This window comes from Hyalella azteca, unplaced genomic scaffold (assembly GCF_000764305.2).
Source record: "Hyalella azteca isolate HAZT.00-mixed unplaced genomic scaffold, Hazt_2.0.2 contig16248, whole genome shotgun sequence".
Lineage (NCBI taxonomy): Eukaryota > Metazoa > Arthropoda > Malacostraca > Amphipoda > Hyalellidae > Hyalella > Hyalella azteca.
Genome location: NW_025946074.1, coordinates 302166 through 446344, shown reverse-complemented (window position 1 = coordinate 446344; position 144179 = coordinate 302166). Strand labels below are relative to the sequence as shown.

The 144179-nt window shown below is 38.7% G+C and overlaps 2 protein-coding genes across 10 annotated transcripts; both read right to left on the bottom strand.

The window, feature by feature from the left end:
- Positions 1 to 72579: 72579 nt before the first annotated feature.
- On the bottom strand, positions 72580 to 82046 carry LOC108677738. Its single transcript, XM_018166008.2, has 10 exons — positions 81371 to 82046; positions 80909 to 81089; positions 80526 to 80671; positions 79880 to 80112; positions 77675 to 78869; positions 76312 to 76482; positions 75546 to 75728; positions 74978 to 75127; positions 74191 to 74679; positions 72580 to 73913 (listed from the first exon to the last, which is right to left on the bottom strand). Exons 1-10 carry the CDS (start codon positions 81981 to 81983, stop codon positions 73789 to 73791), a joined length of 3486 nt encoding a protein of 1161 aa, XP_018021497.1. The 5' UTR covers positions 81984 to 82046; the 3' UTR covers positions 72580 to 73788.
- Positions 82047 to 88981: 6935 nt separating this feature from the next.
- LOC108677751 (transforming acidic coiled-coil-containing protein 2) lies at positions 88982 to 140372 on the bottom strand. 9 transcript variants are annotated; one of them, XM_047884823.1, is made up of 15 exons: positions 139282 to 140372; positions 127723 to 127841; positions 126953 to 126999; positions 126486 to 126530; positions 122608 to 124004; positions 120985 to 122565; positions 120431 to 120587; positions 118648 to 118716; positions 117687 to 117750; positions 97681 to 97723; positions 96469 to 96588; positions 94695 to 94718; positions 93104 to 93441; positions 92672 to 92821; positions 88982 to 91945 (listed from the first exon to the last, which is right to left on the bottom strand). In XM_047884823.1, exons 1-15 carry the CDS (start codon positions 140365 to 140367, stop codon positions 91756 to 91758), a joined length of 5430 nt encoding a protein of 1809 aa, XP_047740779.1. In that variant the 5' UTR covers positions 140368 to 140372; the 3' UTR covers positions 88982 to 91755. The 9 variants fall into 9 exon arrangements, with proteins under 9 accessions (XP_047740779.1, XP_047740781.1, XP_018021511.1 ...); XM_047884825.1 differs by having other exon boundaries at positions 120985 to 122544; XM_018166022.2 differs by having other exon boundaries at positions 120985 to 124004.
- Positions 140373 to 144179: the final 3807 nt, after the last annotated feature.

The window sequence follows — 144179 nt, the reverse complement described above, 5'->3', positions numbered from 1 at the left end:
CACCTGAAAAGAAGAAAAAATAAAATACGTTTAATATTTGTGCGTTTACAGTTCAAAAATTCAACAAATTCCAGAAAATCATTCAACAGATTAATTAAAAATTGGCACGTAACAGCAAGCTTAATTAGGGTATAAAATTGTCATAGTCAATTGGCGGTGCATAAGCCAACAAGAAAGGAGTTCGTAGGTAATGAAACCAAGATGTTCGTCTCCAGAAGAAATTTTAAACGAACTGCTAATTGAAAATTTATCTAGAATGAAGCATTAAAATATCTTTTTGATCGTAATTTCATGAGTGACCACCCAAGCTGTCAATGAGAATTGTTTCAATAAATTACCGCATCGTGTAAACCAGTAAAAATAATTAATAAGAAGTATTTTTATATAAACATACGTCAAAATAAAAAAAAATTAATTCACGGGAAAATATTAATGAAGATATGAGAAATCATGGGGATTAAAAGATCAAATTAAACGGCAAATAATCCATTTTTACACTAATAAAATGAAATGCCAGTGCATCAATGCTCAACTTCACAAATATAAAAGTATTCAAAGGCAAAGGAAGTAATTTCAAAGCTAATATCAACCGGACATTAGATGCGAGACTTTTACGCCGTGCTGACAAATAACTGAGCAGATGGCTGATATTTATTCACGCCACTGATGACATTACTCGACCAGAAATTATTGTGAATATTTCTAGTGAATTCAAATTATAGCAGAATTATATAGCCTCTCGGGTGAACGTCCCGGCATATAAAAGATGACGTAGTTATCAATATTGGTTGAAAGGCCTCATTCAAATGATGACTGTGCTGTCCATCTGTACAACTGACAGCGATAACATATATATAGATAACAGCTACAACTGATAACTTTGAAGAAACTTACATGCATGACTTGCATGCAAATTAACAGCGGGAATAGAAGCTTCATCTGAAAGCTAACTCTACAAACTTTAACTGAAAGCTGCATCAGCAAACAGTAGCTGCATTCAGTAACTGCAGTGATAGCTGCAACCTTTAACTGCAGCCGTAGCTGCAATCTATATCAGCAAGCTATTGCTGCAAACTGAAGTTGCAAACTGTAACTGCAAACTGCAGCTGCGAATTAACTGCAACTGCAATCCGTAGCTGCAACCTGTATCAGCAAGCCATAGCTGCAAATTGAAGTTGCAAACTGTAGCTGCAAACTGCAACAAAAACCGTAGCTTCAAGCTACATATGCAAGCCTGTAGCTGCAAGCTGCAACTGCAAGCTGCAACTGCAAGCTGCAACTGCAAGCTGCAACTGCAAGCTGCAACTGATAGCAAAAATCGCCTGCCACGCACGCGTGGATGCGTCAGAAAAGAGCACACCCGCGAGACGGGCAAAACAAGTCCCCCTCTTTCACAGCAAAGCTTCGTCAATAAGCCACGCATGCAGGGACATTTTAAGCGACGACCAGCAGAGAAAGCAAATCAAAACGCCGTTTGAACTTGACGAGCAAAAAAAATCCAGTCGATGATACAAACGCGACTCAATCAGCGTGTTTGATCAACTATAGCTAAGCCTCGGCAAGTGAGAATATCGGAGAAGCTGAAAGCTCGGCTTTGCTGTTCGTTAACGAATATCGGAACTAATCAACGTACGTGCATGGTCTGGCTTGGCTGTTCGTAAAGAATATGGAACTAATCAACGTACGTGCATGGTCTGGCTTTGCTGTGTATAACGAACATCGCTGTTTGGAACTAATCATCGTACGTGCATGGTCTGGCCTGGCTGTTCGTAACGAATATAGGAACTAATCAACGTACGTGCACGGTCTGGCTTTGCTGTTCGTAACAAATACAGGAACTAATCAACGTACGTGCATGGTCTGGCTTGGCTGTTCGTAACCATCATCTCTGCTTGGAACTAATTAACGTACTCGCAGCATCTGTTTCTGCTTCATCGTCCCGTATCTCTTCATGATGAAATTAATTGAGTCCGTAATTGCCATCGGAAATTCAATACTGACACTTCGAGGGGGGAAATTTTAACAGTCTGTTCATTCAGCTTGATAAGATTTTATCTTGGACTCCATTACCTGATCTGAACACAGCCACGGACGGGTGCGCTTTGACGAGTGACAGTCACACCAATTTCATCCATCTGCATAGAGCAGCTGTAAAAATAATAGTTTTATACCGACTATAAAAGAGTCCCGAGCCAAGATCGTCGGTCAATAATTATGGCTGAGTTCAATCTTGGCCGGGAAGTTACATGGAATACGGATGTGTTCTAGCAGCATAAGATGGTGCAAGAAAGCTCGGGACTTAGGTTTCATTTATAAAGTTATCCTGTTTGATTCAAAGTTGTTTGTAACAAACGAAGGAGATGAACTGATGAAATTGCTTGTTTATTCATTCAGTAAAATTAAAAATCAAAACTAACAGCAACCATCCCACCTATCAAACACACATTATACTCAGTTTCGTGATGTACGAGAAATATTCAATGGAATATCGAATTTGATGGAAAGGTCAGGCAGAGGCTACACTATATGTCATCTTGTGTGTATACATGAACCGTGAGCGTATGTAAGAGCCTGTATGGATATACGCACTTATGAGTGAAAGGTATCGTTTATATGAGAGCTTGTGTATGTAAGAGATCGAGTACACATAAGAGCCTGCGAGGCTATAAGAGCTCGTGTATACATAAGAGCCTGCGAGGCTATAAGAGCTCGTGTTTACACAAGAGCCTTCGAGGTTATAAGAGCTCGCGTATACATAAGAGCCTGCGAGGCTATAAGAGCACGTGTATACATAAGAGCCTGCGCGGGTATATGAGCTCAGATATACATAAGAGCAGGTGTATACATAAGAGCCTGCGCGGCTATAAGGCGGCGAGGATCAGTTTACTGTACAAAATGCGGCGCGTAACCCGACCCTAATCGACCTCGACCGCTCGGTCTCCTAGTCCAGTCGAGGAGAAAACAACGAAGGTAACTGGAATTTACCTAGATATAGATGAAGGTTAAGTCAGTCTAGGCGATCAACTATAGTTAAATTTCAAGTAGAAATATTTAGTAACAAATAAAAATCTAAAATATTTCACGATAGTAAAAGAGGCGATTACTTATGAAGGGAAACTAAGATATTATTTAATAAGAATTAGGGCCCTTGATTCACGGTCAACTTTATGACCAACAGCGAGGAAAATTATGAGAGAGCATTTGGAATTAAATGCCAAGAAAAATGCCAACAAACTACTAATGAAAAGTTTTCGGTTTTGCAGCACAAACCTCATTTAAAGTGAAATCTATGCAGGAATGAAGTATATACTTACATGAATCGTGTTTGAAATGTACATATTCTTTAAAATCGTGGTTACATTTGAAGAGGATATGAGCTTCAGCATATGAACATGAAATTTTATGAGTGTTTCGAATTTTAAGCACAAATGATGTGAAATTCTTACCCGGCATCGAAACGGACGAATTTCCCATCTGAAGACTTCATTACCCTTTGAAAAAACGTCTTTCTCGAATACGCAGAGGCGAATAATTTTGGAAGAACACATCGGTACCCATCGAAAAAAACATATTTCCAAACACACATGAACGAATACGAAAGAGCATATTTCGTAACCCATTGAAAACCAAATTCCCCAAATACACAGCGACGAATAATTAGGAAATGCAGGCAAAACTCATGTTACAGGAGCTGATGCAATTACGCAAGCACTCCGAGTGCCCGGCAAGCTAGTCTGCCTCAAAACATGTAGTTCGAAAACAACAACTTCGCACTCCCCAGGCCAGCGGACATGAAACTTCAGAAGTCATTCGATGACACGAATGCAAATTGCTGAACGAGTTGCCATTTAGCAGCTCGCAAGTTGTGAGTCAGCGTGACTCACTTTGAGTACTGCAGTTGTGAGTGTAATTTCAGGAGTTGTCCATTGGCGGAAAAGCCTCTAGACGCTAGGGTTTCATCTGTACTGAATAAAGATCCAAGACCAAGAAATGTTAAATACCTTAACAAGTTGCTAAGAAACCATAAGACATTTTGAATATTTATATGAAAGGGGAAATTATAGCCCACCGCCACTAAAATAACACGAGAGCGCATTTTAACGAAAGATGCCATTCATGTTTCCATTCCTCCCAGAACACCAAAAAAATATTACAGAGATCAAAATATTACAGAGATAGTAAATACTGAAGAATTTAAAATAGACAAAGATTTTTGCCACTTAATTAGACTTTCTGTCAGCAGGGGATTTAAAAATGGACAAAGATCCCCGATACTTAGACGCTGTGGACAGATGGACATAAAAATGGACAATGATCTCCGCTACTACTTAGACACTGCGGACAGAGGGACTATATAGGACAAAGATCTCCGATACTTAGACACCGTGGACAGAGTGACTTAAAAGCGGACAAAGATTTCCGCTAATTAGACACAGTGGACAGAAGGACATAAAATTAACAAAATTCTTCGCGCATCCGATCGCCAGCAGTGCACTTAGAAAAGTGTGTTGGCTCTATTGTCTTAGTAGTGATCCATTTTCTTACCCACAGCCCAAGCAGAGGGCGGACGTGGCACTGATCATGCCTTTGTTGTTCGGCCCAATTGGGCCAGGATGACCCACACAAGAGTAAGAAAGTGCATCGCTGTTCGGACAAAACCTCACACATTTCTCTGGGTGTGGGGAGGTGACTGGCCCTCACAACCTGAGGGGAGTCATTGTGAGGTACCTAAGGGAGTCATTGTGAGGTGCCCTGAGGGAAGTCATTGTGAGGTACCTAAGGGAGTCATTGTGAGGTGCCTGAGGGAGTCATTGTGAGGTACCTAAGGGAGTCATTGTGAGGTGCCTGAGGGAGTCATTGTGAGGTACCTAAGGGAAGTCATTGTGAGGTGCCTGAGGGAAGTCATTGTGAGGTACATGAGGGGAGTCATTGTGAGGTACCTGAGGGAAGTCATTGTGAGGTACCTGAGGGAAGTCATTGTGAGGTACCTGAGGGGAGTCATTGTGAGGTATCTGAGGGAAGTCATTGTGAGGTACCTGAGGGAAGTCATTGTGAGGTACCTGAGGGGAGTCATTGTGAGGTACCTGAGGGGAGTAATTGTGAGGTACCTGAGGGAAGTCATTGTGGGGTATCTGATGGGAGTAATTGTGGGGTACCTGAGGGGAGTCATTGTGAGGTACCTGAGGGGAGCCATTGTGGGATACCTGATGAGAGTCATTGTGAGGTACCTGAGGGGAGTAATTGTGAGGTACCTGAGGGCTGTTATTGTGAGGTACTTAGCTTCATATTTTACAGGAGAATATTTTCTCATAACAACTTAGTTTTCCCTAGACAAGTCACGCCTCTTTAATATCTTATACACATGAAGTGTTAATTTACATAATAAATAAATAATAAATCATGAATGAAAAGAAAAACAGTAAATTAATGAGCATATTTTTTTAATTTGCTAAGATGTTACCAGTATAAGAGGCGGTGTTGAGAACATAGAGTAAGTCTGTATTAAGAACATACCTATAGTAATTTCTATTAATGACACAAACGGATATTATTGCCGATGAATTTAGAAGGAGCTTTTCAACAATACGTTAGTCTTTCGAACAATCTCGTTCTCAACGTACAAAAAGACGAGAATAAAAATGACAGTGAAAACCATGCAGAAGGAAAGCCATTTGCTCAAGACAGTAGTATAAACTCGTACGCTTTCTAGAACTCCATTCAAGCAGAAGAAATAAGCTCGAAAAATCAAATTTGTCGCGGTTAAATGCCATTTTTCGAGGAGACATAAAAAATTACACACCTGATAATCCTACAGAAAAATAATTATAAATACATTCATTACCAGCGTAAAAACAATAGTATAATAGGTTCAGCCTTGCATTATTCGTATCTATAATACGAATATACGACGCGGCACAACTTTTTAAACGGTTTATCACTCAAGATTTTTTATTGAGACATTAATTTTATGTTAAGAGTTACGGAAGCTGGTAAAATTAAATTTTATCAGAAATGAAATTAAATTATTACTTTCACCATGGCATATAAATTAAATCAAATTATAATTTGAAATAATGACAAATAATACATCAGAATAAATAGCTAACTTACATGCAAATCAAAAATAAATTATATGAATTGCGAGGGCAGTGACTAACTTCAAATGTTAATAAGTCAGTCCCTTATTTCTGTCCACATCGGTAAATAAGCAAAATGTATTCAAATTCAACGCGTTAACATTTGTTTTTGTGGAAAATATATGTTTAAAAAAATAATATGGAGCAAAATATGACAATTTTATAAGTGCGCGGCTAGCAACAGCAACAAACATGCATCGCCACAGCTGCACTCAGAGAAACAAGGGAGATTTGTCCGAATAGTGATGCACTTATTGCACTTTGTGAGTCATCCTGACCTAGTTTGGAGAGGCGCATAAAAAATTGTAAAATGACGCATAAATGCTAAGTGTACAATGTAGGATAAACCTGTGGCAACATCATATGTTAAGATAAACCTGCGGCAACATCAAATATCAAGATAAACCTGCGGCAACATACGATTTCATTCCTGAAACAAAAATATTTTCGGTCGCACGGAACGGGAAGCGAAGCTCCGGTCTCTGCGGGATGTCTGGCGGACTCGTGGAACTCGAGGACGAATTTGTTATTCGAGAAAAACCTGAGCGAAGGAAAGAAGGCGTTAGAATAAGTGAAAGTGAAGGAACTGATGCGCGGGTGAAAGAATGAAGGCATTAGAAGGGATGAAAGTGAAGGATATGATGAGCCTGCGAAGGGAAAGGGCATAGGAACAAGTGAAAATAAAGGAAGTAATGCGTGAATGAAGGAAAGAATACATTAAAAGATATGAAACTGAAGGAAGTGACGCGGAAAAGAGAACTCGATAACAAAAGAATACAGAGAGAAATCTAAAATATCTACCAATTTAGAGAGACTTTGAAAAATTAGGAAAACTATGACTAAGACGATGGAATAAGAACACTAGTGTCATTGTAGTGTCATAAGTGAATGCATATTATTTTAGTCGCGCGCTAAATAAGCGAAATCAAACGGCTGTAACTTTGCAAACGTTACTTTATTTTCCAATGAAAATAGGATAATATCAAACGAAAATTTAAAATTGCGAGCCTTTACGTCATCCTTTGGAAGATTTACATATTCACAAAAAAATCATAACTTTTTATTAGCCACAAACGATGAGAAACTTCAGCTAAGGAGTGAAAGCGTGAATATCCCACGTAGCGTGATTATACCGCCGAATTACATTATTCGCTCGTAAAAGCTTCAATTACGGAATTGTCAGCTTTTGTACAGAAGTGTAAACCATTACAGATAAACCGGTGCAGATAAACCTGTACAGATACACCTGTACAGATAAACCTGTAAAGATAAACCTGTACAGATTAACCTGTACATATAAGCATGTACAGATAAACCTGGATAAACCTGTACAGATAAGCATGTACATATAAACCTGTACAGATAAACCTGTACAGAAAGAAACTTGCGTGCATAGATGAATAGAATTGCATAGAATTATATTGTCAGCTAACTATACATACATGTTCACAATTGCCATCGTCCTGAATGATGGAATATGAATTTGTAGGGAATATATAATCACTTAGAATAACTGAGCACTGACGACTGAGCTGTGGAACTGAATTTTAGCTGTGAATAACTGAACTGAATAACTGGAAATGAATTTTATCTGTAAAAGTGGGACTGAGCTGTAGAAATATGACTGAGTTGTGAGACTTAGCTTTAATTGTGAAATTAGAACTTAGCGGTGAAACTAGGACTGAGCGGTGAAACTGGAACTGAGCTGAAAAATTGGGAATGAACTGTGAAATTGGGGCTGAACTGTGAAACTGGGACTGAGCTGTGAAACTGGGACTGAGCTGTGAAACTGGGACTGAGCTAGCTGTGAAACTGGGACTTTGAACAAACCAGTTTCGAGACCGCATGGAAACTTGCGAAGCCAATGAAGGCCAGCAGCGAAATTCCCCGGCCTAATAGAGCGGCAGTCGCGCATGGCACGCGGCCACTAAGCGCAATCACCATCAACGTATTGAGATCGTTAAAAAACTATTAGCATAATGGCAGGGCGCTCGAGATGCGCCGCTCCATGCACGCCAAAGTCCACAAGCATCGCCTTGCCACGCAAGATCCTTGTGATCTCGGTGATCTTTACGACAGGTTCGTAGCCATCAGTAGGTTCGTAGCCATCAGTATAGGTTCGTAGTCATCAGTAGGTTCGTAGCCATCAGTAGGTTCGTAGCCATCAGTAGGTTCGTAGCCATCAGTAGGTTCGTAGCCATCAGTAGGTTCGTGGCCATCAGTAGGTTCGTTCTCAGTCCCCGCTTCACAGTCCAGTCCCAGTTTCGCTGCTCACAACACACGCGGCTGTATGAACAATGGCCTCTTACATAACTGCAGCTCAGGCAGCCATGATCAGTGGAGTTGATTACGGAAAATAAATGATCGTAAATCACGTGTCGAAAATAAACGACCGACTGAATGCGTGAATCAATGATTATATTCACGACTCACGCATAAATGAACGACGGAATGCGTGAATCAATGATTATAATTCACGACTCGCGTACAAACTAAGGACTGAATGCATGAATCAATGATTATAATTCACAACTCGCGCATAAACGAACAACTGAACTCGTGAATCAATGATTATAATTCACGACTCACGCATAAACTAAGGACTGAATGCATTAATCAGTGATTATAATTCACGACTCGCGCATTAACGAAGGACTGAATGCATGATTAATTCACATCGGCATAGAGAGGCACTCGAGCCGACGGCTTGACCAAGGCAGCGATCGAAGAGATTAAAAAAGAGATCAAGTTTGTGATCCGGATCTCTGCCCCCGGGATCCGGATCTCTGCCCTCGGGATTTGTCATGCAGACAATCATCATTTGCTGGATCAGCTCGGCTGCGGAAGTTGATATACAGGGGAAAAATTAGCACGTTGATGCGTCATCAAACTTGCACGAGATCATTAAGCGTCAAATCAGAAGGGAATACATTGAAATGTTTTTCGTTTTTTTCAGCTTTAGCACAGTTGGTAATTTGCGTGCTGCATGCGTAATGGGAACAAGCTGCGTGTGTGTTCATGATACACTTGACGTAAAAAATTTCCATGTAAGTTCGAGCAAATAATCTATGCAATTAACTAATTAGCCATAAAAATTTTGAGGAATAACAAATGAACTTCATCTAAGTACAAAACTGAAGTTTTAATGGCTAGAACGACACGAATTTATCTGAGAATTATAACACATGTGAGCATGATGATTCAATTTCCATCATTCATATGACTTGGACACGTTCCACATGCACAGGCATAGATTTCACGTTTAAGATCGATCATTAGTCGCTGAAATTTCAAGGAAAAAAAAACGCATTGCAATGCTAACAATAAACCGAGACTAAGCGATGATTTCTGTCGAGTTTAACAGAACCTTCTTTTGTTTCCATCGGCAGCCAACGAAGTGAATGCTGCTAGGGGGCATCGATCATGTCTCTGGATGAGCACAGAAGCTCCCAATTAACGCATCTTTCGTTGTTTAGGGACTTGGTTTTGCGTGATTGCTGCCGCTCATTGGCGCGCTATTGAAGGGACTTAAAGCGAAGGTTTTTGCGTTACAAAGCAACCAATTGTTTGGCTTCTGTTTGGCTGACTGGCGGTATACATCCCTTGACTCTGCCATTGTTTTGCTGGCAAGCAGATCTTCGTAAATACCGGATTCTGATAGGGGGAGTAAACTTGGAAGATCGTGTTATGGAATTTGATAAGTGGAACTATTAAACGGTGGATTCATTTGCGAGAGTCAAATTGGAGATCAGAAGAGTTTTTTCAAAAAAGATGACCTACATATATTGTAGAGTTCTAATGATGACTGCCTCCATTTTATAGTGCCTGCATGATGGTCTAATTTTGAAAACCCATATAATAAAGCATTACTATACTAAACTCCAATATTTTCCTTATACAATACATCAAACATATACGTACAAAACACTTTCACGCATACTAATTTCCAACGCAATTAAAGTAGACTAGCCTCAATTAGTTTTGATGGACTTCATGATAACTCATTTCTAATTAACTTAATCATTTTGAGATCATCCAAAGGCGTTGGTTCGTATATAGCGACTGTAAATCCGTTTCTATAGATTTAGAAGTCACTGGTATTTCTAAACTCACCGGTATCTCTAAACTCACCGGTATTTCTAAACTCGCCGGTATCTCTAAACTCACCGGTATTTCTAAACTCGCCGGTATCTCTAAACTCACCGGTATCTCTAAACTCATTGATGTCACTAAACTGACGTCAATTCCGTTAATTGAAAAAAAGAAGTTCGCACTCTTAAGTAAAAGTGCTGGGCACTTAACAATCCCCAGGCATCGTGCAGCGCTAAGAGTTTGTTTACATTGAGCGCAGCCCCGGCAGTTGTTTGCTATCAATGTCTCGTGACGCTCTTCAGTCTCAACTCAGCTGATATGAAGGGAAATTTTTCACTCCCACCGCATATGTTTTACAATTACGATTGGATTGCTATTTTTACCGTGTATACAATCTGGAAGAATCCCCAGGTAATCTTTCATGCTCATTAAAAAAATTAAAAATTAATATTGATGTGAGTCTTTTGTTTAAAATTGTCGATTATTGAGAATAATTGCATTAAATAATTGAAATTCAGAAAAAATTACCAACTTAACATTTTATTAACAAAAAAAATTAAACGTCGCAGCTGCAACAGCAATGCAACACATACAACACCAGCTGCAGCTGCAACAGAAATTGTAGGAACTGTTCATGAAGTGTAGGAACTGTTCATGAAGTGTAGGAACTGTTCATGAAGTGTAGGAACTGTTCATGAAGTGTAGGAACTGTTCATGAAGTGTAGGAACTGTTCATGAAGTGTAGGAACTGTTCATCAAGTGTAGGAACTGTTCATGAAGTGTAGGAACTGTTCAGCTAGTGAGAACTGTCGGTGTCACTCCGCGATGCCCCAGCAGGCGATGTCAGGTTGAATCAACGTTGATTCAACGAAACTCACATTGAAATGACGTTGATTATTAGTTTAGAATGAAAATTGAAGCAACGTAATTTTTTTCAACATCGTTCATTTCGATGTTGTTTCATTGTTGAAATTGTGTCAAATTCTGACTTTAAAATCGCATATATATATTCGCGATCTCATCGTTGGATGTCAACACGATTTAAACGTTGAAACAACGTCGAAATGTACGATGTTGAAAAAATGACGTTGCTTCAATTTTCATTCTAAACTAATATTCAACGTTATTTCAATGTTGCGAGTTTCGTTGAATCAACGTTGCTTGAACCTGACATTGCCTGTTGGGGCAGCAGCGCGCGGCGAGGCGAAGCACAGAACACGGTCCGGCAGCAGCCAATAACTTCTATTCGGTGCCTTCAAATGCTGGTGAAATTTGTGAAATGGTTTCACCAAAAAATTATTTTCACATATTCAGAAATCACACATTAAACATACCAACACATTCCACACATATCACATTTTTTGTGCCTTCAAATAACTTTTGAGTGAATTTAACTTTATTAAAATAAATTAATATAATTGCGTATATGTTCGAGTTACCTTAAACTCCATGAGCAAGTTTTTATTGGTTCACGATTATATCCTGTATCATTACAATAAATTTAGTCGTAGCACGCGATGCCTACCTACACAACCGATAATAACTGAGGTTTTATATTACAATTATATTACATTAACGATTATATTACCCAAAATATTTCTTACATTTCCTCCAACTTGAGCAGAAATAAGACGAACTTCACTCACACTTGGAATGCACCAACAAGAACGAGTTTCGTAACATGTAGATAATTTGCTATATCATTGCACTATAGGATCTGGATCCTTGCTATGTTAATTTACCATTAAAGTTCTTGGCTGTAAAATCAAAACAAAACCAAAGAAAGCATCGGTATGCCAGCGTAATTTGAATATTACGTTATTGATGTGTAGAATGAGTGTTGCTTCGTCCAATGACTCAGAGCTGTGAAAATTTTTCAAGAAAGCAATTAATGACGCAGCCGTACAAACGTCTTGAGAATGTACAAACGAGCGAAACAAACTGTATAAACGTACAATACAAACAGTACAAACGTTCAATACAAACCGTACAAGCGTAAAATACAAACAGTACAAACGTGCGAAACAAACCGTACAAGAGCACAATAAAAACCGTACAAACTTTAAAATACAGAGCGATCTAACGTATACCATAAAACCGTGCCGCAGCACAATAGCGTTGCTGCAGGTAAGATGAAAATGGCGCCCCGAGCACAAAGCAATGGCAGGATTAAGCGCACAATATTAATCAGTAGAGATCGTGGCGTGCACAGCGGCAGTAACGTGAAGCAGACGCGCACGGTAATCAATTAGCTTAACAGGAACACGTAAATAACACGGCCACGGTAACTGCACAACACGGTCAAGACAGCTGCACAACACGGCCACGACAGCCACACAACACGGTCACGACAGCCACACAACACGGTCACGACAGCCACACAACACGGTCACGACAGCCACACAACACGGTCACGACAGCTGCACAACACGGTCACGACAGCCACACAACACAGTCACGACAGCCACACAACACGGTCACGACAGCCACACAACACGGTCACGACAGCCACACAACACGGTCACGACACCTGTACACGTTCGACGACACTGATGTCATGCAGTAAAAGAAGAACTTCATCAGCGCATTACAGTGATTACGATATTAATTTAACAACAAATGGTAATAACCAATACGACAATATGTTATAGCAATACACTAGATCACCTGATTTATCTAAAGTTTGCTAAATGTTGAATAACGTGCACAAAATACACAATTTTCGGCTCATTTAAGTCTAAGTTAAGTCAACAATTTTTTGATGATATAACTCTCAATTCAGTCGAAATTTCTTGGCTGATTTAAGTCCCAATTAAGTCGACAATTTTTGGATGATTCAAGTCTAAGTTAAGTAAACAAATTTGGATGATTCAATACTAAGTTAAGTCAACAATTTTAGGGTGTATTCAAGAGACTCCAGCCACATAAACAACCTTTACTTACTCATGACTCATAATTTTAAGGGAGTCATTAATCCATTTTCACATTGATGGCATCACGAGTATCATCGGCACCCACCACGTCAAGAGAGTCGTATTAACTCTTAGTCGGACGTGTCTCCGAGTATTCCATGCGACCAAGTTCATCAAATTTTTAATTAAACCATAAATTCAACAAATTTCAATTGATTCCATTTTTATGCATATCTTTGGTTAATTAAAGATCAGTAATTCCTAACAGGAGCCATTGGATTTAACACCGTTTAGGCCCGGACTTTAGATATAGGAGGCCCTGCTGTTTTCTTGCATTGATTTGCGTCGTCTGTTGCATCAACCAAAGCTAATTAATCCTAAAAAAACTCGTCTGTTACCGCACAAAAACCTGTGTTTTGGCGCGGAATATTGATGAAGCTCGTCAAAGTAATTTCTAGAGAGGCATAAACCATCGAGGCTGCAATTGGGATATAAACAAGCGAATTCATCAGCAAAAAAATAAGCCAAGGTTTGAGCAGTAACAATTATGTGCGACAAAAGAAATAGAAGCAAATGCCAGTACTTTGACCAGCCTAAACAATAGGAGCAGAGCCAGCGGTATTTTTCAAAACAGAACAAAGAAGAGTAATTTAGCACCTAAACAACATTCCTGAGTAACAGCAGTAAAATTAAAGCTTAACAAAAGCCTGGGCAAGACGTCCACACCCTCGGCCTAGCGGCTGACCAGCCTATTGAATTAGCCGGCCAAGTCCGGCGGTATCGATTTGGTGTCAGCAATTTCGCTAATACAATAAACTCGGTGGCAAGAAGAACGAAAAAGAGTTCCGGAATATGGTGATGGCGCGTCGGTAACCAGGCAAAGGATGCGTCCAGAGATTGGTTATAGTGCGTCGGTAACCAGGCAAAGGATGCGTCCAGAGATTGGTTATAGTGCGTCGGTAACCAGGCAAAGGATGCGTCCAGAGATTGGTTATAGTGCGTCGGTAACCAGGCAAAGGATGCGTCCAGAGGTTGGTTATAGTGCGTCGGTAACCAGGCATAGACTCGTCCAGAGATTGGCGATGGTTCGTCATTAACCAGTCAAAGACTCGTCTAAAGATTGCTATTGGTGCGTCAGTAACCAGTCAAAGACTCATCTAGTCTTTGCTATTGGTGCGTCAGTAACCAGGCAAAGACACGTCCAGAGATTGTTGATGATGCGTCGGTAACCAGGCAAAGACACGTCCAGAGATTGTTGATGATGCGTCGGTAACCAGGCAAAGACTCGTCCAGAGATTGCTTATAGTGCGTCGGTAACCAGGCAATTGTTACAGAGATTGCTGACGATGTGTTGGTAACCAGCAATCTGTCGGTAACCAGCAAGAGACTCGTCCAGAGATTGCTGATGGTGTGTCGGAAACCAGGCAAAGGATACATCCAGAGATTGTTGATGGTACGTCGGTGATCAGGCAAGGACCCGAGATCGCCGGGACAGCACAGCAGGCGGGTAGGGAGCATCAGCCAACACCGGACTCTGCATATGAAGTTGTACTCGTGATTTATCGATATTCCAGCTCAATCAGGGAACGCGATATCGCCCGACTAGATTAACCTTTGCGCGCACAATTTATAGATCCATCTTCACAATCGGCAGCTCGAGTTATCTTCTGACTTTATTAGCCCAGACACAGAATTTATTGATCCCCAATATTAACCTGAAGCGAACGTTGACTTTATCCTAGGAGGACCTCTATACTTTACCCTTTATTATAACCTTCTGGGAGGGTGAATGAAAGAATCAGGCGATCAATTCCTTATTACAATAAATGTCACTTCGTGATTATTCCTCGAGCTCCAGTCAGATGTCCGAATCTTTCATCTCAATCTGAATCGAGGGTAATCACTTGATTAAATTAACCATATCACAACGAACGATTTATTTATTTAATAATTTTAAAGTCGCGGATTAATTCCACCTGGAATAAAACTCTGCTTTCGGTTTAAAGATCTACTCGAAACCGAGGCAATACAGCGCCTGAGTTCAAGTAAATTAGAAACCTACGTAAGGTTTAATGATAGTCGCAGCCGACGAAGCGAGCGGATTTACGCCGAACCAAATAAACCTTGGGGTGGGATTTAAATCTTTCCGACAGGACAGGAGAGGAACAGGGTTAGCGCAGGGTTATCATGAACCCTGATAATACGTGAATCGAATTAAAACTAAAGAGGGGAATATTCAAAATATTTATGGAGGGTGGTTGTTGAATCGAAAGTGCCGACGTAATAAATCATAGACTGAAAATAAGCTTTCGTCGTGTTAGCGATCGATAAATCTTTCGAAAATGTGTAATGATTTTCCCGTGGAATCTGCATTGTTTGTTTAACTAACGTGTATGTATCACTCATATAACCGTGTCAAGTTAAACTTGTTTATTTTCTTACCCAAGCCATGCTCAATCCTATAATTTTTGAACTCCGCCCAATACAAAAAAAATCACATACGACCGACGAAACTGGGAATCTAAGCCCGAGCAGCAACCGCTGCCTATACACACACACGTAGAATAGGCCCCAAAAATCGATCTGTTTAGAGCACCATTATTTTTGAGGATGTGTACGAGAGGTCTCAAGAGTAGTTTTTGTGAGTAGGATCCACTCGAGAGCGCTCGACCATTGAGTCGGAGATTAAAAATCGCGTAACAGGGGTGAGCAACTACGAGAAATTCATTTGCTGCTGTCGTCACGGTCCGTAGAAATGACTTGACAGTCAAAATGAAGGTTTCGCAAAAATAAAAGGAATTGAGGAGCATCGTTGGTAGGGAAAATTTGTCAGCAGAAAAATGAGCTATTAAATCAAAGAAAATTTCATTTATTTTTTCTGCAGAGTAACAGAAAGTCACTCCCAGTGAAAATTCAAGCACCACCTCGAGATCGTGTCTCGTAGGAGAGAATTGAGACGAGGAAGTTTTCATGAATATTCAATTTTTTTCGAAAAAAAAAATTAATTATCGCCACGACTCAAACTAAAAAATGACATTTCACTTGAAACGCCGTAGGAAGAATGAAAAAAATAATCTCTTCATAATAAGATGAAGAAAAGCTTATTTAGCGAGTTCACAAAACAAAATTAGAAAAAAAACATTTGCATGTTTTTTCCACTTCAAAAAGGTCGCAAACACAAAGTTCGTATAACGGTAAGCAACAATACAAGGAAACTCGACAGAGTTCCCAAACCCTTGAACCGGTACCTCGGATATAGATCGAAATTGGGTTCGAGCTCTCCCTGAGGGTAGCTAATAATTGTTATCGATGAGCCAGCAATTCAGCCTCGACATGCACGAGAAGAGCAAACCAATACGAAGCTGTCACTAAGCCAATCGAGTCTCAGCAAGCGGAGCGGAGGAACCTGCAGCCAGGATTAGGTGTGGTTTACATAATGCAATTAAAAAATACTATTGCTGGTTTAGAATTCTAAAGATAAATTATTATTTTAAATGTAAAAGAGATTCTGGATGCTAAGATATACGCTCGCTCTCAAGCGGTTGAACACATGACGGTTAAATGCTTAACGGTTATGGCATACAGGCGCAGCATGCGTATAGGCGCTGCGTGCGTACAGGCGCTGCATGCGTATAGGCGCTGCGTGCGTACAGGCGCTGCATGCGTACAGGCGCTGCATGCGTTCAGGCGCTGCGTGCGTACAGGCGCTGCATGCATACAGGCGCTGCATGCGTACAGGCGCTGCATGCATACAGGCGCTGCATGCGTACAGGCGCTGCGTACGTACAGGCGCTGCGTGCGTACAGGCGCTGCATGCGTACAGGCGCTGCATGCGTATAGGCGCTGCATGCGTACAGGCGCTGCGTGCGTACAGGCGCTGCGTACGTACAGGCGCTGCGTGCGTACATGCGCTGCATGCGTACAGGCGCTGCGTGTTACTACACATGCTGTGTAGTACACGCATAATACACAGACTAGTACACATGCTGTGTAGTACATATGCTGTGTACTACACATGCTGTGTAGTACACACATAGAGCACTGAGTAGTACACATGCTGTGTAGTGCACGCAGAATACCCTGTGTAATACACGCATAACACCCTGTGTAATATACGCATAATACTCAATTTAATACACACATAATACCCTGTGTGATGCACGCCTAATACATGCGTAGTGCACGCATAATTTCCTGTTTAGTTCACTTATAAAAAACGCTACGCGGCAGTGCAAGAAACGCGGTCTTTTTTATTCAATGAAAATGTGACTCTGATTTGAAAGAATTAGAGTGGACGGTTAATGGCTAATGTTTTAATTCCCCTGCCAACGTAACGAGCATTTCAGGCACTGCGAATTCGCGTGCAAACTTCACCTGAAAGTTGGACTCGTAAATTGTTAGCAAGCTCGTCCCAACCTGGAAGCTATTGCTCAGTTTCTCATGAAATCATTAGCACCAAAAACTCCCTAACTGGGACGATAAAGGCGGCAACGAGAACTTTGATGGTGGATAAGTTGTGTGATGGAATACGTCTTGACACGCAATGCGTTGACACTGGTTCATACTTACAGGGTTGTCCGGTTGCGGCAAGGGGAAATGGCAACAAATCTAATAAAAAATTGCCAAAATCAGCCAAATTTAATATTGATTAGCATATTTGTAATTTGCGGTGCAAAAATTCGAATTTTCGGGTTTTTTATGATACGAAAAATACAACAAATTCAAGGCCGTCATAGATTTTTCCGGGCAAAATCAACAGAAAAATGGCCCGAGTCGTCGAATTTGGCCGGAGAAAGACCCATCTGGGAATCCTCGGCTATTACCTCATCTGAGCTGGGCTCAGGTCTATAGGTCTATTTCAGTTTCCAAGAACGAGTCTAGTATTGAATAAATTAAGAAATACATTCCATACTAAACACTATAGTAGTGCACCTACATTTTCAGTACACCGATGAATATAGCCTTTGCAATTAAAAATAAAAAAAAAACAAGAAATACTTTCTAGAGGCATATATATAGTACAGACCGAATGCTTTTTTCCGGTCTGTATCACAAGAAATTTTTTTTTACACTTCAGTATATTTTACTTAACCTAGCTTACGGCTAATTTATTTGTAACTACATTTCAGGGTTGATAATTCTAAGAAGAAATATTTTGAGGAACGCCATCCTTTCATTTTTTGCCATTAAAAATAGGAGGAGAGCAAGATATTCAAAGCGATATATAGGGATAGTACTGTTCATAAATAACTTTTCAATGAACTAAATTAAATATCTACTAGGAAATATTACATAATTACCCTCAAGAGGAGCTAAGATTGGGATTGAGGGTAGGGTACGAGATGGTGAATAAAAAGAGGGTTGTGGTGGCAACGAAGCAGGCGTGAGAAGCGGTCCACGTGCACCACAAGTTCAGCCCTCGCTCAACACTCGAGACACGCGCGCCCCGACGCGATGGATGGGCGAGCGTCCACACGTTCGTTCGCTCACTGGAAAATATTTGCGCTGTCGACAGCCGGAATAACAGGTAGCAAGGAGCGTTTATTTAGAGACGTGTCTTACCTAACTAAGTTTCGCTCCAGCGACGGTTCGGCAAAACATAGTCTACGCTGTTGTTTGATTTTAATCTCAACGAACGAGACACCTAAGTATCAGGTAAGAATAACATAGAAGTCGAATGGTTTGGAAAAACATAGTCCTCGCTTTAGTTCGATTTTGAATCTTTACAGACGATACAACTACGTTCCCGAAGGAATAGCATAGCAGCTGGATGGTTGAGTGAAACACCGTGCCCGATGTAGTTTGATTTTAAATCTTTACGAACGACAGACCTATATATGAGGTAAGACTAGAACAGCGGATCCATGCTTCGACAACACTCAGTCCCGGCTGTAGTTTGATTTTAATCTTTACGTAAGACACAACTACGTTCAAGGAAGGAATATCACAGTGGCTCGTCGGTTCGACCAAAAACATTCTTAGCTGTAGTTCGAAATGAATCTTCACACAGAATTGCTAGGTAAGATTACCACTCTGGCGTGTAAAACGTGGATGAGTTGCGTTGACGAGCTCAGCAAAACCTTACTCTCGCTCTGTTCCTAAAAAATATTTTTCTTGATTCTCTTCTAATTTAAGAGAAGTATACATTGGCCATTTTCATTTATAGTTTATAGGCTGAGGCGGATATTGGTCAAATTAGCCGAGTAAGTGGAGACTAAGTATCCTGATCTTGAAGTAACTTTTATTTAAGCGTGTGCGTTCGACCCTAAAATTGAGCAACGCAAATCCCAGCACTTATTATACTTTATCTATCACTCAGCTCCGGATTCATGTTTCGTGAGGGATCTGTTCTTAGGATAATTATCTTCAGTTAACTCCCATATAAAATATTGTGATTCAAGCGTGAAGAGGAGAATCGCGTTTCGCGTTGCAGCCTTGGACACCCTAACCATGACCGCCGGGTGATGTTAGTTCAACAAACAACGCTAGTCCTGCAAGACCGAGCTAAACAAAGAGAAAGCAAGACCATGACGACGCAATTGCAATTAAAAAAGCTCGCAATTCTAGTACTTTCATTATGTTTCGATTTTCTAATGTATCCTGCATGAAACGGTTCTTACGAAATAAATTCAAATCTGTGTTTTCTGCCAATAGAAAGTACAGTTTTCTATGACGCTAGTCCTGCAAGGCCGAGCTAAACAAACTTAACATAGAGAAAGCAAGACCATGACGACGCCATTGCAATTTAAAAAAAATCGCAATTCTAGTGCTTTCATTGTTTTGAGTTTCTTACTTATCCTGCATGAAACGGTTCTTACGAAATTAATTTAAATCTGTGTTTTTTTCAATAGAAAGTACAGTTTAACGTGAATGCTGTGATCACTTAAGTCTACAAGTCTACAAGCCTTTCCCGAGCAAAACATGAGCTAACTGGCTCTGGAAGATCTGTCCAATCGTCGACAGGCTGCTTCAACCTAACACGGTGCTATCATTTTTTTGACGGATTTATTTTTATACCTACGTGATTCAGAACTGCGACCATGACTCAATTTCAACACGGCGGTAGTATTCCTAACAAATCTTATTTCAAAAATAGTTGCATAATATTTGACTCTACTCCAGACTATGGCCGTAACTTTTTACGATCTAAAAAAATTCAACTAGAAAAAAAATGCAACTAAACTGATTAAATTTAAACACGCTCCGTAATTTCCTACTCATTTGGGTTAACTTCAGCATAACTGTAATTTTTCACATAGACGCGTAATTCGCAACAAAACCATAGTTTTATATACATGGCTTTCTCGTCTCATGCAAAACGAAACATCAGTTCGATGCATATAGAGAAGACTAGTTAGACGAGCTCATGTCGCGGCGGTTCTATACCAGAGTCAATCAAGTCGGGAACGAGGCAAGTTCGTCGAGCGATTAGGAGAGTACGGCAAAGCCCAGCATAACTTGCAGCCAAGTGTCGGTGCGAGTTCTTGCCGACACACCAGCAGCTCGGCAAAGACAAGAGCGTTGTCTTTGTCATCAATCAATGGCCTCCATATTGCCTTGTTGTCGGGCCAGCCCTTATTAGCTCTTGCCGACACACCAGCAGCTCGGCAAAGACAACGCTGTCATAAATCAATAACCTGCATATTGCCTTGTTGTCGGGCCAGCCCTAAGCTCTTGCCGACACACCAGCAGCTAGGCAAAGACACGAACGTTGTCGCTGCCATCAGCTCAATGGCCTGCTTAGAGCCTCGACGTGTTCCAGCAAGCGCTTGACAATTGCCAGACTTGGTTGTTCCCGGCTTACCCGGCTTCACATTATAGATGGAAGGAAATACGGTATCAATTATATGGCGGTTGTATGCAGAAACAATACGTAGTATATATCAACGAAGATATTCGGTGGCGGGTGAGGCAGGACACCGGAATTGTACATGAATAATGGGAAGCATTTTCAAATGTTTTCAAGTGGGCGATTGTAGTTAAATAATGATTAGATTTTATAGATATAACGACCCATTAATAAAAACAGGGCAAATAAAACGAACGCAAATTTTGTCACGTGCGACATGAAATCTTTCTTCAAAAAGGTGCAAGGTACAGTGATAAATACCACCAATTTCGGCCACTGCTAATCTTCAAGGTAATGAAAACATCAGTTAAATAGTTTTCAGGTCAATTTATATTTGACTATGAGCAATATATTAGAATATTCATCACTTCAGCATTCTTGACGTAATGTGTTCAAAAAGGCTGGTTATTTATCGTTCGTCGAGAAAATTGACAGAACGATGATTGAGAACAAACAATTTATCGACGATTAAAAGGCGAACTGAAGCGCTAACATCAAACTAAGATAACTTACCCTCAATTTATGGGTAAGTCATTTATTTCCATTTTATACTCTCATACTTATGCATGAAATTTACAAATTCAGGGACACATTTATTTTCAATGTACAGTTTAGCCCTTTGTCCATCAACGGTACTCTAGTTACCCTGCCTTTATAATTACGAACAGAATTAAAGACTGTTAATCCATCCTGTGACAGAAAACCTAGCCGGTATCAGCCTTTACTTAACCTTCAAAACAAAATATTCACTTCCAATAAGCATAGCGCCCAGAACTTTCTTTCGTTATGCAGCAGAACAAATATATTTATGTTGTGTGCGCAGTGCGCAAGGCTTCTCGCAGGTGTGGTGCAGAACAAATATATTTGTTTAAGTAAGCACCGCACGCACAGCATCCTTCAATCATACAGCAGAACAAAATATTCATATTGAGTGCGCAGCGCAAAGTTCGAGTACACTCGAAGAGATCCAGAGGACCACAGTTCCACATACTCTAGGAGTTCAGTGCCCGGATCCTCAATGTTCGAGTAGCTTAAAAGTTTTCGCCCTGTCGCTTTGGTTCCACGTCGCTACCGCAGTTATTTCTACCGCAGTTGTTTCTTCCGCAGCTGTTTCAAACGCATTTGATTTACAGCAGCTGTTTCTATCGCAGTTGTTTTACAGCAGCTGTTTCAAACGCATTTGTTTTACAGCAGCTGTTTCAAACGCATTTGTTTAACAGCAGCTGTTTCTACCGCAGTTGTTCATACGGCAGTTATTTTTACCCATTTGTTTGTACCGCAGTTGTTTGTACCGCAATTGTTTGTACCGCAGTTGTTTGTACCGCAGTTGTTTGTACCGCAGTTGTTTGTACCGCAGTTGTTTGTACCGCAGTTGTTTGTACCGCAGTTGTTTTTCCACCGCAGTTGTTTCTACCGCAGTTGTTTCTACCACAGTTGTTCCTATACCGCAGTTGTTTCCACCGCAGTTGTTTCTACCGCAGTTGTTTCCACCGCAGTTGTTCCTACCGCAGTTGTTTCTACCGCAGTTGTTTGTACCGCAGTCGTTTCTACCGTAGTTGTTTCTACCTCAGTTGTTTCTACCGCAGTTGTTTCTACCGGCCACTACATTCCAGAGCTCAAAGTAACCTAAAGTACCTTATTTTGTACTAAAATTTGATGGAAATTTTCAAAGCACTTTAAAACGTACGAATCAACTTTTAAAGCGTCTCATTATTTCACGCATTAATTATCATGAAATTTGATCAGTAATAATTCAATTATCAATAATTAACAACAATATCAATACCTCATGAATACAATTAGGTACGTATCGTACCATCGGTATAAAAGCTTACCGAGCTACATTTACTATATAGTCACTACCTTCAAGCTGTAAGTACAAGAGGAAACATCCAAAATGCCAACGATGTTTTATTCTCCAAAAGGCGGTGTTTATCTCCGGCAACATTAACACAAGAAACTCTATTAAAAAAAAAGAAAACAAGGTTAACATTGGTGTCGTTAACATGTTGCGACCGTTCGCAATAGTTCTAACTAATTTTGTAGGAATTATCTCCCCCTGTTATCTTACAGCTTGGATAAAACTTCATAAAGAATAAAGCAGCAGATCAAGGTTTATCGAGTGCATCAAAGTGACGGCCAATATTCTGGCGGTAGGAGAGGGGATTTGGTGCTGGCAGTTGCAAGCATCCCTGCAAGGGCGGAAAGTAAAGACAAAGTTAGAGAGTTTCTCAAGTTAAGAGCAAGTTAGGGAGTCCTCAGAAGCCATAGAATGCTATAAAACCAATAACTATAACTCTATGGCAGCAGGCCAGGGTGCCTTACTATGGCCAAGGAAAAAAATCTTTTAGGGGGACTCCGACCGAATTCAAAATTACGGTAAACTTGAACTTGTGCGCTCAAACTTCTGAAGTAAATTGAAAATAAACGACGACACACGCGCTACAACAACGAAATTACCGATAAATAACCTAAGAAATTATCGCTTTTGACAAAGTATAAAATTCGAGGAATTTTGCGAAAGAAATGCATTTGGACAAGCTGAAAGTTACAAAGAAAAGACCGCTTAAACAACGAAACAAATGTAGTGGCATTTTAATAAATAAAATATCGAGCACAATGAATTTTTACTTTTTACGTTAACCTATTCCATCTACTCAAAAGCTAGCATCCATATTTCACGCGCAAGAAACCTTTGTTTTCAGTTTCAGAAACTTAACGACCCGCTGTTGAACCATAAATTTAGTTACTGAATTGATTCTTATTTATTAATAATACGAAGTTCCCGGTTCCAAGAGAAGTGCAGCGCCCAGCTCTGTTCGCGTCTACGAAGAATGCAAGCACAACGGTCTCCATTGCGGCTTTAGACTAGGATTAAAATGAATAATTATTTAATACATATAATGACACAAATATTATACAGAGGATTATGTAATTTAATAAATAATCAACTACAAAAGAGTGTGGAACGAGTAATGAGTAACTTTTTATTACTTCCAGAAGTGTGATACCGGTACTATAAGTAAAAACAAAGTATGCAAGGCAATAAATAACTCAAGATCAAAGCACAGCAACCCATTAGTCAAAGATGAATTGTAATGTCAGTAACGAACATTAGTTATAGATAGCTAATGGTAAGAAGCCACTCTCGTAGTAAATTTATACGAGCTTTGCAATGCACTTCAAACAGAGAACAACACAGATGATTATGCAGGAATATATAATGAAGAATATCATGAGGTAAAATATTCATTATACAGGAAGGGTTCAGTTCCTGTATAATGAATACAGGTATTCATTATACAGGAACTGCCCAGCTCCAGCAGGGTTCGGATACGCGCGTGAAAGGCGGCGAAGTGCGTACATGCAGAGGGATATATGCGTTTTGAAAGGCAAGATTGATCGTCATTCATTCATCGTAAAGGAACGACTTAATGGTATTGGTAATCAGAAGAAATTATCTCAGGGTACTGATCCGTAATGTACATAATTAAAAAAAGAAAATAATGTAGAAAAAAGCATTGTAATATAGGCTTTTGATATAAGAAGAAATCTGTGGCATGAATAAAAAGAAATACGAACGAAAGAAATACGGTACTGATGAAAATTCAGCACATATATCAATCAGGCAGTGAGAATAACTCAAGTAAAAGGCTGGGAAATATAAGACACGAAAAAAATACATGCAGTGATACTAAAAAACGAAATTACCGCGAGCGAGGAGCCGTAAAAATGGAAATAATGATCGTGGAAGCGGATAAAGGCCACAGTGAAGTCATTTAGCGTTTATGAGGCAGGTGGCAATAGCGTGGCATAAGAGCGAGCGTTCGGTCATAAATGAGCATGACCGCTCGGTGCACGTCAATAGGCAGCAGAACGCAGTCAGTATTACAATATTTTGTTCACTACTAAACTTACATGTAGCGTGCCATCAGAGTTCGGTTGAACCAGACGCAACAACAATCGCTTAGCATAATAATGATAATATTAAAAATAATAATGGTAGTTCGGATGCAGATAATGTCACGAAAAAAATTGTGTTGGTAAAAGCATACTCATGAAACTTAGTGTCGCGGCAAGTGTTGGACGAAGTAGTGTGTCAATACACAATAGTTCATCGATATTCAATAGGCAGGACTATGGTTTTATTTTCTCTGACTATACAAGGCAACAGTAATGCATCAAATGAGCAAGGTATACTTAAATAACTTCATATTCAGGCAGTTAGTTCGCCAAGTCGCATTAATATGTTACTCGTGGCGGACCTTTGTACGTTGTGATGTTTAAATTAAATGATTCCGTCAAGCAATAAAGGCACGAAGTGTTCGAGTCAATACAGGTAAGCAGCTTCGTGCCCTAAGCGAAACATTGAAGCACGTAACCTCAACAATGGCACTGAAAAATAAAAAACACCTCCCGTAGAAAAAAAAGTCGACTCTATACGCTGGTATATCCGAGACAAATTTATAGCACTACGGATACCAAGAAGTCGACTCTACGCAGTATATATCCCAGATAAATTAATATAAAAAACTATTCATCCGAAGTAAACGGAAAATAAGAGATACTAGCACCTTCACCAACGGCGCCATCTGGTGTATCAGCAGAGATAAATATATGTACCTATTTATAGCAAGGTTATAGCACTTATATCAGAAGCATGAATATAGTGCACAAATCAAAAAACTCATCTGATATAAAAGCAGTAAAATAGCGCCTATACGAGTACTCGAGACAATAAAGTAGACGTCGGTATAAGGTTGCCAGATATACGCCCTATACTCACTGTACGCTTCAGTATAAGTACAACGGGCCAGATATACGCCCTATACGCACAGTACGCTTCAGTATAAGGTACAGCGGGGCCAGATATACGCCCTATACGCACAGTACGCTTCAGTATAAGTACAACGGGCCAGATATACGCCCTATAACGGGCCAGATATACGCCCTATAAGTACAGCGGGGCCAGATATACGCCCTATACGCACAGTATGCTTCAGTATAAGTACAGCGGGGCCAGATATACGCCCTATATACGCACAGTATCACAGTAAGGTTCAGTATAAGGTACAGCGGGGCCAGATATACGCCCGAGATAAGTGATAAGGAGGCTAGCGATGAGGTCGTCAAAAGCGCCCCTGCGAAGCGATCACAAATAAAAAGCTCGTCAATTGGAGGCGATTGGGAACAAATGAAGATAACATAGGGACAATAAAACTCGTCCGCAGACGCTACGGACCACATACATACCAGGTGATCAATACGACTTATTCTTGAGTGAGTATATATGCTTGCTTATATTCCTTGAACTGTGGACGGACTAGTTAGTGGATAGGTTAATTTGCAGATGCTTTATTCAACGGGAATTTTGAGACTTAATTTCTACAAGCAATTAGTCAAGACTAATAGTAGCAAAAAGTACCTGGAATGGTAGTTCTTCACACATAGTTTCCAACAGGTGTTGTAAATAGATAAATATTCATTATTTACATTTAGCCCTGCAGATGATATCAAAATTTTGCAATGAAGTTATCATGAAACTAGAACAATGAATCAACCATTAATCGAGTATTAATATAAAGAAAGTTATAGGAGCTAACAGCACATACCGGATTGTCACCCAAGGATTTTTCATACTTAATAACATGATCATGAACAGTTTAAATCTCCATAGGATTTTACTCACCTAATGACATGCTTATGAACAGCTTAAACTGATTATCTCTATATGATTTTCCTCACATAATGACATGTTCTTGATGACGTGAGGCCATATAAGGCACGCAACATATGTTGGAAGCCTAAAAACATGGTAAGCAACACCACAGAACATGATCAGGAAATGCTCGGTGATATTCGATGCTTCCTTTACGTTGAACAAATTGACGGAGGACAGACGGTGAGCGAGGGCCTTCATTTTCCACAACCAGGCCAAACTGTCTCAACTTCCATCACTATATATAATTAACAAAACAAAGTAGAACCACTTTTTCATCTTAGTAACTTCTTTAAATTTACACATGCCGTTACGGTTTTTCCGACGTATAAGATACGACGTCAAAAGATTTTTTCATTTGCATGGAAAGTTTCGGTGAAACTTTTCAATACTGATGATATTTGCCTGTTATTAAATCTCGTCAAAGATTCAATCGATTTTTCCGTCACCTTATTTGCAATCAGTTCATCTTGAATTTAAAATTTAATGAAGGCATTAACTCCGATTGTTTGGATGAGCATTCTAAAGTTGCAAAAGAAATGTGATCAAATGACTCAAGAGTTTTTTTAACGAGATATAATTTAGTCGCGTTAAGAGAGTCTCCTTTTACGGCCGCTTAATTCAAGTGGCCGATGTATCGAGTTAAAAATGGATCTTGATTTTTATTTTGTTCTACTATCGTTTAATGAATTGTAATTTCTCTCATTTATTGAATATAATTGAAGGGTAAAAATATACAATAATTACAATTCAAGTATAATTGTATTTCATTGGCTAAGAATAACAAATAAACAAAATAATTACAATGCAAGTATAATTGTATTTCATTGGATAAGAATAACTAATAAACAAACAGAAATCTTCCTACACTCAGATAAATGACTGTGAGTTAGTCCAAATAACGATGCACTTTTTACTCACGTGCGGATCATCCTCATCTATTTTGCTAGGCCAGGCCAAATGACGTATGCCGTGCTAGAAGCAGAAAGTGTTTCGCTACCCGCCCAATATGACCCATCCATTTCACTGAGTTCAGTAAATCATCAGTTGGCCGTGAACACTTCGTCTGATATTCGCCGATACTCGGTCCGTTGAATATCAACAGCCAAAGCAGCTGCAGTCTGGCATCGCTCCTACTGAAAATCTTCATGGCTTTTAGGTTGGCCGGCAATAAGGCGCCTGTAATTATGAGAAGAGTGTTGAGGGCCACATAATGAAAGCATGTGGTCGACATCTTCATCATATGAGGCGGACAGCTCTGTGAGTGTCGTACAATGAAGAACAGGGCAGAGCTCTGAACTCATAAATAGAGGAGTATGAATGCCTAACACATGATGGTGATATCTGCTGCTGATAAGCGAGTAAAGGTGCTAGGCTTATAAGGCGCCAATCCCGCGCCATGAGGCGCCGCAGAACAGAGACTGGGACTCGAGGAGCAGAGACTGGCGCTCGGCGTCTAGGACTCGAGGAGCAGAGACTGGCGCTCGGCGTCTAGGACTCGAGGAGCAGAGACTGGTGCTCGGAGTCTGGGACTCGAGGAGCAGAGACTGGCGCTCGGAGTCTGGGACTCGAGGAGCAGAGACTGGCGCTCGGAGTCTGGGACTCGAGGAGCAGACTGGCGCTCGGAGTCTGGAACTCGAGGAGCAGAGACTGGCGCTCGGAGTCTGGAACTCGAGGAGCAGAGACGGGCGCTATAGGCGTCTGGGACTCGAGGAGCAGGGACGGGCGCTAGGCGTCTGGGACTCGAGGAGCAGAGACGGGCGCTAGGCGTCTGGGACTCAATCAGAATTAAGACTCCATGATCGATCGGTTTCTATTTTTTACGCATGCGAGTATGCGATACTAAATTGCCGATGTCAACTCCCATTAGAAATGGATTATTTTATAGCAATGATTTACTAAATGCCATGTTGTGTTGCAGATTTTATCACGAAATTCATTTAAAATATATTAGCAACATATACACCTGCCTGAAATAATGTTACACGACATTTTGAACTTAGAATTTGAAGTCTTCATAATCGGCTGTACTTAAATGGGAAGTCTTATGACTTACAATCATACGAGAACTGTACGTAACTATAGGCTCTAGGTATGGGAGGGAAGTTCTTTCAACGTACTTCTCCGACACTCATTCATCGAGAACTCGGAGGCAAGTAGCCCTAAAAATTGTTAGAGACCAAGCCTATACAGCGCCTATCTCTTAGCCGGTGCGCTCACTGGTGCTTATCGTGTCGTTCACAACAGTGCTTTATCGCACCAATGATGATAATCAGTGAGAAGTACAACATAGTTCAACCCATTAACGTGAATAATCAATGATCAGTACAACATAGTACAACTTTTTTAAATTTAATAATCAAAAAGCCTTACATTATATATATATTTTTTAACCCTTAACGTGAATAATCATCGAGCAATACAACATATTTCAATCCCTAATTAATCGACTGGTTGGTTAGAAAGTTGGTTAAGTAGGTATATACGAGAGATAGTTTTCAATGATATTAACCTCGTCGATTTTGAAAAATAGATAAGTAAAATAAGATGTGTGCAAGTAAAATTAAATCAACTAACTGTAATTGCATAATGAAACATTATCAATTATCAATCTAGTAACATTCCTTACAGAAATATAGACATTCTAGACATATGGTCATAAAAATATACGCCATTTTTGGTCTCTAAGCTTCCAAGTCTATCGAAATGATCTTATTTCAATTCTCGAGAGTGGAAAGATGGAATGTTTTAGATGATACAATAGCATGATAATTGGTGATTAGCAGAGGCATGAGAACGCGGCGGTCTCACTTTCCATCGACTCATTCATGTTGAAGTGATCGGTTAAAGGTCCAACATTTGTATTAATAAAAATAATACGATGACTACAATAATCCCCATACATAATATACGAGGAGGCATCTAAAGCGCGAGGTAAGCAGGTATATCCGGAACTTGATAAATTCCGTCACTGGTACAGGAGATATTGAAGTAAGCATTTACGTAAATTACTTACCGGAATATGAATAGCCATGATGAATAAACATCAATACACAATTGGGTCAAGTAAACGCTCTAAAACCAAACACAAGAGTAAACAGAACAACATGCAATCTTAAAATAAATTAAATCCTTTCCTTTGAGTGCGTGTACATGGAGCTGAGAATCGAGAAGAAGATCAAAGAGGAAATTATAGGAGGTCAGGGAGAAATAGAAGATGTCAGGGAGAAATAGATGAGGTCAGGGAGAAATAGAAGAGGTCAGGGAGAAATAGATGNGAGCGATCCTGCGTCTGCCCGGCCTACTTGAGCGATCCTGCGTCTGCCCGGCCTACTTGAGCGATCCTGCGTCTGCCCGGCCTACTTGAGCGATCCTGCGTCTGCCCGGCCTACTTGAGCGATCCTGCGTCTGCCCGGCCTACTTGAGCGATCCTGCGTCTGCCCGGCCTACTTGAGCGATCCTGCGTCTGCCCGGCCTACTTGAGCGATCCTGCGTCTGCCCGGCCTACTTGAGCGATCCTGCGTCTGCCCGGCCTACTTGAGCGATCCTGCGTCTGCCCGGCCTACTTGAGCGATCCTGCGTCTGCCCGGCCTACTTGAGCGATCCTGCGTCTGCCCGGCCTACTTGAGCGATCCTGCGTCTGCCCGGCCTACTTGAGCGATCCTGCGTCTGCCCGGCCTACTTGAGCGATCCTGCGTCTGCCCGGCCTACTTGAGCGATCCTGCGTCTGCCCGGCCTACTTGAGCGATCCTGCGTCTGCCCGGCCTACTTGAGCGATCCTGCGTCTGCGTGGGAGCCGAAGCTTTCTGTGAGGATCGGAGACTCCTAAAAGATACGGGCCTTCTCGCATGAGGATCCTGACTTCCTACAGAATATATCTGGACCTTTTGTTGCTGAACTGAAGTGTTGCTGAACTAGAGTGTTACTGACCTAAAGTGTTGCTGAACTAGAAAGTTGCTGAACTAGAGTGTTGCTGAACTAGAGTGTTGCTGAACTGGTGTTGCTGAACTAAAGTGTTGCAGAAATGTTTACAAAATTCCAACATCGTTTGTCTGACGTTTAACCGCTCGTTCCTAATTCCAATAACCGTTATTCCATGCGCCTCTTTCAAAGACTTCTTGCATTACGAGCAATAATCTCAAAATTACTCAAGTTTGACGTTAAAGCAGCCAAGTTTGACTATTTTAACACGCGTTCTGTGGTGCAGTTTTCCATTTCTAGAGGATTATTTCAGGAGTTTAAAAACAATATGAAATGATCGTGTGGAGCACTGCTATGCGGGTAGCTTTGAGAAGCAGAAAATCTATTATCTTTTCTCATTTTGAATTAGCCAAATCTCAGTTTTCATTATGAATTAAACAGATCTCTGTTTTTATTCTCAAATAATCAGATTGCTGTTTTCATTCTCAATTAACCATATCTTTGTTTTCATTCTGAATTAAACAAATCTCTTGTTTTCATTCTGAATTAAACAGATCTGTGTTGTCATTCTGAATTAACCAGATCTTAGATTTCATTCTAAAATTAACCAGAGCTCTGTCTTCATTCTGAATTAACCAGATATTTATTTTCATTCAGAATTAACCAGATCTCTGTTTTCATTCTGAATTAACCAGATCTATGATTTCATTCTGAATTAAACAGATCTGTTTTCATTCTGATTTAACCAAATTTTTATTTTCATTCTCAATGAACCGGATCTCAGTTTTCATTCTGAATGAACCACATAACTTTTTTATTATGAATAAACCAGATCTCATTTCCGTTCTGAATTCACCAGATCTCTGTTTTCGCTCTGAATTAAGATTTCTGTCCCATTTGTATTTTCATTGCTAGAATTGTTTCAATATTTTAAATTATTTGCAGTCCACCCTGCATACACGACACTAATCTTACCCTGTATACACGAAACTAATCTTCCTTAGGTAGAATTTCGGGGAGGAAAGCTACGGCAAAATGGGATTTTCGAGGCAAAAGAGCAGAGCTTGGATGCTCGGAGACGTTCAAGACACCTAATCTCAAGCAGACAGAAAACCACTAACATTTCAGCAATAGAATCACATGCATTGCAAGTGGGCGACAATGGCGAGCGGTATCAAATATGCAGAGCTTTTGTTGCGCTGCTCTTGAGCAGCTTTGTCACCTCGGCGCAATAACTGCCGGTTTTATGGGCCACAAATACAGACAAAACGTTGGTTTCAATGCTAGGGCATTCATGTATAAGCAACGCAGTCGCTGAACTCGGCGGATATAGCGAGACGCATTAAGCGTCCGGTAATGACGCTCGTCATTCCGGGTTTAGGAAATGAATCAATAATGCGTTTACAGTCACTGTGGGAGTCGTCGTATGAATGAAGATAATGCTAATAATATACGGGTTTCTTGTGTCGTAAAAATTGCCTGCTTATGGTCTGAGCTTCAAATTTAAGTCTTGTTTGGTCTTATTAGATGCGGAGTGAGTTGTCAACTTGTCGGTATTTGTTCTATTTCAATAATTTTAAACTCTCGCATTTAGAATAACTGCTATTCTTGTTTCTTTCGCAGGGCCTCCGAGCACTGTGATGACATATCATGAGAGAAACAAGGAACCATAATAAATAAAATAAAAATAATTGATAAATAAAGCGTTGAGCATGAATTACACCAACACAAGGAAAGAAATTCAATTCATCACTCATATTAAGCTGTTGATAAATCCCATAGTAATGAAGGCATCGAGAAGCAGATTACTCCCCGATTTATATGCATCGTAAAAATACATCTTCTTGGTGTTTAAGAAATAAATTTGAAACGTATTTAATAATGACAGATCTGAAGCAAACGAATGATGTCATTAATTATGTTACCATCAAGTCTCGACAATAAAATTTTGAGGAATCCGATTATAGAACAACTTAATTAATCGCAACGAGTGAAAAATGCACCACCCAGGCCGACAAAACAGAGCGAGGAGGCATAAAACCGAGAGCCATTCTTCAACTGCGCGCCACGCACGACGGGGGGAATTATGCGCCAACACGCGCATGCTGGGGCAGGCAGCGCGCGGAGGACAACAGCAACAACAGCGACAGCAGCAGTAACAGTAACAGCAACAACAGTAGCAGCGGCAACAGCAACACAAGCAGCAGCAGCAGCACAAACAGCGGTAGCAGCAAAAGCAGCAGCAGCACAAACAGCGGTAGCAGCAAAAGCAGCAGCAGCAGTAACAGCAACACAAGCAGCAGCAGCAGAAGCAGCAGTAACAGCAACAGCAACAACAGTAGCAGCGGCAACAGCAACACAAGCAGCAGCAGCAGCACAAACAGCGATAGCAGCAACAGCAACAACAGCACTAGCAGCAGCAGCAGCAGCAACAGCAGCAACAGCAACAACAGCAGCAGCAGCAGCAGCAGCAGCAGCAGTAGCACAAGCAGCAGCAACAGCAACAGCAACACAAGCAGCAGCAGCACAAACAACGGTAGCAGCAGCAACAGCAGCAGCGTAAAGCTAAAATCAAGACGAAATATTGTGTATTAGAGGTTAGAGACTAAATAGTGTATTAGAGGTTATTAGTGTGTAGAGGTTAGAAAAAAGAACGGGGGAAATTTGAAAAAATCCTCAAGATATCAATGAGCAGTGAAAATAGTATATAAAAGTTTTCAAAAATTATTGAAGAGGAAAAAAGAACATAAGAGCTATTGAGACGCAATAGAGGAATGCAGTAAAATTGTAAATGTCATAAAGAGAAAATGATAGCAAAATACAAACGCTAGATGGTAAAAAGCAGCAATCAAATAGAGAAAATTTAGAGTAGAATCACAGAATTTCATGGAATTAGAATTACTAAATCACTGAGAAGCGTGAAAAATAGATACTAAAAAATCCAAAAAAGGATTAAGTGGTGAATACAAACATAATTATCCCGAGTAATGAGACTTACAGGATGAAAGTATAAGTCTGAATAAGCGAAAAAATTAATAAACCATGCACTTAGATATCAAGTACGGTAACGTGTGTGAATGTTGAATGAAGTACCTACAAACAAACATGAAGTTAGTTAAATTGTTCTGCAATGAAAAAAAATGCCATGATGTAGGAAGGTGTAACAACATAACACATTTCATGTCTCAGGAAATGCATGACAGCGTAACGCAATAAGAATAATTTGTTCACAACAATTCCTGTATTGTAGCAACAACCTAAATTTTTCACCTTGTCACCCAATTAAACATGCAATAATTAGCATGTTAATTGAAAGTTAGCATGGTACAAGTTTTATAACATCGGTATCTTTGACTAATATTGATGCCAAATCAACTTTGCTATCCGCATTTATCTCCAAAGATATATCAATTATCTCGCAGGAGATCGCTCACAGTATAGAACGTCCGATGTAGTAAATAATAACTAAAATAACTGTCATTCTTGAGCCTAATATTACTGTACACCATTTCAGGTTAACGCTCACATGCTTTAATGCTTATATGCAATAAATTCATAGTAATGATTATGATTGTGAAGTGTTTCTCAATAATCAATTCGAAGTCATGATTATGCAGTGATTCCCGGTAATCAATTCGAAGTCATAATTATGATGTGTTCTCAATAATCAATTCGAAGTCATAATTATGAACCTTATGAGTTAGGTGACTTTTTGAAGAGCTTGAGATGTGAGGGAATAAGTAGGAATGAATATAGAATGTATACATCATGTATAAATGGGTGGATCATCATGCACGCATCAAGTTTTGCTATACATGCTGAATAGTTTGCTGAACAAGTTTGCAGTTTTTGCTGAACAAGTCTGTTCACACATATAAATATATGTCAATTAAAATTCAACAATATACACATGAATATTGTAAAAACGGGCTGAATATACACCCGAATATACAATAAATCAACATTATACAATTGTGGAGATATAGGTAAAGCGCGAAATATATTACATGTAAAATACTATGTTCTATAAGATCTTTCACAGATAGAGGGTTCCACAGATAAGTATCAGTGAGCAGGGAAGTTAAACAATAGAGTTTAAGTTGGACAAATACTTATGCATAATGAAAAACATTGCAAACGAAGGTCGAACAACAGATGATGAATCAAATATGTTCATTTAGTCACCGAAATACTGTTAGTATAGTCATTAAAATAGCTAAAGTTTAAATTGAGACTCGCATCGAATCAGGGTACAATAGAAGGTTTCAGTATCGCATCAGCACCTGGGCGCCACCGTCCCTTCCTGCCGCGCGACGCTCGAGTGCAAAGATAAAAAAAAAGGTCGCCGTTTCAAAAGAAAAAGGCAAAAACATGGAGCGCGGAAACGATCGGAATTCCGAGCGAGACGCGCGCACAATGGCACATGCAATCATGGCCGGAGCGAGCATGGCAACCCGGTCAAAGGTGGCCTGAATCTCACCTACCCTCATCATTTGCATCGAGATGGACGAATCTGAAGTGCACGTATTTTACAGCCAACAAAGTGAGCATTCGAACCTGCGAACCACCTGCGCGAGGCAAATTTTGTCCAGATATTGAGTACCTAACGTATCCATGATACCTATAATCCAGCTATAAAAAAGTAAAACAGTTCCTTTTTTGCACAGAGATCAAAGAATTGCAGGTTATGTGATGGGTGGAGCGATATGAAGAAAATTGGGAGCAGAATAAAAGAATTTCATGGAATTAGAATAAGAAATTCACTGAGAAACGTGAAAAAATAGATACTAAAGGGAACCCTAAAATGCGTACATCAAGTCACTACTATAGAAACAGTTTACACATCAAGTATAAATGGGCGGATCAATATGCATTAGCCACATTATGCCCTCGCTCTAAATAACTACAACTCAAAATCAAATAAATAATCAATCAAATAATAAAGGTGGTACAATATTTGTTCTTGTGTGGGTCGGATCGTCCTGATCAAGTCCGACCTGGAAAATATATCAGTGACGCCTACTCTATATGCTCGTGATGTTAGTAATAAAATGTGTCAATATTCGGCTAATATTATACATTCATTTCTTTGAATGTATAGTGTCCCGAAACAGGTCTAGCTAATGAAACAATCATTCAACACCAAGACGACATGTGGCAGAATCCATGAAATATTTTAACAATAATATAATTCGAAAATATCATTCGAATTGTGCTGAACTGAAGAAAAAGATGACGAAGTTCGTAATTAATACACCAAATTGTTTTCCTGTCAAGTAAATGTTTATTAGGAATTGAATGATTCGACACACTCAGTGCGAAACATGGTAGATACCGTACCGGTACGTGAGAAGGACTTACCGTGCATGTCTACATTTTGCTAGAGCGGGACAAAGGTCTAAATTGTTGCTATTTTTGGTAGAAACTGATTGCGGAAAAAATTAATGGCAGGCATCCAATGCATGGATGTGCAAGAGAATTTATTTTTTAGTAATCTATTGTGAAAAAGAGACAATCATTATGCATGGGCATCTAAAATGCCCATGCATAAGCGCATTATTTAAGACCAATTCCCAAATTGTGAAATTAATCACTTACCTTCATCAGAATATTGACAAAGAAAAAACTCTACGAAAATCAAACTGCATTCATGTTATCTAACATGAAAAATTAACATTATCATAAATATTAAAATCCAATTTTACTTCATTCACACAATACGCTGTTAATTTATTCATCATTCATAAATTATTCATGCTGGCGTGAACATATGGTTAGCGGACCCACGGTCGACCTATATGCTCACGAGCGAAATAACTGCACTTCCAATATTCGCGTAGTTTGAAAAACGAAGTCCGTAACTTGCACTGCTAATCCGCTATGACAAATCTCTAATGAAGCTGTCAATCACATTAATAATGAACGAGCCTCTGGCATGCCTCCAAACCTCTACAATTATCAATTTCCTCGCGAATTATCCAGCATTAAAATCTGGAGCAAATTATAAATGTTACAATATATAGGCATACAGAATATAGTGTATTTTAATAAAGTTTGGAAAAAGGTAAGTATTTTATGACCTGTAGGGAGAAATGAAGATTCCTAAAAATAACAAACAAAAAAATATTTTGTAAATGTAAATTCATATTCATATACCCAGAGTAACATCAGCGAATCGTGTAGGGGCAAGCAAAAAGGTAATTTGTCTAGCTATATCCCGATCTTTCACTATCCGTATCTATCAAAACCCAAATCAATCCATATCTGAATTTATCAATATCTATGTTCATGGATAAAACAAATCCAGTTTTTAAAATCTAATACAGTGTTGGTCGAAATATTCCTGGAATTACATTTCCGAGCAAGCATGTTTTCCAGAGTCAAGTTTAGCAACGAACGCAAACTTTAGCACGACAACGTCTACAAAAAAAACTCATAATATTACGTGCACAATCAACTAAAATATGTGCAAATAAATAGGTGCATCTAAGCTAGAATTTAAGTTACGATGTGCGATCTAAATTTCCAAAAATTTAATTATATCTAAATTTTCATCGAAAAATGAGCCCAAAATGCCCCACCAAAAGCTATCTTTTCGTTAACTTATTCCTCCACTGACGGTAAATTTTACAGCACATTTAGATACGAATAGCATCAAAAACGGTTAAATTACCCGTGGGTAAAGGGTTAAAATATGGGACAGTTTAATTGCAAGCTATAATTCCTTCCTAATTTCGACACATCGGAGAAGGGCTGCGCGGATCCCATACGTACAGCAGCTCCACACGAATAAAAGCAATATCGTACATCAATAATCAATCATCATTTTTTACACTAGAACTGCCAAAAGCGATCGGGAAATCCGACTTTACGATCACAAGAGGAGTTGCAATCACGGGAATTATTCTATAAAATCCACCTGGCAACAAGATGGATTTATGCCATAATAAACAGCCTACCTCGACGAGGCGTTTTAGTTTATTATCAGATTAGTTTTCATGTAAATAAAAGAGTGGCTTTACTTGTAGTTTAATATGTAGATACAATTCACTGAAACATTAATAAATTATCGTAATTATGATTTAGCGGCAAAATTAATGATGATTCCAAATTGAAGCATATCAACAAATTAAATACAAGATAAATTGTAATAATGTGAATCGGAAACAAATAAAAAAAAACGCATTGAGCGCGTTCTAGTTGCAATCTATTCCTCACTTAACACGCGGCAAGACAAATTAGGGACATTTCGGCCGTAGAGAATCGAAGAACCTGTCGAACAGTTCGGCAGCCAACAAATTTACGACCAACTAACTCGACAGAGACAGAAAAATATTCATTTGCTTTTGGATTGCGGCAACAATTGCGTTTAAGAAAAAAACGGGATCAAGTCTTAACATGTAACTTACTCCGGGGAAGCATTAAGCAGCATTGGAATTGAAAAAAAAAATTTGGGGTTCGATGAACAAACATTTTAACCTTTTCTGGGGACACGTTGACCGTTTGCATGCTAATCCTGGAAGCAACTATAGAGCAGTTGCCAGTTAACTTGACGGTTTAGTTTTGAGATCCATCGCTAGATACAACGGGAGATTTCTAAGAATTAATTTAAAGCGCATTTTACCTGGAGAATTTTACCACTAGCTCAAAAAATATAACTCAGTACTCACTGCAGTGAGTGACAGAGAGCGCATTTACTCGTCGACGGAAACGTGAAGTCACGGACAGACAGACAAACGGGCAGACGGGCGGACATGGCGAGCACAATAGTGCATTTTTTCCATAAATGAGAAAATGCACTAAAAATTACAACGCAGACATCGATGGCATAATTACATCCAGGAAAATACACTTAAAATACACGCAAATTGATCGCCATATGAAGCGAAACCTACAAAAAAAAGTCAAAAATATCGGGATTTGATGTTTAATGCTAATATTTCATAATGTTGAGCCTTCCATTGCTGATGCATGAAAATTCGGACCAGTTTTAATGCTATTTGCTCTGCACTGCGCGCTACCTGAGCCAGTGAGACTGAGTGCATCTGCACGGGCAGGTATTTCAACGGCTTCTGCCACGGCAAATAAAATGGCGTTGAATAGGATGGCGCTCAACACCTTAGTCAGATGCTGCTGAAGCGAGTTTATTAATTGTTTAGTGTAGTTAGTTTATTTGGTGGAAGCTGTAGATAATATAAATTATAAACAAAAATACAACGGTAATTTGGATACGTTTCTCGAGCTGAGAGTCTGTCTCTGACTTTCGGCTTTAACCTCGCCAAAAGTTACGTGACTAGAGGTTAAAACAGCGGTGGTGATGGATAGTGATGAGTATGTGATATTCATGGTAAGGAAATCACGATGATAGCCGATGGGTCTATGAGATATTCATCATAAGAAAATAACGATGATGGCAAATGAATCTATGAGATATTCATCAGAAGAAAAATAACGATGACGGCCGATGGGTCTATGAGATATTCATCATAAAAAATAACGATGATGGCAAATGAATCTATGAGATATTCATGATAAGAAAATAACGATGATGGCCGATGAGTCTATGAGACATTCATCGTAAGAACACGGCGGTGGCTGGGGCTTATAGATTTACTATTCGGCATAATTTTCCGAGAGTTCAATCAACCAGCCTGGAAGCTGCTGGCCACAACAGGTTCCATGCCTCCCGATTTGTAGCTTAGGTCACTGCTGCATCGGGGAGTAGCAGCACCGCTACAATCTACACGACATTCTCAGTCTGCTGCGTAGGTAGCAGCACCAGCTACACTACATTCTCAGTCTGCTGCAGAGGTAGCAGCACCAGCTACACTACATTCTCAGTCTGCAGCAGAGGTAGCAGCATTCTGCTGCAGAGGTAGCAGCACCAGCTACACGACATTCTCAGTCTGCTGCAGAGGTAGCAGCACCAACCAGCTACACGACAGTCATGGTCTTTATCGAGGCTTGTAAAATGTCTACTTAAATTGTCTTATTTCGCAAAGTGACATGGTAATTTTCTGCTGCGATAGACGTATAGTCTGCATCGTTGCTTGAAAAATGTTGAGAAGGTGCTATGCTTTATTGCCGAAAGATTAAAAAATTCAAGAGAGAAGCAGCACTGGAGAATAATAACTACGAACATCATCAACATGTCATCATCGATAAAACGTACAAGGTTTGCGAACAACCAAGTCGTAACGTTTAAAGCAAATGACGCTTGAAAGAGAAGAAAATTCGCGTCTTGGGTCGTGTTGAAGCGAGTGAAGAAGTGGTCGCGTTCGAAGTGTAAGCAACACAAAGCTAATCTTGCGCCTAAAGCTCAGCGTGCAACGAGGAGCACCAAACAGGCAGGCAGCAAATAGGGAAGAACTAAACCGGCAAGAAACAAAAAGGCAAGATAAAAACTAGCAAGATGGAAACCGACAAGAAGGAAACATACAGCAAGCAACAAATAGGCAAGAACCGAAACTGGCATGATCTAAACTGGTAAAAACTAAACCGGCAAGAAGGAAACAGGCAAGCAGCAAATGGACAAGAACAAAGCCGGCAAGATCGCATAAGGCAAGAACTAAACTGGCAAGAACAAAATTGGCAAGATCGAAGTATGCAAGAAGGAAAAAGGAAACCGGCTAAAATGAAACAGGTAAAAACTAAACAGGTAAGAAAGAAACAGGCAAGAACGAAACAAGAAAGCACAAAACAGGCAAAAACGAAACCGGCAAGAACGAAACAAGAAAGCACATAACAGGCAATAACGAAATAGACAAGAACGAAACAAGTAAAACGAAACAGGCAAGCACAAAACAGGCAAGCACAAAACAGGCAAGCACAAAACGGGCAAGCACAAAACAGGCAAGCATCAGGCAAGCGCGGCAGCACGTGAGGTTGCAGCAGCGGCGCGGCAACAGGCGGGACTGGCAGGCAGAGGCAGACGATATCGCCTGAACACAAACAAACGCAGCGACAGGCGCGTGATGGTGTGACATCACCAACACCGCTCAGCTGACATCACCAACACCGCTGAGCTGACATCAACAACACTAGGTACCAAACTTATACCAGCAACCAGATACATTACGTACAGCCAAGTGGTATCGCATTGTATGTACGCAATATATCCTTCACAAGCGATTACTATATACCTTCATGAAATTTAATGTAAATCAAAAACATTGTATTATTCTTACGTTTTATGAGGCGTACTATGGAGAATGTGCTTGCGATACAAAATATTTTTAATTCCAAATTATTTTTCAAGTCAACTTTTTCCGGAACAAACTTTTTCTTTTTCTTGGTTGACCCCAAACTCGTGCTTAAATGTGTCCCGATATTATGGGTGCATAATTGTCATATATAAATAGTAATAATATAGATAATCTTTCGTAAACTTCGTAAACAAGACAGTAAGGTGCAGGGTACAATTCAGGAGAGGTAATATTATAGGAACATGTAGTGACAAGTACAAATTTTACGTCGACATACCCTATAGTATAGGTACCTACAAAGCAGGACTTTACCTATAATACATCTAATCTAATATTTCTGGATCAAGCAGGCATTCCAGCTGAATCGATATTGAATATATAATCCAACATTACACTGTACAGGGTGACGTGAACAGACTGTATTCACGCCCGGACGAAACTATTGGGTCTCACGTGAAAAAAAAAAATTCTTGAGTAATTTGGGAGGTAATTAGCTAAACTCGTCCGAATGACGTGCATTAAATAACGACTATTCATACAACGTCATAATTAATTTAAAAATCTACTAGACATTCGACAAGAGATTCAGTACAACTAACCAAAGAATAAAAGATTCTACAAGATAATACATACTAAAATTACGTCTACGAGATTATGCAAGTCATTAACCCATTGATATAATACAATATTCTTCTTATTGCAGATTTAACAGTCGATAGGTTAGAGCTTTCATGTTTTATCGGAAAACACGTAGGTACATGGTACACTTATAATTTTATTTTTAGCATCAATTGATCGTGCCAAACCAGTTAAATTGCTGGAATTTAATTCAAACACATCACAGCCATGGAACTTATCCCGACTAAAAAGACAACTTAGTTTATGCATAAGTATCCAGGGAACGGAATATTAAACAAAATATAGGCGGGCATACGGGCAAGACACCACAAGAATATCAGAAAACTGAATCGAAGGTCGCGGATTCCAAACTGGTCTCTCTCACTCACCTGCAGCTGCAGCAGATGGTTGCTGAAGAGGAGGCGATGAAAAGGCAGCGAATACCGTTCGTCTAACCAAAATATCTAATGAACTCAGTTCTTCAGCACAATAAAATGATATCGTATGAAGTGAAATCTACTACGAACGTATGGAAAAGGAACAGCGGAGTCCACCAGTAGAAACGTATAATGCACACGACGCGACGAAGCTAGAATTGACCAACACAAGTTGAGGCAAAATACTCCAACATTCAGTAAACCTTCGCTTAATCGGAGCAATGTCAAATATTTCAAAACTATTCCTTATAGCGGTTGGGTTTTAACGATGTAAGAAGTTATGATCTACAAGGAATCTCATTCGCAATTGCAAGTTTCACGTGAGGTTGAGACGAAGTCACAAACGTCGTGACCACTGGAGAGCGGCCAGAACACAACCACACGCACAGGAGGTCGAGACCACACTGAGCGGCTCGTGTGTTGAATGCAATCAGAGGCCTGCGTCTGGTAACAGTCCCTCTTACCACTGAGTCACAGGCTCACAGCTACGTACATCTGTTGTGTGTGCGCTACGATTTTGTGTGCACCTGAAACGTCTGCTCAACCGGCACGATTAAACTCTATAGCTACGATTAACCGGCTTGTTATCGTTCTTGCATTGCTATGTTATCGCGTCACTCCGGTGGTGGCAACTACGTACATCTGCTGTGTGTGCGCTAGTATTATGTGCATCTGAAATGTTTGCTCCGATGATGTACCCGCATGTATTATTTTATTAGACTTAGTACATATGATCTTCGTAACAGCAAAACTATTTTGAACAATCACTGTATTTTAAAAAATATCTTGTACGGTGATTAATCGTGTTATAAATTATAAATATCTGGACAGAAGCAGTAACACGTACATCTTTTCTGTGTACGTCCTGAAATATTGTACACATCCTAAAACGCCCCGCCCACGTACGGGCGTATCGCTTCTCTTCGTACGCACACCTTTTTAATGTGCATCTTCACCGTGCAATAATACCAGTATTTCGTACATATGCACCCTGTACGAACGCCAGTATTGTGAACATCAACTCCATGTACGCTGACTTGTGCTTTGTACTACTGATTCGTGAATGTACGTACATTAGTTTCATTAGCATCTGCTATATGTACATACAACAATACTTATTTACGATAGCAGAATTTTCTTGTTTATTTGCGTAAAATTTAATGACCAGAGAATGCATTATGATATACAACAGAGAATATACAACAGTACTGGGTACACTTGCCTTTGTACGCACACTAGCACTACGTACATTGTGTAGGTTATCGTGCAAGCATCCCCAGGCTTGCCAAGCGCTTCGTCTTGCCAGATCTCAAGGCCGCCGTTCATTCAAGGCCGCTTGCTGCGCCGGCGCAGACGCGATGCCGCGCGCACGACAAGCCTGAAAACCATGCGCAAAACTCAGACTTACGATCATGAGTTGGGATCAGTAATTTTAATGGACGCATATCCGTAAGCCGATATCACCTTGAATTTGTGAACTTGTAAAGGCAACGATAATCAACATTTACACTTACGATCATGATGAGTTGCTATGCGCTTGGTTAATTTCCACAGCCAGTCTCCCTATTATTTTTTTAGCTTTTCAAGGAAACCAAACCGTTAGCACTTATGATCGGCATAAAACGAATTTGTAGCTATTTATTTGAGAAAACAACTGGCCGTTGGCAGCTATATAATTTTCGAATACAACTGACCGGATTCAGCTGTAGCATTTAAGAATCCGACTACCATAAACAGCTGCAAGATTTGAGAATGCAACTGGCCGGATTCAGCTGTAAATTTTGAGAAAAAACTGGCTTGTTCAAGCTCATCGCGTTTTCGTCAGATGGTGAGTTACTGAGAATAGTCGATTTAAATTCCAGAGCGCATTGAGTTAAACACGTATTTATATTTCACACGTATTGAGTTTTTTTATATCCTATTTATATTGCAACTTCCGATGCTATATACTAGGTCCACTTCTTGCCTAATTTCTCCAATTTTCAACGATTCATGTTCCAAAAATTCGATACCAAAGATTTGCTAGCTTCACATTTTCATTCGAGTCGTATAGGACCTATATTCTGGATGCCTGACTTGTATAACCATTAAATGCTAGAATAAATAATCTTGAAATTCGGCAAAATTTGCTGTGTAAATATGGAAAAAACATTTTTGCTCCTCTGCAGTGATCTTTTATTATTATTAATAATATAAATATATTTTTTACGTAACTTGTTATATTTATAAAATTTTAATTTCATTAAAATAGCGAAGAAAGTATACAATCAAGCCTATAGTTATGACGCAAATGTTGATACCAAGATCTATCAATGATAAAGCAAAGTCGTGTGACTCGCGTGAAAGTATCGATGTTCATGGGCGATTTATGTCACTTGTTGATATTAGATCACAAAGTTAAATATTACGATCAAAGATCAACAAATAATAATACGGCGCACCGCTTCACGTGATTATGTAAAGAGCAATATTGACTTGTGATGAAGTTTTATCTGTTCTAATCACTAACTCAATTAAACAGTTGATTAGAGATAATTTTATGTGCAGAAGTCAAACTCCACCTATAGAAAGTGCTTCAGGATGACACGCTTGCCAGAAAAACAATTATAAATTTTGAGTCTTCCTGACTCACTCGTTCTATCGTTTACTTTAGTCCGTAAATTGTTCACGTGAAATTAACTGAAATGAGACATGAAACAAAAGGCGTCAAAAAAATTAGTCAAGAGGACTTATACGTTTAATTAGCAAACACAGGAGTCGTTATAGTGTTTCGTCGAGGCTGAAACATTTCTCAGTCTTAAAACGCAAAAAAGCATAAAAATTACCATAACAATATGTGGACATGATTTTAAAATTAAAATTATCAGTTAGGAATAAATGTGCGACAACTGCATGCTGCAATATTTAAAATTTGAAGATTATCGTTTGGCAAGAATGGCCGTGGTCGCTTTCATGACTTGGTAGTGGAAGAAGAATTTTTCCTATCTTTAGCCGAGATCTTCTGGAGTACTTTTAATTTTAACTACTTTATTTGTATTTTGTTACAAAGATTTAGTACAAAGAGCCTTCATTGGCATTACGGGAAGGAAAATTTCATTTTAACTCAATCTCAAGTTGAAAAACTTGACTATAAACTTAAAACTATAATTTCGACAAATGATTAAAATTTCGTTGCCACAGTATTGCCCATGGTTGGCCATCGTTGACCTAACCTTGACTTGTAATAAGATTGTAAATGTTCAAGTCTGGTCGTGTTGCAAGAGAGCGAGTCGTGTGAGCAGCATCTCAAGTCTTTGTCTGTGCAAACTTTCGGCATTACGAACAGTTTTAGCGCTTAATCGCCACCACTAACTTGTCCTCATCACGTTTGTCTCATCTGAGATGTCTTAGAACAAGGCCATCTCATCGAGATATGTATGAGATGTGATACTTCTTGTCGTATGTCGCCGTATTCTGCAACGCAGTTCAACCGAGTTCATTGTGCAATATACGCTGTACACTCCTAATGTATCAGTGTAAGTATCAGGTCCGAAATATATCAGTGTATCACATCCGAAATGTATCCGTTTACGTTTCAGGTCCGAAGTGTATCAGCGTGGGTATCAGGTCTGAAAATTTTCAGTGTATGAATCAAGTCCGTATAATGTATCAGTGGAGGTATCAGGTCAAGAAGAAATTCAAGTTGAAAATTCAAGTCAAATTGAATTCAAGAACATCATTAATTAAATGAAAGCTTTTTAAAAATCTTTCAAAAGAGTTCTGAAATTGTCTTAAATCAAGGGCGGGCAAACTGTTTCAACGCAGGGAGCCATTTTATAACAAGATTGTATATAAATACATAACATAACATAACTTAATAGAAATATGATTATACTTAATAAATTTATTGATTTATTATACATATAGTATCTAATCAATGAAGTACATATAGTTGGATATTGTTGTTATGAGACATCGTCTGATAATAACTCTTTTCCTGTTTCCGAATGACAATTTAAAAAATAACAATGCTTCGAATGGTCGAATAAAAGAATGCAAAAACGAGACTTAATTTGATCTGCATTTTCAAGTACATATATTTTTATGTATACGAAATGTGCATTTTGGATGCTACTGAAAAAGTAAATTCCGAAAATAGCTCTGAAAAAATTGTCGTTACAAATTTTATAGTCTGAAAATCGATTGACAGCTGGAGGACTATCCATACTTATGATGGTGACTTCTGCTCTCGCTGTATATAGTGGAATCGCGTCGGGGCACCGCATGATATTCTTCCTACAATTTGCGATGCCCCAAGCATAAAGTTTCAGCAGACGAAATGAGATACACTTATTCATAGTCCATAATCTTCCTTAACTCTTTGATTCCGATTGCTTCATCTTGTACAATTATTTAATTTTTGTACTCTTTTTAAAACAGGGTTGCCAGTTGCCACACGGTCATTTTTTTCCGGACAAATTCCGTGATTTAGTTTTTCTCAATTGTGTTGGCTGGCTAAAATTTATGATAGGGGTACTTCCTAATTAAATTTTAAATACTGCTAAAAGAAAATAAATGGAATTTTTATAGCGGAACCTACAAATAAACTAGTATATATTGAGTTATCGACCTTTTTTGTCCTTTTTTGTTCTCGGATTTGGCCGATTTTAGGCAACCTGAATTATGTACCACTACGTCCTGGAGAAATACATTTCGTGGTACGAATATGTACTACTTCGGAGTCAACGTGTTAAGTCCAAGTAGCTCTTACATTACATATACTCGAGGGCTGAATCAACTTCTGCACCATCTCGCGATTTTTGCTTGATATCAGCAGATTCTCTGAGACTTGCGCCCTTCTTCCTTGATCATAACCAAATCATTTAAGCAAGCCTTTTACTTGTGAGCTATTACTTTACATTTGTATTATTTTTACCATGTTTTTCTTATTTTCGTTCCGTGTCCGTCTGTCATCAAAAAACCAAGCCTTAATTTAGAGCACTTGTGAAGATCCTAGAAACTTTAAATTTGGCATGCATGCTTATGCTGCGTAACAATTCAAGATTTGATCATCAGAAGTAATAAGTTAAACAAAATTAAAAAAAAAATAAAAAAAAACTCTAAAAATTCACGGTCGGGAATCGTTTTTTTTTTTCTCGAACATCCAGAGTTTCCAACCCTGGAAAATGATTTGAATTGCTAAAATTGCTAAACTAAAAAGTAGAAAATAAATAAATATAAAAACATTTTTTTAAAAACCACGTTTTTCGGTTGGTTTCAAAACTAAAAACAATGAAATAAAACAAATAAACAAACTTTTAAAAACCACGTTTTCTTAAAGGACAAAAAAGTAAAACTTTAACTCTTACATAACATTACATAACATTCCACATAACTTCAATGTTATGTAATAGTTAATGTTTTTCTTTTTTTTTGTCCTTTAAGAAAACGTGGTTTTTAAAAGTTTGTTTATTTGTTTTATTTCTTTTGTTTTACGGCAAGAGATCTTAATTACAGCCAATTAGGGTCGCATCACGAGAATAGTGATGCTTTTTAAGTCAATGCAAAATTGCATAATCTTGATTTAACTCGGGTTTTGAATAATAAAACTGTATTAATATCTATTAATTAGAATCCAACAGTCGGGTGAAAATGTAAAAACATGTTTAAAACTTTTTAAAGTTATTTATTAAGAATGAAGTTATTTATTAATTATCTGGAGATGCGGTCTGGCAACAGGATAAAATTTAACATGTTTAGTCATATGACAATATCAACACGTTTATAAAAGCGGTATTGCGCGTATTTATTACGTATGTTTAGCCATACGACAATGTCAATACGTTTATAAAAGCAGTATTTACTTGTATTTGGCACACCAAATTGTGCATTTGTTCGCGATAAAGTTTCCCACTATTTACCAGGTGCAGTTTTCGTCTACCGAATTTTGTAGCGATCGCGAGATTACCTACTAGAATCTCAAGTAGAAACCCGACCTATTCACGCCCAAGTGCAAGCGAGAGAAAAACATCAAAAGCAATTGCGATGAAGAGTTACAAAGCATCTTGAGACGATATAACACCTCCAGAACACTTATCTATTGCTAAAGCCATGCAATCTTCAGCTTCACCCACTCACTTCTAACACTTCACTCAGGCCACTCACTCTCTCCCTCTCACTCATGCACCCCTTTCTTTACGTCGAGTGAAGAGCTAGAGTAACATAGGCGAGAAATTTTTGAGACGAATGAAGATAAACATTTTCTGTCCCCTTTAATATGTACAAATCAAAAATAAGAGGAATATGACGCATGAAGTAATTGCAGTTTACTTTTGTTTTTATTAGAACGACTTTTATTAAAGTAGAACGCCCAACTAGTTTTTGTAAGTGAAAATTAAAAAAAAATCTGAGCTAAATAGCAAGAAGTTCGCGAAAATAAATAATACAACAATGCCCGCAATATTTACGAAACTGGAACCAAGGGAAAATAAAAGAAAAACATAAATAAATTAAGATTAAACCCATCCCGAGGCAAAAATAAATAATTAGAAACACAACAAAATGAGGTATTCAACATTCAATAGTATAAGATTGTCAGGAAGAGCATTAAACAGAAACCATTCTCGAAGCATCACTACATGATCGTGTTATATAGAACATAATTATTGATAACTCTTTGACATATAGGCCACATGGCAGCGAAATAGCGAAAAAACTGAATTCAAAATTTTTCCCGCTCGGGCACAAAACGCGTATTTTTACCGTTAACATAACCTAAGTACCTCAACTTTTTAAGGTAGAAAACATTTTTCTTAGGTCTATATTTTTCGTCCGAAAAAAAAGCCAGTGAAAAGTATGCACTCCCAGAAATTCATGACCAAGCCTTGCATTCATCAACAGGAACCTCGAAGAAAAAAAGTCCACGGAAAAGGGGATTTAAGAGTCGCACGGTGAAATGGAAACGCGGGTCTGTGGCTTTTACCTAATTGAACCGATCCCATAAAGGGGCTACAGCCCCACCTGCAGACCACCATGCACGCAAGGGGACTTCGTGTATAGAACGCTGTGTGCAGTGAATGCAGTGCATTGTGTGCTGTGTGCAGTGCATGGCTGTATGACACGCTGTGTGTGCAGTGCATGACTGTATGACAGTCTGTGTGTGCAGTGCATGGCTTCATGACATGCTGTGTGAGCATTGCATAGCTGCAGCGGGCAGTTTGTGTGCAATTATTTGCTTTATTTTTCGATTCGCCCGTTTTGAAGATCATCAAACAACAGCTATGATTTATTTATTGTAAATAGACGGAGGAAATTTTTCAACAGGAACAAGATTATCAGAGCCAATAAGTGAATGAGTTTTGAGTCAAACTCATCACTCAAGTTATTCACATTCACATTCACTGACAGACTTGCGTCCAGCAACAAAAGGCTTCATACCTCGTCCATACCATCTAGTGGACGCCATACCTCGTCCATACCATCGCGTGGACGCCATACCTCGTCCATACCATCGCGTGGACGCCATACCTCGTCCATACCATCGCGTGGACGCCATACCTCGTCCATACCATCGCGTGGACGCCATACCTCGTCCATACCATCGCGTGGACGCCATACCTCGTCCATACCATCGCGTGGACGCCATACCTCGTCCATATCATCGCGTGAACGCCATACCTCGTCCATATCATCGCGTGGACGCCATACCTCGTCCATATCATCGCGTGGGCGCCATACCTCGTCCATATCATCGCGTGGACGCCACGAGGTCGCGTGGAGTTCCATTTTCAGGGCAGCGGCTGGCGTCGCCCTCATTGCAATTCCGTCCAGCGCAGTTGATTAAGTGAACAAGTTTGCTGCCAGAAGCGCCCACTGTCAACTCCTGTGTCAACTCCAGTGTCAACTCCAGTGTCAACTCCAGTGTCAACTCCAGTGTCAACTCCAGTGTCAACGCCAGTGTCAACGCCAGTGTCAACGCCAGTGTCAACTCCAGTGTCAACTCCAGTGTCAACTCCAGTGTCAACGCCAGTGTCAACGCCAGTGTCAACGCCAGTGTCAACTCCAGTGTCAACGCCAGTGTCAACTCCAGTGTCAACTCCAGTGTCAACTCCAGTGTCAACGCCAGTGTCAACGCCAGTGTCAACGCCAGTGTCAACGCCAGCGTCAACGCCAGTGTCAACTCCAGTGTCAAATCCAGTGTCAACGCCAGTGTCAACGCCAGTGTCAACGCCAGTGTCAACGCCAGTGTCAACGCCAGTGTTGACGCCATGTAACAACTGCAGCGTGACACCAGTGAATGGCGTCACAACTGTAGCGTGAAACAAGTGAATGACGTCACAACTGCAGCGTGACACCAGTGAATGGCGTCACAACTGTAGCGTGAAACCAGTGAATGACGTCACAACTGTAGCGTGAAACCAGTGAATGACGTCACAACTGTAGCGTGACTCCAGTGAATGACGTCACAACTGTAGCGTAAAAGTTCACTGAACATGCAATGAATGTTAGTTTTCTGTGAAAGTTGAAGTTATGAACTAATTTCATTTTATGACCGAAACTAGTCAGGAGGTCATATTAGGCGCTCAAAATAAGGATTTTTGCGATAATTATTCAGCATTCAATAAATTTTTTGTTATTTTTTGCTGACATAATTTTTTTGCACCCAGATCTTTGCTCTTGGTCTAACAAATGTGAAAACATCGTTATAAAATACGTAGACTAGTGTTCCTGAGTCGATACGTGTTCCTGAGTCGATACGTGTTCCTGAGTCGAGACGTGTTCCTGAGTCGAGACGTGTTCCTGAGCCGAGACGTGTTCCTGAGTCGAGACGTGTTCCTGAGTCGAGGCTGTTGTGTTCCTCAGTCGTAACGTGATCCTGAAGAATTAAAGCGTTTAATTAAAAAATTTCTAGGTAGAAATAAGCCGTGATTTGTGACGTAGATTCAGAAAGAACGCGACGTGACATTTCAGAAATGGCAGGGCAGATTTACTAGGTTTAATAAAATGTGATCAGCTCGAGACGCTTTAAATTTTTTTAAATATTTGTACTGTTAAATCACATATAAAATTCCGGTCGCACCTATAAGTAATTATGAACGATTAGTTGACCAATATGTTTATTTAATACATAGCATAAATATGCTCGATTGAAAGATGCCAACAGCACGTTTGCCATGGCGGTGCATTTTTTTGAAACATCCAAGCAGAGAATTGAGCGAGACATTGCTAAATCGAAATAAAATTTTAGTTTGGTGTTTTTGTGAGTCATCCAGTTTGACACAGTTTGTCCTATGTCTTTTTGTGAGTCATCCAGTTTGACACAGTTTGTCCTAGGCCCATTTGAGGGTCATATTCAGTTGAGCACAGTTTTTCCCACGAAATTTTGTTAGTCATCCAGTTTGACACAGTTTGTCCCACGAAATTTTGTGAGTCATCCAGTTTGACACAGTTTGCCCCAGGAAATTTTGTGAGTCATCCAGTTTGACACAGTTTGTCCCAGGAAATTTTGTGAGTCATCCAGTTTGACACAGTTTGTCCCAGGAAATTTTGTGAGTCATCCAGTTTGACACAGTTTGTCCCATCGAAAACGCGTATCGCCGAATCTGTGGCACAGTCAAAGAAATCGGTACGACCTTTTCCTGATAGTCAAGAACTTTTTGCTCTCATGTGGGTCACCTTGACCTAGTTTGTCCTGACAAAAGGACGATAAAGAGCCAGCTCTCTGCTAGGGCTCTGGGTAGCCCGAATATAAAGTGCATTTATATTCGGACAGGATGACACATTCATTTTTCATACTACAATGTGAAGTGATGCAAATCGCTGTAGAATTTATCCGTAGAAACTCAACGCGGGAGGAGCAGATGCAGCTCAGCTAACAATGAAATTTATTGTATTTTTAATTATCCTTGCACTCAGGAAAAATAATGTATCATATTGTCTAAATGGCAAGGCAACTTCTGCGCAGCTATTCGTTGATGCAAATTGAATAAACTGCACCCATTGAGAAATGTTGCACACCTTTAGTTGTTGTAGCAAAATACGGACAGTAATGGTTGCAACCACCGCACCAAGTGTTAATGAGGTAAGTAGAAATATTACACGGTGCAACCACTGCACAACGTGGTAATGAGATGAGTAGAAATATAATGAGATGTCGCATCTAATGCAGCATGTTTTAATGAGATAAGTAGCGGTAGTTCGACACGTCGCATTCACTGCACCGCATGTTTATATAAAACATTTCAATGCAGCGCGTTAGCGGCAGAATCTTTCCAACAAGTCCACTGATGCGACCATTACTTATATTCTTACGCCGGCCCAGCCTATAAAGCTGATGTCGAGAGCATCATGAAGGAGGAACTTTTCCGGCAATTTATTAACGATGTAAAAGTCGGAGCCATCGGCACACTTTTTTTGTATTCTGTGAATCTCAGCCCTCCGCCTCCCCTAATTACCCATCATTCATCACCCACTAATGGGTCGCGTATTATTCATTCTCGCGTCTGCTATTGTCAAGTCAGGCATCTGAAACATTTTTTTAAATAGGAATTCTAGCTTCCTTTCTGATATAATCCAGTCCAGCGAACCGGTTGAATTTTCTTCACATCCAAAATATTTTCTTCCGATTCAGATTCGTTGTTTTAGATTTCAGGCATATCGGGATATGCAGTTTAATATATACATTTGTGGTTCCGTGGAAGCGCAGTTTGCCGCTAAGTCAAACTCAAAGAAACGGCGTTGTTTTATTTCTGATAGGAAGTAATTCTTATTTTCTCTTAAGCATCAAAATATTTTTTTTTTTCGAATTTGTTAAGATTTTCTTTTCAGATTTTAACCCTAAGCTCCTTTTTATCCACAGTTTGAAGAACTTCGTATTTCTGCTTATTCAGTTATACTTTATTTCTCTTCAGAGCAAAAGAATTGGTTGACTCGCTTTCTAAATTCCGTAAACATGTTTAATTACAACACTTCTCTTTAACTTCACTTCTTGTTTGTCTGTCTGTCTGTCTGTCTGCTACAAATCTTGTAATCGAAATTTAATACACTTCTACTTATCATATCGATCTGAAATTTTACACACTTGTGTAAAGTTGGAGACAATGCATGAATCAATTGACAAAATAAATTATTTTGAAAAAAATTATATATTAAAAAAATATAAATTAATTTTTTTAATATTCGAAATTAAATGAGAAATTCATTGTACATCTGTAAGATTGGAGATACTGGATTCTTTGGAAGTGTTGTCTTTAAAAAGTAATTTTTAAACGTATATTATTTTTCCTCTTATTTAAGATCGCTGATTTGCTTTTTGTTTGAGATTGGAGCCACAGGATACAATTTCCAGAATTTCGCGTTTTCCTGTTCAAGAACCTTGATTTCTCTCCGTAATGCAAACACAGTACAGTTATTCTCTATTTCCTTTAAAATTGAATACTTCCTTGTATTTCGCAGCATATATTAGATTGTAATTCTCATTTAGAAAACAAATTACTAATTAATTCTCCCTTGTCAATGTCAATTTATTTCTTAAAACGCAATGGAATTCCAAAGAATTTTTGGTTGCAGTCGGCCTACAAGAGTAGCCTCTCATTTGGTGGACTGTTGTTCCATTTGCCGCTGCAAGGCGTTTGTTCTACAAGCCTCAGTTTAGGGAAAAACTCCACGGACTTACTCGCCGCAGATGCAGGAAGGATTTCTAGTTCGATGGAACATTGCAGAGCCTGTTGACTTTCTGCCTTAGAGGCAAACGGACGAGGTAAACTCTGCATGTTCCGGCCGATTTTTATCTTTTCTTGGACAACTGAAAATTTTAGAGCAGAAGCCAAACCTCTACTGTTGGACAGACAATAGATGCAGACGTTATCACACAAAACCGAATTCAAGTAGCATCGGGAGCAGAAGTATGTAGACCAAATGCTAGCTGTATTAAGTCTGTAATTAAAGTTTTATCAACTAAAAGTATTACATTTTGAATTTTCTTGGTTCATTTTGAATTATTCTTGCAAATAAAGTTAAGTGAGACATCATTTTAATGAAATAAATTTATTTCGGCTGTAAAAATCATATTCGTTGTTTACTTCTTACACTGCAAAACGGCATAAGCTTACGAGTGCCACATAATTTTAATGAAAAAATTTATTTCGGCTGTAAAAATCGTCTTCGTTGTTTCCTTTCCTCATTGCGAAGCTGCAGCCGCGTTGCGCGTGCGTGAGGTCCCACAGGAAGTGTCGACTGCCCGAGGCAAACAAGGGACAGGCAGGCAATAAGTCTTGGTAAATAAAGGAAGCTTCAACACCGTCATGACCATTACATGACACACCCACAAGTACAACCGCTTTATAAGATCACTTATATAATATAACCACCCACAAGTACAACCACTTGATATAAACACTTGCATAATATAACCACTAGCAAGAACAACTACTTAATATAAACACTTATATAATATAACCACCCACATGTACAACCACTTGATATAAACACTTGCATAATATAACCACTAGCAAGAACAACTACTTAATATAAACACTTATATAATATAAGCACCCACAAGTACAACCACTCAATATAAACACTTATATAGTATAACCACCCACACGAACAACTACTTAATATAACCACTTATATAATATAACCACCCACTTAGAAGAACCTAATATGAGTCACGAATAACAACAAACCGTTTCAAAAGGAATTTCAAAAAAAAAAACATCAAACAAATTCACCATATCGATATCGAAACCGTTTCGGAGTCCAGCTCCATCATCAGTTCGACAATCTAAAAAATGAACACAATCATTTTTTAATTTAAAATTATAAATCAGACATTAAAACCTAAAAAATACATAAAACACAAAACAACCTTAAATCGAAAACCAGTACTCGCGGAACACAGAGACATAGGAGACAGGAAAAGATTAATACCTTAGAAAAAGCACTAAAACATAAAAGCCTAGAGATTCAATATTTCAAGAGGATAGAAACTGAACGCATTATTGAGAGTCGGTTTTCGTTTGAAGATATGTAGAGACTCCAAAATCCTCAAATCCGAACTGCTAGGGGTGGAACCAATCAGTATCCTGAAATCACTCTCAATTACAGCCACGCCGCACTGTTCAGCATGGAGGCGCACGGAAGAATGAGGAGGCTTGCCGAGAAGCAAGTTCGAACGATAGCTCCTGGTGCGGTGCTCAGAAACCCGGATGTAGAAGCTTTGCGACGTCATTCCAACGTACGCCGATGCGTAGTGCGCACAACTATACTCATATAGACCAGGTTTGCTCGTATCCGGGCAGGAATAACGTCGCTATACATGAAGAAAGAACAAATTTTGGAATTATATACCACCACAACATACAAATTAGCATTCGGGAAATATTTCATAAGCAAAATCTTTTGTTCTCTGGACATAGCTTCAGACGCACTACCAAAATATGGCAATGTGCAATAAATAGTTAGATAGTAATGGTGCAAACCGTTTCGTGTCAACAAAAAATTTTCAAGTAAAGCCAAACGTCAGTAAAAAATATGCAAGAGGTACAATGTTATTTGAAAACATTACGAATGTTTCAGAATTACAGCCTCGGTTTACTCGAAAGCCTGCGTAAACGCATAGTTATTAAGTGGAAAAATAAGTGCATAAGGCAACATCAAATAAAAAAATAAATAACACGAAGGTAAAAGTCTATCAAAGAACATGTATGAATGAAACCGTCAAGAATCAACGATCATAGAATCACAAAATAGTTTAACAATTCATAGTAATGTTCAACGAGCCGACAGGTTCAGGAAATGACCTGAGAACTAATGACTTGCAATGTCGTCAGCATATGCCTGCTTAGGTAACCTGTTAGGGTAACCTGTTGGGGTAATACTTGATGTTTGCAAGGAATTTCGCATCAATAATGCGAACGCCTTGGTGATGCGAAACGGTGTAAGTCAATAGTGCTTCCTCAGCGACGTCTATAAATTGCCGCCACCCGTAAAGTCGCGATGTTTGTAACACTGCAAATCGATTCAAATAATTTACAGAAAAAATACAAGGCGGCTTCGTATCCGCTGCGTATTGATATATGGAATGGCTGGGCTGATGAAGAATGACGCCACGCAAACAAACTCTTGTTGGTGAACCATTATGTTGGTGAATGTTGGTGAATGGTTCGTACGAATTGTGCACATAAGTTTCTTGGTTCTCGTTCTACATTCTGTACTCCAGTACGGTATTACATAAGTACATCATTCTGTACTCCAGTACGGTATTACATAAGTATGTCATTCTGTACTCCAGTACGGTATTGCATAAGTACAGCATTCTGTACTTCAGTACGGTATTACATATGTACATAAAAGGGATTAATATTGGATTTTGTACGGAATCCTCTTCAATAATGTTTACATCTTCACGATTGCTTAATACGAATCGATTATATTATTGATTGCAAATCGATCAACTTGCATAATTCAAATTCTTGATTTTAACATTATTTGAATAGTGAGTCTAGTCCAAATAATAAATGCGAAGTATAAAAGTTTAATAGTGGTTTCCTCGTAGTATCACAAATGAAAAAGAAACCTCGATAAATATCATCAAGTCGAACTCGGTGAGGATTTTAATTTTACTTTCAATTCTCAAGAGAACGCGCCTTCCATAGGGAATGCCACCAATGCAATAAATCTGTAGGCACAGCTAAGCTAAATCGAGCAAAATAACCTACTTCTGTCAATCAATCTTGAATGATTGACGAGCGACAGCCGGCCAGTGAGTGGCCAGCGATAACGCGCTCATGGCTTCTAATTGAGCGTTGCTATCTGCACTCAGACAAATGAGGAGGCTTTGTCCTAATAACGATGCGCTTGTATCCTCGAGTCGGCCATCTTGACCCAAATTTAACTCGGCAAAAGGGCGTATCAGTGCTACGTACACTGTCTGCTTGTGCTGTGGGTAAGAAATGGGTGTCATTTTTAGGACAATATGACAGATACATTTTTCAGAGTGTGAGCAAAAGGTTTTAGGCCCCGTGCTTCTAAGGGAATGCTTAATGAGGATACAATTGATTTAGATTCGTGACTCACACGCTACCCTCGAGTCAGTCAACTGCATTCCCATGTTGAAAGAAGGTGCCTCGAGGCCTTCACTTTGATTATTGATCTTCTTAGCGTTTTAACGGTGCCTCCAGCCCAACTAGGTTTAATATTATGGAGACAATTTTACATTCAATCATATATTATCTATAAAGAAATTTGATGTGGACTCATCCAAAGGCCAAAGATATGAAACTACATTGATTGGATTCTTCTATTATTTTTGGCAAAAGTAAAAATGTCTTTAATGGGCGCTATATATTGGTCATATTTTAGAATAAAACAGAATTTGATTATCAAAAATAAAACGAATTCTAAAATTACGTTGGTTGTACCTGCGATCGAAGGTCGCGAGTAGCTTTTGTCATTGATTATAAACGACTGTCAGAAATCGTATAGAATGACTACAAAAAATTGCTAATGATCGTTTATGGTATATGATGAAATAGGAAATAAATGTACAGATAAATTGTAAAATAGTATACTATTGGTATAATATTCATGAAATGGCTTAAATAATTCGATGTATCAAAGGCACGGCGTCGTTAACAAACAATTGACCAATCACGATGCGCACGTCAGCACATATACAGTAAGTTTCCGCGGAATTTTGCCAGAAAATAAGTAATAAAAGAAGTGGTATATGGTTATAGACAATTATACGTAATTGCACGAATGAGCCTGAACGTTTAGAAGCCCCTCTTGATGCATGAGCGACATAATGAAGGAGTATTAGCCCGAATATCTCGTTTGTCCAACCTTACCAAAATAAGTCAGCCTTTCTTACCAAATTTTGGCAACCGAATTAATTTTTTTCCGCGGAACTGACACTGTACAAAGTAAACAAAGTTATAGTTGACATGAAAGATCAAATTGTTCGAAATAGTAATTCGCGCTTAACTATTGATATTTTCTACATTAGATGAGATCGAAAATACGAACTGCAGGAAGGCGAACTGTTTACAAGGCGTGTAGGTATAAAACCATCAGAATTGAGAGTCTGACTTCATATTGTTGCTACCCTGTCAAAAGAAGCGCTATATACAGAAAGGGCTAAATACAGAGTTTGCTGGACTTATTCCTTTTATCCCAAACGAGGCGAAAACTCCTCATATAAACGAGAATTTACAGTGTATTAAAGGTTTTGTTGTAGCTTTTCAAATACAAAAAAGTACAAAATATGGAAAGTCAACTATATACGAAAAAACTGGCTCCGTCGTTTACCATCTATTCATTTCAAATGTTACCCAATTTAACTTATAGAAACGACGCACTTCGGCCACGTATCGTGACCGGTGAAATAATAATTTATTTCATATTTTGTACCCAATACGGCTTTTAATCATGTAACCTCGTGTAACCAATATGCATTATATTAAAAAAACTTCTCAGGTATTGTCACAGCCAAGCATTTCTCGTGTTCCCAGATACGCCTCATATAAACCGAGAACCTCGGCTTCTCCGTTTATCGTTATCGTGTGGAGGGATCGTTTAAATCTCTCATTGATCATGTTTCCGCTTCATAAGAATTTCTCGTATTAAAAAAAATGCCTCATATTTATTGCTGGCGTTTCATGAAATACCTCATATGAATTTATTGTGTTATTCAATACGCCTTATGTTCATTGCTCGTGTTACACAAAATGATTCATATCAAATTATTGTGTTATTCAAAACGCCGTATATTCATTGCTCATGTTACCCAATACGCCATATACTCATTTTTTCTGTACCTAAATGGCCTCATATTCATATCTCGCGTTACCAATATGCCTGATGGGGACGAAACAACGCGCATGCGCACATTAACGAACAGTTTTCATGGCGGCGCAGCACGCGCGCAGAAGCTCTAAATCGGCCGTAACTAGCGCCTCCCAGCCACTATTTATTGACCATTCTTAATAATGAAAGGTCGAACTGCACGAACATCTTGATGCTAAATTGAAGGCTAAATTAGAATCTTCATTGGCCGAACGCTGGCCATTCATTAGTCGCTAAATAATGCCCTAACCCTGCCTTATAGATATTGGCAAAATATATAAAATTTTGCTCAAATGTTACGGAACGCATTCAAAAAAATTTCAACTTCTAAGCATTAACAGCATTTGATAGCATGAATCTGAAATTTTCCACGGATTCAATATCAGATAAAATAACTAGAAATTATAATATAAATTTTTAATGCACACGTTACAGCGCGCTCAAACATCAGTTCGAAATTCGCAAGGTCGATTATTCGTTAATTAAGTCTTAGAATCTATTTCCAATTTTAAGCCGATAACAACTAAAAGCCTTGTTCAAATACAGTTTCCTGTTATAAAAATACAAAAAATTCATATTCTGCATTCGGAATACCCGCAATTAAAACTAAATATTTAAGATTTTTTTCGAACAAGAGGTTGTTGAATGGGGCGGATTCTCCAGAGTATTCCAGAATGAAACTCCTGTCACGAACAATTGAATAATTTTAATTTTATTGTGTGAATTTTATTCAAATGTGGTCGTATCATACTTTGAATATTGATATAGTTTGACAATATTTGTTCTCTAATGAAAGTTTTGTTGAAGATTATTTTTAGGTTACGTCGACAATGTTGTGTGAAAAATGAAAATCAGTTGTATGAAGTAGCATTCAATGTTAAATTTTTGAAGTTTCAAGGCATCAGAATTAATAATGATGAAACTCAATGGTTCATGGATACTTTATTCACCAAAATTTGCAGCCGTCGGTGCATTAAACGTTTTAACATTAAAGCCCGTCATCAGAGTGATGATAGTCTAAAAACAGTCCATTTACAATTATCAGCCTGTTATCAGCCCGTCACCATCCCGTTATCAGGCTATTAACAGCTATTCATAATCACGTCATAATCACACGATCACATCCTGTTACTAGGCTATTAACGGCCATTCATTATCACGTCATAATCATACGAACATCCCGTTATCAGGCTAGTAACAGCCATTCATAATCACACGAACATCCCGTTTTCATATCGTATATGACGTGTACCGTGCGTCGGTATAAATTGAAAAAAGCTCGCACCTTTTGCGAGACTGATGAGTAATTCAGAAAAACGAATGGGTCATATTATCCAAATTGTGACTCACCTGCTTACCCACAGCTCGAGCAGAGAGCGGACGTGGCACTGGAAAGTACTGTTGCCTCGCCAAACTGGGTCAGGATGACTCGCACTACGACAAAAAGTGTATAGTTTTAAAAATATTCTCACTTATTTGTAAAAGTGCAACGCGTGATCACGGTTCATCTCCAGTCCAGAAAAATGAAGGTATCTCTTTCATTGAAATCATTCACTGAAATAAACTGCATTAAAATACACTGGATGATATTGGGCTTAACTGAAGTGGAGTACAGCGTACCTGCATGGAGGTACTTGCGTTCCTCGGCGCCAGCATTTCCATCTCCATTAGTTCCTGTAATTACGGACCAAAGTCCGCGGCCACGGCCATTAGATCACTCTTAGCGGCCAGTAAACATGGCTGCCTTATGGGTGCTGCTTGGGGCGGCGTGCAGTGGTGGCATGCAGTGGTGGCATGCAGTGGTGGCATGCAGTGGTGACATGCAGTGGTGGCATGCAGTGGTGGCATGCAGTGGTGGCACGCTGTGGTGGCATGCAGTGGTGGCATGCAGTGGTGGCATGCAGTGGTGGCATGCAGTGGTGGCATGCAGTGGTGGCGTGCAGTGGTGGCATGCAGTGGTGGCATACGGTGATGATATGCAGTAGTAGTGTGCAGTATTCGTCACGTGTATTGGTATTAGTAAGGTGCAGCAGGAAGAGGATTGGACCCGGCATGTAAATCTGCGGTTGTCTTCTTTTCGATTGATATTGAACCTCGCTTCACGAAAGCTCCTATCTGCCCGTTAGAAAATCCATGGCCATCATCTACATCAATTTCAGGCTACCTCAGCGTTTTGATAAGCAATTTTCTTGCCGAATATTAAAAATTTTTCATAAAATCCAACTACACCACATTGACGCCATCCCTCTTAATTTTCCAGTAAGGTAACAATAACACTAGTAAACACTAGTAACTATGGTGACTCACTAGTTACTATGGTGAAAGACTTGTAACTATGAACATTATGAACGGTCATCCTGGAAGCCGTCTAGTGCAGTTGCTGTGTTATATTGTTAAGCCTCCATGCGGTGAAAATCAAGAAAAGGACCTTAATAAACTGATTGATTATTTAGGAATATTCAGAAACTGGTACCTTTTGTTGTCAGTCTTAAGAATTTCCATTGAGAATTGGTGGTGCAAAATGGCGGAATCCCGCTTTGGGTTGCACGATACTAAACCACCCACATCACACCTCTATGCACCACCCTCACCACCACACCAGCACATCACTGCTTTGCAAGACCTTCACCACAACGCCTCATCGCATTGTGCTATACTCACCAAAACACCACCACCACCACACCACAATGCACATCCTCACCACAACACCACCACCACCACACCACAATGCACATCCTCACCACAACACCACTCACAACACCACCACCCACCACACCACAATGCACATCTTCACCACAACACCACCACCCACCACACCACAATGCACATCCTCACCACAACACCACCACCCACCACACCACAATGCACATCCTCACCACAACACCACCACCCACCACAACACCACCACCACCACACCACATCCGAGCAACAACCCAACACAGTCGACGCCGTATAGAATGTTTAAGATGCACTTTGGCTCGGTTTTAGCATAGGTCCGCCGTTATGCCGGCAAGTTTTAGGCACTCCCGTAACCGTAAACAAATATTTTAGAGCGTGTAATGATCGCAGCGTTTGTTCCGACAACTTCATTAGCAAGGCAGAACAGCCCAGGCTTTTCTTGGTGCAGCGAGCTTACGTAGCTATTCCCGACTGCCAACGTTTGTTTCCCAAACGCTTTTTATCGCGGGAATTATTCGAGAATAAATTTTACTTTTGTAAATCAACAAGTAATTATACCGGCTATTGTTGAATTACTTCTTATATTCGTCGCTATATGAATTGCATATAAAAGACACGCATTTGTCTAGTAACAATTATTAGTATAGGTTGACAGAATTTGTTCCTTTAAGCAAGGTAATTCTCTGGTCTTCAGTAAGTTAATTCTCTGGTCTTCAATAAAACCTGCTTAAAGAACAATTATTATTAGATTAATTCACTATTTGGGCTGAACAAATTATAAAAAAACTGAAAATTATTACTATAGCTTTATTGAATTTTAACTGAATTTCAAGAGTGGGATAAATAAGCTGAATGAATTTTGAGCTCGCATACGAGAGGAATGTAAAACGAAGTAGAATCAAGAAAACGTCAAACACTGAAGCACGCGTTGGTTTCACCTAAAACTAAATGAATTGCTTAACTCTCGATTATTACAGACTCGAGGCGCCCCAATCAAATCAGCACTATGAACGTTTCCCCGAGTCGTTACGCAAATTTTATGCACCCTAAAGGTTATGATCATTAAGACCGACCAAAGTTGTTAGCGGAAACTAAACTATAGCGGTACCGTCCGCAGGAACCATTAAGGCTTCAGACTGTATTACATGAATGGCCAAGAGTTCCTTTTTATGACTTCATTTACATATTTCATTGCTATCAAGAGATACAAAAGAAAATTTCCATGCATGTTACCTAACAATGAAAACCCCCGGATTTAATGCTATAAATCTGTCAATGGCGGATGTCCGGAGCGAGAGCAAAAAAGTCTTAGCGGAATAGGAAAAAATATAAAACGGACCGTAGAATTTGTGGTTCCGGGGAAGCGCAGTACACCGCTAAGTCAACTTATCATCCATGACCCGATGCTATAAATTTCGTTGCCCGATAAATTGTATCGCATCCCAACAGGCGGCACGACAGCCATCACAAGCCATTGATTCATGCATCCATAAACGTTTAAATCATTTCCAAATTCTAAATCATCACATAATTTAAAATCATCACTAAACTTTGAAATTTTTCTATACGTAAAAATAATCCTTAAACGTTGAAATCGTTCATAAAAGTTGAAATCTCGCTGAACGTTGAAAGCTTCTCTAATGATGAAACATTTATTATGTTGAAATAATCCATAAACGAACTGATCTCTAAGCGTTGAAATCCTCCCTAAACATTGAAAACATCCGCCAATGTTGGAATCATTCCCAAACCTTATATCATCTCTAAACGTCGAAATCATCACTAGACGTTGATATCATTCCTGATCTTTGAAATCGTAAATAAATGTTGCAAAAATGCCCAAACGTTGAAACCGTACCTAAACATTGAAATTATCAATAATCGTTGCAACCATCTTTGAGCGGTGATATCATCCATAACTGTTGCAATCACTTCTAAACATTGATATTATTCTTATATACCAAAATCATCCGCTGACGTCAAAATCGTCGCCAGAAGTTCGTTGAGACCGTCATCAGCCCACCACGTAATTAAATTGTCATTGAGTTGCAGAATTTTGGTCAGTAATATCACACATGAAAACATACGTCGATTGCGTGTAAAATTAGGAGATATATGAGCTGTAATGGGTTTAAAAAATGCATCATAACAGACAAATAAACTACACAAAGTGGAGCCGTATAGCATGTCAATTTTTTCAATTATGCATAATTAACTTGATGCTAAGACGATGCTGCATGTCCATAATTCTACATAGTGTTTTCATTGGTTTCGTTCGAATACATTCAAAATTTTCAAATTCACTCACGGTCAAGAAATGAGAGGAGAAATTAATTTGCAAAAATCAGGCAATTAGAAAATAACGAAAATGAAGATTTTACAAAAAAAAAAAATTGGGCGAGCGATTTTTGAACTCGTTTCAAGTGATCAAAATTATCATTTTATACGCATGTTATGAACGGACCGTTTCCGAAGCGCTTCAGTAAATTACCGGAACACTGTTTGCCTCAACGCAGGTGAAGCAGCATCGTGAGTAATGCGTTCATTATCGGGACTGGCTACTGATAAAATGATTCATAACATGGATAATTTGAAAGCTAGGTATTAATTCTATGCTATGCCCAAGTTTTTACCTTGTTTGTTTCAAGTGTTTTGTAGGACAGCCTTACACTCAGAGATATGTGCGAGACTTCGTCCAAAGGCCCTGCAAAAGAGAGTAGCAGTGCTACGTTTGCTCCCTGCTCGTGTTGATGGTAAAGAAGTGCGTCACAATTTGGAGAATGTAACCCGTTTATTTTTCTGAATGTATAAATTAGGTGCAGTGACTAATATAGCGGTGACATGGCTGCAGGTTAATTTTTCTTTAGTGACCGTTAATTTTTTTCAGCAAAAAATTACGAATTCATTAGCACCTTTTTTCAATTAATAAATCGACGAAATAATTGGTGAAAATTTGCTGAAAATCTAGATTGACGCGGTCGTCTTTGAAACCTAAGGCGTACACTTCGAAGAACGTGTCGCTGATTATGACATTCATAGCCGCCATGACACATCGCTAGTCTGAATAAAATAACGCTGATAAAGGGGAGCTTGGCACGGAACTTTGCGACCGTAGAACTCATTAAGCTCAAATTCGCTGCACAAAAAACGATCATGCTTCCTACTAGCATCATTTAGGCTAATAACAGCAATAAATACCATAAGTAACGCGTGGCTTCTCATTTTGACTCAGTGCTGCGCTATAAAGGCCAGTCAAAAGCATCATACATACACGGAACTTTGCGCCAGTCAATTGCAGTACTAATATCATGAGGACTTCTAGTCGATGTCTGGCAAGCGGTCTCTAATTTTGCCGCATTCGCTGTCCGATTCCACTTGATTGAATTCTTGCATGTACACAAAGGCTAAATGGAGCAGAAAATGGTGAGTAAAATCGTTCGGCAAGAGTGGGTGTTCAGTAATATAGAGGATGGTTGCCGGGCAAAGGCTGGGAACTAGCAAAGCCCTTCTTTAGCTCTGGAGGGTCACGCTCGTTATGTCCTCATCCATCAAGTGCAGCTCGAGTTCAAGTTTCAACCCACTAGCCCACCTTGAATAATGCATAGCGTTCTTAGGTATTCTTTATGCCATATGGGCGAATTTGTTCACAGCTTTTGTTCAATACAAACCTTTTTACAGCCTGGAAAGCTCGCAGTTCACGGTGGGCATTACATTAAACTGTACTAGGGAATTATTCACTAGCTACTGCAGAGTATGGCATTAGCGTAATTAATTATGGAAGAAAATATAACAATAAAAATATAAGAATATCGTAAGAATATTAGAATAAGATGGTTAGGCACGTGAAGCTTTACGTGCAGCTTTTTTGGAGGTCGCAGTACGGAATCAATGCGAGGTCTGATTGGTAATCTGGTTATTACGTTTATAGAATACAATGCGATTCTATGATGTTATATAAATATATTGCTCGCATAAATGGTTTCATGTGAAGCCCGACACATGACAGAGCACGAAATAATTTGGTAACAAATAATTCCTTTTTCAACAATAATTTGGTAAAAAGTTGAAAAAGAAATTGATTGAGTTAAATTTTATCCGGTATATCATTAAAAAGAATGCATTTAATTACGAATAGAAACCTATGTTTTCTTTGTACTAATAATATTGACAAAGTGACTGAATACACGGAATATAATTAACCCAATAACCGAAGTCCAAAAGGCAAATGTGTTTATGTAATTTCTATGGATGCATAAATTTGTTTTTTGATGAAAATATTTAGTATGCTATTCATTAAATTAATTATGAGGCAGAATTTGAAAATAAATTACACGATGTACAATGATCACAAGTTATACTTGAATGTTAGAAACAAAGTCCGAAGATTTTTGTGTGTTCAAAATAATTTCATAGGTGGTTCGTTATCATAAAATGAAATATAATTAAACATTATAACAGTGAATTAACAATCAATAATTTATAGAATATAGTTTAGGAGATCCGGTATATAATTAAACATGGAATATATATGATAAAAGTTTATTTATTTGCAAACAACTAAAATGGAATATTGTTAAACAAATTATTTCGGCTGATAATTACATAAAAAAAATTGAACAGAATAATAGCTTCTAAAGAATATTTTTTAGAACCATAACTTCATTTATCGGCAATTTCTAAAGCACATGCATTTGCTTGGCGCAGTCAGAAGCGTTCATATGGAACATGTCCAATTTAACATACGCTCGCATGCACCCAAACTTCCGATGTTCGACGCAAGTGAGCATGGAAATCTTTGGAAAAGAATTAAAGTTTCTGCAGCTCTGCATGGTTACAACGGGGCTTTTCAGCTTCAAGGGCCCAGTGGATGTCGCACGTCTTGGGCGAATCCAACAAGAGTTTTTTTTCAATCGGTAATAATCCGTGAAATTTGTGTAATTTTATAAGGAACAATCGTCGATATTTACAGAATTTCGCAATTTATAACATAGTTTATAATATTCTTCTATTATTCAAGACGGTAACTGATAAAAAGTAGCTAAAAAATAATAATGCCGAAGAAAATTTCGAAAATTTAATGAACTTCAAACTTTAGTATGATTTATGATGGCTTGTGAATGTAATATGCTAGAAAAATGAAAACAATGAACGACTTTAATCTTAGCTACGACTGCTAAATCAAAATCCAATCATAGTTTTGATAGTTTCCACTAATTTACCAATTTTTTTTAATTAGAACCAAAATGGAAAAAAAGAAAGGAGAGAGAAACGTGTATTTAATTGAAAGCGGCCTGAAACATACAACCGAGAATGAAAGTGCAAAAAGAAATCGCTACGACGAAGATATCAATTGCGTTTTCAACTTTAAAATTTTACAGCAAATCAGGTAAAAAAATGAACAAAAAAAAAAAAGCAAACAAATTTGCTCCAGGTGACAACTGAGCAAAACAAAAGCGGACAGTAGCAGTAGCGTCAGAAATTGCAGGTTGTCGCCGAAAAGCTGGCCTTTTACGACTGCAAATTTGATTAGCGCCAACGATTGTCGCAGGGCTCGACTAATTGCGCCCGCGGCAACGCGGGTCCAAACCCAAAGCCTAAAAGCCAGCAAAAAACTGGCTTTTCATGCACGAAATCATTGGCTGAAAAATGAATTTCATGGTTCAAGTCAAAAGTTTTAGGCTTTATTATTTCGTGTGTTTGAATCGCGGTATTAGTTCAGTCGCAGTTCGTGTAGATTTTAAATTTGGGTTGATTTTTGGGAAAACTCAGTAGAAAGTCCCGATATAATAGGTTAGTTAGGAATCTCTGTTATATTGTTAACTATCTCAAGCACAATGGAAGTGTGTTTTCATTTAATTTTTCAACGATAATTGAAACTGTTTTCTACACACTGATTTCAAGGGAGATTTTTAATTATAGAGAAACTAAGTTCTTTAAAACGGTAATTTTCATTACATATTACGAGTAAATGAGGATGAAACGGTAAGGGTTGCAACGCTGTTAAAACTACATGAATGAATCACACGAATGAATGTGATCGTAAGAATCAAATGAAATCACAAACGAGGAATCACAATTTTAACGAGGAGATTAACGTCTTAAAAAATGAATTATTGGTTTTAATCAGGAAATAAAACTTAGTTTATTCTTCGTTTGGAGCAGTGTCGTAATTCTTAGTATAGGCATTTATCGATAGTAACGGCAGATACGAAATTCCTACGGCACCATTTATCATTTGTTCTCTTTGAACAGCAGCGAAGCTTAAGTGGCAGGTGCGCTAATGAGAATGTACGAGGAAAGTCCGTAGACTTTGCTGAACGATGGCTCGTGCAAGTGAAGTGTCTTGGCTGCAAACTGTACGACACATTGTTCACGCGTAAAACCTGTTCACCAAACTGAACTCGGAACCATACCTCATTTTTAATTACTAAACCGTATATTACAAGTTTACATTGAGACATTTTTCTATGCTTTGATATTTTTTGGAGTAAAATCTAATATTTTTTCACATTTATTTCAGCTAGTGAGATAGATTATCCATATTTTGTGATGCAATTCAAAGTTGTCTTACAATGAGGTTATAAACTGAGCCCAAGACTCACGCAACGAAACGACATTCGGCGCGTCGGCAAATCAGTTCCACGGCCGTCTGCTAGCATTTCATTTACGGCGGTAACGATGTAAAGCGTTAACTTGAAGCCATTGTATAGCAAGCGGTTAATTTTGCGATGTTTGTTTGTGACGTCGGAATTGCGAAGACGAAAATAATTGGATTTGCGGAGAGCGCTAGCAGCGGCTCGCGTAACAAGGCGCGTGGTATTGACCGATCTCTCGTTAGCGAGACAAAGCTCTACATAAAAACTCAACGGAATAAACAATCAAGATGACTTCCGGATCTGCTCGGCTATCAATGTAATAACGTGGGCGTTTTTCCTAAGTCATCAAAGCGTCACCATTCCAGCTAGAAAAAAATTTAAAAGGTAAATGAGCTTTCTTAACACACGCGCTTTGCGACGCTGAAATTAGATTTTATTATCTGGCGCGCCGATGCCCATTAAGCGAGGGCTTGCCTGGCTTATTAGCGAAGCAGGGATAGTTACTTGTGGTGACAGGATATTTTCGATGCAGTAACAAACTTCATTAGATCGACGTCTGCACAGTTTAAAACTGAAAATTGTGATATGTCAAAGAAGTTTTTTTAAATTTAATCTTAAATTTTCTTACCACGAAAGATTTATGATCTGCTGTGAAATAAAAGTAGCTCACCATTGGCCTAAATCATCCGTCAGGAATCGCTTAATTCTCAAATTCCCTATAAGCAAAATACGCTGTCATGCGCATGCATGTAGATTTCAGATGAAAGCCCTGATGATTGTCACGAATGTGAGATTTGCTTGAAGAATCAAAGATTATGGACGATCTTCTAATGATCAATAGAGCTGAAAACCCAATATGAACATCACAAATGTTTGCTACGTGTGAATAGACACTCGTGCTCCCAAAGTTCAGATAAGTTTTTGAAGCTCGACGAGATTTCTTTTGAGAGCTTCAGTCCTAAAATGTCTTCATTTGTGCTCCCATATCTTCGTAAATTGTGCTGTAACATTTCGATGAAAACTTTACAGGAGAGACTACAAGCTGCCGCTCTTAAAACTTTCGAGCGTTTGAAACTCAGGAGCAGCCGCTGATCCTGCTAGCTGCGTCATTTTGCTCTCTTGGTAACAACCATTTCAAACGATAAAAAAATATAACTCAGTACTCACTGCAGTGAGTGACAGAGAGCGCATTTTCTCGTCGACGAAAACGTGAAGTCACGGACGGACGGACAGACAGACGGACAGACGGACGGATGGACATGGCGAGCACAATAGCGCCTTTTTTCCATAAATGAGAAAATGCGCTTAAAATATTTAAATTTAAATTACATCAGCATATATGAAGCAGAGCAGTATAAAAATGTATTTATCAGACAAGGACTACATTTATACGTATATGTATATACACCTGAAATATAATTGGTGTCATCGTTCAGTGATCAGCACCTAGCTGTTGCCTGCAGCGAATTAATTGACACCGCATGCGAACGTGGGAACGAAGGTTCGGTGGATAATTTAGGGGATAATGGTTGGAAATAGGAAGATGCCGAGCTAGGTGATGATGGTTCGATTGGTGATAAGAAGTGGGATAATGATTGGTAATGAAAAGAGACAACAGTAATGATGGTTAGGTTAGTGATAAAAAAATATGATGGTTAGTAATGGGCAGAGACCGCAGTAATGAAGGTTAGGTTGGTAATAAGAATTAAGGATGATATCATTGATATGATTAGTAATGGGATGAATCCGTGTGGAGGCTAGCGGTGCTGGTGTGAGCGGTTCTTAATTAAGACGAACTTTGCAATTATTTTTTATTCCGACGCAATATCGGGTATCATGGTTACAACTCGCTCAGGGTTCAGCTCACAGACATAACAAGTAGATACAGATGTGTATTTCGATAGCTACTTTTAAAGTAATGCGGTGACGAAATTTTGTTTGTTAAAAGCAAAGCGTTATTATCAGTGGGAAACACGTACCTGCATAGCGTATAATGTCTCTGGCACTGGGAAAGATTCAAATCTAAACGAAATTATGACGATCGTAGGTGTGTCTAACTAGCCATCAAAATTCATATAAATTATATAATTGATGGTGAAATACTGGTAAAATCGTTATTTAAGATTTTGTACTCAGATTTTGAAGAAACTTTAAAATCCCTTCTTCATACATGGCAGAGGTGGGCATTATAATGGATACACATTAACGGAAATGGTGTACGTAGAATCGTCATGAATAAGATGCTCACAGATGTTGGGTTTATCCTGAATCCACGAGCCAACCATCATTCAAGTTTCAAACTTAAACTGCCAATCGCACGTATCATCCCCGAATTTATGCTAAGTATCAAGTTGCAATAACCCTGCGCTATTTGCCCACAAATACATCAATACATCAACCGTCGAGTATGATTTGGTAACAAGATCATTAGTCAAATAGTTAACGTTCAATCAGCTTGTGGATTAAATATCGTTGCCACTATTGGTAGCCGAGGGCATAGCAACGAAAGTTTCTGTCACCTGTCAAGATGTTTAACCTTACTTTTACGTGTTCATCAACAGTCTATAAATAATGACATTCGTAACACAAGGCGCAGGTAGCGAGGGTAACTTTGATTGTCAAAGAATTAATAAGAGAGACAATGGACATAGGAAATAACATCGTTCCCAAAAATGAAGTGGCCCACAGCACTGTTATCTATCGAGGGCGATGGAAAGCTTGTGCAACAAACCGATAGGAGGAACAACTGTGAATGAAATGAATGAATAGCAGAGTGAAATAATTTACTGATATTGTCACTGACTGATTTATGGAGATTAATGGTGAAATTCAGCGCAGATAGCAATGTATGCATCTCGTCATTTTGTATTATGGCCTACATAATTTTGCAAAAACAGCCTATTGCAGCGATGCATGTCAATGTTGCTCTTATTTTATTTAATTCATCTATGCAGAAAGCGAATACGGGAAAGCGAATGCAGTTAAACCAATAAAATTACGGCAATTGATACTTTTTAAATAGTTAGGCCAACTTTTAGCTTGCACTTGGCGACCCGTTTCTTACCTTATTCCGGATGCCAAAACGAGACGATTTACTTCTTGAACTCGTTGGCCAATGATCATACGTACAGAATGACTACGTTACTTTCTACAGATTAATTAAAATTGGCCATATTTGTTAATGAGGCAAATTCTGCCACTACTCCGTGTTGACGGCTTCGCCAGTCGGTGTTGCATACTTGTAATACCAAGTACCAACTACCAGACGCTGCCAGAGTTACTTCTGAAGAGCACTATCGCGAGCGAGCCGAATATGTAAAAAAAATTGGGAGTTAAATGGCCACACACCTGATCGCAACTCTATTCCACCACAGGAGGACATCTGTACAACGATAGATATTTGATTAACAAGGACAAAAAAGTTGGTATTTAGAAGCACTTACGAACTGGGAATGGTCGTCCGGGGTGGATAGCTAGAGGTCAGCATAGCCCAAGTCCACAGTGCGATTCATATACCTTACCGAGCGTAACGCAACCGGGCATCTTCACGGCTTTCGACACAAAAGGCCCACCACAACAGCGCCGTTCAGTCACAGGCCGGAGCGCAACAGGCCCTACCGCAACAGGCTACTCCTAACGTAACCTAACCTAACCTGCGAGGCTGCGCCTCTGTTGCGGTAGTGCCTGTTGCGCTCCGGCGCTGTGGAGCAGTGGCTGTGTTGTGCAAAGCGGATTTACTGTTAGCCGGAGTTACCCACAGCTCATTGATCTGAGGCTATGTGTAGATATTACATGCTGATGGTTGGCGTTAGGCCCAGGGCCTGTTTACGAGTCAATTTTGTGACCCACGGCTGCGCTCCTGTCGTCCGTACATGTCACGTCAAGAAAACTTAACTTTGGCCGAGACTCGGAGCAGGAAGTAGTGTGCGCTCTGCGGAGAAGTGAGAAGATATTTAACAAAATTTAATGCCAGATTTTGCAATATTCTTGTTAATTTTATTGATTTTCAAAGGAACTATGCGGAAGCCGGATGTGGTTGAATGGGGAAATTAGAAGATTTTTACACTGTCGTGGCCTTTTGATCTTAAATGCTGATGAAAGTTAGGGAAGAGGAAGCTGAGATGAGATACCTATAGACACTAGTACGTCATTTCACCCAGCTTAACGATTGCCAGTGTGGCACATGGCTAGGAAGACAGAACTATATTTGGATCGAAACTTCAACTTTAACGAGTATGTAAAGGTCATGAAAGTGCGTGACCAGTTAGCCTCATGTACTAATACTTCAAAAATCAGGCGAGACTTATGCCGCCATCCTTCCTTGAATTCAATAGCATAAATATAGTCCTTGTGAGCGTGAAATTAGCAGGCAGATTTACTAATTGAAAAAGCTTGAGTATGCGTCTTTCTCATTTACGGATGCCAACAGATCAAAAACAAATTCACACCTGACTTATGTTGGAAAATTTGATGTAGTGAATTACTTTTCGAAAAAAATTCTAACTTTTGACGAGTTTTGAAGTCTAATTAACGCGAATGATTTACTTTACTTAAGTACTTCACTGTGGGTTTCATCAAACGACTTGATTTAATAAAGATTTATTCAAGTTTCGAGGCTAATTTCCAAACGTATTTTATACGAAGGCTACAATGAATACCGGTGAAAAAGTACGGTAATTCAATAAGGTAAAAATACAGCACATCGTAGAATAGCATGCGCTGGACCAAGTAAACTGACCAACGCATAAATTATCTAATTCGTAAACAAACGCTGCTGTTGAAAACGAAATAGATTTTCTTCTATGACTGATATATGCCACTGACTTTCGAGTCACAAACAAGGCGATCTACGAAAATAAGAGATATTACAGCATGCATATTAAAAAATATCTTAAGGTTAACTCCTACAAAGTTATTTTCATCAGAGTCTGCATTGTCATGAATTTCGAGAAGGTTTGGCAGTTTTAATAAAATTTTTTTTCCGCAAGCGAAAAATTCATCGGTCAAAAACGCAACCTAATGACACTAGTGTAGACCAGCAGCAGTAGCACAGCAGCGTCACGCATGGAAGTAATCCGGTATTTTCCGGGGTCTGGTAACAAGTGGTAAAGACCACAATCGCGTCTAAAATATCTCGTTTTCTTTGTGCGTCACTACAAAACGTCTGTGCGTCACTAAACGCTGCGTCTGTGCACCACTAAACGCTGCGTCTGTGCATCACTAACCTCTGCATCTGTGCATCACTAAACTCTGCGTCTGGGCATCACTAAACTCTGCATCTGTGCATCACTAAACTCTGCGTCTGTGCATCACAAAACTCTGCGTCTGGGCATCACTAAACGTTACGTTTTATTACGAAAAGTCATTACATAATCACGAAAAGTCATTGCATAATCAGGCCTTGAGTTCATTGCATTATTAATGCTTTATGGTTGCATACCGTAGAGCGTTAGAGCCTGCGTTATAATAGTTTACGTCTGTGCCACGTTAAATGATTAATGCTTGTACATTATTGGTTGTCAAAGTAGACGCATCATTCAATGTTATTCGAACTGCATTAATTGAAGAACAGTCCAAACCAATAAACGTTTGGTGGCTAGCACTGTTGGTAACACAGAACGTTCGTCAGTTTTTCTACATATTATCTTCGTTTATTGCATAGACAATATCTACTAGGCAAGAAAAAAATGTATCTACTTTGTACCGTGCGGCAGTGCTGTGCTAAACTTCTAGGTACAATTCATATAAACTGTAATGAACTTTTTTCATGTGATGTAGTCACTAATGAAATCGACTTCATGTAATTTTTGCGAGCAGCTCTGCTGCGATGAGGGGACAGTGTCTCGTGATGTGCTGCCTCTGCTGCAGATTCTGCAGAGCTGCAGTCACAGACTCCTTGAAAGGCAGATTCTTGAAGCACTCTGAGGAGACGGGGCATTTATTAATCAGTGATTTGAGACGTAATAATAGAGTAGAAATTTTGGTTAAGTATCAAAATTAAGATAAAATTTCAAGAAATAAAATTACCATTTTGTCTTACATTTATCAGAGAAATCTACAGTAGGCAAAGAATCGAAATAATTTAGTCTCAAATGTTACAAGGGAACAAGAGACAAAAAATTAAATATTAGATACGTTAAGAACTAAACAAGCATTTAAAATTAGGTCTTGATTTTGATTTATTTTGTTCATTCTCACCGGCGACCCCAAATGCCAAGACATCATCAGGATCATCGAGAAAAATAGCCAAGCGATCCAAAGATTTTTCAATTTCCTGCCAAAATTCAGCGTAGTTCTTGGCAAGTCGTTGTCCGGCGACACCGTCGCTTCCCTTCAAAGTTACCGAGCTATTCATGCTCTCCATGTCCTTGGAATTTGCATTTCTCGCATTTATTTCTTGGTCTACTTCTCCTAAGCTGCACTTTCCGTTGCAGTGATCACTCAAAGTTATGCCAAGGTCTACATTTTCCATACTTTCATTTACAGGTTCGTTGGGCAACCCGCTATTTCCTTGGTCATTATATTGAGAGGCGTTTGATATTTCCTCAATACTTCTTGAGTATTCACCAGAGGAATTACTTTCCTCAGAGTTATTAAATTGATTGGCATATGACAGCAGAGCACAAAGTGCACTAGCGGCCAGGAGGCGAACGTGTCTCACTTTGTCGTCAAGTCGCTCCAGCACACCTGCGGAGATAACAGTTTCATTTTACCGACCCACAGAAGTTAAAGTAAATTCACAATACAATTCACCTACTGAATTGAAATTGAATAGGTGACTTTTAATATTGTTATAGATTTCAATTGACAACAATTGGAATAAATAACAATATTTCTTAGATTTTACGAACATAAATTCAACAAAGCAATGCTGGGGCCAAAATGCGTGTAAATTATACACATTTTCAGAACTACAAAAACATCAATCGTGTTCGCGGCAAGGTGCCTGAAAAGTTCTATGAGCTCTCCTTAAAAAATATATTACTTTTAGCGAGTGCAGTGAGAGCGCAGTGTTGGTGCAGTGCACCGTTGTAGTGCAGAGCAATGCATTGCACCAGTCGCAAGGCATGAACTCGGGTGTCCAGTAAATCATCGTACAGCATCCCGGGTACTGCCTCCAGGACCGGCCGCAACGCTGATGAGAATTCCAGCATTAAATAGAGTGAACATAATCGACTATAAATAACGAGTATAAAAATATTCAAAGCACAAAATTGCATCGGTGGAAATAAAATGCAAGTCAATGCTTGTATCAATGAAAATTACTATGAATTAGGATCAATTACGATAATGGTCGAATTATTGAACCAATGATTGTTCATCCTTTCATTCCGCGGAGGATCCTTCTGTAAAATTAATCCCAATCAGGTCGTCGATAAAGTTGAAACAGAATCTAATTAATTATGATCTGCCATCAATACAGTGGCTACCTCGTACAACGAATAATTACAGAACAATAATGATTGTTTTTTTTTCTATAGAAACTGGGGATAAATCTAAATAACTATGAAACATCATTAATACATTGGCTACCTCGTACAACGAATAATTACCGAGCATTAAAGACTCGTGTACAGGATCTGGTTTAGAAGCTGACGGATGTTCTGGATGACTTCTACCCTCGGCGGCGGCGGTGGCGGCGGCGAGGGCGTTGCTGAGGGTCTCGAGGGCGCCGCTCCTCAGCAGCTGCGCTTCTCGAGAGCGCCGCCCGCTCGTCAGCAGCTCGCACATCCAGTCTGTGGGCGCGCAAAAAATTAGTCAAAGCCTTTAGTATACTGTAAAATCTGAAAATATGTAAAAGAAAAAAATTCAATGATTCTTATTTACTTTAACGTTCAAGAGACTCAATTCAACGTTCAAGAAATTTAGATTCAATGACTCTAATTTGCAGTAAACAAACAGTCAAATAAAAAAAAAAGATTCCATGACTCCAATTTACAGTCAAATCGAAAACTAAGCACAAGTAAAATACTATCAATGCTTCTAATTCCCAGTCAAATCGTAGAAAACGGGCAAAAAAGTTTTATGCAGGGACGGCTTTTACACATGTCATAAAAGTTATGAATTCCAAAAATTGTTCCTTATCCTCAAACTTCTTTCTGAAAATGTAAATGTAGACCGAGTGAGCTATGAGGAGAATACCGTACTAACGTTGCTTTTTTAGACGTCGCGTGGGTGATACATTTTAAAATGTTCATTTCGATCTAAAGTGAAATGTTGCTTTCCGTTTGATTTTGCTTTGATGCAGAAAAAATAATCAATAAAAATCTTATTTTTAACATTTTTTTATTCTTAGCAAAATAAATTTGGAACTCTAACCACGAAGCATTTGTGCAATGAAAGCAAGACGATGTTGGCCGCCGGGGAGGCTGAGGCTGCCATCCAAGACGCCCAAGAGCCGTACGAGGACCAGGCTGTCCGCTTTTGCTCTGAACGCCTGACAGTAAACACGACACACGCGCGTCTGGTGAGCCATCATCGTCCTGCCACCTGCACGTGAGGGTAGAAATTAAAAAAATTGGCGTATAGAAGCAATGGTTGCATAGTATGTAGTTACAGTAGAGTTTGAAATGGCAGAAAGATAAACATTGAGTCACCCAAAAACCGTTGTTGAACTAGTATAAGGTTGACCCACGAGAAGCTCATTTTTGCGTCTGTAGTTCGTTGTTCGTCTGTGACGTCTGTGATTTTGCGTCTGTGACGTCACTGATCTCAGTGACGTCACGGGCATTAACCATTTAGTGAAATGCGATCAAACCAGTCAACCAATCCGTTATGGGAATGACGGGATTGTTTACGTTTCTCGATTTCAGTGACGTAACAAGAAAGCTGAACTGAAAGACGGAAATCCTCATGGGTTAACCTTATATTGTTCAACCATGCCTGAAACCCTTGTAAGAACAAAATTATCATTCGTTCACATGTTATTCTTCCGAGGTACGACATAAGGCGTGGTAATTAAACTTAAGATGAGGGAACCGCGAAGACAGATTAAAATTAATTGATGAGGACTTTCAATATGTTATTAAAAAGTGAATAGAGAGCCGCTTGCAATCATAATGACACAAGATATTAAGGCAAGAAATCACCATCATCGTCCTGCCACGTGGCAAAATCTAAGGCTACGAAAAATAATTTTTTTTTATAAATGTTATTTATAAAAGTTTTATATATTTACATATTATATATTATATTATAATATATAACGGTGGAAGTCTGGTAGTAGCTATTTCAAACTATCGCCAGTCTTGAAAATATCCGGTCAAATGACACGATTTTATATCTTCTGTGAACAAGGCACGAAAAGTTCAAGAATCGGCGACAGGCCAACTCAGGCCTACACTTCAGCGCCGACATCACTATATGTTATGTTATGTTATGACGCTGTGAGATGAAAGGCTGCAGGTGGGAATTAAAAAATAAATAAATGCGAAGTGGTAGACGGAAAGCTACGAGAGCGAATGTGATGCAGGAAATTTAGGCAGAAATAAATGACCTAAGACTAATTAGCTGCAATATATAGTATCAGTATATAATATAGTATCAGATCAAAATATTTAAACCAGAAGAACGAACTTTGGACATCACTGTTTCTTTTGCATAAAACTGAGACTAGGCGGAAATTACAGTTACATAATAATTTTAGAGATAACCTTCTCTATTTCTAAAGCAGTAGACTTACCGGAAAGCTGGAAGAAGGCGCTGGCCAAGAGGAAACACGGATCTTCCGGAGTCCAAATTTCACAAGTTTCCAAAAATTCATCCAGGAGAGCACTGGCGTGACGTTCGATAAATAATTCGACTGATGATAAATTACTGGAGTCCGTTGAAGATGATGCTGATCGATTAATATCCATAGGCTGATTTACACCATTGGAATTTGTAACGGAAGAAACGAAATTCGCGTCACGGTGAGATCTTTCAGTGGGAAGAACCACTTCAGAGGAGGCAGGTTTCTTTCCAGTTTCAGTAGATAAACTTGGTGGGTCGTGACTCATGGTATCTTTTACGCAAGCCTCCGCAAGTAAATGAAGAATCTCGCGAGCTTTTGCTACGTTGACGTGACACAAGTTCGACCCAACGACGCAAAGCAAGATTTTCAAAAAATTTAAACACGGCAAAGAAGCATCTGTTTGACCGTCAATTTCTGTACCGTATTTATCAGAAATTTCTTCAACTAGACTTTTATTCCCAACAATGCGATCACCAAGACTAGAATTAGATAATTCATCGCGAGAGCTTTCGTTTTCAGTAGAAGTATTATTTGGAGAATGTGAAGATCCTTTCATTTCAATATCTCGCAAAACGTTCCCAGCAGCACTCCTTTCTACAGTATTTTTGGTAGCAGGGGTTCCATCAAGGCAAGCTTCTTCTAACCCAGATTCGATATCAGTTAATGTAGTCTCTCCATTCATCTCAATAATTTCGCTTTGCGATTCTCTTTCGGTTCCACTTTCGGAATTTTCGTCAAGTGTAGTACACTTCATCGCATCCAGCTCAATTTTACCATGATCTATAGATTCAATTTTCTGCACTTCAATCAAACACTGCGATTTTTCTGAAAGACGATACTTTTTAATGCACGATTCTTGGCAATGAACACATTCTTTATGAAGCAACAGTTGTACGAGGGCAAGAATATCGTCCTGTACAACGACATCAGAACACAGCAACGACGGAGAGTTCGTTATAGCCGATGCAATGTCAGGGACATGGGACGACAGCTCAGAAGACAGGCATCCTATGCAGAGAAGCTGAAGAATTTTTCCGGATCTGTTGTTTGGGATCTCACTGCTTGACCGCAGTATATCAATAGCAACTGGCATCGATGCGTCGGGCAACAGAAAGTAGCCAAGATTTTCGGCACAAACACACGCCTGCTCATTGAGTGAAAAATGTTAAATAAACGTCCATAATAAAATAAACAATCTAAATGAGAGCACCAATCTTCGCACATGCTATTTTCCGGAGAGAGATAGTACAACACCCAGGACGCTACCGAGTACCGGTATGATATGAATAATGAAGTTGAATTTGCTGATCATTTACAAGTGATCACCTATCTATACATTTACTAAAACTTTTATTAGAGCCAGAAGCTCTAATTACTCGAGCTTCTGGTGCTCCAGTAATTAGAGCACCGGAAGGATCAAGGCGTTAAGTGAATAATTAATTCGACTCGTACTTCTGTGTCAGTACATCATCATGGAACAAGTTCATTGTACTTATTATGGTACCGAATAAACTACTGAGGTTGGACACAAAGGGTGGCCCGGAAAACGCGTCATTTATCATACTTAATAAAAAATCTAAAATGATGAACAGTGAGGTGAAAGAGTACTAGGAGATGATAGAACGATAGCACTAGTGTGTTATCATTCTCACACCTCGACTACTGCAGTAAAGCTCATTATTCATGAAATATCATTCGACTATTCTACATGGTAAATGAGAAGTAGGTGAATATATTCATACTATTTTAAATAACACAGTAAATCTTAAATGATGTGCACACACCAAATTTAATTTTACTTCAATTGTGACATTTAGTAAGAGTTATGTGGAGTACCTGTCAATATTTGAATATGCTCAAGTAAAAAACAGAACTGGAAGAACATTGACTGTTATTAATCAAAACATATTTGTAAATGACAAAACTTTAAAAATATAACTCAGTACTCCCTGCAGTGAGTGACAGAGAGCGCATTTTCTCGTCGACGAAAACATGAAGTCACGGATGGACAGACAGACGAACGGACGGACAGACGGACATGGCGAGCACAATAGTGCATTTTCTTCATAAATGAGAAAATGCGCTAAAAACAGCTACTGGATTTACCTTTCATGATATTTGTAAGGAACACATCCACATTAGGCAGGCACTGACCTCTGCAACAACCTGGACCTCGGAGTCTTTCAGAGCACGGCTCAGCAACGTAATTATAGACTGGGCGTATTGCTGGAGCTTAAGTTCGCCCATTAAGACCAAGGCTGATAAGAGCTTCATCGTGGCCACTCTGCTGCAGCTTTGCCAGTCTTGCAGGTCGCCGGCTATACCAGGTAAGAGTTTGTGGAGGACATTTTGAGCTAGTATACGGCAACCCAAGTTCAGGCGGTCCCCTGGAACAGATGTTTTGTGTTTAACATTTGGAGTAAGCTTCTACCATGCCAAACATAACTGAGGCACACGGCAATGGTGAGTGATTTAGTTTAATACTAATAAAATTAATGCATGTCGCTCCATTCTATAGTAATTTACTTGTGTTTGTGATAGTAATAAATAGTTATGCTTAGAGAAAAATGAAAATATAATGAAGAATTCCTTTAAATTTGAGCTTAATTACATGTGTGGTGCTTACATGAAATAGTTTCTATCAAGTGAAATAAATTATTGAAAAAATGAGATGCAGACTACATAAACCAAACAACCAGAAAAAATATTTTCAATTAAAGAAATAAATTGGAATAATTAGACAGCGGCTAATCAGAAAAATACCTCACACATATTATAGATAATATATGAATAAACGGACCACAATTGGGAGGGTATCTGGCAGGTGGCACGTCATATTGTAGCTCTTGCTGCAAGGCTTCCTCATTCTCCTTGATGTATTGCTCGCCCACGGCACTGAATTGCTGTACAGCAGCTTCTCGAGTGCCTGGATCTGAGTCTCTTAGCCTGAACATTAAAAACAAATAAAATTTATCAAAAATGACACATTATTAAGGGGGGTATGGGGATATTTAAATTTGGTGATATTCAGTTCTTTCTTCTGCAATACAAGTACCTATGTGATCTATGTAAAATTAATTCGATACATTGTAAACAGAACTAGCACCTCCAAATTTCATAAGTGAACAAAGTTCGAAGAATTTGTTTCAAATTTCCTAAGTTTGAAGAATCTGAATATCTCACCATAGCAATAAGCAAGGAAGAATATAGTGCCAGAATGAGTATCTATCAAGCATTTCCATGGAAATTTTTGCTGTTATCTTGATAATGGCAATACGGATGTGTGGGATGTCGTCAGAGTGCTGCGCCATACACTGCATGACCTCGGTGATATTATTGCTGCTGCTCCATGTTCCAATGTACCCTGTATGAAAATAATACATAAGGTTACCTGAAGATATTTAGGATTTGTAGTGAAGAATGTAAAAAGCATGTTAGCCTGATATAGGTATGCCATGAACTTGTTAATAAGTTTCACTTTGCTTTTAATAAAATTTTGACAAATGTCACACATCATGAATAGAATATACAACCTAAAATTTTATGCAAAAACAACTGAGTAGGTAAATTTAAACATGATTTCATGGACAAAGCAACATGCTAGTCCATGTGCTGGCTAAATATTCAAATACCGTAGGTACTCACCAAGTGCCACCAGTGCAGCTTCCCGAACTCTATAGCGTTGATGAAATGAAACTTTCTTCAAACCTTTGATCAAGTCAGGATTGCATTCAGCTCTAGCTTTGAGAGTATTAAAAAAGGCAGTTATGCACTCACAGGTAACTTTCAGATTGTCTGGAGATTTTTCAGTGAGCATTTGTAGAAAGATAGAGGACAAATCATCTTTATATGGCAATATGGACATGCCAAATTTATTTATGATTAACTTGATGACAACTAAAAGCTCTTTACGGACATCTTCACTTTCTTCACAATTCTGACAAATTCTTGAATGAATGGCTGTTGTGATATAAATTAAATGACTTTCTGTGACAGCATTCTTTTCCAGATATTTAACAAAAATTTCAGTAACCTTCAGCCTATTCATTTCTGATTCATCAGCAAGAGTTCCAGTCAATATTTTTATATCCAAGAGGAGCCGGTTTTCATATGAAAATTCTGAAGTATCATAAAGTGGATAGTGATCAGAAAGTGCATCGTGGTACTCGGTTAATCCATCCAAGCGGAGAATCTTGTGGTGGTTTGTGATTTTGTGGATACAACTGTCAAAATATTTATTGAGCTCTTCTACCTCCATTTTATCTTCATATACAGAATTTTCTATACAAGATACTTTGAAAATGAATTGTCAACAATATCTGTAAAAAGGTATAAATTGGTATAATTGATGAATTAAGACTTAGGATAAATCATCATAATAAGCATAATTACCACATTAATTATCATCGAGTCAGAGACGTAAAAAAAAACTGATGGCATCAAATGAGTTCTAGGTACAGAATAGGACAATGTTCATGCATCATTACAATCATTCAAAGAAAAATTGTGCTTGGTGTCATGAATAAATGCATCAAAAGTATAGGTACCTATATTGTCTCACAGCCAGCCTATGTGTAAAACACACAATAACATAAATTAGTTGGTATCTATAACAAGCTCTCTTACTTGCTGTTTTGCTACAAAAATGCCACTAATTCTGCTGGATTAATAAAATAAAGATTGAATCAGAATTAAACTCTGCGAGCACAATTACAGTTGTGAAATCTGCATACAGTTCAAAGTGGGAAGAAAAGAGTGTCATTCAGAATTGCATCAGCTGAATGCTTTCACTTGCCTTCTCTCATTGCAATCAATACCTAGTTATATACGTAATTCATATTGAAATTAATTAGAACTATGTGATTGAATACTCAAAATGAGCTGTGAAAGCAAGTAAATTAAGGTCAAGCAAATAAGAAAAATAAACTTTTGATATGAACTGAAATTTTGCTGAAAAGCATTGATTCCAGTACCATACAAACTGATATTATATTTAGAAATCCTGCTATAATTCGAGATGTTTGGCTCAGATTGGCAATAGTATTCTATTGTCCTAGTATTGCATTGCATTTCCAATATAACAAATACATTGTGACCATGTTTGTCCTGAGTATTGATTTATTTTTAATTTTTAAAGCAGTCATTTTTCACTTTTACTACTTACTCTGAAAAATACATAGTATTTTGTGATAATTTAAATTGTTTATTATATTTGTCTACGACATTGTAAATTCAAAATGCAAAAATCACTTCTTCTTCAAAAGCATCAGATAATGATCAAATATATTGCAGAAATTAAACTCGCTGAAAATTATAGAGCAGCTGCTCACAAGTCAGCATTTGATTAGGAGGCAACGTCATTAGGAGCTCATCCAGCCACGTATGGTATGCAGCAGCAATGGATACAAAACAGTAAAACAATTTATGTACATACATTTCTAGCCTTCATCATTAAGGCTATGAAAAAAGAGATCTTGTTTTTACCAAATTGAGATGTTCATTTCCAGGGTGCAGACTTTGGCAAATGAGTTAACAAGGCTATGATATGTATATAATTGATATTGATCAAAAAGTCCAGTTGGAAACAGATTTGAGAGTTCAAGTCAATACAAGGATCTGAAATTTTCTAAGCATATTGAAATGCAAGCTAATAAATCTAACAAACTTCTTGGACTGATCAGACATTCTTAAAAGTTCTTAGATGCATAAGCAATGAAGCTGCTGTTTGTTGCTGTTGTGTGCCCAAACCTAGAGTTTGGAAATGCTGTGTGGTCACTGAAACATGAAAAGGTAAAAAATTTAGTAGGGAGTGTTCAAAGACGTGCAACAAGGATAATTCCAGGCTTGAAGGGCAAGTCCCATGAAGAAAGATTAATGTGGGGACCTAATTGAAGTCACAAGCATACTCATGGTTTATTCAAGGTTGCAGAAGGATTACTAGAATTTGAAACAAGAACAAACATCAGGGACCATGGCAATAAACTAAAAAACTTTGTAGCAACTCATCTACACAAAAACATTTCTTCTTGCTTCGAATCACCAACATGTGGAACCGCCTCCCCGATTGCATTGTTGATGCTCCAAGTATACCTTGTTCAAGAACAGGCTAGACAAGGCTATGAAGAAATATATGTTCAGACTTGAAATGCCTAGCACAATATCAAACCCAATGTAAGTTGAGTAGCTATTTCAAACTATAGTCAGTTTGGAAAAAAAACGGTCAAAGGACCTGTTCTTGATCTCCTGTGGACAAGTCATGAAAAGTACAAGAATCAGCAACAAGTCACATCAGGCCTATTCTTCAGTGCCAACATCACTATGCTGTGCTATAAGGCCAAAACAATGCCAGCAACTTTCAGGATACATAACCACATTGCCAGCAGAATTCATCCTGGAAGTCAGCCTAGATTGGAATTTTCCCATTAATAAATGGGAAATCTTATGGCCAATTGTACAGTTTGATTAATAAATACATGGGAGACATTTCAATGATTTCATTAAGCAGGAGTCTCCTGGCTCTGATAATGGCAGGAGAGCTCTGATCCCGGCTTGAAAGGTAGATAGGTATATTCCACATCAGTGGGCAGCTGGCAGCTCAGCCTAATTTTCCAGACTGGCATTCTGTAACCCTTTCTAAATTTCTTATGCAGATATACAAAAATTGTTATACTTCTGCAGATGATTTTTGGAAACTACAATAAAATAATCATTTTTACTGACAATTCTTTTTATATTCTGCCCAGTGCCCATTATGATTATTTACGGGTGCTGGTTGGTGTGGGTAGCCCTATTTAAAATATCAGACAGAAGTTTTCTAAAATTTTGTGTAGAAGTGATTGTTTAATAGTGATTTTAAAAAAAATTGCAGATATAAATGCACAATTTTTCTTATTTTTAGCTAAAGAAATTAGGAAAATTTTACTGAAAGAGGTGAAATTATCTAGATCCATCATCCATGGGTGTTTTTGCCCAATTCCTGGCTAGCTTCTGCCCAATTTTTCACTTTAAGAGGAAAACTCAGTACTCATGACCATGAAATTTGACATGATATTAAAAGGTTTTTTCATGTAACAAGTTAAATTATAATAAAAAATTGAAGATTTAGCATTTATTAGGCCATGGGCCTGTCAAAAATTCTTAATATAACAGAACAATTCATAGTGGCAAATAAGAACATGTTTTGTTGCCCTCAAGTTCTTTCTTGGATAGTAGACTAGCAAGTATCAGATAGTTGGATACCAGCATTATCATACATAAGAAAATAAAAGAAATTAAATAACACGTTCCCCGCGTATTGGGCCATATGTGTACCAACAGTGATATTCCACTGCTGCGTATTGGGACACCAGTGTACCAAGCGCAGTATTTTATGCCGTGTTGATAAAAGACATATAGCTTGAAATTTCGCACGTAAACTTTTTCTTTTATAATATTTGTGTTCACTCAATAAGTGGAGTATTAAGTAAAACAAATCAATGAACCAAAATTTTATTCGTAAATCTTAGAATCTACTTGAACAAATGATAAGTAACTGTAATAATTCTAACTAATAATTCCCTTCTATTCCCTTGTATTCCCTTCTGTTCCCTTCTATTCTCTTCTATTCCCTTCTGTTCCCTTTGGTTCCCTTCTGTTCCCTTCTATTCCCTTCTGTTCCCTTCTATTCCCTTCTATTCCCTTCTATTCCCTTCTGTTCCCTTCTGTTCCCTTCTGTTCCCTTCTATTCCCTTCTATTCCCTCCTATTCTCTTCTATTCCCTTCTGTTCCCTTCTATTCCCTTCTGTTCCCTTCTATTCCCTTCTGTTCCCTTCTATTCCCTTCTGTTCCCTTCTATTCGCTTCTGTTCCCTTCTGTTCCCTTCTATTCCCTTCTATTCCGTTCTATTCCCTTCTATTCTATTATGGTACATATAAGGCTTAATAAATACTTGGTACACCGGTGCTACAATACGCAAGAACAACATGTGGATATTATTTGCTTGCGTAATGCACCACATGTGTCCCAATATTTTTATTGCAGCTATGCAAAGCTTTGATGCCGCGGAGCAGCACACACCTCCTATTGTCACAGCCAATGGCGCCTAACTGAAGCAGCAACCACTGAAAGCCTTCCGCGATAAGGGAATACTGGGGAAATCTGGATACGCGGGGAACGTGTTAAAATGTTAAGTAGCAGATGAAATAAAGAATGAATTGATTCTAAAAAATCTCTGGTTTGGGACTATGTAGAACATTCACAGCTTGCTGTGGTCTCCCGCACTAGGTACCGTCGTGCCAACTGTACCGTACCACTACCAGCCACTGTGCAGAGAGTGGATGAATATTGCAAGATCTTTGGCCACGCTTCAGTAGCAAAATTTACGCCTTCAGAAGATCTTGCCGACACATTTAGATTAAAATTCTTGCATTTAATATATTTGTCAGTATTCGGCCAACTATTTAGAAAAAAGTAAGGTTTCTGGTATGTTGGATAGATCAGGATGCAGTGAAGCTTGTCCGGAAATCAGTTGCGATGAATTCCCGCCAAAATATCCTACGCAAATGTAAACAACAAGTTTACGATTGTGTAGTTGCAGTCACATTAGAGCGGTCAGACTCAGACTGCATTATCACATGTTAATTTGACAGTTGCTACATAATCAGACTGTTTTTAGGGTAAAATTAGTTATTTGGGACATAGTGGCAAAGCAGCAGTTTTTTTAGACTCTTCGCCAAGTTCATTTTTGAGTCCTATAAGTAGACCAGGAAAGTATCTTGGATACCAGCATTTTCATACATAAGAAATTAATTAAAATATTGAGATAACAAAATTAGAAATGAACTGATTCTAAAAAATCTTTGCTTTGCCACTATGATTTGGGATAACACGTGCATGCAACCTTGTATGTAAGTTCGTGGCTTGTAAATAGTTTTTCATTACTCAGTGTAAATGGCTTTTCATTAAAAATTACCTGGCAGGCGACGCTTTGGGCTTAAAAACCCATATATTGGCATAATTGGCTATGCTGCTTCCCCCCTCTGCACCCTGGACTACCAGGAACTCACTGCTCCAATTATGCTTTGGTTAATCACTTGGCTTCCAAACCAATTCTCACCAGCAAATGGTGCACTATTGCATGGGCCATCATGCCATCATGCCACGGAGCTGTGATCAAACATGCACCTCTAGAGACTAGAGTCTAGACTGATAAGACTGTGCTCCAATCTTGCTTTTTATTATCTTGGTACTCTGAAGTCTGAATTCTGAACTGAAACCACTGTTCCACTCTGCAGTCTCTGCCTCTGCTTAGTGGCTTTTGTATCTGTCAGTTTTTGCAGCTTGATCATCTTGGCTGAACAACAGAACAAGACATAATATGCTTGGTGACCACTAAATGGCACTAATTACTGCATTATTATAGGCTAGCATCTCCTAATTCTTCTTTTAAGTTTCTAGGTCTGAGCTTGACTGTCTGAACTGGAACATATCATTAAGACATTAACATAAACAAATTCTAGAGAAAAGCCAATCATAAGTACTCATTAAGTAGTGACTCATAACTGGAGTAAAATCAAAACATGAAAATATGAGGGCATAAAAATGAAAATGGAGCTAATTAATAACAGGTTGATGTGTTTGAAAAAAAAGGAATCCTTTACGACATAATCTTGCGCTGTAGTCATAGCAACCTGTTTATGATTTCAGCTTTTCAAATCATAACAAGAAAACCGGTTGCTATGACTACAGCGTCAGATTTTGTTTCTTCTTCGTGATATCTATAGTAATTTAGAGAAAATTCTATATATTTTTGGAACTAAAGTGATCATTGATCAATAAATATGTTTTTGTTTGTGTCCTACCACGATTTTTTATGGTATGTTGTGTTGTTATAGGTTCAATTCGAACTAATTCAGCGTAAATACACAATATTTGTAGGCAATACAAAACATTGACATAATTTAAAAATAAAAACAAAATGAATGGTTAATGACAAGTTTTGCTCAATTCTTCCGCGAAATTTATTCACTGTTGTATCATAACATGACAAGGTAATATCGGCGTTGAGGAAAAGGCCGGTTTGGCCTGTCGCCAATTCTAAATAATGTTCGTGAATTGTCTTATTGTTTCATTCGAGCTCGCAGGCGAGTTCGCACGCGAGTTCGCTGAAGTGTCGAATCGGTCAAAAAATCTATGTTCCTGCAAAGCTTCGTTTAGTCTCTTCTTCAACGCATTTAAACCTGGGAGCGCCAACAATGCAAGCAGAGTTTGTTGTACATGTCGGTGATGGGAAGCGAGAAGTATTGTTTCTTGGGAGCACTGTGGCTTTTCTAGTTTATAGATGTGGCCCGTGGTGCTGGTTTTCGTTTCATATTCTAATAAACCTTCTAAAATCTTCTAGAATAAACCTAAACATTCGCCGCGTATGCGTCGATAAAAAAAAATATGGAAGCTTCATAATCCCTAATCTTTCTTCATGAGGCTTGCCCTCTAAGCCTTGAATGTTACACGTCTATGAACGTTTTCAACTCAATTTTTGCACTTTTCACATTTCCGTAACCACACGGCGTAATCAAACTTTAAGTACGGTCATACACGAGCGTCATTGCGTGAATTCATCAAATTGATGATTAACGATTAAATCATCATCGTATGTTGATAAAATTATGCTATCTCGCCTACGGATGACCCCAAAATAGGAGACTAAAAAGAATCAATATTGCTCTCATACAATGTTCGTTGCACGCGCACCACATCGCTTCACTTCCATTTCGTCCAACCCAGTTTCTACTTTTGGAAAATGAAAGTTTTGAATTCGCCTACATTCTAGGCAGCTTTAGTCATTTAACAGCATTATCGACAAGGCTCCAAGATCTGTCTACCACACAAAGCTTGCAATTTTATCCCGGATAAAAATTAGAATTATGAAACTACGACACAAGACCTTGAGAATTTCTCGCGTCCACAATAAACGAGCATTTCAAGTTCTTTTCTGTCAGATTCCTCTTCAGCTAAAACGTGTAGTTCAATCTAATGACAAACGAACATTTTTTATAAGTACGTAAATATTTAGCAGGAACGTCGAAATTATTCTCCTTAGTACTAAATAAAGAGAGGAGCTTGACCTCAACGCTTGACTTGATCATTATGCGTGGATAAAATTTCTTGATCAAGGTGCGTGGATAAAATGCTTCTTCAAGTTTATTGCGTTCTAGGACTTCATTAGGATTCGAACATAGCATGAACGATCATCGGAACATGGAAATAATCAACAAAAGCGATGTACCAGCATTACTTTATTGGGAAATGTAGTCAATGTAGGTATGTAGAGTACAACGATCCAGGTCAAGTCTGATAGAAGGAAAAAAAGCTTCACAACCTCACGAGAAATACTGGCATATTAATTTTTATTTAACTCAACATTTACCGAGTTTGTCATATCAGTGCATGAAATGTTATGATGAATACAGGAAAGGAAATTGAAAAGAAGAAATGGAGTTAGAAGAAGAGCATTTTAAAATGACTTTATAACATACAAGTTAGATAAACACAAATGAATGTGTTGATCATCAGGCAGGAAAATAATTAACTCTTCGTATTCTGGAAGATATCTTTCTTCCTCAAACGTCAAAGAAAATAAAAAATAAGGAGTCAGAAGGTATGAAGAATAGTCAAAATATTTTTTACCGAATAATTGATTTCAAGAAGTTGGTTTGATTAGACGTTGAAGTCAGACATGAAGTAAATATAGTGACAAGTTCATCACAATCTTCGTACGCAGAGGACAAGATACGTAAGAAGAAAGATCTCACAAGCGCGTCCAACAATATCGTGATGGGATTTGTTGGTATGAATATCATACCATAGAATAATTGTCACCAATATCATGTCAATATCATGGTAAGTTTACATGATAAATGACGCATTTTTACAATATCATGGTATTTCATGCATGATGACTGGCGTCAATATTGATTATACAAGATCAATGGTGCATCTTACAATAGATTTTTACAGAATAAAGGTATGGAACATACGGCTGAAGACCACGAATTCTCCTCACAGGCACTTCGGACAGTTTTACAAGTTTTGTAAAATACAGATGAATAACATGGACATTCTAGGAAAAAATCAATGATAGAAATGAATAATTTCATAAAAATTTATGAAGAAAATCTTAAGGACGGCGGATACTTGAATGAGCAAGGAATGTGTGCGGTTTATAAAAATAATTAGATTTGATCCATCAAGTAAAATCAGTGTAGTCAATAGTTCAGGAATAATTTGCAATTATGCCATTTCGTTTCCACTGAACGCGTCCCGTTAGATAGAGCAGAGCATGCGCTGGAGCTACAAGTGGTTTATTTAGTCTGCCTTGTCGCGATTTCTGTAGCCCTTAATAATCTTTTACGTGTCACATATTAATGTTTTTTCAACGTTTTGTCATTGCATTACACCAGGATCAATGCGCGTTATGAAGACGGCGGGAACTGTCCATTCCGGAATAGAAGCATAAAAAAAAGCTGCAGCGAGAGTGAGAAGTTAACGGTATTTACACTTACGTCTACGTCGATATTAGATGCATAATATAACAACATCAAAAGCATTAATATACATAATTTGCACGTAGATACATCACTATCACAACACTATAGAAAAATAAATGAACATGCATACATGATATACAATGACGTATCTATTATATTCTAGAAAATTTCACGATTCCAGGCCGATTTATGCGACTTGCATAACAGCGTGACGATTATCTACACGTTTATAGAAGAAATAACTCGAGGACAGCGTCTGGTATACGTAAAAAACCTCATTCATGGAATGAAATTAGATCAAAATTAATCGCAAGTCCGCAATTGCCGTTCATACATAAAAACCGAGAAGGAAGAAATCCGAGATCACCAACCAGATTTTGACGTTTCATTTTCACTGTTCAGTGGCGAGAATTTTTACGAACTTTCAATAAATGTAGCTTAAAATTTAGGATGTATCCACATAACCAGACTGCTTTATATCTTCAGGTATATGGGAACAAAATATCAGGTCAGTTAAAGTTCAAGTGTACAGAAAAAAAACATAAAACCTCCAACTCAACCTGTCATTATAATGTGATACAATGCAATAGTGTCTCTTCATTGCCGTTGCGCCAATCATACAATATGAACAAATTTTCATTATATATCAGCTTTCCTCCATGATGCGTACTAAGAGCTAATGGAAAGCAATGCAGATCACGAATAAAATGTTTTGTCAGATAACTTCCTGCAGTTAACATTAAGCAAAGTTTTAGTCATTCTTTCGTTTCGCAGAGGATTTCTTAACGCTTGTTGCGTCTCAAAAGAGGAATTTTGATATATATCACGTTCTCAAGCTAGCAATCAAGTGCAAGAGATAAGAATGTTGCGCTCATTGAGTTCAGCACAGCAGCACTTGTACAGCTTGTCGGTTAAACGATGTCCAATACGGAATCCGTTTACAGAAATTACGTTCCAGAAAATAATCTTCTTATCTCAGATTGGTTTTCAAGTTTGCGGAATTATCAGAGTAGATGCACTTAGAATCACCTTGTTATTTCAGCGGGAAAAAGTGTACTAACTTGTAAAAAATGACTAATTCGAGAACTTTGCGATATCAAATATGAAGCATCCGACGATGGGTTTCGTCTTTATTTATGGAAATATTGTCAAATTTAAAATGATACAGTTCAGCATATTTTCATTTCAATGCTATGCAATCTTCAACGTATTCATTTTAACGCATCTCTCTCCCATAAACCTGCTACTATACGATCACATTAATGGAAATCTAGCTCACATTCTCCGTTTGTTTAGGGCTTTGTATAAATAATGTCATGTAATTTTCATATGACTGATGGGCTTTTTCGACGAATGCAGGGTGACTTTGGCGCAAATAAGCGGGTACTCAATTCTTTTGAAAGGTAATTTCTTAGCGTCCATATGGGTGCTACGGTCTTATGTAGGGTAACTTTTGCGCTTCCAGACGGGTATCTTCGAGGCCGCTGCAGCAGCGGCTTCCTGTTCTCATTTAGACGGGCCCATTTTAGCTATGAGCTCGTCAAGTAAACTCGTGAGCTCTTGGTTGTCGCGGGACTTGCGGTCGAGCTGCTCTTGCAAGGAGATGATCTTCATCTCGGCCTTCTTCAGCAACGCGCCCATCTTGGTCAGCTCTTGGTCGGTGTTCTTCTTCAGTTTGTCGTACTCGTCACTCGCTCTGTAAAATGCAACAAATTACCGCCTAGAATTACGTAATTGATCATTTTTCTGAGGAAGGGCAAAATTTAAGCCCTTTCCAGAAGTGTAAGCGATATTTACTAAGGAGGATAGAAGATTTGACTGATTAGAGCAATTAGAAATGAAAGAAAATGTAACTGCAAATACGTCAATTGTCATAGCCAGGAAATCCGGAAATACGTTTATTCTGATGGAAAACATGGGCGTGTAGATATCAGCGGCATGGACCCATCTGGGCATAATTAATGTTTCAATGATATTAAAAGCCAATGGCCTTTAATTTGTGAGTTCGCAAGTACGTCAGTCAATCACTGACGCCTATTCATGCTAAACCCACTAATCACGGACGAGAAATCAGCCGCTAGGTGTACTTGGGCCGCTACGTGTACCTGGGTCGTTACATGTACCTAGGTCGCTAGGTGTACTTGGCTTGCTACGTGATCTTGGCCGCAACGTGTACTTAGACCGCTATGTGAAGTAGTGTCTCGCTACGAGAACTTAGGCCGCTACATGTACTTAGATCGCTACGTGTCCTTGGGTCTCTACTTGCCTTGAGTCGCGTAGTGTACATAGAGCGCTACCTGAACTTACCCTTTGGTCTCGGTTACATTTACCGTCGTCAATGCTATTTGTACCTAGTGGCTTGGGACCGAGAAGTCCCGACAGTTACGAGAGGGTTAAGCGACTTCAGATAGTAACAACTCACTGCTGCATCTTCTCCTCTGCGTGCTGCTGGAAGGAGATAAGGTTTGTTTCCTGCCTCTTGAGTTTGGCTTCGTAGTCCGACACGGCGCCCTTCAAGCTCTCCTCATTCCGCCTCAACGTCTCCACAACTTGCTTCGTCCGCTCGTATTTTCTTTAAGAAGAAAGCCAATAATTGAATATTATATGAGGTGTTTCATGCTATATTATCTTGTTCTGATTGGAACCAGAAAATTCTAGCTCAGAAAATCAAAGAGTAAGAAAGCGCGTAGTAAGAAATGGCCTCGTCGAGAACAAGCAAACTTAAGATAAACATAGTACATACTCAGATACGACAAAAATACAACATTTTGATCGTCGTCGAAAGTACAGCTCCTGTTCATAATGAATCTTATTAAAACACAACACTATTACCACGTGGACATTTCCCTCCTACCTGTGGACGTCGGAGAATGCAGCCTCGACGTTAGTGAGATCCTCAAGAGCTTGTTGCTTCTGAGCCTCGAGATCTTTGATTTTCTGCTCAGTATCTTTATCCATGGTGCTCTTGCCTTTAACTACAGCTGCCAGCATTTCCTTGTATTGTTCGAGCATCTTGAGGAGAGCTTCCCTGGATTGTGTAACCTCGACGACAGCAGCTCGCAGCTCGGCAAGTTCCTTTTGTTCCTCCTTCATCTTGACGTGCAAATGCTGTTCCTTCTCGCTCGTACAGAGGCTCATACGCTGCAGGCGGTCCTCGAACTGAGCTTCTTGGCGCTTGAGCAACGCGTCAACCTGATGCCAACGAGTAAAATATTAAATTAAGAGGAAAATATGTGGGAATTATTATGTTTAGTGCAGCGGAGTGTGATCGAAATAATTTCGAGGATTCAGCAAAAACGTCCTAAAAATAGTGGTGCAAGTAGTTTTAATTATGAAATTAGTATAAAGCTAGTGTCGAGTTATCAGTAAAACGTATATTCTAAACGGAAGTGCAAGTATTAGTTCTGAACACCCGTCCGGAGTCGCAAGAGAAATGCACGGAATTAACGATATTTCAAGTGGTTAATGCTTCAAAAATTGAGTAACTTAACAATAGAAATTAATAACGGCTGTAAGTAAGAATAACATAATATTTCAAACATATGCTTTTATTACACGCTCTTTTCTAAGAATGCAAATGGATGATCGACAAATTTGCCTCCAGATGCAATGGAAAATACGGTTGAAAATGTTAACTTTATTGAATTATTTTTTGTGCATTAACTCAGAATGTCAATTGTTGAATGAAAGTTTTACATCAAGTTAGCGTTACAGAGACGATTAGGTTGAAAATACAGCTCACGAACGGCTCATGTAGATAATATTTATACGATAGAAAAATAAGGCTTTATTGAAAATTATGGTCATTTAAAAACGATACAGCTCGAGACAAAAAAAAAATTAAAATGAGAAATATTCAGGCTACACAAATGGAAAAAAGAGAGCACGCATTTTTACGCAGAACTGAAATAACTAAAACTTGGCACGAAGCGACAGCAATGCAACTTCAAAATTCAAAATCTGCGAAACGAGTTGTTTCAGGTAGCACGTAACTTTCACGCATAACAATATGCCAATGATGTAAATAGCCAAGGAATGCAGGAAGCTTTCGTATAAAAGAAATTTAATGGGCTCAACAAATCCTGACCAAGCAGAAGCAATGTATATTTTCCCTGAGAAATTTTATAATCTCGACAGACCATAAACGGAACCAAGTCACATAATTTAAGACAATAAATGATTTTGTCAAGAATTTTTGATTCAATTAAATTATAATTGCAAGAAAAAATTTAAAATAATTTCAATACTGGCAAACTGACCAAATTCTGAACAAATTAAAGAATTCCAAAAAGTTATACGCAACTAAATCATAATTTAAAGAGCTTTGACGTAATTCGATACAAATTTTCAGAAGCCTGACGCAATTAAAATAAAAATATCAATAATGCACCAAGCAAAGGCAGATGTAACCAAGGACTTATAAGGAGCGGGCAGCGTGAACTCACCCGCTTGTTCAAGTTAGGGTCGGCCTAGAGGCGGCACGGCAGGGGGAGGCAAAGGCAAGACTTTAGTGCTCAGAATTACCCTAGAATTGCGCGGCGGTAAACTTAGGGTAAAAGTGCGCGGTGCAGGGGGCCGTGATTGAGAATAAAAAAAATATACTTCGAACTGTACGATAAATTTTCGAGCTTGAACAAATGTGGTTTACTCAAAAGGATAAGAGATTGGAGGTTAGCAAAGCTAAAGAAGGAAAAGCTTAATAATGAAAATGAAAATTTGAACATCTATTGTAAGCTAATACTTGATGCCTGTTGAGGCATGGTTGCGAATAGTTTTCACTGAAAATCTACCAGCTTTTTTCAATTGCCAAGCTTGTTTTACTCAATTCAATTTAAAATAACTTCACTACGTGGGACAGGTGAGCCGCGATAGGCAGAAGCGCGGTAATATATAGGAGTGAACAAATTTATAAAGATTTTGAGAACTGAAAAAAGATCAAAACCAGGAAATGCTCGCCATGCTAGAAAATTTGTCGTAACAATAGAAAGCCTAGACCACCAGCAATAATTATAATTGAGAATTATGAATCTTGATTTAATTCTGCATATATAAGTGAAATCTTGAATATTTGCCAGCAAGATTATGACGCTAACTTGAACTGAAATTTAATGAACAAAAGTAGTGAATAGCACATGAAATAAAAATATCAAGGAATACGTTAAGTAAAATAAAAAGTTTAATTGATGCTCAAAACGACACAGTATAAATGGGGCTGACATATTGAGCAGACTTCATCGTGAGCATTGAGCAATGCAAGTATGCTAATTGACTTGAACTAGAGCAATGCACGCATGCAATGACTTGAACTAATTTATATGAAGGCCCAGAAAGAACAATTAGGAGCAAATGATGTCTTGGATAATATTGAAGGAATTATTTAAAACTTGCGAATGTTGCAATAATGTGAGGCTACGCAAGATTTAGCAATGGTAGTTACTAAAATATCTAAAGTAGTACGGGTAGTTACTACTTCAGGTATTACTTAAGTAGCTTACGTATTATACCTGAAGCTGGAGATAAAAAAGATAATAAATAAGCAGCTTACGCATTATCTGAAGTTTGAGATTAAGAACATACAAGTACAAAGGTTCTATGAAAAAACTCAACTTTTCGATTGAAACTCAAATTAAATAATTTAATTAAAATTAATTAAATTAAAGAGGAAAAAAAGATTGAAGCTTGAGAAGAACGTGGCACTATTAAAAAAAAACTACGAAAAAATTTATCTGATGAGAGTGATACAAAAAAGTTAAGTTAATGATCAAATTAAACCAAGATTTACTGTTAACGTAAAGGTAAGTGAAACGGACTTCAATCATAATCAAATTGTCCAGCTCCTCATTGAGGATTTCAGAAACTGTAAATATGGAATATGACACGAGCGTATTGTGGTTATAACCCACCAGACATATGAAGTCGACATAACGTTGATTTTATGTTGTTTCAACGAAATTCAAGCCTAATCAACGTTGTTTCAACGTCATTTGTCTGAAGGGCTACTGCCTAGCTTCAGGCATTTGACGCAGAAATAACGTCGATAAAACGTCACTTCTCAATACGTTCTTTCAACGTCATTTGTCTGAAGGGCTGCTGCCTCACTTCAGACATTTGACGTAGAAATAACGTTGATAACACATCACTTCTGAACGCGTAATCAACGTAGTTTCAACGTCATTTGCCTGCAAGATATAGAGTCACGCGGGCGGGTAGCCCCCTGACCTGTGCCTGGGTGAGGTAGCCCTCTGGGTGCTGGGGGGCAGCTTCCTGGGGGCGGGGGGTGGGGCTGCTCGTACCCTCGGGGGCAGACCGCTCCTCTCGGGGGGGCGCAGGCACCGAGCTCTGTTAGTAAAATATTGTCAGCTCTGAATTGTGATTTATAACGTATAGGCTTTAGTTCAGACTTTCGGTGCGCTTCCAACTCTAAATACTTTTAAATTTTTCCTGTTATTACGTCTTATTATTATAAATTTACCAATTACTTTCAAAATAATTATAATAGTCAAAGTTTTCAACTGCCATTTGCTAATATCAATGTTTTCAGTGATGATAACATTATTACTCATTAACTATTTTATTACTCTCTAATGCATGGCCTATTTTAGCTTTGGGCCAATTTTTAACTACAGTTCATTTAACCTTCAGTCTTGCTTTTATCCTCATCTTTCCTTTCCGTTAGCCTTAAACTTTAACTATCCTTCTATAAACATCTAACATAGATTAAACCACAAATTAAATTTGAGCGTTTACATTATATCATAACCTTCATTTTTTCTAAACAAGTAAAAAGGCTACATTCAACACCAACACTTTCGTTATGCAGCTATTTCATTAATTATATATTTCAACTATTACAGTAGTTCTTTGCCACACAACGTAATTCTTTAATACCAAGAGCGGTGAAGAACATACAGTGGGGGGAAATAAATATTCGCACACTTGAAAAATCGTATTTTAATGTATGTAAGTACACAAACTCAACAGGAAAAGTGATTTAAATTATGTATAGAGACGCATAGTATTCAAAAATACTATCAAAAGAAATTAAATCTCAATGCAACAAAAAACAATGTACATACATTAAAATACGATTTTTCAAGTGTACGAATATTTATTTCCCCCCACTGTAGTTATATCGTACATTAAAAATCTACAATTTTGCTTACATCAACATTCGATGCTCCAAGCCAGAAAGAAGTCATCGTAACACCATTCAATTGATAAATTATCAATTGATCAGTATAATCACTATATTAATTATTCATAAGCATCAGTGATTCACAATGGACACCTAATTTTTCATTGGGCACGTATTCTTGGGTCAATTGAATAAGTTTCTGACACGTCAATTACGCAGCAAATGTACAAAACGCATGGCTGATTGCCGGCAAGTGAACATTCAATTTTCATCAGTAAATGTATCTAAATACTCACTTTATCTTTGTCGATTTGCCCATGGCTGTCATCGCTGCCTTTGCTGAAAATAGAACAGAAAAATAACTAATAAATATTCATGACAAAACAAGATAGTAGCGGGAAATTTATCAACAAATCAATACAGATGAACATCCAGAAAAACTACAAACTCGATCAAATTTTTCATATATATGAAAAATTACGTATATTTACTGTCATCAAAAATATATTTAATAACAGCTGCAGCACCATAAACAGTGCTGCGAGAGCACTCAACAGCAACATAACCTGATCTCCATACCGCACAATCATTCGATAAATAATCTAACAAAAAATGAAGCTTCTTGAAACAAAAAATAATAAGTAAAATCGTTGCGGGTTAAACCCTAACATCAGGAACTGCATTAAACCAGTAAGAATTGGAATAGCAACAGCATCAGCAACAGCAGCAATAGGAGCGGACAATCCCAGTAAAAAAAATGAAGGACAAGAAACAGCAGAAATAGACTCGGCAAAAGCTGAACTGGATAAGCAATAGGAACGAGCAACAGGAACGGTGGTAGAACAGAGTCAGCATTGAAACAAAACACTTGTGCAGCATAGCGCGCTGCACAGCATTTTTGATGTACCAGCAGCAGCGCCAGCACTCGACGCAGCACTCAGCACTCGACGCAGCACTCAGCACTCGACGCAGCACTCGGCACTCGACGCAGCACTCAGCACTCGACGCAGCACTCGGCACCCGACGCAGCACTCAGCACTCGACGCAGCACTCGGCACTCGACGCAGCACTCGGCACTCGCTAGTCAGCCACGGCCGGTGATGCTCGTTTCGCATCCACGTCGCATGTTGACTCCGTGTCCCGCGTTTAGATGGTCGACTTAACCGCTATATATGAATAAATCCATGGAGGCATTGACATTGAAAAAAACGTTGATAATGAGTTAATCTTCTTTATATAACGGTTATTGAACGTTATTTTAACGTCTGATGCCTGATGGGCCGTGAACCTTGCGAAAATCAGTAGCCTACTTTTTTGTTGGTGATTAACTGACGTAAATGGCGTAACATATGTTTATGTCGCCAGGCTTCAATAGAAACAATTTATTTTACGAACAAAGCTTAACCACAACTTCATAGCAAGATCGAAACAGCTCTGTATTTAATAATAATATGGCAATCGAACATTACAAATCTTAATGCTGACCAGCATTATACGGTTTTATACTTTTATTGACAAGCGGCGAGTCAACAATGTTAGAAAAATCACCGTTAACGGTATTACCGGCTTTTCAGTGGCCGGTCGGTACATGAAAAGAAACACCGTGTCGCCGTTTTTATTCTAATTTAACACTAGAAATCCGTACAACATTTGACAAAAACGGCGAAACAGTTTATTTTTACGGGGCGACCGGCCACTAGAACGCCAGTGGGACCGTTTTTTTCTAACAGTGAAGTGCAGTATCTCCTGAGTGGCGACTCTTGTATTGATCACGGTAATGTAACTTCAAGAGGGAATGTGATTTACTTTATGCAGCGGTTGGTTGAGAAGGTAGGAGAGAGGGCAACGCTTCTCTAAGAGGAATCGAAGTTCAAGAACCGCGAGATGAAGGAGCTTCCGTTAGCGCCGTTGACTGCGCAATTATTGAGCCGGAAAAAATCCGAGCGTGATTTGTACTAAATTTATAATGGAACAATAATAAAAATGGTATACGGAAGCTGAGAATTACTCAGTGAATATACAAATCCAAATGAGGAAACGATTTTAAAATTGGTGCTACTATCCAAAAAATAGATCAAGATACTAGACAGTCTAACAAAATAATACAAAATTTAAATTACTAATATAAATGTAAAACTTTACGCGAAGCAAGAACGAGAACTGGAGCCACCGCAATCATCAAACGCGTACCATGAACGCGTGCAGACGCGAACGCGTCGATTGAATGAACGCGTCACGAACGCGTCGATTGAATGGGAACAAAAAAAGAGGAACGTATAGCGGGCTTCCTGCATTCTATCGTCGCGGTTCTTGCTACATCGTAACACAATCGACATCTGAACTCCCGGGAGTCGCTTCCGTTTTGCGAGTTCACCTCGCGTGTTCTGTAGAACTGATATTTAGGTGAACATACGAGTATATCTGCAATGCATACAGTGTTACTGCTCTCAATTTCAACTTGAAACGAAAATGTCGAATAATTTCACAAGCAATAAAATATTCAGCGTCATTCATTTTGCCAGAAAGTTATGGTAGATTATTTGCGAGTACAATAGGCGGCACTCACGCAAGTGTTTGGCGATGATGTCATAACGGGTTGTCCAAATGATGCGTCAAAATCCTAGATTATTTGCTGCATGTTACACAAGATAAAACGTGGTGCTGCTTGCCACCGACAATGCGTGCGCTACGGAAAGGAGGAGGCTCTGTCCGCTGCTGTGGCGGCCGTCGGTGAAAGTGCCAGCAAACGCACACCTTATACGACACCGCACCAGTCACTCACAAAAATTGAACGCGTAATATTGTCCAAAAAATGACATGCTATATGCACGTAGTACTTATGCGCATTTAGAACGAGCCCTATTGGGTAAGGATGACCTGTAAGAAGTTTATCGCACATGGGATAAATCCCACAAATTTCTTTTAGTCTAGCATCCAAGTCTGCCGCTGATCGGTCTCACGTCAACGGCAATATGACCAAGATCACGTGCCCCATGCAAACGTAAGTGAAAAATTTATCAAACTTAAAAAATCATTTATTAATAAGATAATCATAAATAAGAGAATTATCTTTATTATGGTTCGAAAAGCAACAACAGGAAGTGTTCAAAATGACTAGTTATGAAATGTTTTATGATGCAGGTGCGCTCGCCAAACACGGCGTGCATCTTAATTAAAGAATAAAATAGTCCTTCTTAAATTGCTATTGAAGCCTACGACGTAATAATATATTCAATCCAGGAAATAACCATGAGCCAGGAACTTCAATTGATTTAATAATTTCCTATTGAGTATTGAAGTAATGCATGGACACACGATGAAGCGTCTATACAGAAAAATTACCGAGACTTTGTCCAAACAGCGATGCACTTTTGCCTTGTGTGGGTCATCCTGACAGTTTGGCCCGGTACCAGGGCGTATCAGTGCTACGTCTGTTCTCTGTGGTTATGAAAGTGCGTCATTGTTAGGACAATCTGACTCGTACATTTTGTGGAGTTGCGTCAGGCTAGGCTAGGCCTGTATAGGTCTGAGTGCGTCATCATTAAATAGGCTTAAAAAAACAGGCCAAAACAGGTTTTAAGGCAAGAATGAAGCTGGTCAGGAAATATAGACCATTCTTTCACCAGCATTATTAATAACAAGTACGGTTTGAAGAATGTATTTATTTAGAAACGTGTAAGTTATATGACGTAGTTTGAGCAACGACGGAACCTAATATACTCTCCGAAATACACAGTCTTTTATAGCAAACTTAAATAGTCGTGTTCATTTTTCTAGCGTTCTATTATTAAGAGTTCTTGAATGATAAAAAATATAACGTTATTATCGATACTCAGCATAGTGAGATTTTTTTTTAAGCGAGACATTCCATCTGAGACATGTTAATAGACGTGAAAAGGTTCCTTAAAAAAGCATCTAACTACACAATGCTCGGAACAGCGTGTCCGCACACCCAGATAATGAACAGACGTTCGGGTTATAATCCCATTCTTGCTATAACAACAATGTTTAAAAAAATACCATTCGCATTTAAGATACCATTCGCATTTTAAGATTCGATAACTAATAAATTGGTATTTCAAAGTGCACGAATGTCCCTGAGACACAAGTGCAAGTTTGATCCCATTATGATATGAAGTCATCGAATCTCCACATTCACAAGTCTCCCACATACTTATCAATCGCGGCCACATTCGTCCAGATTGGAATTAGATGCTTTTTTTTTAATCTTGCAGCATTTAGTTTGGATTCCACGCTTTATTTACTCCTCCACTATCGTCCAGAGATTTTGCATGTAATTCGATGCTTTATTTGAATCTTGCGGCATTACGTTTAGATTCCACGCTTTATTTACATCTCCCCGATTTTAGTATGGAACGCTTTAAATACAAATTTAAGTAAACGCATAAGGCTATTGCATGCTGGCAGAAATTACAGTGTAGGCGCGTTCTCGAGTTATCAAACAGTTTATCGCAGTAAGACGCTAGAGGCTTTGAAGCTTTGTGATTATTCCGAATTTGGCAGACATAAACGTATGCATAATATCAAGAGTTTATTGCATGCGCTTTTAAACTTGCATAGCGTTAAGTCAAAATTAAATTATATTAGTGGTATGTTTATTCCGACAACTTTATCATTTCCAACTCAAACCGTACAATAAAGCGTTAGCAAATCAATTAATAATAGAGCTGTGTGGAAATGGAGTAATAAATAATGAATAAAAATTAAGTTTAAGGTTTAATGGAGCAGCTTTCCAGAAACTCTGGAGGCTACGCGTGACCTTGAGCTGACCACCGTCGTGGCCACGTCCGCCTCAGGGGCGAGGCTGGTGGACACGACGTGCGTCCGCCTCAGGGACGAGGCTGATGGACAAGACGTGCGTCCGCCTCAGGGACGAGGCTGGTGGACAAGACGTGCGTCCGCCTCAGGGACGAGGCTGATGGACAAGACTAGAAGGACTTGGTGGACAGGAGGACTTGGTGGACAGAAGGACTTGGTGGACAGAAGGACTTGGTGGACAGGACTTGGTGGACAGGACTTGGTGGACAGGACTTGGTGGACAGACGGACTTGGTGGACAGAAGAACTTGGTGGACAGACGGACTTGGTGGACAGAAGGACTTGGTGGACAGAAGAACTTGGTGGACATCGCGTCTCACCAAATTGGTATTGATACTAAGGAAATTTGTATCCGGGCGAAGCTTCATCACAATAAGCTTGTTGACAAATTAAATGCAAGTCGAAAAGAACAAATCTGTCAAACACGCGGATGAGGAAAAGTTCAAGGAACGATTCGAAGGTCTAGCACAGTCCTTCAACTACCGTGAGCAACAAACAATTACGTAGAAAGTTAGCTAAATATCAGTAGAGCTGAACCACAGCTGACAGGTACAAGCCTCAAATTTATCCTCCAGCAACACAAAGTAAATATAACGCAACTAAAGCATATTAGAAAGCATATCCAAAATTAAACTTGTGCGACGATACACGCACTTATAACAACCATCAACGATGCACGCGCAGTAACAATTGATAAATAATAAGAAATAATAATAATAATTAATAAATAATTATATAATAATTAATAAACAACAAATAATAATTTTAAATAATACCGCATTGTTGGAGAATTAGGACGAGGCTAAATAATAGCTAGTTGAGGGAAGAAATATTTTGAACCACTCAGAAAAACGAATGAGCCATACTGTCCAAATAGTGACACGACTTCTGCACGTAAGGCTGAAACGCTCTTTTGCCGGTGCGTCGCTACGCCGGTGCCAAATGCAAGGCTATTTAGACAAATTCACACTCATTTCTCTGTGTGGAGCGCGCATCGTCACACGCTGGGCTACTGCATTGCATCCTGCAGTTGGCAGGCCGCGCGATCGATCGATGGTTCGTTCACTCAAAGTAGGATTAAAAATCCGTTCGGGTAGGAATAACGTAGAAAGCGAAGGAACGATACTCTTTCCAGCGGTAAACATTTATTCATAAAGGTTCACCGCAAGAAAGATGAATAAAGCAGCTGTGAGAATGGTAGCTTGTAATTTGGGTAGGAATGAGCAACAAATGATTTATTTGCAATGACCGATGCAGAGCATGAAACCAATTAAAGCTTCAATAGTTAACTCAGTAGTTCAGAGTTCAGATAAGAATAGCATGGCGAAACATACGTACCAATTATCTAATGATGAAATGTAAGCAAAGAAGCGAGGATTATATGAAATTTAGAAACCTTGAACTTCACACAATATCACAATTACCCGGCATATGCAAAAAAAAGTTACTGATTAATGGTCTACAATTCAAATTATTATTCTTATTATTCATAATAATATGGTCTGTAATTATTCTGTATTAGTTATTATTATTTAGTAATTATTCAAATTATTACGAAATAATCTAAAAAACTTTGCATTATACCTGGACGACGATGGTAGAGAATGGTCTTCATGTAGCACGTCTTCATCACTATCTAATATTCCTGGATCATCATTATGACCTGAATCATTATGAACATGTTCATCACTATCATCAGCACTATCACACTCATCACCATAACTCTGCAAGTCTAGCAGAAACTCTTGACTGGCCTGACGAATAAGACGTGTGAAGACTGGCGAGCCAGTCTCTGTGACGCGTTCCAAGTCTTCATCGTCTTGTTCTTCTTCGTCATCGTCGCTGCTTGTATGAACTTGAGGTTTCTCGCTGACTAAGCGGGTTCGTATTTCACTCATTTTTCAATTTTATTGAAAAATTTTCAATGAAATTAAGTACAGTTTTTAAAAATTTTAAATGAATTTAAGTAGTTTTTTTCTTGTTCTTTATGCACAGGCGTGAATAATTACACTGATTTTAATCATCAAATATTTACTTAGTTACACATCTGCGATATCTTAAACGAACCAGGGAACGATGAAACTCAACCTTATTATTTAGATAATAAATAATCATTTAATAATTATTTCATTTGGAATAAATTGATTATTCCAACTCCATAATTAACAAAAGTTATGCGAAATGCAACCAGAATGTACTATTTTTAAATTAATAACGCATTTTATTTAAATCTTCCTCTAATATCGTCACGATTCAAAATAAAACCGACATAAAGCTTCCTCAACCTCCAAGACGAATCGAAACAAACTGTTCAATTATTCCTCCAGGTCAACGAAATTGAAATAACGCTGACTAGGAGTTCACGTTGAAAAAATCGTAAAATCAACGTTGTTTCAACATCAGATGTCTGAAGGGTATACGAACCAAATAACTAGATTTGTCAAAGATCGCTGGTGATAAACACCGGATATTGAGATATCAACATTTCCTGTGGTTCTTGTACTGCTGGTGCACCTGCACCTTGGCTGCCACATTTACCTCGATAACAGCTCAAGAAAACTTGACAACAATGAGAAAAGTGGGTTAATAAATGATACCAACAATAAAAGGGAAGGTTCATCAACGTATTATAGTTATAACGCAAGGTCAAGATGTAAAAATGCAAGATTAGAGGCAAACTTAAAAAATATAACTCAGTACTCATTGCTGTGAGTGACAGAGAGCGCATTTTCTCGACGGAAACGTGAAGTCATGGACGGACAGACAGACAGACAGACAGACGGACGGACGGACGGACATGAGCACAATAGAGAATTTTTTCCATAAATGAGAAAATACGGTAAAAACTAACAACGATTCGAGAAGAAATTAACGTAAAATAAAACGAAGCTGGTGTAATTACCGATACAAAATCGAACTGAAAACAAAATATTCTCGCTGTTATGTATCGAATTCAATAAATTGTTACTTGCGACATCATGGTAATGAAAAAAAAACACGAGAATGAATGAAGAGTTTGATAATTGATAGCGAGAGCGAGATTTTCTAATGACCTTACTTCCCTCATTTAGTTGATATGCTGTGTGTACAGTAGGATAACTAAGAGATGATAAGAGTTTAGGATCAATCAATAGAACGTCACAGAGTTGACAGAAATGTAGGTAAGAGCGCTGCAGTCGAGTAGCAACAACGAGACCACTTATTGACACGAAATATCCCAAAAGAATGACGAAGAACGGAGTAATTTTCAAAGAGTAAATCGACAAGCGACATGAATGTTAAGATGAAAATAGAAAGTCGAGCATATTTAGCTATTTGGTGATAATGGAGTGACTACAGATGGAAAGAAAGAGTTTTCAGAATGAATGGATTGCTCCTCGAACAGGACACGGTTTTTTTTTTAAAGAATGAAACCCCAGCATATAAATTAAGTGGTTCATTAATAAATGACGAGAAAAAAATTATATCCTATTTGGCCCTCTTTCGTATTACTAAGTTACAACGTGACTAAAAAAATTGAACCAGAACCACAAAAATAGAAATGGAATTCTGAAATAATAATACACTAACAATTTATAAAATTTATAAAAGTAATTCCTAAATAAGGCGTAGCGGTGTTGGCGTCACTATAGAGGGCGAGGTTTCCCTAGAACAGCGCCCGAAGCCACTTGCGACATACCTAGCTTCAACTCTTTGTCTATTGTCACCATCGACTGATGATTTTGGAAACAATTTTCGTTTCTCGTAGGTTGACTGAACTAATCGGTTCCATCAAGTGTAGTTAATGCTATTCGCATTAAAAGGACTGGTAACGAGAGTTAGCAGACAAAGAGATGACGTAGCTTAACCTCTGGCACAACACTTGGATATGTAGTCAAGGTATATATACTTCGTAAATCGTGTATGCATGGCCCATTAGTCGTCATGGTTATGTCAGGAATAAACATAGATTTTTAAACGGAATCATACATTAAAATAGAGGTCGTCCTGCCATAGGGCAGAATAGAAGTTCTTGCATATTCTGCGCGATTCTTGTACAGTATGCCATACAAAATGTAATTAAGAATAAACCATTTGGGCTTTTCTGTCCCCTCGTGTGAATATGACTTTCCTTTAACAAATAAGACGAATGACATGAGCTTATGTTGATCTCGTTAAAGGTATTTCGACTTGCGGTAAGTATTGAGATGTGTGACTTGGAGCAAGTAACAAGAGCTGTGACTTGGAGCAAGTAACAAGAGCTGTGACTTGGAGCAAGTAACAAGAGCTGTGACTGTACCAGCGGCGCATGAGTCACGCGTCTTGCACGTCACGCGCCACGGAGCACGCCAGGCTGGAGTAACAAGTGTTCATTCACAATAAATAACGTACGGTTGTACAGTGTACAGGATACAGGTATGACTGGAGTTAATGTACGTCCAAGGTGATAGTTCATATTATTAGTTTTCGGTCGGTGTTAATTAAAATTAGGCGCAGATGTAGAATGTTCATAGCACGATCCACGATGGACAGGTTACAAGATCGATGTTATCCCGGAATATCTCCTAATTATATATATAGTTCCATCTGCAATTAATAAACCGTGACAAATCTGGCAGCAAAAATTAGGTTACAATGGAACTATCTATACAAGACTCGGTTCATCATGGAAGTTCAATTAACTTCTTTCGTATCCGGTAGCACTATGGCGTCGAATGCGTGGTTTATGATGGTTATGGAGAGCTTTTTTAGGCTCGTTCATATTCCTCCACAAACAAAGCTGCCTGAAACGGATCATTTTTAGATTCATGAGGTTTCTATGGGGCCATCTTATGTTTGACGTCGGTCGTAACTTTTCATTATAAGTATTTAGTGTGGATTTGAACTACATGATACAAAAAGTCAACCATCATTCAAGATTCAAAGAAATTCGATGATTATTATCGTACAAACTATCACCGTAGGACAGGAGGAGCTCTAATAAATTTCGACTACGCAATCGATGGCACAACAGACGAGTTTCAGACTGAAGCATTTCCACCTTGTTGAAAATTTATTAATTAGATTTAAAAATTCCCCAAAAACAAGAATACTTAACCACTAGTTAGGACATCACTGCTAAAATTAAACGTCAGTGAAATGACCAGATGTTCAGTGAAATGAACAGATAGTAACGAAGGAGTCCATCAAAAACAACATTTATTGCCTCGTCGAGACTCAAGTTAAGGATACAAGCACTTATCACATCCTACCACCCGTTGTCAAATGCAATCCATGAAAGTTCGCTCGGTTGCTCGGATCATATTAATGGCAAGGTAATTACAGGTAATTGTCTATACCAGTCATGAAATTCGATACGAATATACCTGACCGGCGTTAATTGTGCCCGGTTTAGCAAAACGTCCGCAAGGATATGAGACATCATCTGGTGTCGATGATGCAATGAATGAATGAATGAATGAACAGAAATAACCGATACCGTGTAATGATTTTAAGAGAGCTGGTCCCGTGTTAGCCAAATTTAATCTCGGTTCCACACGGTTCATTGATACGGAAAACTTAGAACGATCTAACGATAGTGCAGGTAACTTAGAACGATCAAATGCAAGTGCAGCGAACGAGATGCTGTCAATTCCCAGTCCGGGGTGTCGGAATCTTCGTCCAAAGATTCCAGGTATCGGATACGAATATTTCGCAAAGCCGATATATTTCACATATTAGAAAACTGCGAACAAGGTTCGCTACTTGCAAAAATTAACAGATGACAGTTATTCCCTAATTCATTATTGGGGTGAAACGCAGTAGATATAGCTGAAAAATTGTAGAAATCCGCAGAACACGTAGATAATTACGTGTGATACAACACTTGTGGTGCATGAGTGAAATCGAGAGCCTCGTACAGCATGCTCGCTTATAGTTCAGTATTCCATAAAAAGCTTGCAAGTGCCCGTGAGGTCACGTTATGTGGCCTCCCACCCCCATGTTTGTCCTCAATAAGACGTGTTCTTGTTATAAGAACAAGCGGCACCAAGAAATAACCAAATAATCTCTACAGCTCACTCCGGCGAAACTAAGTAGCCATACAAGGGCAAACACTTGTCATTTTGGAGGCAAGGATAGAACGCTAAGTCCCGGAGCGACACACGCGCACCTCCCCACACAACAGCTGGATTGTGACTGACGTGTGGTGGAGAAAATTAAAGGGCTCCATTGACCCCTCCGTCCCCTCACCCCCCGAATGCTGGTCGTCATGGAAACTGGACGAGCCGAGCACGTGCTTACGATAACATGAATGTTGGAAGACGATAATGTTAACAAAATAACTTCTAATGAGAGTTAGTAATGAGATATAATGAGATAACGAGTTAATAATGAGTTAATTGTGAGAACGAAACTTCTGTGCTGACACATTGAATCATTACTGAATCATTACATTGAATCATTACTGACACGTTGAAAATACGTTTTAAGATGAGGGCTTATCTAGCGATATGAAATTTGATAGTCGATGGCTAATAGAAAGTGAATAATTATTATCCCTGCCCGCCCGCCGAACGAGAATTAAATGGTTTAACCTAATACAGTGGATGAAAACGAAACATGTTGTTTGAAAATCTACCTGTACGAAATGTAGTCTAATACGAAAACGTGATCATTCAATTGGTTGGGAGGAAGCACAGGCTTTATAATTAATGAAAGTTGATCGCAGCAAAATACGTACCTACAGGTACGGATGGCAAAATGTAAAGGATCAAAAAAAGATAGAAACAATGATGGCAGGTAAAGCAGGTGTACAGGTCACCTGAGTACACCAGATGCAGGTGCACAGGTCACCTGAGTACACCAGATGCAGGTGCACAGGTCACCTGAGTACACCAGATGCAGGTGCACAGGTCACCTGAGTACACCAAATGCAGGTGCACAGGTCACCTGAGTACACCAGATGCAGGTGCACAGGTTACGTGAGTACACCAGATGCAGGTGCACAGGTGACTTGACTATAGCATAGACATGTTAGGAAACATTCGATCAGGATCTTTGCTGAGAACACGTTCTTTATTCTGAAGAAAACTATCCACGCTTCATAATTCTTCACACACATGATGATAGTTGGATGAAGATGATGATGATACGAACGTGCACTAAAAATTGGTGATGCATATCATCTATATAAGGCGTATCATTAGCACGCATCAGTTGTCACCGACACTTATAAACAAATGATCTACAGAAAAATAAACGATGTGATGAATTCACAGTGGGACAAGGAAAGATATTAGCTTTCAATTATAATTATTTCATTGTTGATAAAATGAAACGAGGTTTACCTTCCCTTGAAATGCATAGAACCCGCTTTTCCATACGTCAATTTTCATACGCCAATTCTCCTACGCTAATTTTCATACGCCATTTTTATATGGGCTTTTTCATATGCCATTTTTATACGGGATTTTTCTTACGCCATTTTTATACGCAAATTTTCATACGCCATTTTTGAAAGGGCTTTTTCATACGCCATTTTTATTCGGGCATTTTCATACGCCATTTTTATTCGGGCATTTTCATACGCAATTTTTATACGGGCTTTTTCATACGCTAATGGAGGAAGGTGCGAACACCTTGACCTGGGGCGCCAGCTGCGCGGTGGTGGCCATATAGAAGAGGTCACCATTGCGGGTGCCGTGGTTAATGCAGGTTACAAGGTTATCATGTAACTCCTGGTACACTGAGCTAGTCATGGAAAACAAGGAAAGGTAACAACCAACAGTCAGTATGTTCTCTAAAACTTGCATACAGTTCTACGCGTCACGAGATCAAGTGGAAGCTGCATAGTCTGCGACTGGAGTCGCATTTTGTTAAGCGCGCCTACATTTAGAGGATTTGTTACGGCTTCTATTAATCATAGATACATGGCTTACTTATGAGTTTTAGCTCCTAGATTTGTAATTATCGCCTGCCTACCTTCATTGAACTGATGATTGCTGCTGTTTATTCTTCAAGAATTTAAAATTCTCACTCAGGCACATCAGAGATGAAGGTTTGACAGCTTGCCGACGAAATTTGTTGGTCTTCGAATAACAAACCGAGTTAAGCACGACGGGCAAGGGAAAAATTACCGAATGCTTTACAATATTAACAAAAAATTATATTTTTGCAAATCGCATCAGTTTATCAATGATCTTTATTAGCATATCGTTCAATCAGTCAGAGTTAACCATTTACACAGTTGCGTTTTGCGAGGTTGAGCAAAAATCTGGCCTTCGACAAGTGATATCGATAAACTAAATATCGTTACGCAATAGTTAATAAATACCTCAGGGATCTCCTGAACTAATATTTGGAATAGCACGAAATCACGGCACGCTAAAGCGGCAGTAACACAACTGTAGAACTTCACCAAGCGCGCATCACCACGATTGCACTACAATGCGATTGTAATTTACCACGATTGCACTAGAATTGCTGCTAGTGAACAATGGTGTCACAGGTGACCGTGTATTTGAAGGCTTTGTCCTCATACTATAAAGTTTCCATTGTCTAGGTCCAATAGTATGGTATCCCCGACAATATCAATATACACAAAATAACATTTAGTAATAATTGCCAAAAAGTTGCATAAATTTCCCTCTACAATCCATTCAAACGAACAGACATGCATGACATCTTCACGATTTTTTTAAATTTAACTAAGCTACGTGTAAACTCTTAAAAAATATCATTTTCAGAAGCCAACCAGATGAATTAAAATAAAATAGACGAAGAAACTCGTAATGATGAAGTGTAGCAAGGCCTTTTCTCCATCATTAATGTGAAATAACACGTACTCGCGTAACAAATTATGTTGATAAGCGCTTCAAATTAGACCCTAACGAGTGACAGTGGGACTATACATGAATATTACAGGATCCACACAAATCTTGTAAATCAACTGCACTGAGAAAAATGAATGAGCCATATTGTCCCAATAATGACAAACACTCACACGAGCAAAGAACAGGCATATATAGTATCACTGATACGTCCTATGCAAGCCAAACTGGATAAAGATGACCGAAACAAGGGCAAAAAGTACATCGCTATTTGGACAAAGTCTCAGTCATTTCCCCGAGTGCATGAGAAAGATACATCATACGTGCTGAGCCACTCACCAAATCTGAGTGTGTTTGTCCTCATCTCCTGTTAGCTGTTGAGTGAGCGACGCACTGCGAGCACTACCCGCATCCAACGCGTCTTTGTCCAGAGTCTCTGCTAGTTCTTTGCACCTTTCTTCAGTAAAATCGTCCATCCAATCAGGGGAATTTTCAGTGAAATCGTTCATGCAATCGGGTAGATTTTCAGTGAAATCGTCCATGCAATCGGGTAGATTTTCGGTGAAATCGTCCATGCAATCGGGTAGATTTTCAGTGAAATCGTCCATGCAATCGGGTAGATTTTCAGTAAAATCGTCCATGCAATCGGGTAGATTTTCAACTAAATCGTAAATGCTGCGAGGTAGATTGTCAGGGAAATCTTTGATGCCCTCAGGATTATTTTCACTATCATTTATGCAATCAGGCGCATTCTCATTGAAATTGTCCATGCTATCAGGAACCTCAGGACAGTCCAGCTTGTTCATGTCTAATTCTTTTGGAATTTTGACAACTTCTGGGCAGAGGTCAGTATTTTCTGCAGCGTCGGAATCGCATTCATTTTGTGGCAAGCGTTCAATGCGTCCAGATCTACGAACTTCATTTTCGTTGCAAAATTTAACGACAGCTTCGTTTTTTAATTTATCTTCACACGACGGAGTTTCGTTAATCCTATTTACTTCCGAAGTAGGTGCACGAATCTCGGCTTCGCCATTCGATTCTTGATTAAAATGTCGAGATTCAACATCAAGACTACCAAAGTCCTCAACAGCATCTTCAAACACACTATGATCAGTAGTAGGAGAAATGGAATATGTTCCTGATGTTACTATTTCTGACCCAATACTGATAGCTTCATTTTCTGAACCGCAAGACAATTCCACTTCATCCGCACTCAAAATCGAGGAAGAATCGCTGGAATTCTCTTGATCCTCACAGTCTACATCAGCTTCGCCTCCACTGGCTTCATCACAGCTCCTATCATCAACTTCATCTTTGCAGTGTACATCCGCATCAGCTTCACTGGCTTCACAGATCTTATCAACAACTCCATCCTCGCAATGTACACCTGCTTCAGCTTCACTGGCTTCATCATCAACATGGAATTCGCGATGATCAGCCCACTGGGATTGATTGGCGAGACCATCAGTGTGGGCGGCACCATGAACAATGTGCAAGTCGTCGGCGCGCAAGAATTTTAATTGTTCTCTATCGTCGGCAAGATAAGATAAGTCGCGCTCGTCAGAAGAGGAAGAGTTGGCGATTGCAATCGAGTTAGAAGAAAAAGCACCATGTTCGAATGTTGACAATTCTGAATGATGGTTTACATTTATCATCTCGCTGTTCATATTGCTGTTTGTCCAGAAGCCGGACTCGACTGCACTTATTAGCGGGTCTTTAATGAGGTTCGATTGCAGTTCATCAGAACATTCACTTGTAGATGTAGCAGCAGTTTGATCGCTTTTTAACGAATCTTTCACCTCACACAGTACCAGACAAATATCTTCACTATTTCTTGGCAAACGTTGATCTTTACAATGATCAACGGGATGAGAACAGCCAACGACACCATCAGAACAACCAGCTTCAGTAGCGGCGTTAGCAACAATAGCTCCGCTGTTGCCGCACTGCTCGAGATGGTCAGTTTGGTCAACAACTTGTCTCTGGCCTTGAACAGCATCTCCGTTAGAACAGGTGCAGAGTGGAGCGACCGAGCAAGCTGAACACATAACATCGCCATTTAAGTCTGCTCTTGCATTGGCAGTCAGACCAGACCCAGGAGCGTGTCTTGGTTTGCAAGAGAAAGCTTGGTCTGTACAGTTGAGATGATTCGATGAGCTTCGCAATACCAGAGCTGAATTTATAAGCTCACGAGAAGAATCTTCAACGCTTGAAACAGGAAAAGATTTTAGGCATTGGTTAGACCAAGTGACCGCAGTCTTTTCAGACTTTTTGCTCAAAGAAGTATCAAGGATTGCGCTCGAGTCATGTAGTTCTGAACTTGGGTACGTCTTCTTACGAAAATTAATATTTACATGATGTGAACCAGAAGAGGATGAAGTTATGGCCTCTACCTTTGTACCTAATGAATTATTTGTGTTGCTTGTGCAAGGAATAGATAAATTGGACACTTTATTGCGCTCATCACTTGAAATATCAACACTACTACAGGAAGCCATGCCGACGTTCTTCGAAGTCTGTGCAGGGGCGACGTCTGTTATTGAAAACGATGGTTTGGTTGTGGTATCAGAAAAATTCGTAGGCGTCCAGCATCTGACATTTGGATTTGTACGAATGAGTGTGGGTTGTGTCGTACGAATTAGTGTGGGCAGTGAAGGAAGTTGAACAAGTCTACCTTGCACCAATTCGCTGGCCGACAACTTTTGAGAAATATTTTCTTTACTCCTCAACGAGTGGGAGTCTGAGGCACTTATGTCCTTGACGATAATTTGTTTATCTTCAGTGGGAATTGAGGCAATAAGTCGAAAACTACTCGAGTTTTCATAAATTATCTTGTCACCGGATGAAGAAGGCGATACAAATTCGCATTGGTTAGGACTATGCAAATAATGATTACTCTTCTCGCTGTTATTATTGACTTCATCGAACGAACTTTTTGCTGTGACATTCGGACGATCTTTCTTAAGTTGTGCATACAAACACGTCGGCGAAGTGATAATCAGAGTTCTTTTCCTTGTCAGTGGCGCTCTTGAGAGACACATAGGAGCTTCAGTAACAGAAACGTCAGAGTCCGTGTTTAATACGTGGCCTTCATCAATCTTTTCTCCAGATTCAACGTCTCCCTTCAAAGTCTTATCTCGAGAGTCGTCAGCGTAGTCAGGGCGTTGATTCAAAAGCGAGAGTGGCAGGTGCGCTGGCTCGCCTTTTACAGTCACTGCGATTTCGCCGGAGGGCGGAAATCTATTAGATAATGTCGACAATACACGCCCAAGAACCGGCTTTACTTGGGCGTTGTTATGGTGCGTGTTTGGGGAAGGTAAAGTAATGAGAAGACTGTCGGGTGTAGCCAGGTTGTGGGATTCTTGGTTAGCCGAGACGTTGCAACTCACGTCAAACTTCAGGCAATTTGTAGAGTCAATGCAGTTAAGCGGAGGGCAATCGGTTCCAATAGATTCTTTAACATTAGTCTGTTTGCTACCAGCCAGTAATAATGTGTGGCTACAGTCTTCATTATTTCCTACGCTGTAGTTCGATTTATCGGCTACTTCACAGGATATTTCCTGCTCGTAAGCTCGCGAGTTACTAGGACTGCAACTACGATTAACACCGTTAACAGAATTGATAATACAGGTACTAGAAACGGGATTACTAGCTAGGTTGTGTCGGATTGTGGATACGCCCACGCAACTCGAGGCAGGATTAAGCAGCTGGGTCTCCAGGACAAGGTCAATGTCGCCACTATCTTGAAGCAAGTCCTTCGCCAGATCGCTTACAGAACCTGGCGTCGAATGCGAGATGGTACATACATTTGAAGTCGAGCCGAGAGGAGTAGTTTGCATGGAACATTGCGCAGTACAAGGAGCATATTTATTCTTTTTCTTCTTATAACGCGAGCTCAAACGTCGAAAAAATTGATGTGTAGAAGATTTAGTGCAGTGTAAATCCTCTAACCGCTTTTTGGTTTCTGATATCACAGGCTCAGGATGCAGCGATCCTTGCTCCACATTTTGTGGAGTGTTCAAAGTAGAAGTTTCTTTAGGGCAGTCACTGGATTTAGTATCAGCACTCGGCTCACAGGAATTCAAACCAGGAGAAGTTTTCCAAAGCTTTCTAAAGCTCCGAAACAATCTAGGTTTTTCACCTTTCTTCCCCGACATTTTCAGTACGCAATCGTCCACATATGTTATTCTCGCTGAAATAAGTTTGCATCGCAGAGATAACTAATAGAAAAAATTAAATTCCTTGACTTCTGCCCAAATTCGAAACATAAATAAGAGTCTTCAATTACATACAACGAAGCAAACTTAGTCGGTCCATGTCGTATATCTACAAGCGACCAGATCGTATCTAGTCGCTTGTAGGTATCTAAAAGGGTATCTAAAAAAATATTTAGATATCTGTAGGTATCAAGGTATCTAAAACTTTTAACCTTAGAACTGGCAGCAAAACATTGTTGAGAAATCAAATGATACGCTTTTAACCATTTAAACATTACACAGCGAACATACCTGACCTCAAAGCTTTGCCTCGCTATAAAATTTAAATTTTATTATAATAAAAACGTTCGTCTTTGTTTACGTGGCATTTAATTTTGAAATGAATAAACACTATTATAGGAAGGAACCACGAATTAACGAGAATTAACTTGATACTCATAGTTCAGGCTTTATTTTATCACACTGTAATCACTTGGATCAGTAATCAATTCTAGGAACATTCACACACGGACAAGTCACAAAAATGTATGCATAACTATCGCATGTAAATACACACCCTATTCACATAACTAGCCGAGCTAATGCTGACTCAACGACTTCTAGTTGGGAACTGATGGCCAGAAGACAGCGACATCGTGCGCTTCACTTCCGTAAATCAGACACGTGTTGACCCGATGCTACAGTGGAGCTGATAAGAAGCCATGACCAGTTATGGGCACGTGGGAGAGCTTGCCCATACAGATAATTTGAGACCGTGGTGCTCAGTCGAGAGACCGCACTTCATTTTGTCGTGTCTAACTAGGCATTCAATATTTGTCTTCGGAATCAGGTGTAGATAAATAGCTTGCAGGCATGGTAACTTAATTTTGTCGTGTCTGGTTAAGCATTAAGATTTGTCTTCAGAATTAGGAGCTGATAATAAGGTTGTAGGCACAGCAACTTGATTTGGTCGATTCTGACTAGGCATTAAAGGCGCGTTTTCAAAATCGGGCGTCGTCAATCGGAATTGCTGGTGTGCAATGCACTGGATAGATTTCTTTAATTTCTTCAATTAAATATATAGTATATACCTATATATTTCTTTGCACTGGTTGGATCTTATCGAAATAACTTATCAACGGTAATGAAGATAAACCGAGTCACTTCATAAGAAGTGTTTAAAAATGAATTTTTAATGGATTTCCCTAAACTTTGAAGGAAATTTCAATTGTTAATAAAATGTTATTTCATTGGTTTCTCGTTCTTATTATTGGAAGAATCATTACTGTGAGAATAGAGAAAAAGAAATCAATTCTCATCGATTATGAGAAAAAAACCAAAAATGTCAAAGAAAGAAGCAATCGCAGGATTTAATCTTATTTAGTTTACCCAGGCTGCATTATTGGCAGCCGGACGCTGGCCATATTTAAATGTTGCCCAATTTCAACAGGGGCGGCTGCATAAGTAAATGATAGCTTTCCAAACCGATGGCGGCTGAATAAAAATTATAACTTTTGTGAATAAAATAAATCATTACATAGGAACCGTAGACGTCGTGTAATTTTGCTAATTTCAGCAAAATCAGTAACATTTAATTTAATGCAGCACTTACTACAAATATGCATAGAAAGTAGTTGCTTTCAACGGTTCACCTGCAACTTTATCGAAAGGATTTGAAGATAACAAAACAATAAGGATTTCATGCCATCGTTAGTATTATTGATGGATCTTCACTTGCCGAGGTCATAAATCGCATGCGGTAGCAAACAAGCCAATACGGGCTAAGTTAAAAGTTAATGTTAAAATAAAAGTAAATAAATTAAACGGGCTAACGGTAGTCGTATTAAACTTTGTCATTCTACTAATATACAACCGGCAAGATCGAAAATCTTCCAACGCGCGGCTATGAATCGTATGCAGACAAATGATACACGGACAAATCATAGGTTTGAATGGACATAAAAAGGAACCTGATCACACAACACACTAATGCAAGGAATGGGCACAAAATATGCCTATGAAGAAAACGAACTGCGGCGAAACTACAGGGTAGGAACATGTCATACCCAACACGTCGTCAAGTTTATTTTTTAGCAAAACGTGTAAATATAAAATTCGTTTTGAAGATTTTCTGGATATACATTGTATTGTATATGTAGGAGTTAGAGCCTACCTTGAACTCGACGAATCGTGTTTGCTCATGTCACCACCCATCATGCCTCAGGTTTATTAAGGTTCAGGTTAGAGATCCTGTCGCGACAAACTCACGGCACCAAGTAAACAGAACTAGGAACGTTCAGCTCGTGCTTATCTTGTCTATGAGATTGTAAAATTACGCGAATTTCAACGCGAGATTGGAACGTCAGCACCCAGGCTACCGAAGAATAAATTTAGGAATATCAGTTCTAAGAATCTATCTGAATATTGGAGACTGATGAAGTGACCAGACGAAAATTAGAAAAAAAAATTTTGTACTCACCTAAATATAGCAGGTCCAAAGGTCCGTCTTAGCTGCTGTTTCATGTCTTGGGCGTCTTTGAAAACTGCACAAGAACAAACAATGTAAAGAATGTAGATTAAAAGAGAACAAGATAAATTCTTCGTTATCTATGATTCAAATTCATACGACGATAAGATCAGCAGCACAGCTATCACTAAAATCCAGCAAATTTGTCACTGACTGACGAACATAATTGTCTACGATCTACATGGACCAGTTCCAAACTACGACCTGTAGAAATTATAACCAACAGTCAATAAAGAGCAAACTAGCGACAACACTAGCCATTAGAAGGAAGTAATTAGCTTTCTTTACCAATCAAGCATATCAAAAATTACCTTCTGCGGAAGATCTGCAGTTTCCACTGACCAGAGCGGTGGCTTGCTACAGAATAATTCGAGCTTCGTTGTTCTTTATTTGTCAATACAATGGTTGTTCTTCATTGGTCAAATAATGGTTGTCCTTTATTGGTCAACAATGGTTGTTCTTTATATGTCAAGCAATGGTTGTTCTATATTAGTTAATGGACGCATTTTAGCTGGGCGTTTAACTGGTTCGGCTAGCTAGCTGGGCGGGAGCTCTGATTTAATATACCGCCACAAAATTTGGATGAACAAGTATACGAGGAAGCATTGAAGGAAACAATTGCTGCGAGTTACGCGTCCCTTTGATTTGCTTAGTGTATTCGGGAGGCAATTTGGTTTCGTAGGAGACCCTGTATTTACCTACCCACGAATAACCAATATACACCCACGAGGGGACCAATATCTGTAAAGCCCATCATTGACCCCCGGGAAACCTCACATTGACCTATGACTATGAGAGACATAACGTTGAGCCCTGGGAGGCCCAACATTGACCCCTGGGAGGCCCAACATTGACCCCTGGGAGGCCCAACATTGACCCAACATTGACCCATGTTTGACCCAACATAACCCACCTCTGGATGAGAGAGACAGGAAGTCGTCATCGCCGAGGTGGTCGACCGCTACGAGCTCGAGTTCATCCACTGATAATTAAAGCAAACAAATAAGCAGAAGCTCAAACACACTTAATATCTGTGGTGACAGGCAGGCATATTACACATTCATGGCAACGATAGCGTGCAGTAGTGGAAATGCTTTGAATAAGGTTGTGCTATTTTAGTATAAAGAATTGTGCATCATTTTAAAGAAAATAGTTTAAAAATCTAGTAAGCTTATGGGCAATATGTCTTTCAAAGGCCCAACAGCAAGCATTAACTGCTGTAAGCTGGGGAATTTTCTTCAGGAGCGGTTGCTTACCGATCATTGTTTGGAAACAGTGTTTTAGTAAATAAATTAGATTGGACAAATGAATTTTGATTATACAAATAGAGAATGACTGGCTTTTGGGAATTTGCCTGTCGCTAGTAATTTCACTGATATTTCCATCAGAAGCCGGTGAACTTGATAACCAGGTGTTTGTACTTGGGGGACAGTTGTGGCGGCCAATACAACATTCAAATACTAACAGCCAATATTTATCACAATATTCTTCTTATAAAAGGTTACCGGATATTTCCGTGGCTTGACGGTTGATATTTGAAAATTATACTGGCCGCCACTTGTGGCCGTCATTACTGTCCCTTTATAAGAGGACTTTCTGAGAATTCTTTCAATCAAACAAATGATCGACGAACTTCAGCTTGATAAACACTGTTTATCAAACAATGACATATTTGACTACTCCCTTCAAAGATAATAAATGCAAATGAAAATGTGGATCAAAGTTGTTAGATTCCTCGACCGTTGTTTATTTCGTTAATTGAAGCAAGAGTAAACGGTGATCGTTGATCATGTCAAGCACACTTTTAAATGAAACCCACAAAATAAATTCTTATAGTTTCTTTTTGGCATGGCATAACTAGGGATATTAATTTGCCATCAATTGAAATGTAGAATTAATTAAAGAGCTGACTCGTTCATTTGTCTTCGGAGCGAGGTGTAGAAGGCGTGCATAAGTAGTACATAAGCTAGCAATGGTGAAGTAGAGACGAGTAAAATGGAGTAAATAATGCGTGACATGGAGAAACTTATAGCAACACATTACTGCAAGACACACTCACTAAGATAGGAAAGGTTGCAAAAATCCTAGGTTGCATAGAATACATTTTGTTAAATTAAGCAAACTCAGTATAGTCAAATTTAAAGATTATGGCAAATTATTGTGACAAGGAAGAGAAGAATGGAAAAATTATGCAAATATATCTATGAATAATTATAGGAAAAACAATAAGAAAAGTCTCACGCAATGTAAACGAAAGAGCAAGAATTCGAGCAAGTAGAGGCAGGCAAACGCACGCACGATCAAATTCATTTTACTAACACAAGATGCGAGCAGGTTGGCAACATGTACCGGACTATAATGAGAGACTGGTATGATTTTATTTTGTAAATTATATATAAGAACTGTAAAGAACTTTAGGCTCTTTCTCTTGCTGCTACAGTTCTCGTTGTATACGTACTCTTAGAAAATTAGTTCATGATTTCAATTCTGTCTAGCAAATAATGGAAGATATATAGTTTTTATAACAGATTTAGTTGTAAATCTTTTGAATAAAAAATACTCGAAGCTTTCGTAATTCACGGATCTCAAAGTCAGACACAAGTTCTCAGGTACACGAGCGGAGGATGCAAGCAAGGATGCTTTAATCACACAAACATTAAAATATAAAACATTAATTTGTTCTAAGAAACTCTCACACTGAGAAGCGGCCTGCAGATCAGAAGGTGTGATGCCAGTAGCGATGTCAGGCCCCGCCTCGCTGTGGTTGTCTTCGTCGCCCCCACCAGCAGCAGCAGGGGCAGCGTCGCCGTAGTAATGCATCGATAGGCCTGAGTCAAGGCTCGCCGTGCCGCCCTGTGGTCGGTGATCAAATTTTAACTGCATGCAAGTTAAATAAAGTTTTAATAAAATAAAGGACAACTTCAAAAAAATGTTAATATAACGTTTTAACTGTATAGTCTCCAAGTGTATTAAGGCACGTGAATGTTAAAGATTACAATGTATGCATAAATATAGAGTGAATATTGCACTGGCAAGTTCAGACCTCAAAATCAGAGGGGTTACCCTAAAAAAATTAGACCGGGTCATAACATCCGAAGCGATTTTGCTGGGACAAGCTGGGTCAGGATGACCCACCCAAAGGCAAGAAAATCACTATTATTTGGACAAAGTCTCCTATATTTCTCTGAGTTGAAAATTTGAAAAATAAATAAATAAAAATGGAAATGAAAAATAAATCCCGAGTGCTGACCTCGTCGTCGTCATCCCGCCTGAGGGTGCGGGTGGGGATGAAGGGGTCGGCCGCACCCCCAACACTCACGGGCCTTCTCACCCCCACAGAGGGCGGGGACCTGCTCAGCTGTGTTCCTCTGAACTCATTCCCCCCCTCCAGGTTCAGGGACCTGCGGGACGGGGGTGCTCGTCCGTAGCGGCTTGATGACATTTCGAAATTTTCGGGATCCAGGCAATCCGTAAAATTTTCTTCTGTTTCCGCAATTTCGTTTGCACCTAAAAGGTTCTTATCGCAAGTTCCTGATCTTTTTACGTCATAAGTTTTGTTTGAATCTAAGGAAAAACTGGCAAGTTCTTCGGCAAGTTTGCTGGCTTCAGAACCCAGAAGCTGATCGAACTCTTGGCTCTCCAACAAACTCGCACTGATCGTCCCAAAAGAAGGGATCCTGTGAAGGGATGTCGTGAGTTTCGGCCTCTGAGCAGCGGCTGAATCGGGATTGTTAGAGTTCACAATTTTCTCTGTGAGGCCAGCAGGGTTCTTAGTGGAGTTAGATTCCGTAGGTTGAACTGATTTTTCTAATTTACAAGAACTAATTTCTATTTTATCATGATTTTCTTCTAGTTCATTCTTCAATAAAACAACGTCGTTTGTACTTTGTGTTGAATTTGAAGATATTACATGGTTTTCAGTAACAACGCCCTTAGAAATTTCAGATTGCTCTTGAGATTTGACAGAGATTTTATTATTAAAGAGATTTTTCTCTAGAACATCAGAAGAAATGCACTCGGTGAATTCGTGACTTGGTGGTGGAGAATTTCTAAAACTTTTCTTGCTAGAAAACGGATTGAAATTCGGGTCGTCGAGGTTGTCCAAGAAATCAAGATTATAGCCTTTAGATGGCGCAATAACTTCTTCTTTATCGACAGCCGTTAAACTTGTTTTATTAGGAACTTTATCACTGCTCTCAGCATCAATACTATTATGATTGTCTACAGAAACAATATTATGTATCACCCCAACACTGCTCGACGCCAAAAAAGTGTCGTCAGATGCCTTTAATTCTTGACCTTTATTCGTCAAATCCCCGGATAACTTAGGCTTGGTCACTGAAGGCGCTTTAGATCGCGATTTCAGAGGAGGTTTTCTTACAATGCGTTTTGATTGAGCCTGAGACGTTGTCTTCTTGACGTTACCTGAAGCTTCGTCTTCTGGAACCGGAATTTGAGGGTCCGAATTTCCAGAGCCGGAGTTGTTAATGACTTTTGGAAACTCCTTTACCGCGGTTTCTTTTTCGTCCTTGCCGGAGGACGAACCAGAATCGGCGGATTTTGTATCAGCAGGTTTTTCCTTCCTTGTTCCTTTCTTCAAAACTGCAGGTTTCAGCGGGGGGAGGCCGACGCGGGGGCTGGGGGGAGGGCTATTACGTATCGAGCTTTTAGTCCCAAAAGGATTAAAATTTGGGTCGTCCAAGCGGTCCAAAAAATCTAAATTGTAGGATTTTTTCGGCACCAACGGCAGCTCTTCATCGGGGAAGCTGGTTTCGCTGTCCTTCGGCACATTTTCCTGAGGAACAGGTGCCTCTACTGACGCAACAGGTGCCTCTACTGACGCAACAGGTGCCTCTAGTGGTGCAACAGGTGCCTCTACTGACGCAACAGGTGCCTCTACTGACGCAACAGGTGCCTCTACTGGCGCAACAGGTGCCTCTACTGACGCAACAGGTGCCTCTACTGGCGCAACAGGTGCCTCTACTGGCGCAACAGGTGCCTCTACTGGTGTGACAGGTGCCTCTACTGACGCAACAGGTGCCTCTACTGGGGCAACAGGTGCCTCTACTGACGCAACAGGTGCCTCTACTGACGCAACAGGTGCCTCTACTGACGCAACAGGTGCCTCTACTGACGCAACTGGTGCCTCTACTGACGCAACAGGAGTTTCAGCAACTCGAACTACTGTTGCATCGCTGGAAGAAGCATCAGGATTTTCTCCACGAATTTCTTCATTTCTTTGAGTGGTGAAGTCAGGAGATTGTGAGGTCTTTTGGCTCTTGCCAGAGGCCTGACTGAGACCAAGCTCTTGACTTAATGCTAGCTCCTGACTTAAGGCAAGCTCTTGACTCAGGGCAAGCTCTTGGCTTAATGCTAGATCTTGACTTAAAGCAAGCTCTTTGCTTAATGCTAGCTCTTGATTTAAAGCAAGCTCTTGACTTGAGGCTAGCTCTTGACTAAGAGCTAACTCTTGATTTACCGTTAGCTCTTGAGCACAGGAAAATTTCAGATCCTCGTCCTGGCCGCGCACTTGTTGCTCGTTGAGTTCAAACTCGGACTGATCGAGAGACTCTGACTGCTGTGGCACGCCTCTGCTGAGACCAGATGCACTGCTTTCAGCAGCTGCAGCGAGATAAACTGATGCAGAAGCTGTAGCAGGATCAGCTGAAGCCCCTGCTGTAGCTATATCAGGTGCTGCAGCGGCTACAACTGCGGCAGTTTCTAGTAAAGGTGCTGCTGAAGCTTGGATAGGAAGAGCGTTCAGTTCAAGGGCGGTAGCTGCTTCAAGTGTAGCGATTTCTAGTTCAAGTGTAGCAGCTGCTTCATGTGTGGCAGCTTCAGGTTCAGGCGTGGCAGGTCGTTCAAGACATGCACGTGCTAGTTCAGGAGTTACAGCTGATGATTCGTGTGATTTTACTTCAGTTGCACTACTAGCTTGTGTTGCAGCAGGTGCAGGTTTTTGTTCAGGTTCTTCAGCAGATGTAGATCCTTCGGCAGATGTAGGTTGAAGTATTGCAGCAGGTGCAGGTTGTTCGGGAGGTGCAGGTTCTCCGGCTGATGCAGGTTCTTCAGCAGGTGCAAGAGCAGGTTCTTCAGCCGGTTCAAATTCTTCAACAGATGCAGGTTTTCCGGCTGATGTAGATCCTTCAACGGATGTAGATTCTTCCGTAAACCTTGGTTCTTCGGCAGGTGCAGGTTCTTCGGCAAATGTAAGTTCTCCCACAGATGTAGTGTCCCCAACAAGCTCCTCTGCACTCTCGTACTCGGACTCTGCACGCAGATGGTCACGTTAGAAATAAATTGTATACTATGATATAATATATTTAATAATATTATTATAACTTTACGAACGAGGGAACATTAGAGGGAAGCTATAATAGAATGTAATGATTTTCGGGAAAATATATTAATTTCATTTTCATGAACATTCGTTGGCAGTGGTTGGGAAGTGAAAATATTGTAGTTTTACAAAAAAATTATTCTTTTAAAAATGTGAGGTGATAGAAAGTTAAAAAATTCAAGAGTAACTACTTATTGTGAACACCAGTTTTTAAAATAATTTCAACTCGAATGCATTCACGCTCAGAACAAAAACAATCAAACTAAACAGAGTTGAATGTTGATAATTTATTACAGAGAGAAGCAGACATAATAATGAACTGAACAAGCAGACACTGGACAGACAGCGCCAGACAGGAGACAGTATACCGACACTGAACTACACAGGATTAACAGAACTGACAGAAGACAGTATACCGACACTGAACTACACAGGATTAACAGAACTGACAGAAGACAGTATACCGACACTGAACTATACAGGATTTACAAAACTGACAGGAGACAGTATACCGACACTGAACTACACAGGATTTACAGAACTGACAGACGACAGTATACCGACACTGAACTATACAGGATTTACAAAACTGACAGGAGACAGTATACCGACACTGAACTACACAGGATTTACAAAACTGACAGGAGACAGTATAGCGATACTGATCGGCCCGTCAACAACACAGAACTACACATAATTGAATACGGGGCGTCGGGAGCGCGTATAAAGCGTGCACTGGGCAATCGTTGCGTAAAGGAAGCCGCTATCGTGACGCAGATAAGCTGCGTATAAAGGTCATTAAAGCTCATCTCCCACTTAACAATTACACCAAATCTCATCTCCCATGCAACAACTATTCCACTGATGACATTTTAATGGGAATTATGAAACCCGGTTTTGTGAGGTCGCGTTCTAAATCGGAAAGTTTTGACGGGATTTGTTTAGGAATGTATTCAAATATTTTGAAACTAAATAAAGTTTTACACAGTAAAAAATAGTTTAACAGTGCATGACGATTTAAATTAAAATGGAATACAATGTCAGGATGAGGTAAATTAATATGACATCGGAAGTTATTTATGTAATATATTTATTATAGTAATGTCAAAAAAGACTGAACAAATTCGTTATGAATGCTTGAAATTAATGAATGAAACCACAAAAAACGAAATGCACAAAATCAAAGTAAAATGTTCACCATTATCCAATTCCATCTCAAGTTTTGTCTGATTTAAGTACATTTATAAATCTTTAAATTTGCTTGGGGTAAACGAAAAACTTGGATATAGTTTCAAAAATCTCAAATTTCGGGCATAAATTTCAATTTAAAACTTGCTCGTAGGATTGGGGTGACGTTTCATGGTGCACATTGGACTTAAAATTTTAATTTCGCCACTGCTTTACTTCATCTTTCTGGCAGGAATCTTCGAGCAGTTCGCTACCTGACCTCGTAACAGCAGCTATCTGAGTGCTAATGAAGCTTCATATGTGACTTTGTTCCACCTTTATTCTCGACGTTACAAGTATGATAAGGATCCAGTTTTGAAAAATCTTCGGCACCTGTTCACCTATGTAGTGAAGCCTTTATCTGAAGCCTAGTTTGAGCACGGTCAGGACCTTGGACGCATACGTGGGCACGGGCTAGAGTGTACGTAGTCTGCGATACGACCGACCCTAGGTGGCACTGCGTTTTAGCTGCGACCACTACTTCAGGCCTGGGAACCTTTATATATTTCATATATTACACTAAACAAACAATTGAAATGCACTGCGTTTTGCCTGCGACCACTACTTTGGCCCCGGTAACCTACCTCTGTGCGGTCGTAGACCAGCCCAAGAACCAGCACTACACCAGCGATTCATCGAAGGATTTTTTTAGTACGTCAGGAACGTCATTCTATCATCGCAAGTAGTTATGAGGTACTAAATACCGTTCCTTTTCAATTAAAACCCAGTAAATAATAAAGCATATAAAAGTACTTAAATATTCTTTGATACCAGTTATGTATTTACATGGCTCTATGGAAGCTACTGAATATATACTCTAATAGTCTCTAAATTATACCGATATAAAACGTGCGCCAATATTTTGCACCAACTCGGTAGATTTTTGGCTACGATTCACGAAATTTTTGTCTCGTACCTTTTACCCCCATTGAGCATTTTCCTTTTTTTTAGGCTCGGTCCCCAGAGTTTTGTACATGAGGAGAGTTGAAAAATCGTAGCATAGCTTATCAATGTGATCAAAACTAATAGCATACAGGTTAACACAGGCAAACATACGTTTATTATATTAGAAAGTAAGGAAAAAACGAAACCTGACAGCAGTTATGTCTTGGAAAACACATAGAAACAACTACAATAAAATGTTATAAAGAGAGATACCAGTGAGACAGACAGACAGGCTGTACCTTTAGGATCGAGAGAAGAAGGTAGCACAGACACTCGAGTAGCACCTGTTGTAATAGAGCACATTTACATTCTTTTAGTACATAACATTCAGTACATATACTACAACTAAATAAAAGAATTTGGTTATTAAAATAAATTGAGAAGTTACAGTAAGCTTATTAGTTGATTATTCTAAAGACCCATGCTCAATTTACGACAGAGAAAATAGTTACCATCAACTGGGGTGACTTCGGCCACCGGCGGTGACTTCGGCCACCATTACAACAGAAACAAATGGCAGCAAAACAAAATAATAAACGTTGGCCAAAGTCACTCCGGAGGCCAAAATCACCCCAGGCACTTTGGCCAACGTTTATTATTTTGTTTTGCTGCCATTTGTTTCTGTTGTGGTGGTGGCCTAAGTCAACCCACTTGATGGTACTTTTAAATGTAATAGGAATACTAGTACAACTGAGTTGGTATATACCTGAAGACAGTCGTGCTCGGGCACAGGGCTCGGGTGAAGCGCAGGGGCTGTTCATGAAGAAAGTGTTTTAAATTAGCTAGAAGACAGAAATTGCTTTAAAGATACTCACATCAGCCTCAACTGAAAGTTGAATTTGATGAACAAAAAAACACTCTAATTAGTGCCTGAAATTTGAGCCAAAAAAGTACAAAAAGAAAGTAATTTTGATCCCATTAACTTGGTATATTTTATTAGTCATTTTTTAATGTTTCTAGAAAATGAATGGGAATCAGTAGCACCAGTATGTAATTGGAACAGAAAATTCAAATGAATTCCAATTTCATGAAATGATGAAAAAGGATAACATATTCATGAGGTCATACATAGGTACCTATGGTATACAATGAAACAAATAAACAGATATGTATACAAAAGCATAAGGTTACAGTTTATCATAGTTTCATAGAGAAATGCTCATTCTAAATTACCAGATCTAGTTCAAAATTTTTATTCAAAATCTATGTTTAGTAAGTATACGTATATTATACAATGTTGGTATCCATGATACTTTACAGGTTTACATACTCGTATGACTCAAAAGCTTACAGTCTAAAAAAGTCTCTGCTTTGTCACAGATTGGATGATTGGATTGAGTGGCTTTGAGTTGACATTTTGATTTAAGTTGACTTCCTGATTTAAATTTACTTTTTGTTTTCAGTTCACTTTTTTCTTTATAGTAGACTTTTTTATTAAAGTTAACTTTTTGAGTGGCTTCATCACAGATCAGTCACCTGATATCAGTGGCAATGTCAAGCACAACTGGCAGTGTTCCAGAGCTGCCTGCTCCTGACAACCCAGCTACCACAGCAGCTGCTGAGGGAGGAGTGGCTGTCTGTCCTTTCTGTCCTCCCTGAGGAACAAATAAACGTTAATTAGGAAGTTCTTAAATTGATTAACATTGTAAGTGAGGAGGTTCATTTAATCTTTCACTACTATTTTAGCAATCAAGTAGGTACATAAATGTTTCTAAACATTTTACTCCTCCTCAAATAAATGGCCTAACAATCATTAGATATGATTATATTTGAACTTTCATATTAAATTTTTCTTACATAGGGACTATTTTGTACATATATTTTTAAATGGAAGTCAAGTTTTAAGAATGAAAATTGGTAAAAAAAGGGCAAAATTTATGTTATATATACATAAACTTGACAAGTCATTTCATATGAAATTAATTCAAGGATCAATGTAAATTAAGGAAATATTATACATTTAAGCTAGCTACATACATAACATTGGTTTTCCTATAGATCATGAAGTTGAAGAATAATGCTCTAATGTAGCCTACAGAGTTAAAAACAATATATCTAAAATATATAAGAAAGAAAACAGGTTTCTAGTGAAGAATAAATACAATGTTCATACAAAACCACAAACTTCCAAGGCCACAACAGAACAATGGAGAGATATATTTAAATTGTTAGTCATTACCTACTAACAATGTTAAGTCATTAGCATTGGAAGTACTGTACCAAGTTGCTGACATTGAATGTAGATTTAAAAGTGAAATATACCTCTGATAAGCCAAAAATTTTTTACTAAATATTTCACAATCATCATCATAAAACATGAACTTGAAATCTCCTGAGTCATGGCAATATGATTATACTGTGCAATTGTATTCATACTAAAACATTTGTAACTCTGGGCCTAACTTATTTATTCACAATTACTCAACCAAATGGCTAAGCAATGCAAAAATGGTTCTTGTTTATTGCAAATATCAAACTAGGATAGAAAAAAAGGTCATTTAAAGCCTACCTAATATGAAATAAGTAGGTCGACTGGGAGAAGTTATGAAAGGTCTGCCAGTAAATTAAATATTAAATAGGATAATCCTAATTTCATATTAACAACATAAGAATGCAAACTATATTATATATAATAACTTAACTAACATGCAAACTGAGGTAATTGTAAATTAAATTCAAAAGATTCAACATTTATTTACTTGTGACTAAGTTGTGAGTTGTGACTTTACTAACAAGTAACAAAAATTTGATAATTGATATTTCTCCATGGTTAAACCTAAAAAAAAATTCTTCAAGTTAAGAACTAAAGAAGTACTAAAGTTGAGAAAAATTGAAAAACAGGACCATGAAAAAAATGAAGATATTGTCAGGACATCAACAATACACTGAGACTGAATACAGAACCTAACAGAAGTACTGAAGAGGGAAGAAGCCAATCAAGCCATGCCCAGGGCCCTCATTGCGATTCATTCTGGCAAGTGGCAATTATGGTGTAGCTATTTTGGTTTTTGGCTTTATGGGCATGAAAATTTGTTAAAATGATAAAATTTCAAATTCAAAATAGAAACAGGATACCAGATAATGAGAAGCATTCTACAAAATTTTGACAGAATTGGATCAGTGTTAGTGTGTTAGTGAGTGTTACAAAATGATTGCGCTAAAATTAAAATTGAGCTAGCCTATTAGTATTAAATTTTAAGTGTAGCAGCATGGAGCAACTGCAACTAACAAGTAACAACAAGCTAGTTAAGTTGTTAACAGTAACCTGAAAATGAGTCATCAACAGTACTGAAATACAAATTAAAGTAGAATTTAAACTCGAATTTTCCACAACAAAAAAGGTCATAAAACAAACTAAATATTGTGCTCACAAGTCTTTCTTCTAATTTACAGGTCCCAAAGAAGAACCCAGCAATTTGCTCAAAGCAGGGAGTTGGAACAGGTGTGCAAAAGGTAATCAAGGAGTAAACAGGAAACATCATTTATAATTAATTCTGTTAGACGATAAAAAAACTTCAAAAGCAGCAGGCTCAATTTGGCGTTGCTTCAGAGTCATTGAATGATATGACGGTATCGGTAGCAGAAGCAGACTAACGGAGGAAATGATAAATCAAATAAAATAACTTTAGCCTACGGTAGTTCATCATACAGGCAGAAACTGCCTGACGCCTGTCACTTAAAGTTAGAGCGAAAACTCATCGAACTTGTGTGGGCACCAAAGTTGAAAATTATGACTTTACTACAGGTGATTCGTGCAACTTGAGTAAAATGATTTTTTTTTCAGTATTGGATTGGACCTGGAGTCTCTACCGGCCGCCGGCATGGTGGTAGCGAGTCACTAGCGACGGCCGACGACTAGCGGGTGCTTGCAAATTGCAATACATACAGAATTTGTTAACTAAAAATCTAGCGACGCATGATAGCAATGATTTTCGGCCGGTCTTTAGAAAAATGTCGTGACTATTTATAGATATAACTAGTAAATAGAAACACGCTTGTTACTTTATTCCAGCGCATTATGACATTTACTGTGGTCTGTGATTTACATGAACGAACCTCAAGACACAACGCAACTAACCTAACTAGCACATCACAGCTGATCACTGGCGTGTTAAATCACGAAACGTCAAACAGTGAAAATTACACAGAAAACTAATTTTCTTTCACTCATTAGATGAGAGACTAAATAATTCTGCAATCATGGGATATTTACAATTTAATGCAGCTGCAAAAGTTTTCAAACTAAACTTGGACAGACAAATTCTATCTATCATCATGAAAATGAGGCGTTTTAGTTTTACATCCGGCTCATATGTTAGCAACCTGGGTATGTACATTCATTTTATATATTTCATGCAAATGATAATCGCGATGAAGTCCTCAAAAAAAATATAAAGCCCCGGATAAAAGTGGTTGGAATCAATCAAGTAAATCCATCAAAAATACGCAAGAGTATAAATTTTGATTGTACAAGTAGCAGGTAAAGAATCCTCGATAAGTACCCTGCATGAGCCAAGTAATCGTTTATAAATTATTAAAGCGATTCAAGTTCATATAATTTACCTTGATGAGCAACGTGACGTATTTATATTAAAATGGACAAAAATACTGACGCGCATTTACTCACCTGTAGCAAGTTTCTAAGAAAATTCATTTTGAATATTATAATTCACCAAACATGGAAGATTCATCATGGAGATTCATAGATAAATATGTGAAAACCCCCCATCACATTCTTACTCCAAAAAAAAAAAAAAACACGATAAAAAGATTTGAGAATTTGTTTTTCTTGTTGGTTTTATTCTTCTTCGGTCATTGCGATCGTTAACGAAAAACGTTTGTTGAATCAACACGAAATTTATCAACAGTGTAGCCAAAATTAATTTAAAAGAATCATTTTTTAAATTTCGATAATATCCTTATCTACTTTTAACCATTTAGTGTAAAATTTTATGCTTTAAATTGTTTTAAAGTCGTCACATCACACGATGTTCATAGCCTGTCACCATCTTCCAGTAATGCACGCATTGTTTTGTTTATATATTATCATGTTCCTCATTCAGAAACTATAAATAACAGTGCAGAGGGTGAAATCAACCAAGCATTCATTTTTACACACACACATATATATTCAAGTGTAACTGCAGCGTCTGGATAAAAGTAAATTTTTGAGTTATTCCATTAGCCATCTCAAAACTTTATCCAGCACGCGCTGGCTCTAAATCTACATATGTCTAAGTTTATGTAATTCGTTTAAAACAAAAATTAAAAGACTATATAAGATTCAAAGATTTTTCTGTTAAATTCATGCTTAGTTCGCATGCAGTTCTTGCATGATCAGTAAATATATCTATATATAGATAAATAGATATCTTATTTAAAATGATAACAAATTTCAGCATTAGTCGCAATAGTGTTGCTGCGCGAGCAATCGATCTCATGTAGGAATTATTAGATCATGCATGATATGGTTCATATGATCAGATAATCGTCATCAATTTTTCAGCCGTGCATACCACCAGTTCAGGTAGGAATAGCATTGAAAGGGATTGACAAGCATGAAATGGTATTACACATCAGATTAAATAATCGCACCAGAGCTATGATGTCTGATAAACTGACTTTTTACAGTGACTTCCGATCATTCACACATTTCCTATTTTGAAGTTTGTAATCAATAAATTATTGAAGTTTCAATGCAAGAAAAATATCTCAATTGAAAGGTTCAAATAAACAAAGTAATCATCATCTGAATTTTTTGCGGGTGACCATAGGGGTGGGAAAAACAATGCTAAGAACACCGAGACTAAATTGCAGAACGACCGAGCGCCTGAACAAAAACTAGTGACTGTAGATCACGTTTCCACGGAAATATCCGGCGTTAACACATCAAATGTCTCTCATTACCGATTTATTCTGATATCTTTGTTATTTGTTTTCAATCTAAAGTATTGAAAACATTTACAGAAAGTGCGATACGTTCGTTATGGGTATTCCGGCAAGGCACGACATTACTTCCTCCTCTGTGACACTCCACTATGGCACTGGCACTCTGTGCCTTGCAGTGACTGCAGTTTGTCCCAGCCGCGGCTATTTCTAGACCAGCTAGTGCTTGCTTGTAACATGATTTTTTTTATAAATGAGCATAGATGAGTCTACTTCAATGAACATATGGCGATAAATTTGTGGAAATATAGGAAACCTTAATAGGAAATTTATTCCGAACACATGTTAAAAATGTACAATTCTGGTAAACATTAATTCAATCTAAATCAACACGAACTAAAGCAACGATTTATAATTGTGTTGTTCATAATTTTCAAAAGAAGAACAAAGAAAAATGAAGAAGTCATGCAAACCCAATTACTGTATTTATGAATATGAGTAAAAGAACCGTGGATACGAAAAAATGCAACGGGAAATTGATACGGAACAGAAATCCATAGAAAAGGTTCGGAATAAAACATACATGCAGGACAATCGCATACGCTAAAAATTGAAGTGTAAATATCCGTACGGCCTTTGTATTTGAATAATTTTCAATATTACTTCTCTTTGAAGTAAAGCCAAAGTATTTCAGGGCAAGAACACTACAATGGCTGCCACAAACTGCACGCTCTGGCACATCAGTTTCACCTTGTACACATCGGCTTTGACACGATGTCGGAGAGATTGTAAGCAAACTTGGTCTTAATCAATCAGGATATCATTCTTATCAGTAATACTATCGCTGGAAATTGTTTAAGCTCAATCCTTCGATGATAAGATTAGGAGACAACGAACATATGAATTGCACAGCCTCATTTCTGATTCATCGATCAACTTTCGTTGAAGACTGAATAAATTTTCCCTTATCTTGGATGTGTGTAAATGTTGTATGAAGATAAGTTTGTATAAATAACGGAAGAGAAGAAGACATGCATAAAGTTGGGTTGCTGCAAGCTATGGATACTAAAAAGTATTATAGAAGATTTCTTTTTATCTTCAGCGCTTCACAGTTCGTGATTATAGCTAAATTCGTCATAAAAGCATGGAGAAATCGGGTTTTATGATCATCGATCATATTAAGCATTTCTGAGTATGGGTATAGTTTCGTCGTGAAAAATGAACACGTCCAAATGTTTGATAGCGATTTATCGATCTCGTTTTTATAATTATTTTACTCCAGCATAAAATACAAAACCTGGAATATCAATAAACCCTCGACAATAAAAACTTTTTTTAAACGAATCCAAATGTCGAAGAAAAATCTGTCGCTAATGTTTTGCATTATTGCATGGCATCACAAATTTCTGCAAAAAATTCAATACCAGTTCGAGAACATCGAGACGTAAACCCAAGCTATTCAGCAAGGAATCCCAAATACGTTTTTCTCAGTTGATCATGCAATAAAATTGCACTGCGCTTCTACATAAAAGTTTTGTTTCAAGAAGTAAAATTTAAATTCTTTTCTCAGTTGATCATGCAAGAAAATTGCACTGCGCTTCTACATAGAAGTTTTGTTTCAAGAAGTGAAATTTAAATTCTTTTCTCAGTTGATCATGCAAGATAAGTCACTGCGCTTCTACAAATAAAAGTTTTGTTTTAAGAAGTGAAATTTAAATTCTTTTCTCAGTTGATCATGCAAGAAAAGTGCACTGCGCTTCCACAAATAACAGTTTTGTTTCAAGACGTGAAATTCAAATTCAAAAAGTGAAATTCAAAGCAGGTACGAGCCCAGCTTTCTAGCTTTCATTGTTTATCGACAGTGTAAACAACCACGAAGTTGTTTGCTCGCGTCAACAAACGTGCACACAACGATAATATTTACGAGCCTACATCGGCACCTGCGAGACTGGCCAGTGGAGTATCAAGAACTGAAAAGACGTTGAACGTTGCAAGAAATAAGTTGAAAATATGATGGTTGAATGTTGTAACGTATAATAATGAGTCGTCATGAAACATTAAAGTCTTCTTTAAATTAGAATTAACCATAAACGAAAACCTACAAGTTATGTGGGGCTTACAATTGAATGTTTTCATTTGAAACTTTCGTATCCACATAGCTGTGGCGTATTTTCTCATTTCAAAGTCTCTCAAGTAACAATGATGATCATGGGCACTAAATATTTGTCTAGAGAGTGTATTACCCAAACTAGTTTGCGCGATGACTGCGAAGCCAGCAATCGTTTACAAGGCCACGCTTGGTCGCTCAGTCGTGGTACGGTTCGTTAGGTCTGCCGCTCAGCCGTGATACGGCTATTTACGTCTGCCGCTCAGCCATGGTACGGCTATTTAGATCTGCCGCTCAGCCATGGTACGGCTATTTAGGTCTGCCGCTCAGCCATGGTACGGCTATTTAGGTCTGCCGCTCAGCCATGGTACGGCTATTTAGGTCTGCCGCTCAGCCGTGTTACGGCTATTTACGTCTGCCACTCAGCCGTGGTACGGTTTGTTAGGTTTGCAGCTCAGCCGTGGTACGGTTCGTTAGGTCTGCCGCTCAGCCGTGTTACGGTTCGTTAGGTCTGCCTCTGTTTGTGTAAGTCTTAGAAAACAGTGGTCAGGAGCGCAAGGTCGACAACCTGACTACGGTTCTTTGGTTTGGGGCTTCTATGACTTGGGCACGATTTTACCAAGATGGTCATAGTAAAACAGCGCTAGGCCTGGGCACAAGTATTAACAGATGGAAGCATCGATGGGACCTGGGCACACTTTCATACAGATGGCAATAGTGAGATACCGCTTGGACTTGGACAAATTAAATTGCGGATTTAAGCCGGAACACTGTCTGCCTCGTAGGAGTCTGACAATTACATGCCAGGTCAAATCCCCACACAATCATTAAAAATAAATCGTTCAATCATTCAAATTAAAGCAAAGTTCCATAATACTAAGAACAAATGGAAATATCTTATATTAATACAAGCAAGGGAGGGAAAAAACTTGCTTGATTCACGTGCGTTTACGAATAAGTACGGAAATTTAATGTATGTTCGTTAGTAACAGTAACTCGTTAAACAATTCGGGATGCAGTTCCATGGCTCCAGCTAAACCTATATTATCATTAACTAAGATAAATTTAAAGAATTTTTGCTAATTTGGTTGATGCAGTGCCAGATGATAACGCGGACATGAGTGCAGCTGAGGAGTAACTGTGTCAGCGATCGATGAATGGATTTAAGAAGCCTTGCAGTTTCAATGACATCATCATGGTTCACAAGACCGAACATAAACTCGGACATCGTAATGTTACACATGACGCTACATAAAATTAGACATTGTAAGAGCATACAAGACGTTACATAAAATTAGACATCGTAAGAGTACACAAGACGCTACATAAAATTAGACATCGTAAGAGTATACAAGACGCTACATAAAATTAGACATCGTAGGAGTATACAAGACGCTACATCAAATTAGACACGTAGGCCTTACACTTGTAGGTTTTCGTTTAGGAGTATACACGACGCTACATTAAATTAGACATCGTAGGAGTATACAAGACGTTACATAAAATTAGACATCGTAAGAGTATACAAGACGTTACATCAAATTAGACATCGTAAGAGTATACAAGACGTTACATCAAATTAGACATCGTAAGAGTATACAAGGCGTTACATCAAATTAGACATCGTAGGAGTATACAAGACGTTACATCAAATTAGACATCGTAAGAGTATACAAGACGTTACATCAAATTAGACATCGTAGGAGTATACAAGACGCTACATCAAATTAGACATCGTCATACCTCACCAGACACTATATAAAAAATAAGAGCAGCATTACATGAACACGGCGGGAGGTAAATATCAGGCAAATGCTTCCATCTATGAAAACAATTCCGAGTAGAATGATGCTACTTTTTATATGATGAAATAAAAATATATAATAAATTAAAAATCATAATCAAAAGTCCAACTTCGTATATTCTTGTCTTAATTAATATTGATTTAATTGAAAAGTTTTTCAGTCGCGGAACCAACAGTGCAGACAAACAGGACCAATAATATAATTTATTTACCCGATATTACAAGAACAAAATATTACTATTATAATTAAGTTTATAGATAAGGAAATATTCAAGAAAAGGCACGTTGGTCAGCGCCTTGGCATACCAGAATGCCTTCACAGAAAGGCCATCAAGGCGAGGTTGGTTGCTGATGCTGTGGCGCGCACGGAATGTCGAGCCGATGGCTACAGCTGGCGGGGCCTGATTTAAAGACTGGCCTTGCCTGTATTTCTGCTATACGACTTCTTGTTTATAGGACTGGTCTTGCCTCTATTTCTGCTATACAACTTCTTATTTATTATGCGGTAAGACTGGCTACGTAAACCTGCCGGCTTGGCCTTGAATAAGAATGCTTTAGAAAGGAGGCGAAATCATCGAATATCTTTACGTTGGACAAATTCAGTGAAAGTTTATTCAGTAAGGTGTTGAAATTTAAAGTAGGATTGAATTACTTTAATACTTTGTGAAAAATTAATTTCTATTGTTGTAATGCGTTAGTTGACGTATTACATTAGGAGTTATAACATAAATCATCCACGCGCAGCGTTATTTAACAGTTATTTCGAAATAAATCTGAATACCACACACCAACTTAACGCAGCATTCAATCTGTACGCGGTTTCCCGTGTGGACGTAAATGTTATTGAAAATTATTTAAGTAATTTCATCGTCGATATTAAGTAAAATATGTAGAAAGTAAGTCGACGTAAGCAGCCCAGACTTGCATTCTCGAACTTATATTGACACAATATCTTCATGATAACGTACCTAATTGTTCTTCTTTCATTGCATAATTGACGACCGGGAAAGATTTATTACTGTTTACAGAAAACAGTGACGAATTTTCAAGAAGCGATCAGGCTACTTGATTACTTACTGATTACTTGAGTCAATTATGACGGATGTATGTGGTGTGGAGTTGAGATAATGATATGATGCATTTATTAATTCACTAGGAAAATGAAAGGAGAAGAATGAGAATAAAATGAAACATGTTCACCTTTGGTCGTGGCTGGAAAATAAATAATGACAATTTGAACGAGGAATTTGAAATATATCTTCTACACCAATGATTCCTCCTCAATTCATGCTAGCTTCGTTTCATAGCCATTGCAGACATGCATGCATTCTTGACATTTAACAGTATCGCAAAAACGGTGGCACGTGAACTGAGCTTTGTCGTCGTAATTGATAGGAAAGAGTGCATCTTGCACATTGTAAATATAATAAATAGCATTTGATTATCGCTGGAACTTATAGTGTCATGTCGGCGAGGATCTGATCAGCTATAATTGTGTGCGTGATTTTTTCAACAAGCAAATTCGTGATAAAAAACTAGAAGGGTTAAGCCGTTTTATTTGCGTTCAAATCATCGAAATAAATAGAGAAATTCTCTAAGAGAATCAAAAACATTTCAGTGCTGGGGCGCATGTCAGGATGCAGTCGCGTCTGATGTTGAAATATATTTTCAATTTTCCTAATGTTTGTTTGCATACATGAGAAAGTAGTAACCCATAAGATTTGTATGCCGGCAAATGTACGAATTTTTTTCTCTACTGCTGTAAAAAATTTCATTAAATGCTCTGACCCATAAGTAAAATGCCTTCATCAACTCTTCAATTTGGATTTTGATTGGCTCAATTAGCACGGCGAAATGGCTAATGTATAAATGTATTATGAAGTGAGTTTTGGGAACATTTTTTATGGAATCCACACTGTGGGAATTGTTCCCTTTAAAAGCAAACGTGGAGATGAACACGCACGGCGGAGGAAGTCTGATAAGAAACAGGAAGTGCCACAGGGGGCGACTACAGGGCTCGGCTGGTGCATACGTACACTCAGAGACATAAATGACGCACTGGCCAAAACACGATGCATGTTTGTTCCTGTGCTGCCTTTAGGAGGTGTGTCACTACTATGTAAAATATGACCCATTAGTTTTTCTGAGTGTTCGGCTGCAGCAGCGACCAAAGTCTGGCACAATTTAAACGTTAATTCTAAGCATCCGAATGAATTTTTTCAAGATAATATCGATACAATTGTAATTTAATTAGCAAGATTTAACAGAACTGAAAAATTAAAATTAATTTAAAATAGATATCATCATCAAAATGCGTCAGAGATCAGCTCCATCATCCAACCAAAAATGTGGAGAAATTATAAAGAACTGATGACTTATTTTTTAAATAATGATGAGGCTGGCAAAAGAAACGTTTTCTTGCAATTCAAGCAGACTATTGATATAAGTTTTCTCAATCGTCATTGATGATAGTGAATGAAATCTAATTATTTTAATTGGATGAAAGGCAAATCGGTAATATTCAATGGTAAGATGTTTCGAGTGTTTCTCATTAACTGATAAATTGTTTGTTATATATTTAGATACATATAATGATTTTTAAGCATTCGTCGCAAGGCAAGTAAATTCTTCCTGACTGAAACCACTGACTGAATTAATACTAATTACTGACCGAAAAACCACTGCTTCAAGACATTAGCGCTAGAAATAACAACATTTCACGGGATTCTTTTCAAACGAAATATTTGAACTCACAAAATATACTCTGTTAGAGCATACCGGCAGAGGGTAAGTCTCTATGACCCTCACTTGAACAATTAAGGAAAGAGGGCGTCTCCCTCGTCGAACGCTGAAAGGGAAAACCATTAGTGAGGGGAAGTGCCCTCAGACGCGCCAGGGATAATTTAGAAAAAAATCGTTTTCGAAACGAAGAAGTCACACGTCAAAGCTGTAGTAATAACTATAAATAGCAATTAGTAAGATCTACACGACCGTGTAGCGTTCCTTCTGTAACTGTACAAGGAATCTTGTAGCGGTAAATTTTGTCGAGGTTTTCGCAAATTTCCGACATTAAAAAGTTACCAAAAGAATTAAAATCAAGATCAGTTTATAGCAAAAAATGAACCTTCGTTACTAGTTAGTACGATTTATTTTATTTTCATTTCATTAGTAATTAGTACGATTTATTTTATTTCCATTTCGTTAGTAGTTAACACGATTTATTTTATTTCCAGCTTACCTGAGAAGTTTCTGTAGGTATCTTTTCAACGCTTGGATGTGTTTCTTCAGAATCCGAGTATTCATCACCAGACCTGGAATTCAACCCATTACATGAGTTGTATAATGCGATGTTAGCGTTATAGTCCAATGCGCTCGCCCCATTACCATTGCTCATTCCTTGGATCGCAGATTCGGAACTGCCTACACATGATTGCAGTTCGTTATCAGTAACGCTGGGCTCGTCAAAAACATCGTCGGAGGATTCAGAAACGTTACGCAAAAATGCTGATTCTAAATTATTTGAATTTTCACTTAATGTTGGTCTAGACTCATTAACATCTTCATTAGGGTCCAGTTTTTCATCTGTAATGCTTGTATGTGGTGCGGTAATGTCGTTACTTGAGGCGTCATTTGAAATATGAATCGCTGCGTCGAAGTCAAATGAATTTTTATTTTTGTCCTGAACGTCACAAGTATTCTTGAAATTTATCGCATCCAAAGTTATCGAATTAGATGTTGCAACGGCCACGTGATGACGCGTTTCTACTGGAGACAGTTCTTTTTTGAGACCATCGTTTTCGAGAACAAAGTCTACATTCACAGGTCCTTCGTTGTGCTCCAATTCTTCTTTTTTAATTGGTTTACAATTGTTAAGCACCGATTCGTCGGGATTTCTTGGGCACAGTTTATTTTCTACTTCTCGTTGCCTAAGCTCCTTCTTTTCAGGCACTCGCGCATGATTTTCCTCTAATCCCTCATGCGGGTTCTCCCCGGAGCAATGGCTTGATAATTCTTCCTTTGCTACAGAGTAGTCGACTATACATGAATGTTGAAAATCATTCATGGAATCAGAATTTTGAATATTCACTTGATCATCACGACCATCTTGAGATTGTTGATGCTCAGGTTTAGTTTCATCGAGACTTGGTCCATTTGTTATATTTTGTTCTTGTTTGTTTTGGCAAGGTTTCGTCGTGCTGCTTTTCCGTCTGTTGTTGTGTGGATTTTTCACGGGTTTACCGTCATTCTTATTACCTTGCTGGTGTGCTGATGTACCACTGTTTTTCGTGACACTACCACTGCGTTTACGTTTGCTTTTACCCATTTTAAATTCACTGAAGGGAAAAGTTCGGAACATGAGTGCAATTCGTCAAAATGAGCACAATACTCTAAAAATTTAATTTAATTATCGTATCAACTTGTCTCACTAATGAAACATTCGACTAGTGCGAACATCAGGCCAGTGCAAACGTTACACTAGTGCAAACTTCAATCTAGCGCAAACGTTACACTAGTGCAAACTTCAATCTAGCGCAAGCGTTACACTAGTGCAAACGTTTCACTAATACGAAAGTCACTCTAATGCAAATGTTATACTAATATAAACATTACACTAGTGCTAACGTTTCACTAATACGCAAGTCACTCTAATGCAAATGTTATACTAATATAAACGTTACACTAATGCAATGGTACAATGGTACGATCGCTAGATTACAGCGAACTTTACACAAGGTGTGCGAAAGTTACGTTTGCGAAAGTTAGGATTGCCGGTATTATTAGACTAGCGTTATAGCCTATGTACATGACCACAATATCCGTTATCAACGCTGCAGGCTAGAGACGAGCGGTCGAATCGGAGTGACACTTTTAACACGTAGCTTACTTATCTAATCAAGTTATGATCCTCTAATACACTGTTTTACCATCAACTAGTTGCTGATATGAACTAAATAAAAATATATTTTTATCAAATTAGTATTTGATAATTAATAAATAGTCTCGAAATCTGTCTCTCCATGCACCTCTTGAATGAGAGCGCCTAATTGTATGATAATGACAAGATTTATCGAAAAAAGTAGACATTGTGGTTTATTGTAAAACAAATTTGAAGATAGAAAACAGTCCTTAATTTTGACGTGCGAGTTTTAATTTTGGTAGCCAACTGCTACGGTTCTTTCGGGTTAATTGAAATCATCAGCGAAATTTCCTGGAAATCGAATTACACATGAACATTAATTTCAAATATTAATTTGAATATTGCTTATAGTCACAACGAAAAAATTTTATATACAAGCAACATTCTTGGGGGCAACCGCGTGATATTAAGTCAAGTATTTCTCAAGTGTCAAGAATGCAGCGACAGTCACGTGCACTGGCTGCATATTGGCTGCCGAAGACAATCTTATTTTTGGCCGCACATTCTTGGCAGATTCATGACGATTATTGGCACAAGGCCATGGTACGCTTCACGTATTAGTGCGTCATTTCTACGAACATATTTCTTTTACGTATTATCAATCCTTCGCTTTCCTGTGTGCTTTCAAACGTCTGGGCAGGGTAGCCCAGTGGTTAGTGGAATCAGAATTGTTACAGAGAGGTGCGGGTTCGATCCTAGCTCTGCGCGCCAGTTTCTGGTCAAATCGGCGAGTGAGTTTCGTGTTCGAGACCGCAACAAGCTGTTAATGTTCTGCGATGTTAAGAATAAGCGATATGTCTACGGCTTAATAAAAAAAATGCTGACACCGCTATTATTGTTATTATTATAATCAAGCCACATAAATTCTACGCTGCACATTAAACATGTCTCGTGTTTCTTGGCTTACGCGTCTACGAAGGTGGAATGTAGCTGGGCTGTCTGACGAGAAGGAGGAGGCTAAAAGAAAGTTAACTTTTACATAGAAGCTGAACTTAACTAATTAAAATAATTAACGCTCAGACGACATCACTTGCTGCGAAAATATCAGACATTTCCATGGAATCAAGCAACATCAAATGATAATTTTGTACGTACTTTTTTTCTTAAAAATGCATGAAGTTAATCCAACATAATCGAGGCCAACAATTGTCAAGAAAATATCACTTTATTCAATTTGTCTAGTGGACTTTTCATTGCCAAATTTTTAGGTTGCTAAAGTGTGAAGTAATTCGAAGTAGTTGAGTGTAGTAATTTGACTGCAAATTGTTTACACAAATGATATCTCAATAGCAGAATTAAATTTAACATTGTCAAATTTTACCGACAGTTTTACGATATGTGTGTATTTAAATGGTACTGAAAATCAATACAAAATAAATACATAGACTGTGAATAAAGTACGATTACTAAGAATATTGCACCATTAATTTACATTATAATTGGTTGCAAACTTTCAATATACTCAACGTTTTCATTTCAGTAGAAAATTTGGTATAGAAACTGTGTAGTCTGTCCACAAATTGCTGCTTGAATGGCATTAGTATTAACAGCGTCTTTGTGTCGTTTATATAGGTACATTTTTTGACTAGAACCCACATAGCCCCGGTTGCGGAGGGATAAGTATATGTACGTACTTTAACTTATTTATGTAGCGATATGAATTTTAAACATGGATGAAATTAATATAAATGGAATAAATTTAAATAAGATAATTTAAGCCAAAACACTTGTAGACTGCCGGAGATTTGCATGAGAGAAAGTAATTCCCCAGTTAATTAATTAATCAAGTCATTGCTTAGCACACAGATTCCTCGCACGAGGTAGCAGCGCTTACGGAGCTGCAACGCGCACATCCTCCCACCTCAGACTCCAGAGAGCGACTAACTCGTTCTATTTTTGTGCTCGGTAATTGCAAGACTTGCGGTAGCCTGCCCTGTCGAGACCTTCCAGTAATTATGATAAAGCAGGATGTTGAAGTGAAGTCAACATCACATTAAATGACTTCTAATTATTGTCGACGAGTGCCTGATTCGCAACAGAATACTGTTTACGGAGAAACGCTGATGAGAAGTAACGGCATGAAAATGCAACGTTCATCACAAATTTTTATGGAATCTCACTTACTACGAGCCGACGAACCACAGCAAAGTAAAAGCAAGGCAGAGAAGTACTCTGCACTTCGCGCCCTCAAGGCACCAACAGTAGCTGCGACTGGAACTATCAGTTCCCCATGTCCGTCATGGTACGCAACTGGACCGGCTCAGAACCTGAGACGGATCTAAGTCAGCAATGCCACTTCGGTTTTGGACAATGATAGATAGAAATTGGCTGTTATATTGACGTTGCAAGGCGGCATTCCAGCGATGCAAGGGAGTCGAACGATACGGTCTGCCATAATTATGATGAGCTTTCACTTGAAGGAAAACATGCCGACTTTACCTAACTCTTGATTTTTTTATGGATGCACAGCTGCTGAAGGTAAGGGACATAAATAATGAATAAACTCTCACCATCGCAGCCATCAACATAAGTCGCGAACACGTATCCTTCTAGGATACGTGGATAAGGGATAAGTTGCGAACACTTCTAGGATAATTTGCTAACACGTAACCTACAATCATAAGTTGCGAACACGTATTTTATTCAGAATTGAGTAAAATGTCTACTTATGTTTAGAAAAATAAGGTTGAAACTTGATTGGCTCGGAAACATGTTGAAATATCCCAATATATATCACGATACGTATATTACTCAACTAATGAATGAATTACATTACTTTTCATTAGTGTAAAGATTGTTTTGATTTTCGTGTTTCTCTAAAATGCAAATTTAGAAAATGTAGAATGCAAGATTTTTGTGGAAGACGTACTGGCAAATTATGATGTGATACTTTTCCAACAGTTTTATAAATGTTCATATAAATAAGCATCAAGTACATGATTTATCGAGAATAAATCGCTTTCTTTCTTCACTTTTAAATCACTTCCCCACAACCTTGAACGAAAGTGCTCCGAATATAATATATATGTAATTGTAGTTATTACTAATTTGCATGAAATTTATTTCTGACCATGCACAATAAATCGAAAATGATGAACTATGCAGTCATAAGGCTATTAAATGGGTGTTCTCTTTCTAAAAAGTTAACTTAAGGGTTGATAATTCCATCATCATTTTGTTTATAATGAATACTCTAGTCGGTAGTTTGCTTCGGAAGT

Bases quoted from the DNA above. Each gene is read 5' to 3' on its own strand.
- LOC108677738 (XM_018166008.2), bottom strand. From the start codon at position 81,983: ATGGAGGTAGAAGAGCTCAATAAATATTTTGACAGTTGTATCCACAAA. The intron at 80,672-80,908 runs GTGAGATATTCA...TTTAATGTTCAG, and splicing joins CTTCCTTGCTTATTGCTATG to GCTAAGAGACTCAGATCCAG. The intron at 75,729-76,311 runs GTTAGAGTTCCA...GCGCGCCCACAG, and splicing joins CATTGCACAAATGCTTCGTG to ACTGGATGTGCGAGCTGCTG.
- LOC108677751 (XM_018166022.2), bottom strand. From the start codon at position 140,367: ATGGGTAAAAGCAAACGTAAACGCAGTGGTAGTGTCACGAAAAACAGT. The intron at 120,588-120,984 runs GTCAGCACTCGG...CACCGACCACAG, and splicing joins GGCGGGATGACGACGACGAG to GGCGGCACGGCGAGCCTTGA. The intron at 118,717-120,430 runs GTGAGAGTTTCT...TTTAATTATCAG, and splicing joins TCTGCAGGCCGCTTCTCAGT to TGGATGAACTCGAGCTCGTA.